The sequence below is a fragment of the Nesoenas mayeri genome, assembly GCF_963082525.1.
Source record: "Nesoenas mayeri genome assembly, chromosome: 29".
NCBI classification, from domain to species: Eukaryota; Metazoa; Chordata; class Aves; order Columbiformes; family Columbidae; genus Nesoenas; species Nesoenas mayeri.
In genome coordinates this window covers 2,685,080-2,829,258 of record NC_137561.1, presented here as the reverse complement: position 1 = coordinate 2,829,258, position 144,179 = coordinate 2,685,080, and positions in this window count along the sequence as shown.

The window sequence follows — 144,179 nt, the reverse complement described above, 5'->3', positions numbered from 1 at the left end:
GTGTGTGTCACAAACCCCATCGGACAGCATGTGTGTCACAAAAACCTCTGGACAGAGTGTGTGTCTCAGACCCCATTGGACAGTGTGTGTGTCACAAACAACTCTGGAAACCGCTCCTATCACAAACACCCCTGGACAGCGTGTATGTCACAAACCCAATTGGACAGCGTGTGTTTCACAAACACCCCTGGACAGGGTGTGTGTCACAAACACCCCTGGACAGAGTGTGTGTCACAAACCCCATTGGACAGCGTGCGTGCCACAGACTGTATTGGACATTGTATGTGTCACAAACACCCCTGGAAATCGTTTGTATCACAAATGCCTCTGGACAGGTTGTGTGTCACAAACCTCATTGGACAGCGTGTGTGTCACAAACACCCCTGGACAGCGTCTGTGGCACAAACCCCTTTGGACAGGCTGTGTGTCAGAAACCACCCTGGATACCGTTTGTGTCACAAAGGCCCCTGGACATGGTGTGTGTCAAAACCCCATTGGACAGTGTGTGTGTCACAAACCCCATTGGAAAACGTGTGTGTCACAAACCCCATTTGACAATGTATGTGTCACAAACCCCATTGGACAGTGTCTGTCACAACCCCCCCTGGAAACCATGTGTGTCACAAACACAATTCGACACTCTGTGTCACAAAACCCCCTAAATCGTGTGTGTGTCACAAAGCCCATTGTACAGTGTGTGTGTCACAAACCCCATTGGACAGTGTGTGTGTCACAAACCACATTGGACAGTGTGAGTGTCACAAACCCCTCTCGAAAACGTGTGGGTCACAAACCCCATTGGACAGTGTGTGTGTCACAAACGCCATTGGACAGTGTCTGTCACAACCTCCCCTGGAAACTATGTGTGTCACAAACCCTTTTGGACAGCGTGTGTGTCACAAACGACCCAAGACAGGGTATGTGTCACAAATACCATTGGACAGCGTTTTTGTCACAAACCCCATTGGATAGCCTGTGTCACAAACCCCATTGTACAGCGTGTGTGTGTCAGACCGCATTGGACATTGTGTGTGTCACAAACACCCCTGGAAAACGTTTCTGTCAAAAACGCCCCTGTACAGCGTGTGTGTCACAAACACCCCTGGACAGGGTCTGTGTCACAAACCCTGTTGGACAGCACATGTGTCACAAACCCCATTCGACAGCGTGTGTCAGAAACTTCATTGGACACCATCTGTTTTACAAACGCCCCTGGACAGGGTGTGTGTCACAAACCCTATTAACAGCGTGTGTGTCACAAACCCTATTGGAGAGCGTGTGTGTCACAAGCCCCACTGGACAGTGTGTGTGTCACAAATCTCGTGGGACAGTGCGAGTGTCATAAACCCCATTGGAACACGTGTTGATCACAAATCCCATTGGACAATGTGTGTGTCACATACTCCACTGGACATCGTGTGTGTCACAGACCCCATTGGACAGTGTGTTTGTCACAAACACCCATGGAAACCGCTTGTGTTACAAACTCCCGTGGACAGGGTGTGTGTCACAAACCCCATTGGACAGCGTGTGTGTCACAGACTGCATTGGACAGTGTGTGTGTCACAAACCCCATTGAATAGTGTCTGTCACAACCCCTCCTGGAAAATATGTGTGTCACATACCCCGTTGGACAGCGTGTGTGTCATAAACCCCCCTGGACAGTGTGTTTGTTTCACAAAACCCATTGGACAGCCTGTGTGTCACAGACCCCATTAAACAGTGAGTGTGTCACAAACACCCATGGAAACCGCTTTTGTCACAACTCCCCTGGACACTGTGTGTGCCACAAACCCCCCTAAACAGAGCGTGTGTCACAAAGCCCATTGGACAATGTGTGTGTCACAAAACCCATTCGACAGTGTGTGTGTCAGAGACCCCATTGGACAGTGTGTGCGTCACAAAACTCGTGAGACAGTGCGAGTGTCATAAACCCCATTGGAACACGTTATGGTCACAAAACCCATTGGACAGTGTGTGTGTCACAGACACCATTGGACAGTGTGTGTGTGTCAGAACGCATTGGACATTGTGTGTGTCACAAACACCCCTGGAAAGCGTTTGTGTCACAAACGCCCCTGAACAGCATGTGTGTCACAAACACCCCTAGACAGGGTGTATGTCACAAACACCCCTGGACAGGGTCTGTGTCACAAACCCTGTTGGACAGCGTGTGTGTCACAAACCCCATTGGAACACCTGTTGGTCACAAACCCCATTGGACAGTGTCTGTCACAACGCCCCTGGAAACTATGTGTGTCACAAACCCCATTGGACAGCGTATGTGTCACAAACCTCCCTGGACAGCGTGTGTGTCACAAACCCTATTGGACAGCCTGTGTGTCACATACCCCATTGGACAATGTGTGTGTCACAAACACCCAAGGAAACTGCTTTTGTTACAAACTCCCATGGACAGTGTGTGTGTCACAAACACCGCTGGAAAGCGTTTGTGTCACAAACGCCTCTGGACAGGGTGTGTGTCACAAACCCAATTGGATAGCGTGTGTGTCACAAACACCCCTGGAAAGTGTGTGTGTCACAAACGCCATTGGACAGCGTGTGTGTCAAAACCACCCCTGGACAGCGTGTGTGTCACAAACCCCTTTGGAGAGGTTGTGTGTTTAGAACCCACCGTGGACACCGTTTGTGTCACAAAGGCCCCTGGACATGGTGTGTGTCAAAAGCCCATTGGACAGTGTGCGTGTCACAATCCCCATTGGACAGCGTGTGTGGCACAAACGTTTCAAGACAGGGTGTGTGTCACAAACCTCTTTGGAGAGGTTGTGTGTTTAGAACCCACCGTGGACACCGTTTGTGTCACAAAGGCCCCTGGACATGGTGTGTGTCAAAACCTCATTGGACAGTGTGCGTGTCACAATCCCCATTGGACAGCGTGTGTGGCAGAAACGCCCCAAGACAGGGTGTGTGTCACAGACACCATTGGACAGCGTTTTTGTAACAAACTCCATTGGATAGCCTGTGTCACAAACCCCATTCAACAGCGTGTGTCAGAAACGCCATTGGACAGCGTGTGTGTCACAAACATCCCTGGACACCGTTTGTGTAAAAAACGCCCCTGGACAGGGTGTGTGTCACAAAACCTATGGACAGTGTGTGTGTCAAAATCCAATGGAGAGTGTGTGTGTCACAAGCCCCATTGGACAGTTTGTGTGTCACAAACCTTGTGGGAGAGTGCGAGTGTCATAAACCCCATTGGACAGTGTGTGTGTCATAAACCCCATTGGACATTGTCTGTCACAACCCCCCCTGGAAACTATGTATGTCACAAAACCCATTGGACAGCGTGTGTGTCACAAACCCCCCTGGACAACGTGTGTGTCACAAACCCTATTGGACAGCTTGTATGTCACAGACCCCATTGGACAGCGTGTCTGTCACAAACCCCATTGGACAGCGTGTGTCTCACAGGCTGTATTGGACAGCGTGTGTGTCACAAACACCCCTGGAAAGGGTGTGTGTCACAAACCCCATTGGACAGCGTGAGTGTCACAAACCCCTTTGGAGAGGTTGTGTGTCACAAACCCCCCTGGATACCGTCAGTGTCACAAACGCCCCTGGACAGGGTGTGTGTCACAAACCCCATTCGACAGCGTGTGTCAGAAACGTCATTCGTCAGCGTGTGTGTCACAAACACCCCTGGACAGTGTGTGTGTCACAAACTCCATTGGACAGCCTGTCTGTCACAGAACGGATTGGTCAGTGTGTGTGTCACAGACACCCCTGGAAACCGTTTGTGTCACAAACGCGCCCGGACAGGGTGTGTGTCACAAACTCCATTGGACAGAGAGTGTGTCACAAACACCCCTGGACAATGTGTGTGTCACAAACCCCATTGGACAGTGCGCGTGTCACAAACCCCGTTGGATAGTGCGAGTGTCACAAACCCCATTGTAAAACATGTGTGCCACAAAACCGATTGGACATTGTGTGTGTCACAAACCCCATTGGACAGTGTCTGTCACAAACACCCCTGAAACTATGTGTTTCAGAAAGCCCATTGTACAGCGTCTGTGTCACAAACCCCCCTGGGCAGCGTGTGTGTCACGAATGCCATTGGATATTGTGCGTGTCACAAACCCTCCTGGACAACGTTTGTGTTACAAACGCCCCTGGACAGGGTGTGTTTCACAAACCCCATTGGGCAGCCTTTGTGTCGCAAACCCCATTGGACAGAAGGTTTGTCGCAAATCTCGTTGGACAGCGCGTGTGTCACAAATCCTATTGGACAGCGTGGGTGTCACAAACACCCCTGGTCAGTGTGTGTGTCACAAACACCTCTGGAAATCATTTGTGTCACAAACGCCCCCTGGAGAGGGTGTGTGTCCCAAACCCCATTTGAGAAGGTGTCTGTCATTAACCCCATTGGACAGCGTGTGTGTCACAAACCCCCCTGGACACAGCTTGCGTGACAAACGCCCCTGGACTGGGTGTGTGTCAGAAAACCCACTTGATAGCGTGTGTGTCACAAACCCCATTGGATAGTGTATGTGTCACAAAAACCCCTCGACAGCTTTTCTGTCACAAACGCCCCATTGGACAGGGTTTGTGTCACACACCCCATTGGACAGCGTGTGTGTCACAGACTGTATTGGACAGTGTGTCTGTCACAAACAAGCCTGGAAACTGTTTGTGTCACAAACGCCCATGGAGAGGGTGTGTGTCACAAACCCCCATGGACAGGGTGTGTGTCACAAACCCCATTGGACAGCTTGTGTGTCACAAACCCCATTCGACAGCTTGTGTGTCACAAACCCCATTGGACAGCGTGTGTCACAAACCCCATTGGACAGTGTGTGTGTTTACATCAACCCTGGACAGCGTGTGTGTCACAAACCCCATTGGACAGCGTGTGTGTCACAAACACCCCTGGATGGCGTGTGTGTCACAAACCCCATTGGACAGTGTGTGTGTCACAAACCCCGTTGGACATTGTATGTGTCAGAAACCTCATTGGACAGTGTGTTTGTCACAGACCCCATTGGACCGTGCCTGTGTGACAAACCCCATTGGACAGTGTGTGTGTCACAAACTCCATTGGACAGCGCGTATGTCACAGACCCCATTGGACAACGTGTGTGTCACAAACCCCGTTGGACAGTGCGTGTGTCACAAACCCCCCTAAACAGTGTGTGTGTCACAAAGTCCCTTGGACTGTGTGTGTCAAAAACCACATTGGACAGTGCGAGTGTCACAAACCCCATTGGAAAACGTGTGTGTCGCAAAACCCATTGAACAGTGTGTGTGTCACAAACCCAATTGAAAAGTGTCTGCCACAACCCCCCCTGGAAATTATGTGTGTCACAAACACCATTGGACAGTTTGTTTGTCACAGACCCCATTGGACATTGTTTGTGTCACAAACACCCCTGGAAACCGCTTGTGTCACAAACTCCTCTGGACAGGGTGTGTGTCACAAAAGCCATTGGAAAGCGTGTGTTTCACAGACCCCATTGGACACTTTGTGTGTCACAAACAACCCTGAAAACCGTTTGTGTCACAATCCCCCCTGGACAGGGTGTGTGTCACAAACCCCATTGGACAGCATGTGTGTCACAAACATCCCTGGACAAGGTGTGTGTTCCAAACTCCATTTGACAGCGTGTGTGTCACAAACCCCATTGGTCAGTGTGTTTGTCACAAACCCCATTGGACAGTGTCTGTGTCACAAACCCCACTGGACAGTGTGTGTGTCACAAATACCCTTGGAAAACGTTTGTGTCACAAACGCCTCTGTACAGGGTGTGTGTCACAAACGCCCTTGAACAGGGTGTGTGTCACAAACCCCATTAGACAGTCTGTGTGTCACAAACCCCGTTGGACAGCGCGTGTGTCACAAACTCCTCTGGACAGGGTGTGTGTCACAAAAGCCATTGGAAAGCGTGTGTTTCACAGACCCCACTGGACACTTTGTGTGTCACAAACAACCCTGAAAACCGTTTGTGTCACAATCCCCCCTGGACAGGGTGTGTGTCACAAACCCCATTGGACAGCTTGTGTGTCACAAACACCCCTGGACAGTGTGTGTGTCACAAACCCCATTGGACAGCTTGTGTGTCACAAACCCCATTCGACAGCGTGTGTCACAAACCCCATTGGACAGTGTGTGTGTTTACATCACCCCTGGACAGCGTGTGTGTCACAAACCCTATTGGACAGCGTGTCTGTCACAAACTCCATTGGACAGCACGCATGTCAGAATCGCCCCTGGACAGGGTTTATTTCACAAACCCCATTTGACAGCGTGTGTGTCACAAACCCCATTTGAACAGCGTGTGTGTCACAAATCCCATTGGACAGTGTGTGTGTAACAAACCCCGTTGGATAGCGCATGTGTCATAAACCCCATTGGACAGCGTGCATGTCACAAACATCCCTGGACACCGTTTGTGACACAAACGCCCCTTGACAGGGTGTGTGTCACAAACCCCATTGGACACTGTGTCTGTCAAAATCCCCATTGAATACTGTGTGTGTCACAAAAACCATTGGACAGCGTGTGTGTCACAAACACCGTTGGACAGCGCGTGTGTACCAAACCCCATTGGACAGAGTGTGTGTCACAAACCCCATTGGACAGCGTGTGTGTCACAGACTCCATTGGACAGTGTGTGTGTCACAAAATCCCCTGGAAACTGTTTGTGTAAACGCCCCTGCACAGAGTGTGTTTCACAAACCCCATTTGGCAGCGTGCGAGTCACAAATCCCATTGGAAAGCTCGTAATAAACCCAATTGGACAACGAGTGTGTCAAAAACCCCATTGGACAGCGTGTGTCACAAACCCCATTGGACAGCGTTTGTGTCACAAACTCCATTGGACAGTTTGTTTACACAAACCGCATTGAACAGTGTGTATCTCACAAACCCCATTAGACAGCATGTGTGTGTCACAAACCCCATTGAACAGTGCGTGTGTCTCAAACCCTCCTGGACACCGCTTGTGTCAAAAACGCCCCTAGACAGGGTGTATGTCACACAATCCATTGGACAGCGTGGGTGTCACAAACCCCATTGGACAGTGTGTGTAACAAACACCCCTGCACAGTGTGTGTGTCACAAACACCCCTGGAAATCATTTGTGTCACAAACGCCCCTGGAGAGGGTGTGTGTCACAAACCCCATTTGAGAGCGTGTCTGTCATTAACCCCATTGGACAGCGTGTGTGTCACTAATCCCATTGTACAGCGTGTGTGTCACAAACCCGCCTGGACACCGCTTGTGTCAGAAACGCCCCTGGACAGGGTGTGTGTCCCAAAACACATTTGGGAGCGTGTCTGTCATTAACCCCATTGGACCGCATGTGTGTCACTAATCCCATTGTACAGCGTGTGTGTCACAAACCCCCCTGGACACCGCTTGTGTCAGAAACGCCCCTGGACAGGGTGTGTGTCAGAATACCCATTTGATAGCGTGTGAGTCATAAAGGCCATTGGACAGTGTGTTTGTCAGAAACCCCTTAGGACAGCGTGTGTGTCACAGATCCCATTGGACAGTGTGTGTCACAAACACCCCTGGACAGCGTGTGTGTCACAAACCCCATTAGACAGGATGTGTGTCACAAACAGCCCTGGACAGGGTGTGTGTCACATACCCTTTTGGAAAGGGTGTGTGTCACAGTCCTCCCTAAACAGTGTGTGTGTCACAATCCCCATTGGACAGTGTGTGTCATAAACGCCACGGGACAGGGTGCGTGTCACATACCCCTTTCGAAAGCGTGTGTGTCACAATCCTCCCTAAATAGTGTGTGTGTCACAAACACCATTGGATAGTGTGAGTGTCATAAACCAAGATGGACAGTGTGTGTGTCATAAACCCTTTTGGACAGCGTGTGTGTCACAAACACCTTTGGACAGCGTGTGTGTCACAAACTGCGTTGAACAGCGTGTGTGTCACAAACACCCCTCTAAACTGTTTGTGTCACAAACGCCCCTGGACACGGTATGTGTCACAAACCGCATCTGCAGCGTGTGTGTCACAAACCCCATTGGTCAGTGTGTGTGTCACAAACCGCATTTAAAAGCGTCTGTGTCAAAAACCCCATTGGACAGCGTGTGTGTCACAAACCCCATTAGACAGCGTATGTGTCACGAATACCCCTGGACACCGTTTGTGTCACAAACGCCCCTGGACAGCGTATTTTTCACACACCCCACTGGACAGCGTGTGTGTCACAAACCCCATTGCACAGTGTATGTGTCACAAACACCCCTGGACACCGCTTGTGGCACAAACGCCCCAGGAAAGGGTGTGTGTCACACTCCTAATTAGACAACCTGTGTGTCAAAAACCCCATTGGACAGGGTGTGTGTCAGAAACCCCATTAGACAGCGTGTGTGTCACAAATCCCATTGGAAAGCGTGTGTCTCACATAACCCATTGGACAGTGTGTGTGTCACAAACAAACCTGGAAACGGTTTGTGTCACAAACGCCCCTGGACAGGGTGTGTGTCAGAAACCACATTGGACAGTGTGTGTGTCACAAACCCCGTTGGACAACATGTGTGTCACAAACACCCCTGTACAGGGTGTGTGTCACAAACCCTATTGGACAGCATGTGTTTCACAAACGCCATTGGACAGCGTGTGTGTCAGAAACACCCCTGAACAGCGTCTGTGTCAAAAACACCCCTGGACAGCGTGTGTGTAACAAAACCCTTTAGACAGCGTGTGTGTCACAAAACCCCCTGGATACTGCTTGTGTCACAAATGCCCCTGGACAGCGTGTGTGTGACAAACCCCATTGGACAGCGTGTGTCACAAACCCCATTGGACAGCGTGTGTGTCACAGTCTCTTTTGGACAGGGTGTGTGTCATAAACCCTATTGGACAACATGTGTGTCACAAAGGCCTCTGGGCAGCGTGTGTGTCACAAACTCCATTGGACAGTGTGTGTGTCACAAACACACCTGGACAGGGTGTGTTTCACAAAAACACATGGACAGCGTGAGTGTATCAAACCCCTTTGGACAGTGTGTGTGTCACAAACCACCCTGGACACTGATTGTGTCAAAAACGTCCCTGGACAGGGTGTGTGTCACAAACCCCATTTGACAGCGTGCGTGTCACAAACCCCATTGGACAGTGTGTCTGTCACAATCCCCATTGAATACTGTGTTTGTCACAAACCCCATTGTCCAGCGTGTGTGTCACAAACCCCATTGGAGAGCGTGTGTGTCACAAACCCTGTTGGACAGCGCGTGTGTCACAAACCCCATTGGACAGTGTGTGTGTCACATACCCCATTGGACAGCCTGTGTGTCACAAACCCCATTTGACACCATGTGTGTCACAAACACTCCTGGACAGCGTGTGTGTCACAAACCCCATTGGACTGCCTGTGTTTGACAAACCGCATTGGACAGCTTGTGTGTCACTAACCCCATTGGAGAGCGTGTGTGTCAGAAACACGTCTGGACACGGTGTGTGTTACGAGCCCTATTTGACAGCGTGTGTTTTACAAACCTCATTGGACAGCGTGTTTGTCACAAATACTGCAGGAAACCGTTTGTGTCACAAACGCCCCTGGACAGTGTGTGTGTCACAAACACCTCAGGAAACCATTTGTGTCACAAACGCCCCTGGAGAAGGTGTGTGTCACAAACACCGCTGGACAGTGTGTGTGTCAGAAACCGCATTGGACAGTGTGTCTGTCACAATCCCCATTGAATACTGTGTGTGTCACAAACCCTTTTGGACAGCGTGTGTCACAAACCCCATTGGACAGCGTTTGTGTCACAGACTCCATTGCACAGAGTGCATGTCAAAAACCCCATTGGATATCTTGTGTGTCACAAATCCCATTGGACAATTTATGTGTCACAAACCCCCTTGGACACCGTTTGTTTCACAAACGCCTCTGGACAGGGTGTGTGTCACAAACACCCCTGGACAGCCTGTGTTTCACAAACCCCATTGGAAAGCGTGTGTGTCACAGACCCCAATGGTCAGTGTGTCTATCACAAACACCCCTGGAAAACGTTTGTGTCACAAACACCCCTTGACAGGGTGCGTGTCAGAAACCCCATTGGACAGCGTGTGTGTCACAAACCCCATAGGACAGCGTCTGTGTCACAAACACCCCAAGAAACCGTTTGTGTCACAAACGCCCGTGGACAAGGTGTGTGTCTCAAACCTTGTTGGACAGCGCGTGTGTCACAGACCCCATTGGACAACGACTTTGTCACAAACCCCATTGGACAGTGTATGTGTCACAAACCCCCCTGGACACTGTTTGTGTCACAAACGTCTCTGGATAGGGTGTGTGTCACACACCCCATTGGACAGCCTGTGTGTCACAAACCCCATTTGACACCGTGTGTGTCACAAACGCCGTTGGACACCGCGTGTGTGTCACAAACCCCATTGGACAGCCTGTGTGTGACAAACCCCATTGGACAGCGTGTCACTAACCCCATTGGAGATCGTGTGTCATAAACACCCCTGGACAGGGTGTGTGTCACAAACCCTATTGGAAAGCATGTGTGTCACAAACGTCTCTGGACAGGGTGTGTGTCACAAACACCCCTGGACAGCGTATGTGTCACAAACCCCATTGGACAGCCTGTGTGTGATAAACCCCATTGCACAGCGTGTGTGTCAGTACGCCCATTGGAGATCGTGTGTCATAAACACCCCTGGACAGGGTGTGTGTCACAAACCCTATTGGAAAGCATGTGTGTCACAGACCCCATTGGACAGTGTGTGTCTCACAAACACCATTGGAAAACGTTTGTATCAGAAACGCTCCTGGACAGGGTGCGTGTCAGAAACCCCATTAGACAGCGTGTGTGTCGCAGACCCCATTGGACAGTGTGTGTCCCACAAACACCATTCGAAAACGTTTGTATCACAAACGCCCCTGGACAGGGTGCGTGTCAGAAACCCCATTGGACAGCGTGTGTGTCACAGACTCCATTGGACAGTGTGTGTGTCACAAACCCCATTGGACCCCTGGAAATCGTTTGTGTCATAAACGCGCATGGACAGGATGCGTGTCAGAAACCCCATTGGACAGCTCGTGTGTCACAAACGCCCCTGGAAAATGTTTATGTCACAAATGCCCCTGGACAGGGTGCGTGTCAGACACCCCATTGGACAGTGTATGTGTCACAAACCCCCATGGACACCGTTTGTGTCACAAATGTCCCTGGACAGGGTGTGTGTCACACACCCCATTGTATATCTTGTGTGTCACAAATCCCATTTGACACCGTGTGTGTCATAATCCCCGTTGGACAGTGCGTGTGTCACAAACCCCATTGGACCGCGTGTGTGTCACAAACATCCGTGGACAGCATGTGTGTCAGAAACCCCATTGGACAGCCTGTGTTTGACAAACCCCATTGGACAAAGTGTGTGTCACTAACCCCATTGGAGATCGTGTGTGTCACAAACACCCCTGGACAGGGTGTGTGTCACAAACCCCATTGGACAGCGTTTGTGTCACAAATACATCTGGAGAGGGTGTGTGTCAGAAATCCCATTGGACAGGGTTTGTGTCACAGACTCCATTGGACAGCGTTTGTGTCACAAACCCCATTCCATATCTTGTGTGTCACAAATCCCATTGGACAGTGTATGTGTCACAAACCCCCCTGGACAGTATGTGTGTCACAAACACCCTTGGACAGGATCCGTGTCACAAACTCTGTGGGACAGCATGTGTGTCACAAACCCCTTTGAGCAGGGTGTGTGTCACGAACCCTACTGGACACCGTTTGTGTCACAAACGTCCGTGGACAGCGTGTGTGTCACAAACCCCATTGGAGAGCGTGTGTGTCACAAACCCCATGGAACAGTTTCTGTGTCACAAAGCGCATTGGATAGTGTCTGTCACAACCCTCCCTGGAAACTATGTGTGTCACAAACCCCATTGGACATTGTGTGTGTCACAAACCCCCCTGGACAGCGTGTGTGTCACAAACCCCAGTGGAGAGCCTGTGTGTCACAGACCCCATTGGACAGTGTGTGTGTCACAAACACCCCTGGAAACTGCTTGTGTCAAAAGCTCCCTTGGAAAGTGTGTGTGTCACAAACCCCCCTGGAAACTGTTTGTGTCACAAACACACCTGGAAACTGCTTGTGTCAAAAGCTCTCTTGGAAAGTGTGTGTGTCAAAAACCCCCCTGGAAACTGTTTGTGTCACAAACACGCGTGGAAAGGGTGTGTGTCACAAACCCCGTTGGACAGTGCGAGTGTCACAAACCCCAATGGAAAACGTGTGTGTCAGAAACCCCATTGGACAGAGTGTGTGTCACAAACTCCCCTGGACACCATTTGTGTCACAAGTGCCCCTGCACAGTGTGTGTGTCACAAATCCCATTAGACAGCCTGTCTGTCACAAACCCCATTGGACAGCCTGGGTTTCACAGACCCCATTGGACAGTGTGTGTGTCACAAACCCCCCTGGAAAACGTCTGTTTCACAAACTCCCCTGGACAGGGTGTGTGTCACAAACACCACTGGACAGCATGTGTAACAACACCCCCTGGACACTGTGTGTGTCACAAACCCTCCTAAACAGTGTTTGTGTCACAAAGCCCCTTGGACAGTGAGTGTATAACAAACACCATTGGACAGTGTGTGTGTCAAAATCCCCTTTGGACAGTGCGAGTGTCAGAAACCACTTTGGAAAACGTGTGTGTCACAAACCCCATTGGACAGTGTGTGTGTCACAAACCACATTGGACAGTATCTGTCACAAGCCCCCCTGGGAACTATGTGTGTCACAAACCCCCCTAAACAGTGTGTGTGTCGCAAAGCCCCTTGGACAGTGTGTGTGTCACAAACCCCATTGGACAGTGTGTTTGTCAAAAACCCCTTTGGACAGTGCGAGTGTCACAAAGCCCTTTGGAAAACGTGTGTGGCACAAACCCCATTGGACAGTGTGTGTGTCATAAACCCCAATAGACAGTCAGTTTGTCACAGACCCCATTGGATATTGTTTGTGTCACAAACATCCCTGGAAACCGCTTGTGTCACAAACTCCCCTGGACAGTGTGTGTGTCACAAACCCCATTGGACACCCTGTGTGTCACAAACCTCCCTAAACATTGTGAGTGTCACAATCCCCATTGGACAGCGTCTGTGTCACAGACCCCATTGGAGAGTGTGTGTGTCACAAACAACCCTGGAAACCGTTTGTGTCACAAACTCCCCTGGATAGGGTGTGTGTCACAGACACCAGTGGACAGCGTGTGTAACAACACCCCCTGGACACTGTGTGTGTCACCAACCCCCCTAAACAGTGTGTGTTTCACAAAGCCCATTGGAAAGCGTGTGTGTCACAAACCCCATTGGACTGCGTGTGTGTCACAAGTCCCGTTAGACAGTGCGAGTGTCACAAACCACATTGGAAAACGTGTGTTCCATAAACCCCATTGGACAGTGTGTGTGTCACAAACCCCATTGGACAGTGTCTGTCACAACCCCCCCTGGAAACGATGTGTGTCACAAACCCCATTATACAGCGTGTGTGTCACAAACTCCCCTTTACAGTCTGTGTGTCACAAACCCCATTGGACAGTCTGTGTGTCACAGACTGTATTGGACAGTGTGTGTGTCACAAACACCCCTGGAAACCCTTTGTGTCACAAACGCTTCGGGAGAGGGTGTGTGTCCCAAACCCCATTGGACAGCATGTGTCTGTCAGACCCGATTGGACATTGTGAGTTTCACAAACACCTCTGGAAACCGTTTGTGTGACAAACGCTCCTGGAGAGGGTGTGTGACACAAACCCCATTGGTCAGTGTGAGTAACAATGCCCACTGGACACTGAGTGTGTCACAAGTCACCCTAAACAGTGTGTGTGTCATAAACCCCATTGGAGATCATGTGTGTCACAAACACCCCTGGACAGGGTGTGTGTCACAAACCCTATGGACAGCGTGTGTTTCACAAACCCCATTCGACAGCATGTGACAGAAACCCCATTGGATAGTGTGTGTGTCACAAACCCCTTTGGACAGGGTGTGAGTCACAAACCCCCCTGGACACCTTTTGTGTCACAAAGGCCCCTGGACAGGGTGTGTGTAACAAACCCTATCGACAGCGTGTGTGTCACAAACGTCATTGGAGAGCGTATGTGTCACAAACCCCATTGGACAGTGTGTGTGTCACAAACCCAATTGGACAGTGTCTGTCACAACCCTCCCTGGAAACTATGTGTGTCACAAATCCCATTGCACAGCGTGTGTGTCACAAAACCTATTTTACTGTGCGAGTGTCACATACCACATTGGAAAACGTGTGTGCCACAAACCTCATTGGACAGTGTGTGTGTAACAAACCCCATTGGACAGTGTCTGTCACAACCCCCCCTGGAAACTATGTGTGTCACAAACTCCATTAGACTGCGTGTGTATCACAAACCGCCATGGACAGCGTGTGTGTCACAAACCCCATTGGACAGCCAGTGTGGCACAGACCCCATTGAACAGTGTGTGTGTCACAAGCACCCCTGGACAGCGTGTCTGTCACAACCCCCCCTGTAAACTATGTGTGTCACAAACCCCATTGGACAGCGTGTGTGTCACAGACCCCATTGGACAGTGTGTGTTTCACAAACAACCGTGGAAACTGCTTGTGTCACAAACTCCCTTGGACAGTGTGTGTGTCAGAAACCCCATTGAACAGCCAGTGTGACACAGACCCAATGGACAGTGTGTGTGTCACAACCCCCCCTGGAAACCTCTTTTGTCACAAACTCCCCTGCACAGTGTGTGTGTCACAAACCCCATTGGACAGCGTGTGTGTCACAGACTGTATTGGACAGTGTGTGTCTCACAAACCCCACTGGACAGCGTGTGTGTCACAAACTGTATTAGACAGTGTGTGTGTCACAAACACCCGTGGAAACCGTTTGTGTCACAAACGCTCCTGGACAGGGTATGTGTCACAAACCCCATTGGACAGCGTGTGTGTCAAAAACCCCATTGGACAGCGTGTGTGTAAAAAACCCCGTTGGACAGCGTTTATGTCACAAACCTCCCTAAACAGTGTGTGTGTGTCACAATCCCCATTGGACAGCGTGTGTGGCACAAATGCCCCTGGACAGGGTGTCTTTCACAAACCCCATTGAAGGGCGTGTGTGTCACAAACCCCAAAGGACAGGGTGTGTGTCACAAACCCCATTGGACAGTGTTTGTGTCAAAAATCCCGTTGGACAGTGCAAGTGTCACAAACTCCATTGGAAAACGTGTGTATCACAAACCGCATTTGACAGTGTGTGTGTCACAAACCCCATTGGACAGTGTCTGTCACAACCCCCCCTGGAAACAATGTATGTCACAAATCCAATTCGACACTGTGTGTGTCACAAACCCCATTGGACAGTGTGTGTGTCAGAAACCCCGTTGAACAGTGCGAGTGTCACAAACCCCATTGGAAAACGTGTGTGTCACAAACCCCCCTGGACAGTGTGTGTGTCACAAACTCTATTGGATGGGATGTGTGTCACAAACCTCTTTGGACAGCGTTTGTCACAACCGCCTCTGGAAACTGTCTGTGTCACAAATAGCCCTGGACAGCGTGTGTGTCGCAAGCCTCTCTAAACAGTGTTTGTGTCACAATCCCCATTGGACAGTGTGTGTCAGAAACGCCACTGGATAGTGTGTGTGTCATAAATCCCATTGGACAACACGTGTGTCACAAACCCCATTGGACACTGTGTGTCTCACAAACCCCATTGGACAGCGTGTGTCACAACCCCCCCTGGAAACTGTGTGTCTCACAAACCCCATTGGACAGTGTGTATGTCACAAATCCCATTGGAGAGCGTGTGTCACAAACCCCGTTGGACAGTGTGTGTGTCACAAACCCCATTGGACAGCGTGTGTGTCACAAACATCATTGGACAGGGTGTGTCACAAGCCCCCCTGGCAACTGTGTGTCACAAACGCCCCTGGAGAGGGTGTGTGTCACAAACTCATTTGATAGCATGTGTGTCACAAACCCCATTGGACAGCGTGTGTCACAAACCCCTCTGGACAGTGTGTGTGTCACAAACCCCATTGGACATCGTGCGTGTCACAAACCTTATTGGACAGTATGTTTTTCACAAACCTCATTGGACAGTGTGTGTCACAAACCCCTCTGGACAGAGTGTGTGTCACAGACCCCCCTGGACACAGTGTGTGTCACAAACCCTATTGGACAGCGTGTGTGTCACAAACCCCATTCGACGGCGTGTGTGTCACAAACCCCATTGGAGAGTGTGTGTGTCACAAACACCTCAAGAAACCGTTTGTGTCACAAACGCCCCTGGACAGGGTGTGTTTCTCAAACCCGGTTGGAGAGCGCGTGTGTCACAAACTCCATTGGTCAACGAGTGTGTCACAAATCCCATTGGACAGCGTGTGTCACAAACCCCATTCGATACCGTTTGTGTCACAAACTACATTGGACAGCGCGTGTGTCACAAACCCCATTGAACAACAAGTGTGTCACAAACCCCATTGGAAAGTGTGTGTGTCTCAGACCCCATTGTCCAGTGTGTGTCTCACAAACACCCCTGGAAAACTTTTGTGTAACAAACCTCCCATGGACAGGGTGTGTGTCACAAACCCCATCGGACAGCGTGTGTGTCACAAACCCCATTGGACAGCGTTTGTGTCACAGACTCCATTGGACCGAGTGTGTGTCACAAACACCATTGGATATCTTGTGTGTCACAAATCCCATTGGACAGTGTATGTGTCAAAAACCACCCTGGACACCGTTTGTGTCACAAACGCCTCCGGACAGTGCGCGTGTCACAAACCCCATTAGACGGCCTTTGTCTCACAAACCTCTTTGGAAAGCGTTTGTGTCACAGACCCCATTGGACAGTGTGTGTCTCACAAACACACCTGGAAACCGTTTGTGCAACAAACGACCGTGGACAGGGTGTGTGTCAGAAATCCCAATGGACAGCGTGTGTGTCACAAACACCACTCTACAGCGTGTGTGTCACAAACGCTCCTGGACAGGGTGTGTGTCACAAACCCCGTTTGAAAGGGTGCGAGTCAATAACCCCATTAGACAGCCTGTGTGTCACAAACTCCATTGGAAAGCATTTGTGTCACAGTCCCCATTGGACAGTGTGTGTCTCACAAACACTCCTGGATACCTTTTGTGTAACAAAGCCCCCTGGACAGGGTGTGTGTGACAAACCCCATTTGACAGTCTGCGTAGTCATAAACCGCGATGGACAGCGCGTGTATCACAAACCCCATTAGACAGGGTGTGTGTCACAAATCCCATTGGACAGCGTGTGTGTCACAAACCCCGTTGGACAGTGCAAGTGTCACAAACACATCTGGACAGCGTATGTGTCACAAACGTCCCTGGACAGGGTGTGTGTCACGTACCCCATTGGACAGCCTGTGTTTCACAAACCCCATTGGACAGTGTGTGCCTCACACAATCCATTGGAGAGTGTGTGTGTCACAACGCCTGGAAACAGTTAGTGTCACAAATGCCCCTGGACAGGGTGTGTGTCACACAACCCATTGGACAGCCTGTGCAGTCATAAACCCCGTTGGACAGCGCGTGTGTCAGAAACCACATTGGACAGGGTGTGTGTCACAAACCCCACTTGACAGTCTGTGTGTCATAAACCGCGTTGGACAGCGCGTGTGCCACAAACCCCATTAGACAGGCTGTGTGTCACAAACCCCATTGGACAGCGTGTGTGTCACAAATATCCCAAGAAACTGTTTGTGTCACAAACGGCCCTGGACAGTGTGTGTGTCACAAACAGCCCTGGAAACGATTTGTGTCACAAACGCCCCTGTAGAGGTTGCGTGTCACAAACACCCCTGGACAGTGTGTGTGTGTCACAAACACCATTGGACAGGGTGTCTGTCACAATCCTCATTGAAGACTGTGTTTGTCACAAACCCCATTGCACAACGTTTGTGTCACAAACCTCATTGGACAGCGTGTGTGTCAAAAACCCCGTTGGACAGTGTATGTATCACAAACCCCTTTGAGCACTGTGTGTGTCACAAACCCCCCTGGACACTGTTTGTGTCACAAATGCCCCTGGACAGGGTGTGTGTCAGAAAACCTATGGACAGTGTGTGTGTCATAAACCCCATTGGAGTGCGTATGTGTCACAAACCCCATTGGACAGTGTGTGTGTCACAAACCCAATTAGACAGTGTCTGTCAAAACCCCCCTTGAAACTATGTGTGTCACAAACCCCATTGTACAGCGTGTGTGTTACAAACCCCCCTGAAGAGAGTGTCTGTCACAGACCCCATTGGAGAGTGTGTGTGTCAAAAACACCCCTGGAAACCGCTTGTGTCACAAACGCCCCTGGACAGGGTGTGTGTCACGTACCCCATTGGACAGCGTGTGTGTCACAAACACCCCTGGACAGCGTGTGTGTCACAAACTCCTTTGTACAGGGTTGGCGTCACAAACCCCCCTCGACACCGTTTGTGTCAAAAACGCCCCTGGACAGGGTGAGTATCACAAACCCTATTAGAGAGCTTGTGTGTCACAAACCCCATTGGACAGCGTATGTGTCACATAGCCCATTGGACAATGTGTGTGTCACAAACCCCCCTAAACAGTGCGTGTGTCACAAACCCCATTAGACATCGTGTGTGTCACAAACACCCCTGGACAGCGTGTCTGTTACAACCCCCCCTGTAAACTATGTGTATCACAAACCCCATTGGATAGCCTGTGTGTCACAGACCCCATTGGACAGTGTGTGTGTCACAAAGACCCCTGGAAACCGTTTGTGTCACAAACGCCCCTGGAGGTGGTATGTGTCACAAACCACATTGGACAGCGTGTGTCTGACAGACCCAATTGGACATTGTGCGTGTTACAAACACCACTGGACTGGGTGTGTGTCACAAACACCCCTGGACAGGGTCTATGTCAGAAACCCTATAGACAGCGTGTGTTTCACAAAGCCCATTCGACAGCGTATGACAGAAACCCCATTGGACAGTGTATGTATCACAAACCCCTTTGGACAGGGTGTGTGTCACAAACCCCCCTGGACACCTTTTGTGTCACAAAGGCCCCTGGACAGGGTGTGTGTAACAAACCCTATCGACAGCGTGTGTGTCACAAACGCCATTGGAGAGCGTATGTGTTACAAACCCCATTGGACAGTGTGTGTGTCACAAACCCAATTGGACAGTGTGTGTCACAACCCCCACTGGAAACTATGTGTGTCAAAAACCCCATTGGAGAGCGTGTGTGTCACAAACACCCCTGGAGAGGGTCTATGTCAGAAACCCTATAGACAGCGTGTGTTTCACAAAGCCCATTCGACAGCGTATGACAGAAACCCCATTGGACAATGTATGTATCACAAACCCCTTTGAGCACTGTGTGTGTCATAAACCCCCCTGGACACCGTTTGTGTCACAAATGCCCCTGGACAGGGTGTGTGTCAGAAACCCTATGGACAGCGTGTGTGTCATAAACCCCATTCGAGTGCGTATGTTTCACAAACCTCATTGGACAGTGTGTGTGTCACAAACCCCATTGGACAGTGTCTGTCACAACCCCCCTTGAAACTATGTGTGTCAAAAACCCCATTGCAGAGCGTGTGTGTCACAAACACCCCTGTACAGCGTGTGTGTCACAAACCCCATTGGACAGCCTGTGTGTCACAGACCCCATTGGAGAGTGTGTGTGTCAAAAACACCCCTGGAAACCGCTGGTGTCACAAACGCCCCTGGACAGGGTGTGTGTCACAAACCCCATTTGACAGCGAGTGTGTCACAAACACCCCTGGACAGCGTGTGTGTCACAAACTCCTTTGTACAGGGTTTGCGTCACAAACACCCCTGGACACCGTTTGTGTCACAAACGTCCCTGGACAGGGTGAATGTCACAAACCCTATTGGAGAGACTGTGTGTCACAAACCCCATTGGACAGCGTATGTGTCACAGACTCCATTGGACAGTGTGTGTGTCACAAACACCCCTGTAAACTATGTGTGTCACCAACCCCATTGGATAGCGTGTTTGTCACAGACCCCATTGGACAGTGTGTGTGTCACAGACCCCATTGGACGGTGTGTGTGTCCGAAACAACCATGGAAATCGCTTGTGTCACAAACTCCCCTGGACTGTGTGTGTGTCACAAACCCCACTGGACAGCGTGTGTAACAGCACCCCCTGGACAATGTGTGAGTCACAACCCCCCCTAAATAGTGTCTGTGTCTCAAAACTCTTTCGACAGTGTGTGTATCACACATGCCGTTGGACAGTGCGAGTGCCACAAACCCCATTGGAAAACGTGTGTGCCACAAACGCCATTGCACAGTGTGTGTGTCACAAACCCCATTGGACAGTGTCTGTCACAACTCCGCCTGGAAACTATGTGTGTCACAAACCCTATTGGAGAGCGTGTGTGTCACAAACCCCCCTGGACAGTGTGTGTGTCACAAACCCCATTGGACAGCCTTTGTGTCACAAACCCCATTGGACAGTGTGTGTTTCAAAATCCCAGTTGGACAGCGTCTGTGTCACAAACTCCCCTAAACATTGTTTGTGTCACAAACCCCATTGGACAGCGTGTGTGGCACAAACGCCCCTGGAAAGGGTGTGTTTCACAAACACCATTGGACAGCGTATGTGTCACAAACAGCATAGGACAGCATTTGTCACAAATCGCATTGTACAGCGTGTGTGTGTCCGACCCCATTGGACGTTGTGTGTGTCACAAACACCCCTTGAAACCATTTGTGTCACAAACACTCCTGGACAGGGTGCGCGTCACAAACCCCATTGGACAGCGTGTTTGTCAGAAACACCCCTGGACAGCGTGTGTGTCAAAAAACACTTTGGACAGGCTGTGTGTCAGAAACCACCTTGGAGACTGTTTGTGTTCACAAAGGCTCCTGGACATGGTGTGTGTCAAAACCCCATTGGACAGTGTGTGTGTCACAAACCCCATTGGACAGTGTGTGTGTCACAAACTCCGTTGGACACTGCGAGTGTCACAAACCCCATTGGAAAACGTGTGTGTCACAAACACCATTTGACAGTTTGTGTGTCACACACTCAACTCGATACTGTGTGTGTCACAAACACCCCTAAACAGTGTGTGTGTCACAAACGTCCATTGGACAGTGTGTGTGTCACAAATCCCATTGGACAGTGTGTGTGTCACAAACCCCGTAGAAGAGTGTGACTGTCACAAACCCCTTTGGAAAACGTGTGTGTCACAAACCCCATTGGACAGTGTGTGTGTCACAAACCCCATTGGACAGTGTCTGTCCCAACCCCCCCTCGAAACTATGTGTGTCATGAACCCCATTGGACGGCCTGTGTGTCACAGATCCCATTGGACATTGTTTGTGTCAAAAACACCCCTGGAAACCGATTGTGTCACAAACTCCCCTGGACAGGGTGTGTGTCACAAACACCTCTGGACAGCATGTGTAACAACACCCCCTGGACATCGTGTGTGTCACAAACCCCATTGGACAGCATGTGTGTCACAAACCCCATTGGACAGGGTGTGTGTCACAAACACCCCTGGAAACCGCTTGTTTCACAAACTCCCCTGGACAGGGTTTGTGTCACAAACCCCATTGGACAGCGTGTGTGTTACAAACATCCCTGGACGTCGTGTATGTCACAAACTCCATTGGACAGCGTGTGTGTACAAACACCCCTGGACAACGTGTGTGTCACAAACCCCTTTGGACAGGCTGCGTGTCAGAAACCACCCTGGACACCGTTTATGTACAAAAGCCCCTGGACATGGTGTGTGTCAAAACCCCATTGGACAGTGTGTGTGTCACAAAAAACCCTGGAAACCGTTTGTGTCACAAACGTCCCTGGACAGGGTGTGTGTCACAAACCCCATTGGACAGCGTGTATGTCACAAACCCCGTTGGACAGCGCGTGTGTCACAAACCCCATTGGACAACGCGTGTGTCACAAACCCCATTGGAGAGTTTTTGTGTCAAAAACCCTATCGGACAGTGTGTGTGTTCCAAATACCCCAAGAATCCGTTTGTGACACAAACGTCCCTGGAGAGATTGTGTGTCTCAAACCCCATTGGACAGCGCGTGTCTCACAAACCCCATTTGACAGGGTGTGTGTCACAAACCCCATTGGAGAGCGTGTGTGTCACACAGCCCATTGGACAGCGTGTGTGTCACAAACACCCCTAGAAACCGTTTGTGTCACACAGGCCGCTGTACAGGGTGTGTGTCACAAACCCCATTAGACAGCGTGTGTGTCACAAACCCCATTGGATAGCGTGCGTATCACAAATACCCCTGGAAACCATTTGTGTCACAAACGCCCGTGGTCAGGGTGTGTGTCACAAAGACTCCTTTAAAACGTTTGTGTCAAAAACACCCCTGGACATGGTTTCTGTCAAAAACCCGACTTGATAGTGTGTGTGCCACAAACCCCATTAGACAGAGTGTGTGTCACAAACACCCCTGGACAGGGTGTGTGTCATAAAAACCATTCTAAAGTGTGTGTGTCACAAACCCCGTGGAATAGCGACTCTGTCACAAACCCCATTGGACAGGATGTGTGTCATAAACCCCATTGGACAGCATGTGTGTCACAGAACCCATTGGACAGCGTGTGTGTCACAAACGCCCCTGGACAGGGTGTATGTCACAAACCCCATTCAACAGTGTGTGTGTCACAACCCCCATTGGACAGCGTGTGTGTCACAAACACCCCTGTACTGGGTGTTTGTCACAAACAGCCCTGCACAGCGTGTGTGTCACAAACCCCTTGGGACAACATATGTTTCACAGAGCCCCCTGGACACCGTTTGTGTCACAAACGCCCCTGGACAGGATGTGTGTCACAAACACCATTGGAATGCTCGTGTATTACAAACACCATTGGACAGCGTGTGTGTCATAAACTCTATTGGACAACGTGTGTGTCACGGGCCCCATTGGACGGTGTGTGTGTCACAAACACTACTGGAAACCGTTTGTGTCACAAACACCACTGGACTGGTTTTGTGTCAAAAACCCTATTTGATAGCGTGTGTGCCACAAACCCTATTGGACAACGTGTGTGTCACAAACCCCATTGGACAGAGTGTGTATCACAAACACCCCTGGACAGAGTGTTTGTCACAAACACCCCTAGAAACCGTTTGTGTCACACAGGCTGCTGGACAGGGTGTGTGTCACAAACGTCATTTGACAACGTGTGTGTCACATATTCCATTGAAGAGCGTGCGTATCATAAATACCCCTGGAAACCATTTGTGTCACAAACGCCTCTGGACAGGGTGTGTGTCACAAAGACCCCTTTAAAACGTTTGTGTCAAAAACACCCCTGGACATGGTTTGTTTCAAAAACCCGACTTGACAGCGTGTGTGCCACAAACCCCATTGGACAGAGTGTGTGTCACAAACGTCCCTGGAGAGGGTGTGTGTCACAAAGACCCCTTAAAAACGTTTGTGTCAAAAACACCCCTGAACATGGTTTGTGTCAAACACCCGACTTGATAGCGTGTGTGCCACAAACCCCATTGGACAGAGTGTGTGTCACAAACACCCCTGGACAGGGTGTGTGTCATAAAAATCATTTTAAAGTGTGTGTGTCACAAACCCCGTGGAAGAGCGCCTCTGTCACAAACCCCATTGGACAGGATGTGTGTCATAAACCCCATTGGACAGCATGTGTGTCACAGAACCCATTGGACAGCGTGTGTGTCACAAACGCCCCTGGACAGGGTGTATGTCACAAACCCCATTCGACAGCGTGTGTGTCACAACCCCCATTGGACAGCGTGTGTGTCACAAACACCCCTGTACTGGGTGTTTGTCACAAACAGCCCTGCACAGCGTGTGTGTCACAAATCCCTTGGGACAGCATATGTTTCACAGAGCCCCCTGGACATCGTTTGTGTCACAAACGCCCCTGGACAGTGTGTTTGTCACAAACACCCCTGGATACCGTTTGTGTTACAAACGCCCCTGGACAGGGTGTTTGTCAGAAATCCCATTTGGTAGCATATGTGTAAAAAACCCCATTGGACAGCGTGTGGATCACAAACATCCCTGGACAGGGTGTGTGTCACAAACCCCTTTGGACATTGTGTGTGTCATAAACCCCATCGGACAGCGCTTGTGTCACAAAACCCATTTGACAGCGTGTGTGCCACAAACCCCAGTGTACCTGGTGTGTGTCACAGACCCTGTCGGACAGAGTATGTCTTACAAACACCCCTGGAAACCGTTTCTGCCACAAACGCCCCTGGACAGGGTGTGTGTCACAAACACCGCCAAGCAGTGTGTGTGTCACAAAGCCCGTTGGACAGTGTGTGTGTCAGAAACCCATTAGGACAGTGTGTGTGTCACAGACCCCATTGGACAGTGTGTTTTTCACAAACAACCATGGACAGGCTGTGTGTCACAAACCCCTTTGGAAAGGGTGTGTGTCACAAACTCCCCTGGACAGTGTGTGTGTCACAAACCCCATTGGACAGCGTGTGTGTCATAAACCCCTTTGGACAGAGTGTGTGCCACAACTCCTCCTGGATACTTTCTGTGTCACAAACACCCCTGGACAACGTGTATGTCAAAATCCTCCCTAAACAGTCTGTGTATCTCAAAATCCCCATTGGACAGTGTGTGTCAGAAACGCCACTGGACAGGGTATGTGTCACAGACTCCATTGGGCAGTGTGTGTGTCACAAAGCCCATTGGACACCATGTGTTTCACATACCCCATAGGACAGTATGTGTTTCAAAAACCCCTCTGGAAAACGTTTGTGTCACAAACGCCCCTGGACAGGGTGTGTGTTACAAACTCCATTTGACAGCATGTGTGTCAAAAACCCCTTTGGACAGCGTGTGTGTCACAAACACCCCTGGACAGGGTGTGTGTCAAATATATCACTGGACAAATTCTGTCTCACAAACCCTATTGGACAACGTTTGTGTCAGAAACCCAATTCGACAGCGTGTGTGTCACAGATCCCTTTGGACAGGGTGTGTGTCACAAACCCCAATGAAATCAGTGTGTGTGACAACTCATTCGACAGCGTGTGTGTCATAAATACCATTGGACAGCGTGTGTCACAACCCCTCCTGGACACCGTTTGTGTCACAAACGCCTCTGGACAGGGTGTGTGTCACAAACCCCATTGGACAGCCTGACTGTCACAAAGCCCATTGGACAGCGCGTGTCACAAAGCCCTTTGGGCAGAGTGTGTGTCAAAAACCACATTGGAAAGCGTGTGTGTCACATACCCCATTGGAGAGTGCGTGTGTCACTAACCCCATTGGACAGTGTGTGTGTAACAAATACCCCTGGAAACCGTTTGTATCACAAACGCCTCTGGAAAGGATGTGTGTCTAAATCCACATTGGACAGCGTGTGTGTCACAAACCTCATTTGAGAGCGTGTGTGTCACAAACACCCGTGGACAACGTGTGTGTCACAAACCCCCCTGGACAGCGTTTGTCTCACAAATGCCCCTGGACAGGGATTGTGTAACAAACCCTATGGACAGCTTGTGTGTCACAAACCCCATTGGAGAGCGTGTGTGTCACAAACCCCTTTGGACAGTGTGTGTATCACAAACCCCGTTGGACAGTGAAAGTGTCACAAACCCCATTGGGAAACGTGTGTGGCACAAACCCCATAGGACAGTGTGTGTGTCACAAACCCCACTGGACAGTGTCTGTTCACAACCCCACCTGGAAACTATGTGTGTAACAAACCCCATTGGACAGACTGTAAGTCAAAGACTCCATTGGACATTCTTTGTGTCACAAAAACCCCAGGAAAACACTTGTGTCACAAACTCCCCTGGAAAGTGTGTGTGTCACAAACCCAATGGGACAGCGTGTGTGTCACAGACTGTATTGGACAGTGTGTGTGTCAAAAAAACCCCTGGAAACCGTTTGTGTCACAAATGCCCCTGGACAGCGTGTGTGTCACAAACCCCATTGGACAGGCCGTCAGAAACCACCCTGGACACTGTTTGTGTCATAAAGGCCCCTGGACATGGTGTGTGTCAAAATCCCATTGGTCAGTGTGTGTGTCACAAACCCCTAATAAACAGCGTGTGTGTCACTAACCCCATTGGACAGTCTGTGTGTCACAAACCCTGTTGGATATTGTGTGTGTCAGAAACCTCATTTGACAGCGTGTTTGTCACAGACCGCATTGGACAGTGTGTGTGTCACAAACCCCATTGGACAGTGTGTGTGTGACAAACTTCCCTGGACACCATTTGTGTCACAAGCGCCCCTGGAAAGGGCGTGTGTCACACATCCCAATAGATAGCCTGTGTGTCTACAAACGCCATTGGACAGCACGTGTGTCACAGATCCCATTGCACAAAGTTTGTGTCACAAACCCCGTTGTACAGTGCGTGTGTCACAAAGTCCACTGGACAATGTGTGTGTCACAAATTCCCCTGGACACTGCTTGTGTCACAAATGCCTCTGGACAGCGTGTGTGTTGCACAGACCCCATTGGAAAGCCTGTGTGTCACAAACCCTATTGGACAGTGTGTGTTGCACAAACCCCATTGGACACGGTGTGTGTCACAAACGTCCATGGAGAGGGTGTGTGTCACAAACCCCATTGGACAGCGTGTGTGTCACAAACCTCCCTAAACAGTGTGCGTGTCAAAATCCCCATTAGACAGCGTGTTTGGCACAAACGCCCCTGGACAGGGTCTGTGTCACAAACACCGTTGGACAGCGTTTTTGTCACAAACCCCATTGGACAGCGTGTGTCACAAACCCCATTGGACAGCGTGTGTGTGTCAGACCGCATTGGACATTGTGTGTGTCACAAACACCCCTGGAAACCGTTTGTGTCACAAACGCCCCTGGACAGCCTATTTTTCACAAACAGCCCTGCATAGGGTGTATGTCACAAACACCCCTGGACAGGGTTTGTGTCACAAAACCTGTTGGACAGCGCGTGTGTCACAAACCCCATTCGACAGCGTGTGTCAGAAATGCCATTGGAGAGTGGGTGTGTCACAAACACCCCTGTACACCGTTTGTGTCACAAACGCCCCTGGAAAGGGTGTGTGTCACAAACCCCATCGGACAGCGTGTGTCACAGACCCCATTGTACAGCGTGTGTGTGTCAGATCACATTGGAAATTGTGTGTGTCACAAACACCCCTGGAAACCGTTTGTGTCACAAGCGCCCCTGGAAAAGGTATGTGTCACACATCGCAATAGATAGCCTGTGTGTCTACAAACGCCATTGGACAGCGCGTGTGTCACAGACCCCATTGGACAAAGTTTGTGTCATAAACCCCGTTGTACAGTGCGTGTGTCACAAAGCCCACTGGACAATGCGTGTGTCACAAATTCCCCTGGACACCGCTTGTGTCACAAACGCCTCTGGACAGCGTGTGTGTTGCACAGACCCCATTGGAAAGCCTGTGTGTCACAAACCCTATTGGACAGTGTGTGTTGCACAAACCCCATTGGACACGGTGTGTGTCACAAACACCCATGGAGAGGGTGTGTGTCACAAACCCCATTGGACAGCGTGTGTGTCACAAACCTCCCTAAACAGTGTGCGTGTCAAAATCCCCATTAGACAGCGTGTTTGGCACAAACGCCCCTGGACAGGGTCTGTGTCACAAACACCATTGGATAGCGTTTTTGTCACAAACCCCATTGGACAGCGTGTGTCACAAACTCCATTGGACAGCGTGTGTGTGTCAGACCGCATTGGACATTGTGTGTGTCACAAACACCCCTGGAAACCGTTTGTGTCACAAACGCCCCTGGACAGCCTATTTTTCACAAACAGCCCTGCATAGGGTGTATGTCACAAACACCCCTGGACAGGGTTTGTGTCACAAAACCTGTTGGACAGCGCGTGTGTCACAAACCCCATTCGACAGCGTGTGTCAGAAATGCCATTGGAGAGCGGGTGTGTCACAAACACCCCTGTACACCGTTTGTGTCACAAACGCCCCTGGAAAGGGTGTGTGTCACAAACCCCATCGGACAGCGTGTGTCACAGACCCCATTGTACAGCGTGTGTGTGTCAGATCACATTGGAAATTGTGTGTGTCACAAACACCCCTGGAAACCGTTTGTGTCACAAGCGCCCCTGGAAAAGGTATGTGTCACACATCGCAATAGATAGCCTGTGTGTCTACAAACGCCATTGGACAGCGCGTGTGTCACAGACCCCATTGGACAAAGTTTGTGTCATAAACCCCGTTGTACAGTGCGTGTGTCACAAAGCCCACTGGACAATGCGTGTGTCACAAATTCCCCTGGACACCGCTTGTGTCACAAACGCCTCTGGACAGCGTGTGTGTTGCACAGACCCCATTGGAAAGCCTGTGTGTCACAAACCCTATTGGACAGTGTGTGTTGCACAAACCCCATTGGACACGGTGTGTGTCACAAACGCCCATGGAGAGGGTGTGTGTCACAAACCCCATTGGACAGCGTGTGTGTCACAAACCTCCCTAAACAGTGTGCGTGTCAAAATCCCCATTAGACAGCGTGTTTGGCACAAACGCCCCTGGACAGGGTCTGTGTCACAAACACCATTGGATAGCGTTTTTGTCACAAACCCCATTGGACAGCGTGTGTCACAAACTCCATTGGACAGCGTGTGTGTGTCAGACCGCATTGGACATTGTGTGTGTCACAAACACCCCTGGAAACCGTTTGTGTCACAAACGCCCCTGGACAGCCTATTTTTCACAAACAGCCCTGCATAGGGTGTATGTCACAAACACCCATGGACAGGGTTTGTGTCACAAAACCTGTTGGACATCGTGTGTGTCACAAACCCCATTCGACAACGTGTGTCAGAAATGCCATTGAAGAGCGGGTGTGTCACAAACAACTCTGTACACCGTTTGTGTCACAAACGCCCCTGGAAAGGATGTGTGTCACAAACCCCATCGGACAGCGTGTGTCACAGACCCCATTGTACAGCGTGTGTGTGTCAGACCGCATTGGAAATTGCGTGTGTCACAAACACCCCTGGAAACCGTTTGTGTCACAAACGCCCCTGGACATGGTGTGTGTCAAAACACCATTGGACAGTGTGTATGTCACAAACCCCATTGGACAGCGTGTGTCAGAAACCCCATTGTACAGCGTGTGTGTGTCACACCGCATTGGACATTGTGTGTGTCACAAACACCCCTGGAAACCGTTTGTGTCACAAATGCCCCTGGACAGCGTGTGTGTCACAAACACCCCAGGACAGGGTGTATGTCACAAACACCCCTGGACAGGGTCTCTGTCACAAACCCTGTTGGACAGTGCGTGTGTCACAAACCCCATTCGACAGCGTGTGTCAGAAACGCCATTTGACACCGTGTGTGTCACAAACACCCCTGGACAGCGTGTGCGTCACAAACCCCTTTGGACAGGGTGTGTGTCACAAACCCCCCTGGACACCGTTTCTGTCACAAATCCCCTGGACAGGATGTGTGTCTCGAACTCTATGGATAGAGTGTGTGTGTCACAAACCCCATTGGAGAGCGTGTGTATCACAAGCCCCATTGGACAGTCTGTGTGTCACAAACCTCGTGGGACAGTGCGAGTGTCAGAAACCCCATTGGAACACGTGTTGGTCACAAACCCCATTGGAAAGTGTGTGTGTTACAAACCCTATTGGACAGTGTCTGTCACAACCCCCCCTGGAAACTATGTGTGTCACAATTACCATTGGACATCGTTTGTCTCACTAAGTCCCCTGGACAGCGGGTGTGTAACAAACCCCATTGGACAGCCTGTGTGTCACAGACCCTATTGGACAGTGTGTCTGTCACAAACACCAAGGAAAACCGTTTGTGTTACAAACTCCTGTGGACAGGGTGTGTGTCACAAACGCCCCTGGACAGCGTGTGTGTCACAAATCCCGTTGGACAGTGTGTGTGTGACAAACACCCCTGGAAACCGTTTTTGTCACAACCTCCCCTGGAAAGGGTGTTTGTCACAAACCCCATTGGACAGCGTGTTTGTCACAAACACCCCTGTACAGCGTGTGTGTCACAACTCCCATTGGACAGCGTCTGTGTCACAAACACCCCTTGACAGCATGTGTGTCACAAACCCCTTTGGAGAGGTTGTGTGTCAGAAAACACACTGGACACCGTTTGTGTCACAAATGCCCCTGGACAGGGTGTATGTCACAAACACCCCTGGACAGGGTCTGTGTCACAAACACTGTTGGACAGCGCATTTGTCACAAACCCCATTGGAGAGCGTGTGTGTCACAAACATCCCTGGACATCGTGTGTGTCACAAACCCCTTTGGACAGGGTGTGTGTCACAAACCCCCCTGGACACCGTTTGTGTCACAAACGCCCCGGGCCAGGGTGTGTGTCACAAACCCTATCGACAGCGTGTGTGTCACAAACCCCACTGGAGAGCGTGTATGTCACAAGCCCCATTGGACAGTGTGTGTGTCACAAACCTCGTGGGAGAGTGCGAGTGTCACAAACCCCATTGGAAAACGTGTTGGTTACAAACCCCAGTGGACAGTGTGTGTGTCACAACCCCCCTCTGGAAACTATGTGTGTCACAAACCCCATTGGACAGCGTGTGTGTCACAAAATCCCCTGGACAGTGTGTGTGTCACAAACCCCATTGGACAGCCTGTGTGTCACAGACCCCATTGGACAGTGTGTGTGTCACAGACCCCATTGGACAGTGTGTGTGTCACAAACACCCATGGAAACCGCTTGTGTTAGAAACTCCCGTGGACAGGGTGTGTGTCACAAACCCCGTTGGACAACGTGTGTGTCACAGACTTTTTTGGACAGTGTGTGTGTCACAAAGACACCTGGAAACCGTTTGTGTCACAAACGCCCCTGGACAGGGTGTGTTTCACAAAACCCATTAGACAGCGTGTGTGTCACAAACTTTCCTGAACAGCGTGTGTGTCACAAACTCCATTGGACAGCGTGTGTGTCACAAACACCCGTGGACAGCATGTGTGTCACAAACCCCATTGAATAGTGTCTGTCAAAACCCCCCCTGGAAAATCTGTGTGTGTCAAGAGTCCCGTTGGACACTGTGTGTGTCACAAACCCCATTGGACAGTGTGTGTGTCACAAACAGCCATGGAAACCGTTTGTGTCACAAATGGCCCTCGACAGGGTGTGTGACACAATCCGCATTTGACGACGTGTGTGTCACAAATTCCATTGGACAGCGTGTGTGTCAAAAACACCCCTGGACAGCGTGTGTGTCACGAACCCGATGTGACAGCGTGTGTGTCACAAACCCCAATCGACAGCATGTGTGTCACAAAAGGCATTGAACAGTGTGTGTGTCACAAATACCCCTGGAAACCGTTTGTGTCACAAACGCCCCTGGATAGCGTGTGTGTCACAGACCCCATTGGACAGCGTGTGTGTCACAAACCCCATTATACATCGTGTGTGTCAGAAACACCCCTGGACAGCGTGTGTGTCACAAACGACATTGGACAGAGCGTGTGTCACAAACGGCCCTGGACATCGTTTTTGACACAAACGCCCCTGGACAGGGTGTGTGTCATAAACCCCATTGGACAGGGTGTGTGTCACAAACCCCATTGGACATCGTGTGTGTCAGAGGCCCCATTGGACAGTGTGTGTCACAAACACCCCTGGAGCCTGTTTGTGTCACAAGCACCCCTGGACAGGGTGTGTGTCACAATCCCCTTTTGACAGTGTGTGTGTCACAAACCCCATTCGACAGCGTGTGTGTTACAAGCCCCATTCGACAGCGTGTGTGTAACAAATATCCCTTGAAATCCTGTGTTTCACAAACGCCCCTGGAGAGTTGAGTGTCACAAACCTCATTGGACAGTTTGTGTTACACAAACCCCATTCGACAGGGTGTGTGTCACAAACCCCATTGGAGAGCGTGTGTGTCACAAACCCCATTTGACAGCGTGTGTGTCACAAAACACATTGGACAGTGTGTGGGTCACAAACCCCATTATATATCGTGTGTGTCAGAAACACCACTGGATAGGGTGTGTGTCACAAACACCATTGGACAGTGTGTGTGTCGCGAACCACATTGCACAGCCTGTGTGTCACAAACTCCATTGAACAGGGTGAGTGTCACAAACAGCCCTGGACAGCGTGTCTGTCACAAACCCCATTGGACACTGTGTGTGTCACAAACCCCCCTGGAAACCGTTTGTGTCACAAATGACCCTGGACAGGGTGGGTGTCAGAGACCCAATTTGACAGCCTGTGTTTCACAAATGCCCTTGGACACCGTTTGTGTCACAAACGCCCCTGGACAGCACGTGTGTCACAAACCTCACTGGACAGTGTGTGTGTCACAAACTCCATTGGACAGCGTGTGTCTCACAAATTCCCCTTGACAGCGCGTATGTCACAAACCCCAGTGGACAGCGTGTGTGTCACAGATCTCATTGAACAGTGTGTGTGACAAAAACCCCTGTAAACCGTTTGTGTTACAAACGCCCCTGGACAGGATGTGTATCACAAACCCCATTTGACAGCGTGTGTGTCACAAACCCCATTGGACAGCATGTGTGTCACAAGTACCCCTGGACAGTGGGTGTGTCAAAAACCCTAATGGACAGCGTGTGTGTCACAAACCCCATTTGACAGCGTGCGTATCACAAACCCGTTTTACAGCGTGTGTGTCAGAAACACCCCTGGACAGCGTGTGTGTCACAAACTCCATTGGACAGATTGTGTGTCAAAAACACCTCTGGACAGTGTGTGTGTCACAAATCCCCCTGGACAGTTTGTGTGTTCACAAACCCCTTTGGACAGGGTGTGTGTCACAAACCTCACTGGACAGCGTTTGTATCACAAACACCCTTGGACAGGTTGTGTGTCACAAACCCCATTGCCTAGCGTGTGTGTTACAAACCCCATTCGACAGCCTGTGTGTCACAAACTCAATTGGACAGCGTGTGTCTAAGAAAACCCATTGGACATTGTGTGTCACAACCCCCCCTAGAAACTGTCTGTGTCACAAACACCCCTGGAGAGTGTGTGTGTCACAATCCTCCCTAAACGGTTGGTGTGTCACAATCCCCATTGAATACTGTGTCTGCTACAAACCCCATTGTACAGTTTGTGTGTCACAAACCCCATTGGACAGCGCGTATGTCACAAACCCCATCGCACAGCATGTGTGTCACAAACCCCACTGGACATCGTGTGTGTCACAGAACCCGTGGGACAGTCTGTGTGTCACAAACACCCCTGGAAGCTCTTTGTGTCACAAACGCCCCTGGACGGGGTGTGTGTCACAAAGCCTGTTTTACAGCATGTGTGTCACAAACCTCATTAGATAGCGTATGGGTCACAAACCCCATTGGAGAGCGTGCGTGTCACAAACCATGCTGGACATTGTTTGTGTCACAAACCCCGTTGGATAGTTCGTGTGTCACAAACCCCATTAGACAGTATGTGTCTCACAAACCCCATTGGACATCATGTGTGTCACAAACAACCCTGGACAGGTTGTTTGTAACAAATCCCATTGGATACCGTGTGTGTCACAAACCCCGTTGAACAGCGTGTGTGTCATAAACACCCCTGGACAGCGTGTGTGTCACAAACCCCATTGGACTGTGTGTCTGTCACAATCCCCATTGAATACTGTGTGTGTCATAGACCCCATTGGACAGTGTGTGTGTCACAAACACTTCTGGAAACTCTTTGTGTCTGTCACAAACGCACTGGACAGTGTGAGTGTCAAAATCCTATTCGACAGCATGTGTGTCACAGACCCCATTCAACAGCGTGTGTGTCACAAAACCCATTGGACAGCGTGTGTGTCACAAATACCCCTGGAAACCTTTCGTGTCATAAACTCCCCTCGACAGGGTGTGTGTCACAAAACCTATTGAACACTGTGTTTGTCACAAACCTCATTGGACAGCCTCTGTCAGAACCCCTCGTGGAAAACATTTGTGTCACAAACGCCCCTGGACAGCCTGTGTGTCACAAACACCATTGGACAGTGTTTGTGTCACAAATACCCCTGGAAACCATTTGTGTTACAAACGCCCCTGGACAGCGAGTGTGTCACAAACCCGATTGGACAGCGTGTGTGTCACAAACCCCATTATATATCGTGTGTGTCACAAACACCACTGGACAGGGTGTGTGTCACAAACCCCATTAGACAGCATGTGTGTCACAAATACCCCTGGACAGTGGGTGTGTCAAAAACCCTAATGGACAGCGTGTGTGTCACAAACCCCATTGGACACCGTGTGTGTCCGAAACCCCATTCGACAGCCTGTGTGTCACAAACCCCATTGGACAACGTGTGTGTCAAAAACCCTATTGGACAGCGTGTCACAAACCCCATTGGACAGCGTGTGTGTCACAAATGCCCCTGGACAGGGTGTGTGTCACAAACCCTGTTGGACAGCGTCTGTATCACAATCACCCTTGGACAGTGTGTTTGTCAAAACACCATTGAATACTGTGTCACAAACACTCCTGGAAAACGTTTGTGTCACAAACGCCCCTGGACAGGGTGTGTGTCACAAACCCCTTTGGACAGTGTGAGTGTCACAAAACCCATTGGACAGTATTTGTGTCACAAAAAACAGTTGGACAGTGCGTGAGTCACAAACCCCATTGGACAATGTGTGTGTCACAAACCCCATTGGACAGTGTGTGTCACAATCTCCATTGAATATTGCATGTCAAACAAACCACACTGGACACTGCGTGTACCACAAACCCCATTGGACAGTATGTGTGTCACAAACCCCATTGTACAGCGTGTGTGTCACAGACCCCATTGGACACCATGTGTGTCACATACCCCATTGGACAGCGTGTGTGTCACAAACACCCCTGGACACTGTTTGTGTCACAAACCTCATTGGACAGGGTGTGTGTCACAAACCCCGTTGGACAGTGCATGTGTCACAAAGCCCATTGAATACTGTGTGTGTCACAAACCCCATTGGACAGTGTGTTTGTCAAAAACACCATTGAATACTGTGTCACAAACACCCCTGGAAAACGTTTGTGTCACAAACGCCCCTGGACAGGGTGTGTGTCACAAACCCCATTTGACAGCATGTTTCACAATACCCATTGGACAGCGTGTGTCACAATTCCCCCTGGAAACTGTGTGGGTCTAAAACTCCGTTGGACAATGTGTGTCACAATTCCCCCTGGAAACTCTGTGCGTCTCATCCCCCATTGGACAGCGTGTGTGTCACAAACCCCCCTGGACAGCGTGTGTGTCAAAAACCCCATTAGACAGCGTGTGTGTCACAGACCTCATTAGACAGTGTCTGTGTCACAAACACCCCTGGAAACCGTTTGTGTCACAAACGCCTCTGGACAGGGTGTGTGTCACAAACCCCATTGGACAGCATGTGTGTCACAAACCAAATTGGACAGCGTGTGTGTCACAAACCGCATTGGACATCTTGTGTGTCACAAACACCGCTGGACAGACTGTGTGTGACAAACCACATTGGACAGCGTATGTTTAAAAAAAACCACTGGACAGCATGTGTGTCACAAACCCCATTGGACAGCGTATGACACAACCTCCCCTGGAAACTGTCTGTGTCACAAACACCCATGGATAGAGTGTGTGTCACAAACCTCCCTAAACAGTGTGTGTGTCACAAACCCCATTGGACGAGGTGTGTATCACAAACCCCATTGAACAGTGTGTGTCACTACCCATCCTGGAAACTGTGTGTGTCATGAACACCCCTGGAGAGCGTGTGTGTCAAAAACTCCATTGGACAGCGCGTGTCTCAGAAACGCCACTGGACAAGGTGTGTGTCACAAACTCCATTGGATAACGTGTTTGTCACAAACCCCATTGGACAGTGTGTGTGTCACAAACACCCCTGGACACCGTGTGTGTCACAAATTCCTTTGGACAGGGTGTGTGCCACAACCCCCCCTGCATACCATTTGTGTCAGAAACGCCCCAGGACAGGGTGTGTGTCAAAACCCCATTGGACAGTGTGTGTGTCACAAACCCCATTGGAGAGCGTGTGTGTCACAAACCGCATTGGACAGTGTGTGTGTCACAAACCCCTATGCACAGAGTGTGTTTCACAAACCCCCCTAGACACCGTTTGTGTCACAAACGCCACTGGACATGGTGCGTGTCACAAACCCTATTGGACAGCCTGTGTGTCGTAAACCCCATTGGATAGCCTGTGTGTCACAAACCCCATTGCACAGCGTGTGTCAGAAACGCCACTGGACAGTGTGTGTATCACAAACTCCATTGAACAACGTGTGTTTTACAAACACTTTTTGACAGCGCGTTTGTCACAAACCACATTGAACAGCGTGTGTGTCACAAACCCCATTGGAAAGCATGTGTGTCACAAACCTCCCTAAACAGTGTGTGTCTCACAATCCGCATTGGACAGCGTGTTTGTCACAGACCCCATTGTACAGTGTGTGTGTGTCAGAACCCATTGGAGAGTGTGTGTGTCACAAACACCCCTGGAAATCGTTTGTGTCACGAACGCCCCAGGACAGGGTGTGTGTCACAAACCCCATTTGACAGCGTGTTTGCCACAGACCCCATTGGACAGCGTGTGTGTCACATGCACCCCTGCACAGGATGTGTTTTACACACCCCATTGTACACCGTGTGTGTCAGAAACCTCATTGGGCAGCCTGTCTGTAAGAAAACCCATTGGACAGTGTGTGTATTACAAATCCCATTGGAGAGCGTGTGTGTCACAAACCGCATTTGACAGAGTGTGTGTCACAACCCCATTGGACAGGCTGTGTTTCACAAAACCCATTGGGCAGAGTGTGTGTTGAACAAATCCCATTGGACATCGTGTGTGTCACAAACCCCATTGGACAGTGTGTGTTTCACAATCCCTATTGGACTGCGTGTGTGTCACTAACTCCCGTGGACAGCGTGTGTGTCACAAACCCCATTGGACAGTGTATGTAAGAAACGTCACCGGACAGGGTGTGTATCACAAAGTCCATTGGACAGCGTCTTAGTCACAAACCCCACTGGACAGCCTGTGTATCACAAATTCCATTAAGCAGCGTGTGTTTCAAAACCCCATTGGGCAGCGTGTGTGTCACAAACCCCATTGGACAGTGCGAGAGTCACAAACCACATTGGAAAACGTGTGTGTCAGAAACCCCATTGGAAAGTGTGTGTGTCACAAACCCAATTGGACAGCGTGTGTGTCACAAACCGCATTGGACACTGTGTGTTTCAAAATCACCTCGGACAGAGTGTGTGTCACAAACCCCATTCGACAGTGTGTGTGTCACATTCCCCGTGAACACCTTTTGTATCACAAATGCCCCTGGACAGGGTGTGTGTCACAAACCCCATTGGACAGCGTGTGTCTCGCAAATGCTTCTGGACAGGGTGTGTGTCACAAACCCCATTGGACAGTGTGCGAGTCACAAACCCAATGGACATTCTGTGTGTCACAAACCCCGTTGTACAGCACATGTGTCACAAACCCAATTGGACAGTGCGTGTGTCACAATCCCCATTGGACAGCGTGTGTGTCACAAACACACCTGGATAGTGACTGTGTCACAAACACGCCTAAAAACCATTTGTGTCACAGAAGCCCCTGGAGAGGTTGTGTGTCACAAACCCCATTTGGCAGCGTGTGTGTCACTAACCCCATTGGACAGCGTGTGTGTCACACACCCCATTAGACAGCCTGTGTTTCACAAACCACATTGGATATCACGTGTTTCACAAACCCCATTGGACAGCGTGTGTTTCACAAACCCCAGTCGAAATCGTTTGTGTCAAAAACGCCCTTGGACAGCGTGAGTGTTACAAACCCCATTGGACAGTGTGTGTGTCACAAATCTCATTGGACAGTGTGTGTGTCACAAACCGCGTTAGACACCGCGTGTGTCACAAATACCATTGGAGAGTGCGTGTGTCACAAACACCCCTGGACATCGTTTGTGTCACAAACGCCCCTGGACAGGGTGTGTGTCACAAACCCCATTTGACAATGAGTGTGTCACAAACCCCATTGGACACTGTGTGTGTCACAAATCCCATTGAAAGGTGTGTCTGTCACAATCCTCATTGAATACTGTGTATGTCACAAACCCCAGTGGACAGCGTGTGTCACAAACAACCCTGCACAGGATGTGTGTCACAAACACTCCTGGACAGCGTGTTTGTCAAAAACCCCTTTGGAAAACTTGTGTGTCACAAAAGCCCCTGGACAGAGTGTTTGTCACAAACCCCATTTGATAGCGTGTGTGTCACAAACCCCATTGTACAACGTGTGTGTCACAAACACCCCTGGACAAGGTGTGTGTCACAAACCCCACTGGAAAGTGTATCTGTCATAATCCCCATTCAATACTGTGTTTGTCACAATCCCCATTTAATACTGTCCATGTTACAAACCCCGTTGGACAGCGCGTGTGTCACAAACCCCGTTTGAAAGAGCGTGTGTCACAAACCCCATTGGACAGCATTTGTGTCATAAACCGCATTGGACAGTGTGTGTGTTACAGACGTCATTGAACAGTGTGTGTGTCACAAACACCCCTGGATAGGGTGTGTGTAAGAAAACACATTGGACAGGGTGTGTGTCACACACACCATTGGACAGCCTGTGTGTCACAAACCCCATTGGACAGCTCGTGTGTCACAAACCCCATTGGACAGCGTGCGTGTTAAACACCCCTGGACAGTGTGTGTGTCACAAACACCCCTGGAAAACATTTGTGTCCCAAACGCCCCTTTAGAGGGTGTGTGTCTCAAACCCCATTGGACAGTGTGTCTGTCACAAGCACCCCATTGAATACTGTGTGTGTTAGAAACCCCATTAGACAGTATGTGTCAAAAACCGCATTGGACAGCGTGTGTGTCACAAATACCCCTGGAAAGTGTGTGTGTCACAAACACCATTGGACAGCCTGTGTGTGAAAAGCCCTATTCGACAGCGTGTTTGTCACAAACCTTATTGGACAGCGTGTTTTTCACAAACCTCACTAAACAGTGTGTGTGTCACATACCCCATTGGACAGCGTGTGTGTCATAAACTCCCCTGGAATGTGTGTGTGTCACAAAATCCATTGGACAGCCTGTGTGTCACAGACCCCATTGGACAGTGTGTGTTTCAGAAACCCCGTTGGACAATGCGAGTGTCACAAACCCCATTGGAAAAGGTGTGTGTCTCAAACTCCATTGGACAATGTGTGTTGCACAAACCCCATTGGACAGGGTGTGTGTAAGAAACTTGATTGGACAGTGTGTGTGTCACAAATCCCGTTGGACAGCATGTGTGTCACAAACCCCATTGGACAGCGTGAGTGTCACAAACAGCCCTGGACATCGTGTGTGTCACAATCCCTAATGGACAGCGTGTGTGACACAAACACACGTGGACAGGGTGTGTGTCACAAGCCCCATTGGAAAACGTGTGTGTCACAAACCCTACTGTACAGGCTGTGTGTCACAAACACCCCTGGACAGGGTGTGTGTCACAAACCCCTTTGAACACTGTGTGTGTCACAAACCTCAGTGGACAGACTGTGTCACAACCTCCCCTGGAAAATTAGTGTGTCACAAACACCCCTGAACAGCGTGTGTGTCACACACCTCACTAAACATTGTGTGACTCACAATCTCCATTGGTCAGCGTGTGTGTCACAAACTCCATTGGACAGAGAGTGTTGCCCAAACCCCATTGGACAGGGTGTGTGTCACAAACGCGCCTGGAGAGGGTGTGTGTCACAAACCCCATTCGACAGCGAGTGTGTCACAACCCCCATTGGACAGGCAGTGTGTCACAAACCTCCCTAAACAGTGTGTGTATCACAATCCCCATTGGACAGCGTGTTTAGCACAAACGACCCTGGACAGGGTGTGTGTCACAAACACCATTGCACAGCGTATTTGTCACAAACCCCATTGGACAGCCTGTGTCACAAACCCCATTGTACAGCGTGTGTGTGTCAGACCGCATTGGCCATTGTGTGTGTCACAAACACTCCTGGAAACCGTTTGTGTGACAAACGCCCCTGGACAGTGTGTGTGTCACAAACACCCCGGGACAGGGTGGATGTCACAAACACCCCTGGACAGGTCCTGTGTCACAAACCCTGTTGGACAGCGCGTGTGTCACAAACCCCATTCAACAGTGTGTGTCAGAAACGCCATTGGACAGTGTGTGTGTCACAAACACCCCTGGACACCGTTTGTGTCACAAACGCCCCAGGACAGGGTGTGTATCACAAACCCTGTGGACAGCATGTGTGTCACAAACCCCATTGGAGAGCGTGTGTGTCACAAGCCCCATTGGACAGTGTGTGTGTCAAAAAACTCGTGGGACAGTGCGAGTGTCATAAACCCCATTGGAATACGTGTTGGTCACAAACCCCATTGGACAGTGTCTATCAAAACCCCCGCTGGAAACTATGTGTGTCAGAAACGCCATTGGACAGCGTGTGTGTCACAAACTCCCCTGGAAACCTTTTGTGTCACAAACGCCCCTGGACAGTGTGTGTGTCACAAACCTCTTTGGACAGCGTGTGTGTCACAAACACCCCTGGACGGCGTGTGTGTCACAAACCTCTTTGGAGAGGTTGTGTGTCAGAAACGACCCTGGAAACCGTTTGTGTCACAAAGGCCCCTGGACGTGGTGTGTGTCAAAACCCCATTGGACAGTGTGTGTGTCACAAACCCCATTGGACAGCGTGTGTGGCACAAACGCTCCAGGACAGGGTGTGTGTCAGAAACACCATTGGACAGCGTTTGTGTCACAAACCCCATTGGACAGCGTGTGTCATAAACCCCATTGTACAGCGAGTGTGTGTCAGACCACATTGGACATTGTGTGTGTCACAAACACCCCTGGAAACCATTTGTGTCACAAACGCCCCTGGACAGCGTGTGTGTCACAAACACCCCTGAACAGGGTGTATGTCACAAACACCCCTGGACAGGGTCTGTGTCACAAACCCTGTTGGACAGCGCATGTGTCACAAACCCCATTGGAGAGCGTGTGTGTCGCAAGCCCCATTGGACAGTGTGTGTCACAAACCTCTTGGGACAGTGTCAGTGTCATAAACCCCATTGGAATACGTGTTGGTCACAAACCCCATTGGACAGTGTGTGTGTCACAAACCCCATCGGACAGTATCTGTCACAACCCCCCCTGGAAAGTATGTGTGTCACAAACCCCGATGGACAGCGTGTCTGTCACAGACTGCATTGGAGAGTGTGTGTGTCACAAACACCCCTGGAAACCGTTTGTGTCACAAACGCCCCTGGACAGGGTGGGAGTCACAAACCCCATTGGATAGCGTGTGTGTCACAAACACCCCTGGAGAGCGCGTGTGTCACAAATCCCATTGGACAGTGTGTGTGTCACAAACACCCCTGGACAGCGTGTGTGTCAGAAACCCCTTTGGAGATGTTGTGTGTCAGAAACCACCCTGGACACCGTTTGTGTCACAAAGGCCCCTGGACATGGTGTGTGTCAAAACCCCATTGGACAGTGTGTGTGTCACAATCCCTATTGGACAGCGTGTGTGGCACAAACACCCCAGGACAGGGTGTGTGTCACAAACCCCATTGTACAGCGTGTGTGTGTCAGACCGCATTGAACAGTGTGTGTGTCACAAACCTCATTGGACAGTGTCTGTCACAACCTCCCCTGGAAAATATGTGTGTCACAAACCCCTTTGGACAGCGTGTGTGTCACAAACCCCCCTGGACAGCGTGTGTGTCACAGACCCCATTGGACAGTGTGTGTGTCACAAACACCCATGGAAACTGCTTGTGTTACAAAGTCCTGTGGACAGGATGTGTGTCACAAACCCCATTGGACAGCGTGTGTGTCACAAACCCCGCTGGACAGCGTGTGTGTCACAGACCCCATTGGACAGTGTGTGTGTCACAAACACCCATGGAAACTGCTTGTGTTACAAAGTCCCGTGGACAGGATTTGTGTCACAAACCCCATTGGACAGCGTGTGTGTCACAAACACCACTGGACAGCGTATGTGTCAGAAACCCCTTTGGAGAGGTTGTGTGTCAAAAACCCCATTGGACAGCCTGTGTGTCACAAAGGCCCCTGCACAGGGTGTGTGTCAAAAACAGCACTGGACAGGGTCTGTGTCACAAATCCTACTGGACAGCGTGTGTGTCACGAACCCCATTAAACAGTATGTGTCACAAATTTTCACTGCACAGCATGTGAGTCACAAACCCCATTGGACAGTGTGAGTGTCACAAACCCCGTTGAACAGTGCGTCTGTTAAACCCTCATGGACAGCGTTTGTGCCACAAACCCCATTGGACAGTGCGTGTGTCAGAAACCACCCTGGACAGCATGTGAGTCACAAACCCCATTGGACAGTGTGAGTGTCACAAACCCCGTTGGAGAGTGCGTATGTTAAACCCTGTTGGACAGCGTGTGTGCCACAAACCCCATTGGACAGCGAGTGTGGCACAAACGCCCCAAGACAGGCTGTGTGTCACAAACACCATTGGACAGCTTTTTTGTCACAAATCCCATTGGACAGCGTGTGTCACAAACCCCATTGGACAGCGTGTGTGTGTCAGACCGCATTGGACATTGTCTGCGTCATAAACACCCCTGGAAACCGTTTGTGTCACAAACGTCCCTGGACAGTGTGTGTGTCACAAACACCCCTGGACGGGGTGTATGTCACAATCAGCCCTGGACAGGGTCTGTGTCACAAACCCTGTTGGACAGCACGTGTGTCACAAACCCCATTCGACAGCGTGTGTCAGAAACGCCATTGGACAGTGTGTGTGTCACAACACCCCTGGACAGCGTGTGTGTCACAAACCCCTTTGGACAGGGTGTGTGTCAAAAACACCCCTGGACACCCTCTGTGTCACAAACGCCCCTGGACAGGATGTGTGTCACAAACCCTATCGACAGCGTGTGTCACAAACCCCATTGGAGGGCGTGTGTGTCACAAACCCCATTGGACAGTGTCTGTCACAACCCCCCCTGGAAACTATGTGTGTCACAAACCCCATTAGACAGCGCATGTGTCACAAACCCCCCTGGACAGAGTGTGTTTCAAAAACCCCATTGGACAGCGTGTGTGTCACAGACTGTAGTGGACAGTGTGTGTGTGTCACAAACACCCCTGGACAGCGTGTGTGTCACAAACACCCCTGGAAACTGTTTGTGTCACAAACGTCCCTGGACAGCGTGTGTGTCACAAACACCCCTGGACACGGTGTATGTCACAAACACCCCTGGACAGGCTCTGTGTCACAAGTCCTGTTGGACAGCACGTGTGTCACAAACCCCATTCGACAGCGTGTGTCAGAAACGCCATTGGACGGTGTGTGTGTCACAACACCCCTGGACAGCGTGTGTGTCACAAACCCCTTTGGACAGGGTGTGTGTCAAAAACACCCCTGGACACCCTCTGTGTCACAAACGCCCCTGGACAGGATGTGTGTCACAAACCCTATCGACAGCGTGTGTCACAAACCCCATTGGAGGGCGTGTGTGTCACAAACCCCATTGGACAGTGTCTGTCACAACCCCCCCTGGAAACTATGTGTGTCACAAACCCCATTAGACAGCGCATGTGTCACAAACCCCCCTGGACAGAGTGTGTTTCAAAAACCCCATTGGACAGCGTGTGTGTCACAGACTGTAGTGGACAGTGTGTGTGTGTCACAAACACCCCTGGACAGCGTGTGTGTCACAAACACCCCTGGACACGGTGTATGTCACAAACACCCCTGGACAGGCTCTGTGTCACAAGCCCTGTTGGACAGCGTGTGTGTCACAAACCCCTTTGGACAGGGTGTGTGTTGCACAGACCCCATTGGACATCGTGTGTGTCACAAACCATATTGGACAGTGTGTGTGTGACAAATCCCGTTGGACAGCGTGTGTATCACAAACCCCATTGGACAGCGTGAGTGTCACAGACCACATTGGACTGCGTTTGTGTCACGAACCCCATTGGACAGCGTGTGCGTCACAATCCATATTGGAGAGCGTGTGTGTCACAAACCCCGTTTGACAGCACGTTAGTCACAAACCCCATTGGGCAGCCTGTGTGTCACAAACCCTATTAAACAGCGCGTGTGTCAAAACCCCATTGGGCAGCGTATGTGTCACAAACCCCAGTGGACACCGTGTATTTCACAAACCCCATTCGACAACGTGTGTGTCTACAAACCCTATTAGGAAGTCTGTGTGTCACAAACCTCCCTAAACAGTGCGTGTGTCAAAACTACTCCCGGACTGGGTCTGTGTCAAAAACCGTGTTGGACAGCCTGTGTGTCACAAACCCCATTCGCAGCGTGTGTCAGAAGCGCCATTGGACAGCGTGTGTGTCACAAAGACCCCTGGACAGCGTGTGTGTCACAAACCCCATTGGACAGCGTGTCTGTCACAAACCCCATTGGACAGTACGTATGTCACAAACCCAGTTGGACAGTTCGTGTATCAAAAACCCCATTAGACAACGTGTGTGTCACCAAACCCATTGGACAGTCTGTCTGTCTCAATCCCCATTGAATACTGTGTGTGTCAGAAACCCCATTGGACAATGTGTGTGAACCAACCCCATTGGACAGCGTGTGTGTCAAAAATCCCATTGGACAGTGTGTCTGTCACAATCCCCTTTGAATTCCGTGTGTGCCACAAACCCCATTGGACAGCGTGTGTGTCAAAAACCTCATTTCACAGAATCACAGAATCACAGAATCGACTGGGTTGGAAAAGACCTCAGAGATCATCGAGTCCAACCCTTCGTCCAACTCTAGTCTGTTTACTAGATCATGGCACTAAGTGCCATGTCCAACCTCACTTTAAAAACCTCCAGGGACGACGAGTCCACCACCTCCCTGGGCAGCCGTTCCAATGCCTGACCACTTTCTCTGTAAAGCATTTCTTCCTAATATCCAGTCTAAATTTCCCCTGGCAGAGTTTAATCCCATGGCCCCTTGTCCTATTGCTGACTGCCTGGGAGAAGAGACCAATCCCCACCTGGCTAGAACTGCCCTTGAGGTAGTTATAGAGAGTGCTGAGCTCCCCTCTAAGCCTCCTCTTCTCCAGACTAAACAACCCCAGCTCCCTCAGCCTCCCATTTGACAGACTGTGAGTCATAAACACCCCTGGACAGTGTGTGTGTCACAATCACCATTGGAAACTGTTTGTGTCACAAAAGCCCCTGGACAGGGTGTGTGTCACAAACCCCATTTGATAGCGTGTGTGTCACAAACCCCATTGGACAGGATGTGTGTGTCAAAACACTCCTGGACAGGGTGTGTGTCACAAACCCCATTGGACAATCTGTCTGTCACAATCTCCATTGAATATTGTGTGTGTCACAAACGCCCCTGGACAGGGTGTGTGTCACAAACCTTATTGGACAGCGTGTCTGTACCAAACCGCATTCGACAGCGTGTGTCACAAATACCCCTGGAAACCATTTGTGTCACAAACGCCACTGGACAGGGTGTGTGTCACAAATTCCATTGGACAATGTGTCTGTCACAATCCCCATTGAATACTGTGTGTGTCACAAACCCCATTGGACAGCGAGTGTGTCACAAACCCCATTGGAGAGCGTGTGTTTCACAAATGTCCCTGGACAGGGTGTGTGTCGCAAACTCCATTGGACAGCTTGTGTGTCACCAACACCCCTGGACAGCGTGTGTGTCAAACCCCATTGGACAGGGTGTGTGTCACAAACCCCCAAGGACACCGTTTGTGTCTCAAACGCCCCTGGCCAGCGTATGTGTCACAAACACCCCTGAAAACCGTTTGTGTCAAAAACGCCATTGACTACTGTGTGTGAAACAAACCTCATTGGCCAGCGTGTGTGTAAAAAAACCCATTGGACACCGTGTGTGTCACAAATCCCATTGGACAGCGTGTATCACAACCCAGACTGGAAACTGTGTGTGTAACGAACATCCCCGGACAGCGTGTGTGTCACAAAGACTCCTGGACAGGGTGGGTGTAACAAACCCCATTGAAGACTGTTTGTGTCACAAACCCCAATGGACAGGGTGTGTGTAATAAAACCCATTGGACAGAGAGTGTGTCACAAACCCCATTCGACAGCGTGTGTCAGAAACGCCATTGGACAGCGTGTGTGTCACAAACACCCCTGGACAGCGTGTGTGTCACAAACCCCTTTGGACAGGGTGTGTGTCACAACCCCACCTGGAAACTGTGTGTGTCACAAACACCTCTGGATAGCGTGTGTGTCACAAACCTCGCTAAACAGTGTGTATTTCACAATCCCCATTGGACAGTGAGTGTCACACACTCCATTAGACAGCGTGTGTGTCACAAACGCCATTGGACAGTGTGTGTGTTACAAACCCGCCTTGGACACCGCTTGTAGTCACAAATGCCCCTGGACAGGGTGTCTGTCAAAAACCCGATTGGATAGTGTGTATGTCACAAACCCCATTGGGCAGTTTGTGTGTCACAAACCCCATTGGACAGTGCTTGTGTCACAAACACCCCTGGACAGTATGTGTGGCACAAACACCAGTGGAAACCGTTTGTGTCACAGACGCCCCAAGACAGGGTGTGTATCACAAACCTCCCTAAACTTTGTGTTTTTCACAATCTCCATTGGACAGAGCGTGTATCACAAACCCCATTGGACAGGGTGTGTGTCAAAAACACGTGTGGAATCGTTTGAGTCACAAACGCCCCTGGACAGGATGAGTGTCACAAACCACATTGGACAGCATGTGTGTCACTGACCCCATTGGACAGCGTATGTGTCACAAACACCCCTGGACAGCTTGTGTGTCACAAACCCCATTGGATATTGTGTGTGTCACAAACACCCCTGGACAGTGTGTGTGTCACAAACACCACTGGAAACAATTTGTGTCACAAAGGCCCCTGGACAGGGTGTGTGTCACAAACCCCCCTAAACAGTGTGTGTTTCACAATCGCCATGGGACAGGGTGTGTGCCACAAACCCCATTGGAGAGTGTGTGTCTCACAAACCCTCCTGGACTTGTTTGTTGCACAAAGGGCCCTCAACAGGTTGTGTGTCACAAACCCCATTGGACAGCGTATGTGTCACAAACCTTGTTGGACAGTGCAAGTTTCACAAACCCCATTGGACAGCGTGTGTGTCACAAACACCCCTGGACAGTGTGTGTATCACAAACATGACTTGAAACCGTTTGTGTCACAAACGCACCTTGACAGGGTTCGAGTCACAAACCCCATTGGACAGTGTATGTGTCTCAAACCCCGCTGGACAGCGCGTGTGTCACAAAGCCGATTGGACAAGGAGTGTGTCACAAACCCCGTTGGACAGCGGGTGTCACAAACCCGATTCGATACCTTTTTTGTCACAAACCCAATTGGACAGTGTGTGTGTCACAATCACCTCTAGACACCGTTTGTGTCACAAATGCCCCTGGACAGGGTGTGTGTCACACACCCCATTGGATATCTTGTGTGTCACAAATCCCATTGGACAACGTATGTGTCACAAAGCCCCCTGGACACCGTTTGTGTCACAAACGCCTCTGGATAGTGTGTGTGTCACACACCCCATTGGACAGCCTGTGTGTCAGAAACCTCATTTAACACCGTGTGTGTCACAAAACCCGGTGGACAGTGCTTGTGTCACAAACCCCATTGGACCACGTGTGTGTCACAAACACCCATGGACTGCGTGTGTGTCAAAAACCCCATTGGACAGCCTGTGTGTGTCAAACCCCATTGGACAGCGTGTGTAGTCAAAACCCCACTGGACAGCTTGTGTGTCACAAACACCTCTGGACAGGGTGTGTGTCACAAACCCTATTTGACAGCGTGTGTGTCACAAACCCCATTGGACAGCGTGTGTGTCACAAATACCCCAGGAAACCGTTTGTGTCAAAAACGCCCCTGGACAATGTGTGTGTCACAAATACCCCTGGAAACGATGTGTGTCACAAACCCCATTTGACATCTTGTGTGTCACAAACTCCGTTGGACCGCTCGTGTGTCACAAAACCCATTGGACCGTGTGTGTGTCACAAGCACCCCTGGACAGCTTGTGTGTCACAAACCCCATTGGACAGCATGTGTTTCACAAACCCCATTTGACACCTTATGTGTCACAAACCCCGTTGGACCGCTCGTGTGTCACAAAACCCATTTGACACCTTGTGTGTCACAAACCCCGTTGGACAGCGCATGTGTCACAAACCCTATTGGACAGTGTGTGTTTCACACACCCCATTGGACAGCCTGTGAGTCACAAACCCCATTTGACACCTTGTGTGTAAACAAACCCCGTTGGACAGCACGTATGTCACAAACCCCATTGGACAACCTGTGTTTGAAAAACCCCATTGGACAGCGTGTGTGTCACAAATACCCCAAGAATCCGTTTGTGTCACAAACGCCTCTGGACAGGGTGCGTGTCAGAAACCCCACTGGACAGTGTGTGTGTTACAAACCCCATTGGACAACGAGTGTGTCACAAACCCCATTGGACAATGACTCTGTCACAAACTCCATTCGATACCATTTTTCTCACAAACTCCATTGGACAGAGTGTGTATCACAAACCCCATTGGATATCTTCTGTGTCACAAATCCCATTGGACAGTTTGTGTGTCACAAACTCTCCTGGACAACGTTTGTGTCACAATCACCTCTGGACAGGGTGTCTGTCACAAAAACCCCTGGACAGCCTGTGTGTCACAAACCCCATTGGAAAGCGTGTGTGTCACAGACCCCATTGGACAGTGTGTGTGTCACAAATACCCCAGGAAACTGTTTGTGTCACAAACGCCCCTGGACAGCCTGTGTGTCATAAACCCCATTGGAGAGCGTGTGTCACAAACCCCATTGGACAGCGTTTATTTCACAGACTCCATTGGACAGTGTGTGTGTTACAAACACCCCAATAAACCGTTTTTTTCACAAACGTCCCTGGACAGGGTGCGTGACAGAAACCCCATTAAAGAGCATGTGTGTCACAGACCCCATTGGACAGTGTGTGTCTCACATACACCCCTGGAAAACGTTTGTGTGACAAACGCCCCTGGACAGAGTGCGTGTGAGACACCCCATTGGACAGCGTGTCTGTCACAAACCCCATTGGACAGCGTGTGTGTCACAAACCCCATTGGACAACGTGTGTCACAAATCCCATTCGATACCATTTTTGTCACAAACTCCATTGGACAGAGTGTGTGTCACAAACTCCATTGGATAGCGTCTGTGTCACAAACCCCATTGGACAGTGCATGTGTTCCAAACCCCCCCAGGACACCGTTTGTGTCACAAATGCCCCTGGACAGGGTGTGTGTTACACACGCCCCTGAACATGGTGTGTGTCACACACCCCATTGGATATCTTGTGTGTCACAAATCCCATTGTACAATGTATGTGTCACAAAGCCCCCTGGACACCGTTTGTGTCACAAACGCCTCTGGATAGGGTGTGTGTCACACACCCCATTGGACAGCCTGTGTGTGACAAACCCCTTTGGACAGCGCGTGTGGCACTAACCCCATTGGAGATTGTGTGTGTCAGAAACACACCTGGACAGGATGTGTGTCATAAACCCCCCTGGACACTGCTTGTCTCACAAATACCCCTGGACAGGGTGTGTGTCACAAACCCCATTTGACAGTTTGTGTGTCACACGCCCCTGTACAGGGTGTGTGTCACAAACCCCACTTGACAGCGTGTGTGTCACAAACCCAATTGGACAGTGTGTCTGTCACAATCCCCATTGAATACTGTGTTTGTCACAAACCTTATTGCACAGCGTGTGTGTCACAAACACCATTGGACAGCGTGTGTGTCACAAACCCCGTTGGACAGCGCATGTGTCACAAACCCCATTGGAGCGTTTTTGTGTCACAAACCCCATTAGAAGCGTGTGTGTCACAAATACCCCAAGAATCCGTTTGTGTCACAAACGCCCCTGGAGAGGGTGTGTGTCACAAACCCCATTGGACAGTGTGTGTGTCACATACTCCCTTGGACAGTGCATATGTCAGAAACTCAATAGGTCAATGACTGTGTCACAAACCCCATTGGACAGTGTGTCTGTCACAATCCCCATTGAATACTGTGTGTGTCACAAACCCCATTGGACAGTGTGTGTGTCACAAACCCCTCTGGATGCTGTTTGTGTCACAAACGCCTATCGACAGCCTGTGTGTCACAAACCCCATTGGACAGCACGCGTGTCACAAACCCCATTAGACAGCCTGTGTGTCACAAACCCCTATGGAAAGCGTGTGTGTCACAAACCCCATTGGACAGTGTGTGTGTCACAAACGCCATTGGACAGTGTCTGTCACAACTCCCCCTGGAAACTATGTGTGTCACAAACCCCATTGGACAGTCTGTTTGTTACAGACCCCATTGGAAATTGTGTCACAAACACCCCTGGAAACCGCTTGTGTCACAAACTCCCCTGGACAGTGTGTGTGTCACAAACCCCATTGGACAGCCTGTGTGTCACAAACCTCCCTAAACATAGTGAGTGTCACAATCCCCATTGGACAGTGTGTGTGACAGAAACGCCCCTGGACAAGGTGCGTTTCAAAAACACTATTTGACAGCATGTGTTGCACAAACCCCATTGGACAGTGTGTTTGTTAAGAACCCCATTGGACAGTGTCTGTCACAACCCCCCCTGGAACCTATGTGTGTCAAAGCCCCATTGGACAGTGTGTGTCTCACAAACCCCATTGGACAGCGTGTGTGTCACAAACTCCTCTGGAAACCGCTTGTGTCACAAACTGGAGAGGGTGTGTGTCACAAACCCCATTGGACAGCATGTGTGTCACAATCCTCCCTAAACGGTGTGTGTGTCACAAACCCCATTGGACAGTGTGTGTGGCACAAACGTCCCTGGACAGGGTGTGTTTCACAAAGACCATTGGACAGCCTTTGTGTCACAAACTCCATTGTACAGCGTGTGTCACAAACCCCATTGTACAGCATGTTTGTGTCAGACCCCATTGGACATTGTGTGTGTCACAAACACCCCTGGATACCGTTTGTGTTACAAACCCCATTGGACAGAGTGAGTAACAACACCCCCTGGACACTGTGTGTGTCACAAACCACCCTAAACATCGTTTGCATCACAAACCCCATTGTTCAGCATGTGTGTCACAAACACCCCTGAAAAGGGTGTGTGTCGCAAACGCCCCTGGACAGTGTGTGTGTCACAAACACCCCTGGAAAGCGTGTCTGTCACAGTCCCCCCTGTAAACTATGTGTGTCACACCCCCAATGGACAGCGTGTGTGTCACAGACCCCATTGGACATTGTGTGTGTCACAAACCCCCCTGGAAACCGCTTTTGTCACAAACTCCCCTGCACAGTATGTGTGTCACAAACCCCATTGGACAGCGTGTGTGTCACAGACTGTGTTGGACAGTGTGTGTGTCACAAACACCCCTGGAAACCGTTTGTTTCACAAACGCCCATGGAGAGGGTGTGTGTCACAAACCCCTTTGGACAGTGTGTGTGTCATAAATCCTGTTGGACTGCGTGTGTGTCACAAACCCCATTGGACAGCGTATGTAAGAAACGCCACTGGACAGTGTGTGTGACAGAAACCCCATTGGACAGAGTGAGTAACAACACCCACTGGACACTGTGTGTGTCACAAACCACCCGAAACAATGTGTGTGTCACAAATCCCATTGGACAGCATGTGTGTCACAAACACCCCAGGACAGGATGTGTGTCACAAACACCCCTGGACAGGGTGTTAGTCACAAACCCTATGGACAGCGTGTGTGTCACAAATCCCATTGGAGAGCGTATGTGTCAGAAACCCCATTGGACAGTGTCTGTCACAAACACCCCTGTAAACCGTTTGTGTCACAAACGCCCCGGGAGAGGGTGTGTGTCCCAAACCCCTTTGGACAGCCTGTGTGTGACAAACCCCTTTAGACAGGGTTTGAGTCACAAACCCCCCTGGACACCTTTTGTGTCACAAAGGCCCCTGGACATGGTGTGTGTCAAAACCCCATTGGACATTGTTTGTGTCACAAACCCCATTAGAAAGCGTGTGTGTCACAAACCCCATTGGACAGTGTTTGTGTCACAAACCCCGTTGGAAGTGCGAGTGTCACAAATCCCATTGGAAAACGTGTGTGTCACAAACCCCATTAGACAATGTGTGTGTCACAAACCCCATTGGACAGTGTCTGTCACAATCCCCCCTGGACAGTGTGTGTGTCACAAACCCCGTAGTACAGGGTGTGTGTCACAAATCCCATTGGACAGAGTGAGTAACAACACCCCCAGGTCACTGTGTGTGTCACAAACCACTCTAAACAGTGTGTGTGTCACAAACACCATTGGACAGCATGTGTGTAACAAACAGCCCTGGACAGGGTGTGTGTCAGAAATATCCCTGAACAGGGTGTGTGTCACAAAGGCCCCTGGACATGGTGTCTGTCAAAACCCTATTGAACATTGTGTCTGTCACATACCCCATTGGGCAGAGTGTGTGTCACAAACCCCATTGGACAACATGTGTGTCACAAACCCCGTTGGACAGGGTGTGTGTAACAAACCCCGTTGGACAGTGTCTGTCAAAACCCCCTCTGGAAAGTATGTGTCTCAGAAACCCCATTGGACATTGTTTGTGTCACACACCCCATTGGACACTGTTTGTGTCACAAACACCTCTGGAAACCGCTTGTGTCACAAACTCCCCTGGACAGTGTGTGTGTCACAGACCCCATTGGACAGCGTGTGTGTCACGGACTGTATTGGACAGTGTGTGTGTCACAAACACCCCTGGACACCCTTTGTGCCACAAAGGGCTCTGGACATGGTGTGTGTCAAAAACCCATTGGACAGCCTGTGTGTCACGAACCCCATTGGACAGTGTGTGTGTCACAAACTCCCCTGGACACCGTTTGTGTCACAAGCACCGCTGGACAGGGTGTGCGTCACACACCCCATTAGACAGACTGTGTGTCACAGAACCCATTGGACAGTGTGTGTGTCACAAACCCCATTGGACAGTGTGTGTGTCACAAACACCCCTGGACACCGTTTGTGTCACAAACTCCCCTGGAGAGGTTGTGTGTAACAAACCCCATTGGACAGCCTGTGTGTCACAAACCCAGTTGGACAGTGTGTGTGTCACAAATCCCGTTGGACAGCGCATGTGTCACAAACCTCATTGGCCAGCGTGTGTATCACAGAGGACATTGGACTGCTTTAGTGTCATGAACCCCATTGGACAGCATGTGTGTCACAATCCATATTGGACAGCGTGTGTGTCACAAACCCTATTGGAAAACGTGTTGGTCACAAACCCCATTGGATAGTGTGTCACAAACCCCATTGGACAGTGTCTGTAACAACCCCTCCTGGAAACTATGTGTGTCACAAACCCCTTTGGACAGAGTGTGTGTTACAAATCCCCCTGGACATCGTGTGTGTCACAAACCCCATTGGACAGCCTGTGTGTCACAGACCCCATTGGACAGTGTTTGTGTCACAAAAACCCCTGGAAACCATTTGTGTCACAAATGCCCCTGGTCAGGGTTTGTGTCACAAACCCCTTTGGACAGCGTGTGTGTCACAAACACCCCTGGACAGGGTATGTGTCACAAAACCCATTGGACAGCGTGTGTTTCAAAAATACCCCTGGAGAGCGTGTGTAGCACAAACCCCATTGGACAACGTGTGTGCACATACCCCATTCGACAGTGTGTGTATCACAAACCGCACTGGACAGTGTGTCTGTCACAAACCCGACTGAATACTATGTGTGCCACGAACCCCATTGGACAGGGTGTGTTTTACAAACCCGCCTGGGTCACCGCTTGTAGTCACAAACGCCCCTGGAAAGGATGTCTGTCAAAAACCAGACTGGATAGTGTGTGTTTCACAAACCGCATTGGGCAGTTTGTGTGTCACATACCCCATTGGACAGTGCTTGTGTCACAAACACCCCTGCACAGTATGTGTGGCACAAACACAAGTGGAAACCGTTTGTGTCACAGACGCCCCAAGACAGGGTGTTTATCACAAACCTACCTAAACTTTGCGTTTTTCACAATCCTCATTGGACAGAGCGTGTATCACAAACCCCATTGGACAGGGTGTGTGTCACAAACACGTTTGGAATCGTTTGAGTCACAAACGCCCCTGGACAGGGTGTGTGTCACAAACCGCATTGGACAGCGTATGTGTCACAGACCCCATTGGACTGCGTGTGTGTCACAAACCCCCTGGACAGCGTGTGTGTCACAAACCCCATTCGACAGCGTGTGTGCCACAAACCTCATTGGAGAGTGTGTGTGTCTCACAAACCCTTCTGGACCTGTTTGTTGCACAAACGGCGCTCAACAGGTTGTGTGTCACAAACGCCATTGGACAGCCTGTGTGTCACAAACACCATTGGACAGTGTGTGTGTCACAAACCTTGTTGGACAGCGCAAGTTTCACAAACCCCATTGGACAGCGTGTGTTTCACAAACACCCCTGCACAGTGTGTGTGTCACAAACATGACTTCAAACCGTTTGTGTCACAAACGCATCTTGACAGCGTATGTGTCACAAACCCCATTGGACAGCGCGTGTGTCACAAAAACAATTGGACAGTGTGTGTGTCACAAACCCCATTGGACAGTGTGTGTGTCACAAACCCCCCTGGATAGTGTGTGTGTCACAAACTCTATTGGATGAGGTGTGTGTCACAAACCTCTTTGGACAGCGTTTGTCACAACCGCCTCTGGAAACTGTCTGTGTCACAAATAGCCCTGGACAGCGTGTGTGTCGCAAGCCTCCCTAAACAGTGTTTGTGTCACAATCCCCATTGGACAATGTGTGTCAGAAACGTCACTGGATAGTGTGTGTGTCACAAACCCCATTGGACAACACGTGTGTCACAAACCCCATTGGACAGTGTGTGTCTCACAAACCCCATGGGACAGCGTGTGTCACAACCTCCCCTGGAAACTGTGTGTGTCACAAACCCCATTGGACAGAGTGTGTGTCACAAATCCCATTGGACAGCGTGTGTCACAAACCCCGTTGGACAGTGAGTGTGTCACAAACCCATTTGACAACGTGTGTGTCACAAACCCCATTGGACAGCGTGTGTCACAAACCCCTCTGGACAGTGTGTATGTCACAAACCCCATTGGACATCGTGCGTGTCACAAACCTTATTGGACAGTATGTTTTTCACAAACCCCATTGGACAGCGTGTGTCACAACCCCACCTGGAAACTGTGTGTGTCAGAATCCCCATTGGACAGCATGTGTGTCACAAACCCCATTGAACGGGGTCTGTATCATAAACCCCATTGAACAGTGTGTGTCACAAACCCCATTGCACAGCACGTGTGTCACAAACAACCCTGGAAATGGTTTGTGTCACAAACATTGCTGGAAAGGGTGTATGTCACAAACCCTATTGGACAGTGTGTGTGTCACAAACTTCCCTGGAGAGGATGTGTGTAAAAACCCCATTGGACAGCGTGTGTGTCACAAACCCCATTGGAAAGCAAGTGCCACAAGCCCCTCTGGAACCTGTGTGTGTCACGAACACCATTGAACAACGTGTGTGTCAAAACCCCATTGGACAGTGTGTATGTCACGAACCACATTGGAGAGCGTGTGTTTAACAAACCCACCTAAACACCGTTTGTGTAACAAACACCTTTGGACAGGGTGTGTGTCACAAACCCCATTGGATACCCTGTGTGTCACAAACCCCATTGGACAGCGTGTGTGTCACAAACACCCCTGGAGAGGGTGTGTGTCACAAATCCTATTGGACAGTGTGTGTGTAACAAACCCCATTGGACAGTGTGTGTGTCACAAACACTCCTGGACAGCGCGTGTGTCAGAAACCCCATTGGAGAGCGTGTGTTTCACAAATTCACTTGGACATCATTTCTGTCACAAACACCATTGCCCAGATTGTGTGTCACAAACCCCTTTGGACAGTGCTTGTGTCACAAACCCCATTGGAAATGGTGTGTTTCACAAACCCCTTTGGACAGCGTGTGTGTCACAAACCCCCCTGGAAACTGTGTGTGTCATTAACCTCATTGGACAGCGTGTGTGTCACAAACAGCCCTGGACATTGTGTGTATGAGAAACCCCATTAAACGGACTGTCAACCCCTCCTGGAAACTGTGTGTGTCCGAAACCCCATTGGACAGCGTGTCTCAAAAACCCCATTGGACAACGTGAGTGTCACTAATCCCATTGGACAACGTGTCTGTAACAAATCCCATTGGACAGTGTGTGTGTCACAAACCCCATTGGACAACGTGTGTGTCACAAACTCCATTAGACGGGGTGTGTCACAAACGTCCCTAAACAGTGTGTGTGTCATAATCCCCAGTGGACAGTGTGTGTGAGAAATGCCAGTGGACAGGGTGTATGTCACAAAACCCATTGTACAGTCTGTGTGTCACAAACCCCATCAGACAGCGTGTGTGTCACAAACCCCATTGGACAGCGTGTGTGTCACAAACATCCCTGAACAGGGTGTTTGTCACAAACCCTATTGGACAGCGTGTGTGTCACAAACCCCATTCGACAGCGTGTGTGTCACAAACCCCATTGGACAGTGTCTGTCTCACAAACACTCCTGGAAACCGTTTGTGCCACAAACGTCCGTGAACAGGGTGTGTGTTAGAAATACCAATGGACAGCGTATGTGTCACAAACCCCATTGGACAACGTGTGTGTCACAAATACCCCGAGTAACCGTTTGTGTCACAAACGCCCCCAGGCAGTGTGTGTGTCACAAACACGCCTGGAAACCATTTGTGTCACAAACTGCCCTGGAGAGGGTGTGTGTCACAAAAACCCCTGGACAGTGTGTGTATCACAAACCCTATTGGACAGTGTGTCTGTCACAATCCCCATTGAATACTCTGTGTGTCACAAACCCCATTGGACAGCGTGTGTCGCAAACCCCATTGGACAGAGTTTGTGTCACAGACTCCATTGGGCAGAGTGTGTGTCACAAACTCCATTGGATATCTTGTGTGTCACAAATCCCATTGGACAGCGAATGTGTCACAAACCCCCCTGGACACCGTATGTGTCACAAACGCCTCTGGACAAGGTGTGTGTCACAAACGCCCCTGGACAGCCTGTGTATCACAAACCCCATTGGACAGCACGTTTATCACAATCCCCATTAGACAGCCTGTGTGTCACAAACCCCATTGAACAGCTTGTGTGTCACTAACCCCATTGGAGAGCGTGTGTGTCAAAAACATCACTGGACAGTGTGTGTGTCACAAACCCCATTGGACAGTGTGTCTGTCACAATCCCAATTGACTACTGTGTGTGTCACAAACCCCATGGGACAGCGTGTGTCACAAACCCCATTGGACAGAGTTTGTGTCACAGACTCCATTGGACAGTGTGTGTCTCACAAACACCCCCAAAAAACGTTTGTGCAACAAACACTCCTGGACAAGGTGCATGTGAGAAACCCCATTGGACAGCGTGTGAGTCACAAACCCCATTGGGCAGTGTGAGTGTCACAAACCCCGTTGGACTGCCTGTGTCAGAAACCCCATTCGATAGCGTTTGTGTCACAAACTCCATTGGACAGCGTGTGTGTCACAAACCCCATTGGACAGGTTGTGTGTCAGAAACCCCATTGGAGCGTGTGTGTGTAACAAACCCCATTGGACAGCGAGTGTGTCACAAATACCCCATGAAACGGTTTGTGTCACAAACGCCTCTGGACAGTGTGTGTGTCACAAACAGCCCTGGAAACGATTTGTGTCACAAACGCCCCTGTAGAGTGTGTGTGTCACAAACACCCCTGGACAGTGTGTGTGTGTCACAAACACCATTGGACAGTGTGTCTGTCACAATCCCCATTGAAGACTGTGTTTGTCACAAACCCCATTGCACAGCGTCTGTGTCACAAACCCCATTGGACAGCGTGTTTTTCAAAAACCCCGTTGGACAGCGCGTGTGTCACAAACCCTATTGCACAGTGTGTGTGTCACACATCCCATTGGACTGTCTGTGTGTCACAAACCCCATTTGACACCATGTGTGTCACAAACCCCGTTGGACAGCGCGTGTGTCACAAACCCCATTGGACCGCATGTGTGTCACAAACACCCCTGGACAGCGTGTGTGTCACAAACCCCATCGGACAGCCTGTGTTTGACAAACCCCATTGGACAGCATGTGTGTCACTAACCCCATTGGAGAGCGTGTGTGGCAGAAACACCCCTGGAACCATTTGTGTCACAAACGCACCTGGACAAGGTGTGTGTCACAAACAGCCCTGGAAACGATTTGTGTCACAAACGCCCCTGTAGAGGGTGTCTGTCACAAACACCCCTGGACAGTGTGTGTGTGTCACAAACACCATTGGACAGTGTGTCTGTCACAATCCCCATTGAAGACTGTGTTTGTCACAAACCCCATTGCACAGCGTCTGTGTCACAAATCCCATTGGACAGCGTGTTTTTCAAAAACCCCGTTGGACAGCGCGTGTGTCACAAACCCTATTGGACGGTGTGTGTGTCACACATCCCATTGGACTGCCTGTGTGTCACAAACCCCATTTGACACCGTGTGTGTCACAAATCCCGTTGGACAGCGCGTGTGTCACAAAACCCATTGGACCACATGTGTGTCACAAACACCCCTGGACAGCGTTTGTGTCACAGACTCCATTGGACAGAGTGTGTGTCACAAAGACCATTGGATATCTTGTGTGTCACAAATCCCATTGGAAAGTGTACGTGTCACAAACCCCCATGGACACTGTTTGTGTCACAATCGCCTCTGGACAAGGTGTGTGTCACAAACACCCCTGGACAGACTGTGTGTCACAAATCTCATTTGACAGCACGTTTATCACAATCCACATTAGACAGCCTGTTTGTGACAAACCCCACTGGACAGCGTGTTTGTCACAAACACCCCTGGATAGGGTGTGTGTCAGAAACCCCATTGAACAGCGTGTGTGTCACAAATACCCCGAGAAACAGTTTGTGTCACAAACGCCCCTGGACAGTGTGTGTGTCACAAACACCCCTGGAAAACATTTTTGTCACAAACGGCCCTGGAGAGGGTGTGTGTCACAAACCTTTCGGGACGTGTGTGTCTCACAACCGCATTGGACAGTGTGTCTGTCACAATCCCAATTGAATACTGTGTATGTCAAAAACCCCATTGGACAGCGAGTGTCACAAACCCCATTGGACAGAGTTTGTGTCACAGACTCCATTGGACAGTGTGTGTCTCACAAACACCCCCGGAAAACGTTTGTGTCACTAACACCCCTGGACAGGGCGCGTGTCAGAAACCCAATTAGACAGTGTGTGAGTCACAAACCCCATTGGGCAGTGTGAGTGTCACAAACCCCGTTGGACAGTGCGAGTGTCACAAACCCCATTCGATAGCGTTTGTGTCACAAACTCCATTGGATATCCTGTGTGTCACAGACCCCATTGGACAGTGCGAGTGTCACAAACCGATTAGAAACTATGTGTGTCACAAACCCCATTGGACAGCGTGTGTGTCACAAACCCCCCTGGATAGCGTGTGTGTCACAAACCCCATTGGACACCATATGTGTCACAAACCCCACTGGATAGCGTGTGTGTCACAAACCACATTGGACAGTCTGTGTGTCACAAACCCCATTGGACAGTGTGTGCTGCACAAACATCATTGGACAGCCTGTGTGTCACAAACCTCATTGGACAGTGTGTGTCACAAACCCCATTGGACAGCATGTGTGTCACAAACTCCATTGGCCAGCGTATGTAAGAAACACCACTGGACAAGGTGTGTATCACAAATTCCATTGGACAGTGTATGTGTCACAAACACCGCTGGACAGCGTGTGTGTCACAAACCCCTTTGCACAGGGTTTCTGTCACAAACCCCCGTGACAACTTTTGTGTCACAAATGCTCCTGGACAGAGTGTGTGTCACAAACTCTATTGAGAGCTTGTGTGTCACATACTCAATTGGAGAATCTGTGTGTCACAAATCCCATTGGACAGTGTGTGTGTCACAAACGCCGTTGGACAGTGCGAGTGTCACAAACCTCATTGGAAAACGTGTGTGTCACAAACCCCATTGGACAGAGTGTGTGTCACAAACACCCCTCGAGAGCGTGTGTGTCACAAACCCCATTGGACAGCGTGTGTGTCACAAGCAGCCCTGGACAGTGTGTGATCACAAACCCCTTTGGACAGGGTTTGTGTCACAAACACCACTGGACACCGTTTGCGTCACAAACGCCCCTGGACAGAGTAAGTTTCACAAACCCTATTGGATAGCCTGTGTGTCACAAACCCCATTGAACAGCGTGTGTGTCACAGACCCCATTGGACAATGTGTGTGTCACAAACACCCCTGGAAACCGCTTGTGTCACAATCTCCCCTGGACAGAGTGTGTGTAAGAAACCCCACTGGACAGCGTGTGTGTCACAAACCCCATTAGACAGTGTGTGTATCACAAACCACGTTTGACTGTGGAAGTGTCAGAAACCCCATTGGGTAACGTGTGTACCACAAAGCCCATTGGACAGTGTGTGTGTCAAAAACCCCATTGGACAGTGTCTGTCACAAACCCCCCTGGAAACTTTGTGTGTCACAAACTCCCCTGGAAACTGCTTGTGTCACAAACCCCACTGGACAGCGTGTGTAACAACACCTTCTGGATACTGTGTGTGTATCACAAACCACCCTAAACATTGTGTGTTTCACAAACCCCATTCGACAGCATGTGTGTCACAAACACCCCTGGACAGGGTCTGTGTCACAAACTCTGTTGGACAGCGCGTGAGTGACAAACCCCATTCGACAGCGTGTGACATGAACACCATTGGACAACGTGTGTGTCACAAATGTTCCTCATCAAGGTGTGTGTCACAAACCCCATTAGACAGCCTGTGTGTCACAAACCCCTATGGAAAGCGTGTGTGTCACAAACCGCATTGGACAGTGTGTGTGTCACAAACCCCATTGGGCAGTGTCTGCAACAACCCCCCCTCGTAACTATGTGTGTCACAAACCCCATTGGACAGCCTGTTTGTCACAGACCCAATGGACATTGATTGTGCCACAAACACCCCTGGAAACCGGTTGTGTCACAAACGCCCCTGGAGATGGTGTGTATCATAAAACCCCATTGGACAGCGTGTGTGTCACAAATCCCATTGGATAGTGTGTGTTACACAAACCCCATTGGACAGGGTGTGTGTCACAAACCCCATTGGAGCGTGAGTGTGTCACAAACCCCATTAGACAGCGTGTGTGTCACAAATTCCCCTGGACAGCGTGTGTGTGACAGAGTGCATTGGACAGTCTGTTTGTTACAAACACCCCTGGAAACCGTTTGTGTCACAGACGTCCCTGTAGAGGGTGTGTGTCATAAAACCCCATTGGACTGCCTGTGTGTCACAAACCCCATTTGACACCTTGTGTGTCACAAACCCCGTTGGAGAGCGCATGTGTCACAAACCCCATTGGAGCGTTTTTGTGTCACAAACCCCTTTAGACAGCGTGTGTGTCACAAATACCCCAAGAATTCGTTTGTGTCACAAACGCCTCTGAAGAGGGTGTGTGCAACAAACCCCATTGGACAGTGTGTGTGTCACATACTCCTTTGGACAGTGCATATGTCAGAAAGCCAATTGGACAATGACTGTGTCACAAACCCCATTGGACAGCGTGTCTGTCACAATCCCCATTGAATACTGTGTGTGTCACCCCATTGGACATCGTGTGTCACAAAGTCCATTGGACATTGTGTGTGTCACAAACCCCCCTGGACATGGTGTGTGTCACAAACGCCTCTGGACAGCCTGTGTATCACAAACCCCATTGGACAGCACGCGTGTCACAAACCCCATTAGACAGCCTGTGTGTCACAAACCCCTATGGAAACCGCTTGTGTCACAAACTCCCCTGGACAGTGCGTCTGTCACAAACCCCATTGGACACCGTGTGTGTCAAAAACCTCCCTAAAAAGTGTGTGTGTCACAATCCCCATTGGACAGCGATTGTGGCACAAACGCCCATGTACAGGGTGTGTTTCACAAACAACATTTGACAGCATTTGGGTCACAAACCCCATTGTACAGCGTGTGTCACATTCCCCATTGTACAGCGTGTGTGTGTCAGACCCCATTGGACATTGTATGCGTCACAAACACCCCTGGATACCGTTTGTGTCACAAATGCCCCTGGAGAGGGTGTGTGTCAGAAACCCTATTGGATAGAGTGAGTAAAAAAACGTCCTGGACACTGTGTGTGTCAACAAACCACCCTAAACCGCGTGTGTGTCACAAACCCCATTGGACAGCGTGTGTGTAACAAACCCCTTTGGACAGTGTGTGTGTCACAAACACCCCTGGAAACCGCTTGTGTCAAAAGCTCCCCTGGACTGGGTGTGTGTCACAAACCCCCCTAAACAGTGTGTCTGTACAAAGCTCATTGGAGAGAGTGTGTGTCACAAACCCCATTGGACAGTGTGTGTGTCACAAACCCTGCTGGACAGTGTCTGTCACAACCCCCCCTGGAAACTATATGTGCCACAAACCCCATTGGACAGCCTGTTTGTCACAGACCCAATGGACATTGATTGTGCCACAAACACCCCTGGAAACCGGTTGTGTCACAAACGCCCCTAGGCAGGGTGTGTGTCACAAAGCCCATTTGAGAGCGTGTGTGTCACAAACCCCATTGGAAAATGTGTGTGTCACAAACGCCATTCGACAGCGTGTGTCTCAAACCCCATTGGACAGCGTGTGTTCAACAAACCCCTTTGGTCAGGCTGTGAGTTAGAAACCACCCTGGACATCTTTTGTGTCACAAAGGACCCTGGACATGGTGTGTGTCAAAACCCCATTGGACAGTGTGTGTGTCACAAACCCCGTTGGACAGGTTGTGTGTCACAAACCTCATTGGACAGTGCGTGTGCCACAAACCTCGTTGGACATTGCCTGTCTCACAAACGCCATTGGACAGTGTGTGTGTCACAAAGCCCCTTGGACAGTGTGTGTGTCACAGACCCCTTGGACAGTGTGTGTGTCACAAACCCCGTTGGACAGTGCGAGTGTCACAGACCCCATTGGACAGTGTATGTGTCACAAACCTTCCTGGAAACCGATTGTGTCACAAACTCCCCTGGACAGGGTGTGTGTCACAAACCCCATTGGACAGTGTGTGTCACAACCCACCCTGGAAACTATGTGTGTCACAAACCCCATTGAACCGTGTGTGTGTCACAAACCCCATTGGACAGTGTCTGTCAAAATCGCCCCCGGAAACTATGTGTGTCACAAACCCCATTGGACAGCGTGTGTGTCACAAACCCCCCTGGACAGCGTGTGTGTCACAAACCCTATTGGACAGCCTGTGTGTCTCAGACCCCATTGGACAGTGTGTGTGTCACAAACACTCATGGAAACTGCTTGTGTTACAAACTCCTGTGGACAGGGTGTGTGTCACAAACCCCATTGGACAACGTGTGTGTCACAGACTGTATTGGACAGTGTGTGTGTCACAAACACCCCTGGAAAGCGTTTGTGTCACAAACGCCCCTGGACAGTGTGTGTGTCACAAACCCCATTGACAGCGTGTGTGTTCACAAACGCAACTGGACAGTGTGTGTGTCACAAACCCCATTGGACAGTGTGTTTGTCAAAAACACCCCTGGACAGCGTATGTGTCACAAACCCCTTTGGAGAAGTTGTGTGTTCAGAACCCACCCTTGACACCGTTTGTGTCACTAAGGCCCCTGGTGATGGTGTGTGTCAAAACCCCATTGGACAGTGTGTGTATAACAAACCTCATTGGACAGTGTCTGTCGCAACCCTCCCCCTGGAAACTAGGTGTGTCACAAACCCCATTGGACAATGTGTGTGTCACAAAAACCCCCTTGGACAGCGTGTGTGTCACAAACTCCATTGGACAGCCTGTGTGTCACAGACCCCATTGGACAGTGTGTGTGTCACAAACACCCCTGGAAACCGTTTGTGTCACAAACAGCCCTGGAGAGGGTGTGTGTCACAAACACCCCTGGAAACCGTTTGTTTCACAAACGGCCCTGGACAGGGTGTGTGTCACAAACCCCATTGGACAGCGTGTGTGTCACAAACACCTCTGGACAACGTGTGTGTCACAAACCCCATTGGAGAGGTTGTGTGTCAGAAAGCACCCTGAACACCGTATGTGTCACAAAGCCCCCTGGACATGGTGTGTGTCAAAACCCCATGGGAGAGTGTGTGTGTCGCAATCCCCATTGGACAGCGTGTGTGACACAAACGCCCCAAGACAGGGTGTGTGTCACAAACCCCATTGGACGGTGTCTCTCACAGCCCCCCCTGGAAACTATGTGTGTCACAAAACCCATTGGACAGCGTGTGTGTCACAAACCCCATTGGACATTGTGTGTGTCACAAGCACCCATGGAAACCTCTTGTGTTACAAACTCCCATGCACAGGGTGTTTGTTACAAACCGCATTGTACAGTGTGTGTGCCACAAACACCCCTGGACAGCGTGTGTGTCACAAACCCCATTGTACATTCTGTGTGTGTCAGACCGCAATGGACATTTTGTGTGTCACAAGCAACCCTGGAAACCGTTTGTGTCAAAAACGCGCCTGGACAGCGTGTGTGTCACAAACACCCCTGGAGAGGGTGTATGTCACAAACACCCCTGGACAGTGTCTGTGTCACAAAACCTGTTGGACAGCGCGTGTGTCACAAACCTCATTGGACAGCGTGTGTCAGAAACGTCATTGGACAACGTGTGTGTTACAAACACCCCTGCACAGCGTGTATGTCACAAACCCCTTTGGACAGGGTGTGTGTCACAAACCCCCCTGGACACCGTTTGTGTCACAAACGCCCCTGGACAGGGTATTTGTCACAAATCCTATCGATAGTCTGTGTGTCACAAACCCCATTGGAAAGCGTATGTGTCACAAGCCCCATTGGACAGTGTGTGTGTCACAAACCCATTGGACAGGGTCTGTCACAATCCCCCCCCTGGAAACTATGTGTGTCACAAACCCCATTGAACAGCCTGTGTGTCACAAACGCCATTGGACAGTGTGTGTGTCACAAACACCCATTGGAAAGCGTGTGTGTCTCAAACCTCATTGGACAGCGTGTGTCAGAAACGTCATTGGACAGCGTGTGTGTCACAAACACCCCTGCACAGCGTGTATGTCACAAACCCCTTTGGACAGGGTGTGTGTCACAATACCCCCTTAGACAGACTGTCTGTCACAATCCCCATTGAATACTGTGTGTATCACAAACACCATTGGACAGTTCGTGTGACATAAACCCCATTGGACAGCGTGTGTGTTAAAAACCCCAATGGGCAGTCTGTCTGTCACAATCCCCATAGAATACTGTGTGTCACAAACCCCATTGGACAGCGTGTCTGTCACAAACCCCATTCGACTGCGTCTGTGTCACAAACCCAAAGGGATAGCGTATGTCTAAGAAAACCCATTGGACAGCGTGTGTCACAACCCCCCCTGGAAACTGTCTGTGTCACAAACCCCCCTGGACACCGTTTGTGTGACAAAGGCCCCTGGACAGGGTTTGTGTCACAAATCCTATGTACAGCGTGTGTGGCACAAATGTCATTGGGGAGCGTATGTGTCACAAAACCCCTGGACACCGTTTGTGTCACAAACGTCCTTGCAGAGGGTGTGTGTAAGAAACCCTATGGACAGTGTGTGTGTCAGAAACCTCGTGGGACAGTGCGAGTGTCATAAATCCCATTGGAACACCTGTTGGTCACAAACCCCATTGAACAGTGTGTGTGTCACAAACCCCATTGGACAGTGTCTGTCAAAATCGCCCCCGGAAACTATGTGTGTCACAAACCCCATTGGACAGCGTGTGTGTCACAAACCCCCCTGGACAGCGTGTGTGTCACAAACCCTATTGGACAGCCTGTGTGTCTCAGACCCCATTGGACAGTGTGTGTGTCACAAACACTCATGGAAACTGCTTGTGTTACAAACTCCTGTGGACAGGGTGTGTGTCACAAACCCCATTGGACAACGTGTGTGTCACAGACTGTATTGGACAGTGTGTGTGTCACAAACACCCCTGGAAAGCGTTTGTGTCACAAACGCCCCTGGACAGTGTGTGTGTCACAAACCCCATTGACAGCGTGTGTGTTCACAAACGCAACTGGACAGTGTGTGTGTCACAAACCCCATTGGACAGTGTGTTTGTCAAAAACACCCCTGGACAGCGTATGTGTCACAAACCCCTTTGGAGAAGTTGTGTGTTCAGAACCCACCCTTGACACCGTTTGTGTCACTAAGGCCCCTGGTGATGGTGTGTGTCAAAACCCCATTGGACAGTGTGTGTATAACAAACCTCGCTGGACAGTGTCTGTCGCAACCCTCCCCCTGGAAACTAGGTGTGTCACAAACCCCATTGGACAATGTGTGTGTCACAAAAACCCCCTTGGACAGCGTGTGTGTCACAAACTCCATTGGACAGCCTGTGTGTCACAGACCCCATTGGACAGTGTGTGTGTCACAAACACCCCTGGAAACCGTTTGTGTCACAAACAGCCCTGGAGAGGGTGTGTGTCACAAACACCCCTGGAAACCGTTTGTTTCACAAACGGCCCTGGACAGGGTGTGTGTCACAAACCCCATTGGACAGCGTGTGTGTCACAAACACCTCTGGACAGCGTGTGTGTCACAAACCCCATTGGAGAGGTTGTGTGTCAGAAAGCACCCTGAACACCGTATGTGTCACAAAGGCCCCTGGACATGGTGTGTGTCAAAACCCCATGGGAGAGTGTGTGTGTCGCAATCCCCATTGGACAGCGTGTGTGACACAAACGCCCCAAGACAGGGTGTGTGTCACAAACCCCATTGGACGGTGTCTCTCACAGCCCCCCCTGGAAACTATGTGTGTCACAAAACCCATTGGACAGCGTGTGTGTCACAAACCCCATTGGACATTGTGTGTGTCACAAGCACCCATGGAAACCTCTTGTGTTACAAACTCCCATGCACAGGGTGTTTGTTACAAACCGCATTGTACAGTGTGTGTGCCACAAACACCCCTGGACAGCGTGTGTGTCACAAACCCCATTGTACAGTCTGTGTGTGTCAGAACGCATTGGACATTGTGTGTGTCACAAGCAACCCTGGAAACCGTTTGTGTCAAAAACGCGCCTGGACAGCGTGTGTGTCACAAACACCCCTGGAGAGGGTGTATGTCACAAACACCCCTGGACAGTGTCTGTGTCACAAAACCTGTTGGACAGCGCGTGTGTCACAAACCTCATTGGACAGCGTGTGTCAGAAACGTCATTGGACAACGTGTGTGTTACAAACACCCCTGCACAGCGTGTATGTCACAAACCCCTTTGGACAGGGTGTGTGTCACAAACCCCCCTGGACACCGTTTGTGTCACAAACGCCCCTGGACAGGGTATTTGTCACAAATCCTATCGATAGTCTGTGTGTCACAAACCCCATTGGAAAGCGTATGTGTCACAAGCCCCATTGGACAGTGTGTGTGTCACAAACCCATTGGACAGGGTCTGTCACAATCCCCCCCCTGGAAACTATGTGTGTCACAAACCCCATTGAACAGCCTGTGTGTCACAAACGCCATTGGACAGTGTGTGTGTCACAAACACCCATTGGAAAGCGTGTGTGTCTCAAACCTCATTGGACAGCGTGTGTCAGAAACGTCATTGGACAGCGTGTGTGTCACAAACACCCCTGCACAGCGTGTATGTCACAAACCCCTTTGGACAGGGTGTGTGTCACAAACCCCCCTGGACACCGTTTGTGTCACAAACGCCCCTGGACAGGGTGTTTGTCACAAACCCTATCGATAGTCTGTGTGTCACAAACCCCATTGGAAAGCGTGTGTGTCACAAGCCCCATTGGACAGTGTGTGTGTCACAAACCCATTGGACAGGGTCTGTCACAACCCCCCCCTGGAAACTATGTGTGTCACAAACCCCATTGAACAGCCTGTGTGTCACAAACGCCATTGGACAGTGTGTGTGTCACAAACACCCATTGGAAAGCGTGTGTGTCACAAACTGCTGTGGACAGGGTGTGTTTCACTAACCTCATTAGACAGGGTGTGTGACACAAACCCCCCAAGGCAGGGTGTGTGTCACAAACACCATTGGACAGAGTGTGTTGCACAAACCCCATTGGACAGGGTGTGTTGCACAAACCCCATTGGACAGGGTGTGTGCCACAAACGCCCCTGGAGAGGGTGTGTGTCACAAACCCCATTCGACAGCGAGTGTGTCACAACCCCCATTGGACAGCGTGTGTGTCACAAACCTCCCTAAACAGTGTGTGTGCCACAATCCCCATTGGACAGCGTGTGTGACACAAACGCCCCTGGAGAGCGTTTGTGTTACAAATACCATTGGACAGCATTTTTGTCACAAACCCCATTGGACAGTCTGTGTGTCACAGACCCCGTTGGACAGTGTCTGTGTCATAAATACCCATGGAAACCGCTTGTGTTACAAACTCCCGTGGACAGAGTGTGTGTCAAAAACCCCATTGAACAGCGTGTGTGTCACAGACTGTATTGGACAGCGTGTGTGTCACAAACACCCCTGGACAGCGTGTGTGTCACAAACGCCCCTGGACAGGGTGTTTTTCACAAACCCCATTGGACAGCGTGTGTGTCACAAACACTCCTGGACAGCGTGTGTGTCACAAAACCCATTGGACAACGTGTGTGTCACAAACACCCCTGGACAGCGTGTGTGTCACAAACCCCATTGGACAGCGTGTGTGTCACAAACACCCCTAGACAGCGTGTGTGTCACAAACCCCTTTGGAGAGGTTGTGTGTCAGAAACCACCCTGGACACCATTTGTGTCACAAAGGCCCCTGGACATGGTGTGTGTCAAAACCTCATTCGACAGTGCGTGTGTCACAATCCCCATTGGACAGCATGTGTGACACAAACGCCCCAAGACAGGGTGTGTGTCACAAACACCATTGGACAGGGTCTATGTCACAAACGCTGTAGGACAGCGCGTGTGTCACAAACCCCATTCGACAGCGTCTGTCAGAAATGCCTTTGGACATCGTGTGTGTGACAAACACCCCTGGACACCGTTTGTGTCACAAACGCCCCTGGACACGGTGTGTGTCACAAACGCCATTGGACAGCGTGTGTGTCACAGACTGTATTGGACAGTGTGTTTGTCACAAACACCCCTGGAATCTGTTTGTGTCACAAACGCCCCTGTAGAGGGTGTTTGTCACAAACCCCATTGGACAGCGTGTGTGTTACAAACACCCCTGGACAGCGTGTGTGTCACAAATCCCATTGGAAAGCGTGTGTGTTACAAACACCCCTGGATAGCGTGCGTCACAAAACGCATTTGGACAGATTGTGTGTCACAAACACCCCTGGACAATGTTTGTGTCACAAACCCCTTTGGACAGTGTGTGTGTCACAAATCCCCCTAGACACCTTGTGTGTCACTATCCCCATTGGACAGGGTGTGTGTCACAAACCCCACTGGACAGCGTCTGCATCAGAAAAACCCTTGGACAGTGTGTGTGTCACAAACCCCATTCGACAGCGTGTGTGTCAGGAAACCCATTGAACAGTGTGTTTATCAGAATCCCAAATGAACAGGGTGTGTGTAACCAACACCCCGGGACACAGTTTGTGTCATAAACGCCCCTGAACAGGGTGTGTGTCACAAACCCCATTGGACAGCCTGTGTGTGACAAAACCTATTGGACATCATGTGTGTCACAAAGCCCTTTGGACAGCGCGTGTGTCACAGACCCCATTGGACAGTGTGTGTGTCACAATACCCCCTTAGACAGACTGTCTGTCACAATCCCCATTGAATACTGTGTGTATCACAAACACCATTGGACAGTTCGTGTGACATAAACCCCATTGGACAGCGTGTGTGTCAAAAACCCCAATGGGCAGTCTGTCTGTCACAATCCCCATAGAATACTGTGTGTCACAAACCCCATTGGACAGCGTGTCTGTCACAAACCCCATTCGACAGCGTCTGTGTCACAAACCCAAAGGGATAGCGTATGTCTAAGAAAACCCATTGGACAGCGTGTGTCACAACCCCCCCTGGAAACTGTCTGTGTCACAAACACCCCTAGAGAGCGTGTATGTCACAAACTTCCCTAAACAGTGTGTGTGTCACAATCTCCATTGGAGAGTGCGTGTATCAAAGGCCCCTGGACAGGGTGTGTGTCACAATCCCCATTGGACAGTGTGTGTGTCACAAACCCCATTGGACAGTGTCTGTCACAACCCCCCATGGAAACTATGTGTGTGACAAACCCCATTGGAGAGCGTGTGTGTCACAAACGTCCCTGGACAGCGTCTGTATCACAAACCCCATTGGACAGCCTGTGTGTGACAGACCCCATTGGACAGTGTGTGTGTCACAAACACGCATGGAAACTGCTTGTGTTACAAACTCCCGTGGACAGGGTGTGTGTCACAAACCCCATTGGACAGCGTGTGTGTCACAGACTGTATTGGACAGTGTGTGTGTCACAAACACCCCTGGACACCGTTTGTGTCACAAACGCCCCTGGTCAGGGTGTGTGTCACAAACGCTATGGACAGCGTGCGTGTCACAATACCCATTGGATAGCCTGTGTGTCACAAGCCCTGTTGGACAGCGTGTGTTTCACAGACGTCATTGGACAGTGTGTGTGTCACAAAGAACCCTGGACACCGTTTGTCTCACAAACGCCCCTGGACAGAGTGTGTGTCAGAAACCACATTGGACAGCCTGTGTGTCACAAACCCCTTGGATAGTGTGTGTGTCAAAAACCTCATTGGACAACGTGTGTGTCACAAACACCGCTGGATAGGGTAAGTGTCACAAACCCCATTGGACCGTGTGTCTGTAACAATCCCGATTGAATTCTCTATGTGTCACAATCACCGTTGGAGGGCGTGTGTGTCACAAACGGCCCTGGACTGGGTGTGTGTCACACACCCCATTGGATAGCCTGTGTGTCACAAACCCCCTTGGATAGTGTACGTGTGACAAACCCCATTGAATACTGTGTGTGTCACAAATTCCATTGGACAGTGTTTGTGTCACAAACCCCATTGAACACTGTGTGTGCCACAAGCCTCATTGGACAGCGTGTGTGTCACAAACCCCATTGGACAACGCGTGTTTCAAAAACACCCCTGGACAGGGTGTGTGTCACAAACGCTATTTGACAGCGGATGTGTCACAAACCCCATTGGACAGCGTGTGTGTCACAAACACCCCTGGACAGGATGTGTGTCACAAACACTGTTTGACAGCGTGTGTGTCACAATCCCCATTGGACCGTGTTTGTTTCACAAACGCCCGTGGACAGGGTGTGTGTCACAAACCCCATTGGACAGTGTGTGTGTCACACACCCCATTGGACAATCTGTGTGTCACAAACCCCATTGGACAGCGCATGTGTCACAAACCTCTTTGGATAGCATGTGTGTCAGAAATCCTGTTGGACAGTGCGTGCCCCTGTTTGGACAGGGTTTGTGTCACAAACACGCCTGGACAGTGTGTGTCTCACAAACACCCCTGGAAAACGTTTGTGTCACAAACGCCCCTGGACAGGGTGTGTGTCAGAAACCCCATTTGATAGCCTGTGTGTCACAAACCCCATTGGACACTGTTTCTGTCACAATCCCCATTGAATACTGTGTGTGTCACAAACCCCATTGGACAGTGTGTGTGTCATAAACCCCGTTGGAAGGGCCGTGTGTCAAAAACCCCATTGGACAGCGTGTGTGTCACAAACCCCGTTGGACAGTGCGTCTGTCACAGATCCATTGGACAGCGTGTGTGTCACAAACCCCATTGGACAGCGTGTGTGTCACAAATCCCATTGGACAGTGCGTGTGTCACAAACCCCATTGGACAGAGTGTGTGTCACAAACCCCATTTGACATCGTATGTGTCACAGACCCCATTGGACAGCGTGTGTATCACAAACACCCCTGGACAGGGTGTGTGTCACAAACCGAATTGAACACTTTGTGTGTCACAAATCTCATTGGACAGCATGTGTCACAACCCCCCCTGGAAAATGTGTGTGTGTCACAAACACCCCTGGACAGCATGTGTGTCACAAACCTCCCTAAACAGTGTGTGTCTCACAATCCGCATTGGTCAGTGTGTGTGTCACAAACTCCATTGGACAGAGTGAGTGTCACAAACCCTATTGGACAGCTTGTGTGTCACAGACCCCATTGGACAGACAGTGTGTCGCAGACCTCATTGGACAGTGTGTGTGTCACAAACTGCGTTTGACAGCACGTGTTCCACTAACCCCATTGAACAGTGTGTGTGTCACAAACCCCATTGGTCAGTCTGTGTGTCACACACCACATTGGACAGTGTGTGTGTCACAAACCCATTGGAAACCGCGTGTGTCACTGACCTCATTGGACAGTGTGTGTGTCACAAACCACATTGGACAGTGTCTGTGGCACAAACCTCGTTGGATATTGCTTGTGGCACAAACCTCATTGGACAGCATGTGTGTATGAAAACCCATTGGACATTGTGTGTGTCACAAACCACCCTGGACACCGTTTGTGTCACAAAGGCCCCTGGACAGGGTGTGTGTCACAAACCCCATTGGTCAGTGTGTGTGTCACAAACGCCCCTGGACACCGTTTGTGTCACAAACGCCCCTATAGAGGGTGTGTGTCACAAAACCCATTGGACAGCGTGTGTGTAACAAACCCCATTGGACAGAGTGTGTGTCACAAACACCCCTAGACAGCGTGTGTGTCAAAAACCCCATTGTACACTATGTGTGTCAAAGACCTCATTGGACAGCGTGTGTACCACAAACCCCATTGGACAGTGTGTGTAACAACCCCCCCTGGACACCGTTTGTTTCACAAAGGCCCCTGGACAGGGTGTGTGTGACAAACCCCATTGGACAGTGTGCGTGTCACAAACCCCATTGGACGGTGTGTATGTCACAAACACACCTGGACAGAGTGTGTGTCACAAACCCCATTGGACAGGGTGTCTGTCAGAAACCACCCTGGACACCGTTTGTGTAACAAACCACCCTGGACAGGGTGTGTGTCAAAACCGCATTGAACAGTGTCTGTGTCACAAACCCCATTGGACAGAGTGAGTGTCACAAACCCTGTTGGACAGTGCGTGTGTCACAAACCCCGTTGGACAGCGTGTGTTTCACAAACACCCATGGACAGGGTGTGTGTCACAAACCCCATTGGATAGGGTGTCTGTCACAAACCTCATTGCACAGCATGTGTGTAAAAAACCCATTGGACAGCGAGTGTATCACAAACCCCATTGGACAGGGTATGTGTCACAACCCCCCCTGCACACCGTTTGTTTCACAAAGGCCCCTAGACAGCGTGTGTGTTACAAACCCCATTGGACAGCGTGTGTGTCACAAACCCCATTGGACAGTGTGTGTGTCACAAACACCCATGTAAGCCGTTTTTGTCAGAAACGCCCCTTGACAGGATGTGTGTCACATACCCCATTTGACAGCGTGTGTCACAAACCCCGTTGGACAGCGTGTGTGTCACAAACACCCGCGGACAGGGTGTGTGTCACAAACCCCATTGGACAGCGTGTGTGTCACAAATACCCCTGGACAGTGAGTGTGTCAAAAACCTATTGGACAGCGTGTGTGTCACAAACCCCATTTGACAGCGTGCGTATCACAAACACAATTTACAGCGTGTGTGTCACAAACAACCCTGGATAGCGTTTGTGTCACAAACAACCCTGGATAGCGTTTGTGTCACAAAACCCATTGGACAGATTGTGTGTCACAAACACCCCTGGACAGTATGTGTGTCACAAACCTCTTTGGACAGTGTATGTGTCAAAAACCCCAATGGACAGTGTGTCTCTAACAATCCCCATAGAATACTGTGTGTCACAAACCCCATTGGACAGCCTGTGTGTAACAAACTCCATTGGCCAGTGTGTGTGTCACAATACCCTTTGGACAGTGCGTGTGTCACTAACCCCATTGGACAGCGTGTGTGTCAGAAATCCCATTCGACAGCCTGTGTGTTACAAACCCAATTGGACAGCGTATGTCTAAGAAAACCCATTGGACAGCGTGTGTCACAGCTCCCCCTGGAAACTGTCTGTGTCACAAACACCCCTAGAGAGCGTGTGTGACAAAAACCTCCCTAAACAGTGTGTGTGTCACAATCTCCATTGGAGAGTGTGTGTATCAAAGGCCCTTGGACAGCCTATGTGTCACAGACCCCATTGGACAGTGTGTGTGTCACAAACACCCCTGGAAACCGCTTGTGTCACAAACTCCCTTGGACAGGGTGTGTGTCAAAACCCCACTGGACAGAATGTGTGTCACAAACACCCCCGGAGAGCATGTGTGTGACAAACGGCATTGGACAGTCTGTGTGTCACAAACACCATTGGACAGCGCGTGTGTCACAAACCCCATTGGCAGCGTTTGACAGAAACCCATTGGACAGCGTGTGTGTCACAAACCTCATTGGACAGGGTGTGTGTCACAAACCACATTGGACAGTGTCTGTGGCACAAACCTCGTTGGATATTGCTTGTGGCACAAACCTCATTGGACAGCATGTGTGTATGAAAACCCATTGGACATTGTGTGTGTCACAAACCACCCTGGACACCGTTTGTGTCACAAAGGCCCCTGGACAGGGTGTGTGTCACAAACCCCATTGGACAGCGTGTGTGTCACAAACCCCTTTGGACAGTGTGTGTGTCAGAAACAATATTGGACACCGTTTGTATCACAAACACCCCTGGAAACCGTTTGTGCCACAAAAGCCCCTGGACAGGGTGTGTGTCACAAACACCATTGGACAGTGTGTGTCACAAACACCCCTGGACAGGGTGTGTGTCACAAACCTCATTGGACAGCCTGTCTGTCAGAAACCCCGTTGGACAGTGTGTGTGTCACAAACCCCATTGGACAGCGTGTGTGTCACAAACACACGTGGAGAGCGTGTGTGGCACAAACTCCATTGGACAGGGTGTATATCTCCAACACCCCTGAACAGCCTGTGTGTCACAAACCCCATTGGACAGTGTGTGTGTTACAACCCCCTTTGGACAGTGTGTGTCACAACCCCCCCTGGAAACTGTGTGTGTCACAAACCCCATTGGACAGCGTGTGTGTAAGAAAACCCATTGGACAATGTGTGTGTCACAATCACCATTGGACAGGGTGTGTGTCACAAACAGTCCTAGACAGTCAATGTGTCACAAACATCTTTGGAAAGTGTGTGTTTCACAATCCCCCCTGGACACCGTTTGTGTCATAAACGCCCCTGGACAGGGTGTGTGTCACAAACCCCCTTGGACAGCCTGTGTGTCACAAACCCTATTAGATAGTCTGTTTCACAATCCCCATTGAATATTGTCTGTGTCACAAACCTCCTTGGACGGTGTGTGTGACACAAACACTAGTGGACAGGTTGTGTATCAAAAACATCTCTGGGCAGAGTGTGTGTGACAAACCCCATTGTACAGACTGTATAAAAACAACCCCTGGACGGTGTGTGTGTTACAAACTTCATTGGACAGCATCTATGTCACAAACCGCATTGGACAGTCTGTGTGTCATAGAAGCCATTGGACAGCGTGAGTGTCACAAACCCCATTGGACATTGTGTGTGTAACAAACCCCGTTGGACAGTGTGTATGTCACAAACCCCGTTGGACAGCGTGTTTTTCACAAAACCCATTCAACAGCGTGCGTATCACAAATCCCATTGGACAGCGTGTATGTCACAAACACTCCTGGACACCGTTTGTGTCACAAAGGCCCCTAGACTGGGTGTCTGCACACACCCCCTTGGACAGCCTGTGTGTCACAAACCTCACTGGACAGCGAGTGTGTCACAAACCCCATTGGACAGCGTGTGTGTCACAAATCCCATTGACAGCGCGTGTGTCACAAACCCCGTTGGACAGCTCCTATGTCACAAACCAAATTCGACAGCGTGTGTGTCACAAATCCCCCTGGACAGGGTTTGTGTCAAAAACCCCATTTTATATCGTGAGTGTCACAAACCCTATTCGACAGGGTGTGTGTCACAAACAGCCCTGCACAGGGTGTGTGTCACAAACTGCATTGGAAAAGGTGTGTTTCACAAACCCCTTTGGACAGGGTGTATATCACAAACCCCCCTGGACAACGTTTGTGTCACAAACGTCCCAGGACAGGGTGTGTGTCAAAGCCCCGTTGGACAGCGTGTGTGTCACAAACCACATCGGACACAGTTTTTTCACAAACCCCACTGGACAGCGTGTTTTTCACAAACACCTCTGGACACTGTTTGTTTCACAAACGCCCCTGGACAGGGTGTGTGTCACGAACCCCATTGGACAGCCTGTGTGTCACAAAACCCGTTGGACAGGGTGTGTGTCACAAACCCCATTGAACACAGTGTGTGTCACAAACCTCATTGAGCAGCGTGTGTGTAAGAAAACCCATTGGACAAAGTGTGTGTCACAATCCCCATTGGACAGTGTGTGTCAGAAACTCCACTGGACAGGGTGTGTGTCACAAAGTATACTGGACAGAGTGTCTATCAAAACCAGCGCTGGACAGGGTGTGTGTCACAAACAGTATTGGGCAGCCTGTGTGTCAAAAACACCCCTGGACAGCGTGTGTGTCAGAAAAACCTCTGGACAGCGTGTGTGTCACAAACTCCCTTGGACAGTGTGTGTGTCACAAATCCCATTGGACATTGTTTGTGTCACAAATCCCATTGGACATTGTGTGTGTCACATACTCCGTTGGACAGTGCATGTGTCACAAACCCCATTGAACACTGTGTGTGTCACAAACCTCATTGGACTGCGTGTGTGTCCCAAACCTCATTTGACAGCGCGTTTGTCACAGATCCCATTGGACAAACCTCCCTAAACAGTGTGTGTCTCACAATCCACATTGGTCAGCATATGTGTCACAAACTCCATTGTACAGCGTGTGTGTCACAAACTCCCCTGGACAACGTTTGTGTCACAAACATCCCTGGACAGTCTTTGTGTTACAAATCCCATTGGACAGTACGTGTGTTAGAAACCCCACTGGACAGTGCGTGTGTCACAAACACCCCTGGAGGTCGTTTGTGTCACAAACGGCCCTGGACAGTGTGTGAAACACAAACCCCATTTGACATTGTGTGTGTCACAAACTCCAATGGACAGCGTGTGTGTCACAAACACCCCTGGACAGGGTGTGTGTCACTAACTCCTTTGGACAGAGTGTGTGTCACAAACCCCATTCGACAGTGTGTGTCACAAACTCAATTAGACAGAGTGTGTGTCAGAGGCCCCATAGGACAGTGTGTGTGTCACAAACACCCCTGGAGACCGTTTGTGTCACAAGCACGCCTGGACAGGGTGTTTGTCACAAACCCCATTGGACAACGTGTGTGTCACAAATACCCCTGGAATCGGTGTGTCTTTCACAAACACTATTGGACAGCGTGTGTGTCACAAACCCCATTTGACCGGCTGTCTGTCATAATCCCCATTGAATACTGTGTGTGTCACAAACCCCATTGCACAGTGTGTGTGTCAGAAACCCTGTTGGACAGCGCGTGTGTGTCACAAACCACATTGGACAGCGTGTGTCTCACAGACCCCATTGGACAGCGTGTGTGTCACAAACACACCTGGAAACTGTTTGTGTCTCAAACGTCCCTAGACAGGGTGTGTGTTAAAAACCCCATTTGACAACGTGTGTGTCACAAAGACCCCTGGATAAGGTGTGTGTCCCAAAGGCTATTGTACAGCGTGTGTGCCACAAACCCCATTTGACAGCGTGTGTGTCACAAAAAACGCTGGAAACCGTTTGTGTTACAAACGCTCCTGGACAGGTGTGTATCACAAACCTTATTGGACAGCATGTGTGTCACAAACTCCATTGGACAGGGTATGTGTCACAAAGGCCATTGGAGAGCGTGTGTGTTTCAAATACCCCTTGAAAGCGTGTGTTTCACAACCCCCCCTGGAAAAAGTGTGTGTCACAAACCTCATTGGACATCATGTGTGTCAAAAACTCCATTGGACAGTATGTGTAGTCACAAACCTTGTTGGACAGTGCATGTGTCACAAAACCCTTTGGCCAATGTGTATGTCACAAACCTCACTGGAAAGCGTGTGTGTTACAAATCCCATTAAACAGTGTATGTGCCAGAAACATCCCTGTACAGGGTGTGTTTCACAAATCCCATTGGACAGCATGTGTGTCACAAACCCCATTAGACAGTCTGTCTGTCATAATCCCCATTGGACTCTGTGTGTGTTACATACCCCATTGGACCATGTGTGTGTCAGAAACCCCGTTGGACAGCGCATGTGTCACAAACCCCATTGGACCGTGTGTGTGTCACAAACACCCCTGGAAACCGTTTGTGTCAAAAACGCCCCTGGACAGCATGTGTGGCACAAACCCCATTTCACAGTGTGTATGTCACAAACCCCATTCGACAGCATGTGTGTCACAAACCCCATTGGACAGCCTGTGTGTCACAAACACCCCTGGACGGGGTGTGTGTCACAAACCCCATTGAACAGCGTGTGTATCACAAATACACCTGGAAACAGTTTGTATCACAAACGCCCCTGGACAGCGTTTGTTTCACAAACATCTTTGAACAGGGTGTGTGTCACAAACCCCATTGGACAGCGTGTGTGTGACAAACTCAATTGGACAGGGTGTGTGTCACAAACCCCCTGTACAGTGTTTGTGTCACAAACATCTTTGAACAGGGTCTGTGTCAAAAACCCCATTGGAGAGCGTGTGTGTCGGAAACCCCATTGGACCGCATGTTTCAAAAACCCTATTGCACAGTGTGTGTGTCTAAAACATACCTAGACATCGTTTGTTTCGCAAACGCCACTGGACACGGCGTGTGTCACAAACCCCATTGGACAGCCTGTGTGTCACAAACCCCATTGGACAGTGTGTGTGTCACAAACTCTTTGGACAGGGTGTGTGTGACAAACCCCATTGTACAGCGTGTGTGTCAGACCACATTGGACATTGTGTGTGTCACAAACACCCCTGGAAACCATTAGTGTCACAAACGCCCCTGGACAGCGTGTGTGTCACAAACAGCCCTGGATAGGGTGTATGTCGCAAAAACCCCTGGACAGGGTCTGTGTCACAAGCCCCATTGGACAGCGCGTGTGTCTCAAACCCCAATCGACCACGTGTGTCAGAAATGGCATTGGACAGTGTGTGTGTCACAAACCCCATTGGACAGCGTGTGTGTGACAAACCCCCCTGGACAGCGTGTGTGTCACAAATCCCTTTGGAGAGGTTATGTGTCAGAAACCACCCTGGACACCGTTTGTGTCACAAAGGCCCCTGGACATGGTGTGTGTCAAAACCCCATTGGACAGTGTGTGTGTCACAATCCCCATTGAAGAGCGTTTGTGGCACAAACGCCCCAAGACAAGGTGTGTGTCACAAACACCATTGGACAGTGTGTGTGTCACCAACCTCGTGGGACAGTGCAAGTGTCATAAACCACATTGGAACACGTGTTGGTCACAAACCCCATTGGTCAGCGTGTGTCACAAACCCCATTGTACAGCGTGTGTGTGTCAGACCGCATTGGACATTGTGTGTGTCACAAACACACCTGGAAACCGTTAGTGTCACAAACGCCCCTGGACAGCGTGTGTGTCACAAAAAGCCCTGGATAGGGTGTATGTCGCAAAAACCCCTGGACAGGGTCTGTGTCACAAGCCCCATTGGACAGCGCGTGTGTCTCAAACCCCATTCGACAACGTGTGTCAGAAATGACATTGGACAGTGTGTGTGTCACAAACCCCATTGGACAGCGTGTGTGTCACAAGCCCCATTGGACAGTGTCTATCACAACCCCCCCTGGAAACTATGTGTGTCACAAACCCCATTGGACAGTGTGTGTGTCACAAACCTCGTGGGACAGTGCGAGTGTCATAAACCCCATTTGAACACGTGTTGGTCACAAACCCCATTGGACAGTGTGTGTGTCACAAGCCCCATTGGACAGTGTCTGTCACAAACACCCCTGGAAACTATGTGTGGCACAAACCCCATTGGACAGCGTGTGTGTCACAAACCCCATTGGACAGTGTGTGTGTCACAGACTGTATTTGACAGAGTGTGTGTCACAAACACCCCTGGAAACCGTTTGTGTCACAAATACCCCTGGACAGGGTGTGTGTCACAAACCCCATTGGACAGCGTGCGTGTCACAAACACCCCTGGACAGCGTGTGTCACAAACCCCTTTGGACAGGGTGTGTGTCACAAAGACCCCAGGACACCGTTTGTTTCACAAATGCCCCTGGACAGGGAGTTTGTCACAAACCCCATCGACGGCGTGTGTGTCACAAACCCCATTGGACAGTCTGTGTGTCACAGATCCCATTAGACAGTGTGTGTGTCACAAACACCCCTGGAAACCGCTTGTGTTACAAACTCCCGTGGACAGGGTGTGTGTCACAAACCCCATTGGACAGCGCGTTTGTCACAGACTGTATTGGACAGTGTGTGTGTCACAAACTCCCCTGGACACCTTTTGTGTCAGAAAAGCCGTTTTACAGGGCGTATGTCACAAACCCTATCGACAGCATGTGTGTCACAAACCCCATTGGAGAGCGTGTGTGTCACAAACCCCATTGGACAGTGTCTGTCACAACCCCCCCTGGAAACTATGTGTGTCACAAACCCCATTGGACAGCGTGTGTGTCACAAACACCCCTGGACAGCGTGTGTGTCACAAATCCCTTTGGAGAGGTTGTGTGTCAGAAACCACCCTGGACACCGTTTGTGTCACAAAGGCCCCTGGACATGTTGTGTGTCAAAACCCCTTTGGACAGGGTGTGTGTCACAATCCCCATTCAAGAGCGTTTGTGGCACAAACGCCCCAAGACAGGGTGTGTGTCACAAACACCATTGGACAGTGTGTGTGTCACAAACCTCGTGGGACAGTGCAAGTGTCATAAACCACATTGGAACACGTGTTGGTCACAAACCCCATTGGTCAGCGTGTGTCACAAACCCCATTGCACAGCGTGTGTGTGTCAGACCACATTGGACATTGTGTGTGTCACAAACACACCTGGAAACCGTTAGTGTAACAAAGGCCCCTGGACAACGTGTGTGTCACAAACAGCCCTGGATAGGGTGTATGTCGCAAAAACCCCTGGAGAGGGTCTGTGTCACAAGCCCCATTGCACAGCGCGTGTGTCTCAAACCCCATTCGACAACATGTGTCAGAAATGGCATTGGACAGTGTGTGTGTCACAAATCCCATTGGACAGCGCGTGTGTCACAAGCTCCATTGGACAGTGTGTGTGTCACAAACCTCGTGGGACAGTGCGAGTGTCATAAACCCCATTGGAACACGTGTTGGTCACAAACCCCATTGGACAGTGTGTGTGTCACAAGCCCCATTGGACAGTGTCTGTCACAACCTCCCTTGGAAACTATGTGTGTCACAAACCCCATTGGACAGCGTGTGTGTCACAAACCCCCCTGGAGAGCGTGTGTGTCACAAACCCGATTGGACAGCATGTGTGTCACAGACTGTATTTGACAGAGTGTGTGTCACAAACACCCCTGGAAACCGTTTGTGTCACAAATGCCCCTGGACAGGGTGTGTGTCACAAACCCCATTGGACAGCGTGCGTGTCACAAACACCCCTGGACAGCGTGTGTGTCAGAAACCCCTTTGGACAGGGTGTGTGTCACAAAGACCCCAGGACACCGTTTGTTTCACAAATGCCCCTGGACAGGGTGTTTGTCACAAACCCCATCGACGGCGTGTGTGTCACAAACCCTATTGGACAGCCTGTGTGTCACAGATCCCATTAGACAGTGTGTGTGTCACAAACACCCCTGGAAACCGCCTGTGTTACAAACTCCCCTGGACAGGGTGTGTGTCACAATCCCCATTGGACAGCGTGTGTGTCACAGACTGTATTGGACAGTGTGTGTGTCACAAACCTCATTGGACAGCCTGTGTGTCACAGACCCAAAGGGACAGTGTGTGTGTCACAAACCCCATTGGACAGTGTCTGTCACAACCCCTCCTGGAAACTATGTGATTCACAAACCCCATTGGACAGCCTGTGTGTCACAGACCCCATTGGACATTGTTTGTGTCACAAACACCCCTGGAAAACTCTTGTGACACAAACTCTTCTGGACAGTGTATCTGTCACAAACCCCATTGGACAGCGTGTGTGTCACAGACTGTATTGTACAGCGTGTTTTTCACAAACACCCCTGGAAACCGTTTGTGTCACAAACGCCCCTGGATAGGGTGTGTGTCACAAACCCCATTTGACAGCGTGTGTGTCACAAACCCCATTGGACAGCGTGTGTGTCACAAACCCCATTCGACAGCGTGTGTCACAAACCCCATGGGACAGCGTGTGATTCACAAACAACACTGGACAGCGTGTATAACAACACCCCCTGGACACTGTGTGTGTCACAAACCCCCCTAAACAGTGTGTGTGTCACAAATCCTATTGGAGAGTGTGTGTCACAAAACCCATTAGACAGTGTGTGTGTCACAAATCCCGTTGGACAGTGCGAGTGGCACAAACCCCATTGGAAAATGTGTGTTTCACAAACCCAATTGGACAGTGTGTGTGCAACAAACCCCATTGGACAGTATTTGTCACAACTTCCCCTGGAAACTATGTGTGTCACAAACCCCTTTGGACAGCGTGTGTGTCACAGACTATATTGGACAGTGTGTCTATCACAAACACCCGTGGAAACCGTTTTGTCACAAACACCTCTGGACAGGGTGTGTGTCACAAACCCATTATGACAGCGTGTGTGCCACAAATACCCCTGGACAATGTGTGTGTCACAAACCCCATTGAACACTGTGTGTGTCACAAACCTCATTGGACAGCGTGTGTCACAAACCCCATTGGACAGAGTGTGTGTCTCAAACTCCACTGAACACTGTGTATGTAACAAACCTCATTGTCCGGCGTATTTGTCACAAACCCCATTGGACAGTGTGTGTGTCTCAAACACCCCTGGACAGCATGTGTGTCACAAATTCCTTTGGACAGGGAGTGTGTCACAAACCCCCCTGTACACCGTTTGTGTCAGAAACGCCGCTGGACAGTGTGTGTGTCACAAACCCCATTCGACAGTGTGTCTTTCAAAAACCCCCCTGGACACCGTTTGTGTCACAAATGCCCCTGGACATGGTGTGTGTCACAAATCCCATTAGACAGCCTGTCAGTCACAAACCCCATTGGATAGCCTGTGTGTCACAAACCTCATTGGACAGCGTATATGTCACAAACTCCCCTGGACAGCGTGTGTGTCACAAACCCCATTGGACAGCGTGTGTGTCAAAAAACCTATTAGACAGCGTGTCTGTCAGAGACCTCATTAGACAGTGTGTGTGTCACAACCCCCCCTGGACACCTCTTGTGTCACAAACGCCCCTGGGCAGGGTGTGTGTCACAAATCCGATTGGACAGCCTGTGTGTCACAAACCCCATTGGACAGTGTGTGTGTCACAAACACCCCTGGACAGTGTATGTGTCACAAACACCACTGGAAACCGTTTGTGTCACAAACACCCCTGGACATGGTGTGTGTCACAAACATGCCTAAACAGTGTGTGCTTCATAATCCCCATTGGACCACTGGAAAACGTTTGTGTCACAAACGCCCCTGGACAGGGTGTCTGTCACAAACCCCATTGGAAAGTGTGTCTGTCACAATCCCCTTTGAATACTGTGTGTGTCACAAATACCCCTGGACAGGGTGTATTTCACAAACACCCCAGGACAGCGTGGGTGTCATAGACCCCTTTCGATAGTGTGTGTGTCACATATCCCTTAGGACACCGTTTGTGTCACAAACGGCCCTCTACATTGTGTGTGTCACAAACCCCATTGGACAGCGTGTGTGTCACAAACATGGTTGGACAGCGCGTGTCTCACAATTCCCATTGGACAACGTATGTGTCACAAACCCAATTGGACATTGTGTGTGTTAAAAACCTCCCTGGACACCGCTTGTGTCACAAACGCCCCTGGACAGGGTGTTTGTCACAAACGTCGTTGGACAGCTCGAATATCACCAACCCCATTGTACAGCGTGTGTGTCACAAACACCCCTGGACAGTGTATGTTTCACAAAGACCACTGGAAAACCTTTGTGTCACAAACGCCCCTGGACAGGATGTCTGTCACAAACCCCATTGGAAATTGTGTCTGTCACAATCCCCTTTGAATACTGTTTGTGTCACAAACCCCATTGGACAGCGCGTTTGTCTCAAACGCCATTGGACAGGGTGTGTGTCACAAACCCTATTGGACCGCGTGTTTCACAGACCCCATTGGACAGTGTGTGTGTCACAAACACCCCTAAAATCCGTTTTAGTCACAAATGCCCCTGGACAGCGTGTGTGTCACAAACACTCCTAGACAGCGTGTGTGTCAGACTCAATTGGACAGCGTGTGTGTAAATAAACCCCGTTGGAAAGCGCGTGTGTCACAAACACCATTGGACAGCGTATGTGTCACAGACTGTATTGGACAGTATGTGTGTTACAAACCCCCCTGGACACCGCTTCTGCCACAAACGCCCCTGGGCTGGGTGTGTGTCACAAACCCTATTGGACAGCCTGTGTGTCACAAAACACATTGGATAGGGTGTGTGTCACAAAGGCCATTGGACAGTGTGTGTGTCACAAACCCCGTTGGACAGCGCGAATGTCACAAACCCCATTGGACAGCGTGTGTGTCACAAACACCATTGGACAGTGTGTATCACAAACCTCATTGGCAGCGTTTGTGTCATAAACTCCATTGGACAGAGCGTGTGTCAAAAAACCCATTAGACAGCGTGTGTGTAACGAACCCCATTGGATAGTGTGTGTGTCACAAACCCCCCTGGACACCTTTTGTGTCACAAACGTCCCTGGACAGTGTGTGTGTCACACACCCCATTAGACAGGCTATGTGTCACAAACCCCGTTGGACAACGCGTGTGTCACAACCCCCATTGGACAGCGTGTGTGTCACAAAGCCCATTGGACAGCCTCTGTGTAAGAAACGCTAGTCGACAGAGTGTGTGTCACAAAGGCAGTTGGACAGTGCGTGTGTCACAAACCCACCTGGACATCTTTTCTGTCATGAATGCCACTGGACAGAGTATGTGTCACACACCCCATTGGACAGCGTGTGTGTCACAAACCCCGTTGGACAGCGTGTGTGTCACAAACACCCCTGGACAGCGTGTGTGTCACAAATAACCCTGCACAGCGTGTGTGTCACAAACCCCTTTGGATAGCGTGTGTGTCTGAAACCCCCCTGGACACCGTTTGTTTTTCACAAACGACCCTGGACAGAGTGTGTGTCACAAACCCCATTTGATAGCGTGTCTTTCACAAACCCCATTGCACAGCGTATGTGTCACAAATACCCCTGGACAGTGTGTGTGTCACAAACACCCCTGGAAACCGTTTGTGTCACAATCGCCCCTGGACAGGGTGTGTGTCACAAACCGCATAAAACAGCGTGTGTTTCACAATCCTCATTGGACAGGGTGTGTGTCACAAACCTCCCTAACAGTGTGTATGTCACAACCCTCATTGGACAGTGTGTGTGACAAACGCCACTTGACAGGTTGTGTGTCAAAAACCCCATTGGACAGAGGGTGCGTCACAAACCCCATTGAAAAGCGTGTGTGTCACAAACCCCATTGGACAACGTGTGTGTCACAGACCCCATTGGACAGTGTGTGTATCACAGACACCCCTGGAAACCGCTTGTGTCACAAACTCTCCTGGACAGGGTGTGTGTCACGAATACCACTGGACAGCATGTGTAACAACACCCCCTGGACACTGTGTGTGTCACAAACCCCCATTACAGTGTGTGTGTCACAAACCCCACTGGACAGTGCGAGTGTCACAAACCCCATTGGAAAACGTGTGTGTAACAGACTGTATTGGACAGTGTGTGTGTCACAATCACCCCTGGAAACCATTTGTGTTACAAACGCCCCTGGACAGGGTCTGTGTCACAATCCCCATTGGACAGCGTGTGTGTCACAAACACCCCTGGACAGCGTTTGTGTCGCAAACGCCATTGGACAGGGTGTGTGTCACAAACCCCCCTGGACACCGTTTGTGTCACAATCCCCATTGGAAAGCCTGTGTGTCACAAACCCCATTGGACAGCGTGTGTGTCACAAACCCCGTTGTACAGTGCGAGTGTCACAAACCCCATTGGAAAACGTCTGTGTAACAGACTGTATTGGACAATGTGTGTGTCACAAACACCCCTGGAAACTGCTTGTGTCACAAACTCCCCTGGACAGGATGTGTGTCACAAACCCAATATGACAGCGTGTGTGCCACAAACACCCCTGGACAGTGTGTGTGTCACAAACCCCATTGAACACTGTGTGTGTCACAAACCTCATTGGACACCGTGTGTGTAAGAAAACCCATTGGAAAGCGTGTGTGTCACAAACCCCATTGGACAGCGTGTGTCACAATCCCACCTGGAAACTGTGTCAGAATCCCCATTGGACAGTGTGTGTGTCACAAACCTCTCTAAACAATGTGTGTGTAACAATCCCCATTAAACAGTGTGTGTCACAAACCACATTGGACAATGTGTGTCAGAAACGTCTCTGGACAGGGTGTGTTACAAAAACTCCATTGGACAGAGCGTGTGTCGCAGACCCCATTGGACAGCGTGTATGTCACAAATACCCCTGGAATTCGTTTGTGTCATAAGCGCCCCTGGACAGGATGTGTGTCACAAACACCATTGGAGGGCGTGTTTGTCAAAAACCTCATTGGACAGTATGTGTGTCACAAACACCCCTAGACAGGGTTTGTGTCACTAACCCAATTGGACAATGTGTGTCAGAAACGTCACTGGACAGGGTGTATGTCACAAACCCCTTTGGACAGAGTGTGTGTCACAGACCCCATTGGACAGTGTGTGTCACAAACCCCATTGGACAGCGCGTCTCAAAAACCCTGTTCGACAGCGTGTGTGTCACAAACCCCTTTGAACAGAGTGTGTGTCACAAACGCCATTGGAAAGCCTGTGTGTCACAAACCCCATTGGACAGGGTGTTTGTCACAAACCCCATTGGACAGCGAGTGTTTCACAGACCCCATTGGAGAGTGTATGTGTCACAAACAGCCCTGGAAACTGTTTGTGTCACAAAGGCCTCTGGACAGGGTGTGTGTCAGAAATCCCATTGGAGGGCGTGAGTGTCACAAACCCCATTGGACGGCGAGTGTGTCACAAACACTCCGTGACAGGGTGTGTGTCACAAACCACATTGGACACAGTGTGTGTAACAGACCTCATTGGTCAGTATGTGTGTCAAAAACCCCTTTGGACAGCGTGTATGTCACAAACACCCCTGGACAGGGTTGTGTCACAAACCCCATTGGACAACGTGTGTGTCACAAAACCCATTGGACAGAGCTTGTGTCACAAACCCCATTGAAGGGCGTGTATGTTACAAACCTCATTGGACAGCGTGTGTCACAACCCCCCCTAGAATCTGTGTGTGTCACAAACCCCCATGGACACTGTGTCACAAACACCCCTGGACAGGGTGTGTGTCACAAACTCCATTGGACAGCCTGTCTGTCACAAACCCCATTGGACAGCGCGTGTCATAAGCCCCTTTGGACAGGGTGTGTTTTACAAACCCCATTGGACAGTGTGTGTGTCACAAACCCCGTGGGACAGTGCGTGTGTCAGTAACCCCATTTGACAATGTGTGTGTCACAAACCCCTTTGGACAGAGTGTGTGTCACAAACGCCATTGGAAAGCCTGGGTGTCAGAAAACCCATTGGACAGCATGTGTGTCACAAACCCCATTGGACAACGTGTGTGTTAGAAAACCCATTGGACAGTGTATGTGTCAAAAACCACCCTGGACACCGTTTGTGTCACAAACGCCTCCGGACAGTGCGCGTGTCACAAACCCCATTAGACGGCCTTTGTCTCACAAACCCCCCTGGACAGCGTGTGTGTCACAAACCCATTTGAACACTCTGTGTGTCACAAACCTCATTGGACAGCATGTGTAAGAAAACCCATTGGACAGCGTGTGTGTCACAAACCCCATTGGACAGCGTGTTTCACAAGCCCACTTGGAAACTGTGTCAGAATCCCCATTGGAGAGTGTGTGTGTCACAAACCTCCCTAAACAATGTGTGTGTAACAATCCCCGTTAAACAGTGTGTATCACAAATCCCATTGGAGAGTGTGTGTCTGAAACGTTTCTGGACAGGGTTTGTTTGACAAACTCCATTGGACAGAGTGTGTGTCACAAACCTCATTGGACAGCGTGTGTCTCACAGACCCCTTTGGACAGTGTGTGTGTCACAAATTACACTGGAAACTGTTTATGTCACTAACATCCCTGGACAGGATGTGTGTCACAAATGCCATTTGACAGCGCGTGTGTTACAAACCCACTTGGACAACGTGTGTGTCACAAATACCCCTGGAATCCGTTTGTGTCGAAAATGCCCCTGGCCAGGCCATGTGTCACAAACCCCATTGGACATCGTGTGTGTCACAAACAACCCTGGACAGGGTGTGTGTCAAAAACCCCATTGGACAGTGTGTGTGTCACAAACCCCATTGGACAGCGTGTGTGTAAGAAAACCCATTCGACAGCGTGTGTGTCACAAACCCTATTGGACAGCGTGTGTCACAACCCCCTCTGGAAACTGTGTGTGTCACAAACCCCCATGGACACTGTTTGTGTCACAAACACCCTTGGACAGGGTGTGTTTCACAAACCCCATTGGACAGCCTGTCTGTCACAAACCCCATTGGACAGCGCGTGTCACAAGCCCCATTGGACAGGGTGTGTTTTACAAACCCCAATCGACAGTGTGTGTGTCACAAACCCCGTGGGACAGTGCGTGTGTCACTAATCCCATTGGACCGTTTTTGTGTCACAAACAACCCTGTAAACCGTTTGTGTCACAAACACCCCTGGACTGGGTATGTATCACAAACCCCATTCGACAGCGTGTGTGTCACAAACCCCATTGGACAGCGTGTGTGTCACAAACCCCTTTGGACAGAGTGTGTGTCACAAACGCCATTGGAAAGCCTGTGTGTCAAAAACCACGTTGGACAGCGTGTGTGTCATAGACCTCATTGGACAGTATGTGTGTCACAAATTCCATTGGAAATGTGTGTGTTACAAACACCATTGGACAGCGTGTGTGTCACAGACTGTATTGGACAGTGTGTGTGTCACAAACACCCCTGGAAACCGTTTGTGTCAAAAACGCCCGTGGAGAGGGTGTGTGTCACAAATCCCATTGGACAGTGTGTGTGTCACAATCCCCCCTCGACAGCGTGTGTGTCACAAAGCCCATAGGACAGTGTGTGTGTCTCAAACCCTGTTGGACAGTACGAGTGTCACAAACCCCATTGGAAAACGTGTGTGTCAGAAACCTCATGGGACAGTGTGTGTGTTACAAACCTCATTGGACAGTGTCTGTCACAACCCCCCCTGGAAACTATGTGTGTCACGAACCCCATTGGACAGCCTGTGTGTCACAGACCCCATTGGACAGCGTGTGTGTCACAAACAGCCCTGGAGAGTGTGTGTGTCACACACGCCCCTTTACAGGGTATGTGTCTACAAACCCCATTGGACGGTGTGTGTCAGATACGCCACTGGACAGGGTATGCGTCACTCCATTGGACAGAGTGTGTGACATAAACCCCATTGGACAACGTCTGTGTCACAAACACCCCTGGAAACCGTTTGTGTCACAAACATCCCTGGACAGTGTGTGTTTCTGAAATCCCATTTGACTGTGTGTTTGTCACAAACATCATTGGACAGCGTGTCACAGAGCCGATTGGACAGTGTCTGTGTCACATACACCCCTGGAAACCATTTGTGTCACAAACGCCCCTGGACAGATTGACTGTCAGAAACACACCAAAGGGGCTTGTGACGCCCCTGGACAGTGTGTGTGTCACAAACCCCATTGGACAGCGTATGTGTCACAAATCCCATTGGACAGCGCGTGTCACAAGCCCCACTGGACAACATGTGTGTCACAATCCCCATTGGACAGTGTGTGTGTCACAAACCCAGCTGGACAGTGCGTGTGTCACTAACCCCATTGGACAGGGTATGTGTCAAAAACCCTATTGGACAGCGTGTGTCTCACAAACGCTTTTGGACAGCGTGTGTGTCACAAACACCCCTGTACAGCGTGTGTCTCACAAACCTCCCTAAACAGTGTGTGTGTCACAAGACCCATTGGACAGCGTGTGTGTCACAGACCCCATTGGACAGTGTATGTGTCACAAACACTCCTGGAAACCGTTTGTGTCAAAAACGCCCCTGTACAGGGTGTGTGTGACAAACGCCATTGTACAGTGTGTGTAACAACAAGCACTGGACAGTGTGTGTGTCACAAACCGCTCTAAAGAGTGCGTGTGTCATAGACTCCATTGGACAGCTTGTGTGACAGAGATCCCATTGGAAAGTCTGTGTGTCACAAACACCACTGGAAACTCTTTGTGTCACAAACGCCCTTGGACAGGGTGTGTGTCACAAACCCCATTTGACAGCATGTGTGTCACAAACCCCATTGGAGAGCATGTGTGTCACAAACCTCCCTAAACAGTGTGTGTGTCACAATACTCATTGGACAGTGTTCTTCACAAACTCCCCTGGACAGTGTGTGTGTCACAAATCCCATTGGGCAGCGTGTGTGTCAGAAACACCCCTAGACAGGGTGTGTGTCACGAACCCCATTGAGCAGCATGTGATTCAAAAACCACATTGCACAGGGTGTGTATCACAAACACCCTTGGACAGTGTGTGTGTCACAAACACCCCTGGACAGCGTGTTTGTCACAATCAACATTGTACAGCGTGTGTGTCACAGAACCCATTGGACAGTCTGTGTGTCACAAATCCCCCTGTATATCGTTTATGTCACAAATGCCCCTGGAAAGCATGTGAGTCACAAACTCCATTTGACAGTTTGTGTGTCACAAACTCTATTTGACAGCGTGTGTGTCAAAAACACCCCTGGAAACTCTGTGTGTCACAAACCCCATTGGACAGGGTGTGTGTCACAACCCCACCTCGACAGTGTGTCTGTCACAAACCCCATTGGACAACGCGTGTGTCTCAAAATGCATTTTACTATGTGTGTGTCACAAACCTCATTAGACCGCGTGTGTACCAAAAACTCCGTTGGAGAGCGCTTGTGTCACAAACCCATTGGACAGCATGTGTGTCACAAAACCCATTGGACAGCGTGTGTGTCACAGAGTACGTTCGACAATGTGTGTGTAACAAATACCCGTGGAACCCGTTTGTGTCACAAACGCCTCTGGACAGCGTGTGTGTCACAAAACCCATTGGACAGCGTGTGTGTCACAAATACCCCAGGAAACCGTTTGTGCAACAAACTCCCCTGGACAGGGTGTGTGTCACAAAACCCATTGGACACTGTGTGTCAGAAACGCCACTGGACAGGGCATGTGTCACAAACTCCATTGCATAGAGTGTGTGCCACCAACCCCATTGGACAGCATGTGTGTCACAGTCCCCATTGGACTGTATGTGTGTCACAAACCTCCCTAAACAGTTTGTCTGTCACAATCCCCATTAAACAGTGTGTGTCAAAAACCCCATTGGACACTCTTTGTCAGAAACGTCACCGGACAGGGTGTGTTTCACAGACTCCATTGGACAGAGTGTGTGTCACAAACACCACTGCATACCGTTTGTGTCACTAACGCCCTTAGACAGGATGTGTATCACAAACCACATTTGGAAGCGTGTGTGCCACAAACCACATTGGACAGCGTGTGTGTCAAAAACCCCATTGGACAATATGTGTGTCAGAAACTCCCCTGGCCACCGTTTGTGTCACAAACGTCCCTGGACAGGGTGTGTGTCACAAACCCCGTTGGACAGTGCGTGTGTCACAAACCCCATTGGATAGTGTGTATATCACAAACACCCCTGGACAGGGTGTGTGTCACAAAAACCCCCGGAAACCGTTTGTGTCACAAACGCCCCTGGACAGGGTGTGTGTCACAAACCCCATTGGACAGTGTGTGTGTCACAAAATCCATTGGACAGCGTATCTGTCACAAACCCCATCGGACAGCGTGTGTGTCAGAAACATCCCTGGACTGGGTGTGTGACACAAATTCCATTGGACAGTGTGTCTGTCATAATCTCCATTGAATACTGAGTGTGTCACAAGCCCCATTGGACTGCGTGTTTCACAGACCATATTGGACAGTCTGTGTGTCAGAAAAACCCCCGGAAACCGTTTGTGTCACAAACGTCCCTGGACAGGGTGTCTGTCACAAACCCCATTTGACATCGTGTGTGTCACAAACCCCATTGGACAGCGTGTGTGTCACAAACACCCCTGGACAGCGTGTGTGTCACAATCCCCATTGGACAGACCGTGTGTCAGAAACCACCCTGGACACTGTTTTTGTCATAAAGGCCCCTGGACATGGTGTGTGTCAAAATCCCATTAGTCAGTGTGTGTGTCACAAACCCCTAATAGACAGCGTATGTGTCACTAACCCCATTGGACAGTCTGTGTGTCACAAACCCTGTTGGACATTGTGTGTGTCAGAAACCTCATTGGACAGCGTGTTTGTCACAGATCCCATTGGACAGTGCGTGTGTGAGAAACCCCATGGGTCAGTGTGTGTGTGACAAACTCCCCTGGACACCGTCACAAGGGCACGTATCACAAACATCCCTGGACAGCGTGTGTTTCACAAACGTCCCTGGACAGGGAGTGTGTCACAAACCCTATGGACAGCGTGTGTGTCACAAACCCCATTGGACAGTGTGTGTGTCACAGCCCCATTGGACAGCTTGTGTGACACAAACGTCCCAAGACAGGGTGTGTGTCACAAACACTCCTGGACAGCGTGTGTCACAATCCTCCCTAAACAGTGTGTTTCTCACAATCCGCATAGGTCAGCGTGTGTGTCACAAACTCCATTGGACAGTGTGTGTGTCACAAACCCTATTGAACAGCTTGTGTGTCACAGACCCCATTGGATATTGTGTGTGTCACAAACCCCCCTGGACAACGTTTGTGTCACAAACGCCCCTGGACAGGATCTGTGTCACAAACCCCATTGGACAGCGTGTGTGTCTCCATTCCCATTGTAAACTGTGTGTATCACAAACCTCATTCGACAGTGTTTGTGTAAGAATACCCATTGGACAGCGTGTATGTCACAAACCCCATTGGATAGTGCGTGTGTTTCTCAAAGCCCCCTGGACACGGTTTTTGTCAGAAACGCCCCTGGACAAGGTGTGTGTCAGAAACCCCATGGGACAGAGTGTGTGTCACAAGCACCCCTGGACAGAGTGTGTGTCACAAACCCCTTTTGACAGGTTGTGTGTCAGAAACCACCCTGGACACCATTTGTGTCACAAAGGCCCCTGGAAATAGTGTGTGTCAAAACCCCATTGGACAGTGTGGGTATCACAAATACTTTTGGAGAGAATGTGTGTCACAAACGCCATTGGACAGTGTGTGTGTCCACATACCCCGTTGGACACTGCGAGTGTTCCAAACGCCATTGGAAAACGTGTGTGTCACAAATCCCATTGGACAGTGTGTGTGTCACAAACCCCCCTGGACAGCGTGTGTGTCACAAACCCCATTGTACAGCCTGTGTGTCACAAACCCGCTTGGGCAGGGTGTGTGTCGTGAACCCCCCTGGAAACCGCTTGTGTCACAAACTGCCCTGGACAGGGTGTGTGTCACAAACACCGCTGGACAGCATGTGTAACAACACCGCCTCGACACTGTGTGTGTCACAAAACCCCCTAAACAGTGTGTGTGTCACAAACCCCCCTAAACAGTGTGTGTGTCACAAAGTCCATTGGACAGTGCGTGAGTCACAAACCCCATTGGACAGTGTATGTGTCACAAACTCCCCTGGATACCATTTGTGTCACAAGGGCCCCTGGACAGGGTGTGTGTCACACACCCTATTAGACAGCCTGTGTGTCACAAACCCCATTGGACAATGTGTGTTTGTTACAAACCCCATTGGACAGCATATGTGTCATAAACACCCCTGGACATGGTCTGTGTCACAAACCCTATTGGACAGTGCGTGTGTCACAAAGATCACTCGACAGTGTGTGACAGAATCCCCATTGGACAGCGTGTGTGTCACAAACACCCCTGGACAGCGTATTTGTCACAAACCCCTTTGGACAGCGTGTGTGTCACAAACTCCATTGGACAGCGCGTGTGTCACAAACCCCATTGGAGAGCGTGGGTGTCACAAATCCCATTCGACAGCGAGTGTGTCACAAACCCCATTGGACAGCGTGTGTGTCACAAACCCCGTTGGACAGTGCGAGTGCCACAAACCCCATTGGACAGTGTCTGTCACAACCCCCCCTGGAAACTATGTGTGTCACAAACCCCATTGGACAGCATATGTGTAACAAACACCCAAGGACATGGTCTGTGTCACAAACCATATTGGACAGTGCGTGTGTCAAAAACCCCATTCGACAGTGTGTGTCACAAACTCCATTGTACAGTGTCTGTCACAACACCCCCTGGAAACTATGTGTGTCACAATCCCCATTGGACAGCGTGTGTGTCACATACCCCCTGGAAAGCGAGTGTGTCACAAACCCCATTGGACAGTGTGTGTGTCACAGACCCCATTGGACAGTGTTTGTGTCACAAACACCCCTGGAAACCACTTGTGTCACAAACTCCCCTGGGCAGGGTGTGTGTCACAAACACCTCTGGACAGCATGTGTAAAAACACCCTCGGGACAATGTGTGTGTCACAAACCCCATTGGACAGGTTGTGTGTCACAAACCTCATTGGACAGTGCGTGTGTCACAAACCTCGTTCGACATTGCGTGTCTCACAAACGCCATTGGACAGTGTGTGTGTAACAAACCCCATTGGACAGCATGTTTGTCACAGACCCCATTGGACAGTGCGTGTGTCACAAACCCCATTGGACAGTGTGTGTGTCACAAACCCCATTGGACATCATTTGTGTCACAAGCGCCTCTGGACAGGGTGTGTGTCACAGATCCCATTAGACAGCCTGAGTGTCACAAACCCCATTGGAGAGCGTGTGTGTCACAAACCCTATTGGACAGTGTATGTGTCACAAACCCCATTGGACAGTGTGTGTCACAACCCCCCCTGGAAACTATGTGTGTCACAACCCCATTGGACAGTGTGTGTGTCACAAACTCCCCTGGACACCATTTGTGTCACAAGCGCCCCTGGACAGGGTGTGTGTCACAAACACCACTTTACAGCATTTGTAACAACACCCCCTGGACACTGTTTCTGTGACAAACCCCCCTAAAGAGTGTGTGTGTCACAGACTCCATTGGACAGTGTGTGTGTCAGAAATCCCCCTGGAAACCGCTTGTGTCACAAACTCCCCTGGACAGTGTGTGTCACACACCCCATTGGACACCGTGTGTGTCACAAATCTCCCTTAAATGTGTGTGTGTGTCACAATCCCCATTGGACAGCGATTGTGGCACAAACGCCCATGGACAGGGTGTGTTTCTACAAACAACATTTGACAGCGTTTGGGTCACAAACACCATTGTAAAGCGTGTGTCACATACCCCATTGTACAGCGTGTGTGTGTCAGACCCCATTGGACATTGTGTGCGTCACAAACACCCCTGGATACCGTTTGTGGCACAAACGTCCCTGGAGAGGGTGTGTGTCACAAACCCCATTGGACAGAGTGAGTAAAAACACCTCCTGGACACTGTGTGTGTCATAAACCACCCTAAACCGTGTGTGTGTCACAAACCCCACTGGAGAGCATTTGTGTCACAAACACCCCTGGACAGGGTCTGTGTCACACACCCTGTTGGACAGCGCGTGTGTCAGAAACCCCATTCGACAACGTGTGACAGAAACCTCATTGGACATCGTGTGTGTCACAAACCCCTTTGGGCAGGGTGAGTGTCACAAACCCCGCTGGACACCGTTTGCGTCACAGAAGCCCCTGGACGGGATGTGTGTCACAAACCCAATGGACAGAGTCTGTGTCACAAACCCCATTGGAGAGCGTGTGTGTCACAATCCCCCCTGGACGGCGTGTGTGTAACAAACCCCTTTGGACAGTGTGTGTGTCACAAACACCCCTGGAATACGGTTGTGTCACAAGCTCCCCTGGACAGTGTGTGTGTCACAAACACCCCTGGAATCTGTTTGTGTCACAAACGCCCCTGGACATGGTGTGTGTCACAAACCCCATAGGACAGTGTGTGTGTCACAAACACCCCTAGAGAGCGTGTGTGTCACAAACTCCATTGGACAGCGTGTGTGTCACAAATACCCCACGGACAGCGTGTGTCACAAACCCCATTGGACAGTGTGTGTGTCACAAACCCCGTTGGACAGTGCGAGTGTCACAAACCCCATTGGACAGTGTATGTGTCACAAACTCCCCTGGATACCGTTTGTGTCACAAGGGCCCCTGGACAGGGTGTGTGTCACAAGCACCACTGGACAGCCTGTGTAACAACACCTCCTGGACACTGTGTGTGTCACAAACCCCCCTACACAGTGTTTGTGTCACAAATCCCAGTGGATAGTGTGTGTGTCACAAACCCCATTGAACAGTGTGTGTGTCACAAACTCCGTTGGACAGTGCAAGTGTCACAAACCTCATTGGAAAACATGTGTGTCACAAACCCCATTGGATAATGTGTGTGTCACAAACCCCATTGGACAGTGTATGTCACAACCCCACCTGGAAACTATGTGTGTCACAAACCCCATTGGACAGCGTGTGTGTCACAATCACCCCTGGACAGCGTGTGTATCACAAACCCCTTTGGACAGGATTTTTGTCACAAACTCCCCTTGTCACCTTTTGTGTCACAAATGCCCCTGGACAGGGTATGTGTCACAAACCCTATGGACAGCGTGTGTGTCACAAACACCCCTGGAGAGCGTGTGTGTCACAAACCCCATTGGACAGCGTGTGTGTCACAAACACCCCTGGAAACTGTTTGTGTCACAAACGCCCCTGGACAAGGTGTGTGTCAGAAACCCCATGGGACAGAGTGTGTGTCACAAACACCCCTGGACAGCGTGTGTGTCACGAACCCCATTGGACAGTGTGAGTGTCACAAATATCCCTGGACAGAGTGTGTGTCACAAACCCTTTTTGACAGGTTGTGTGTCAGAAACCACCCTGGACACCATTTGTGTCACAAAGGCCCCTGGAAATAGTGTGTGTCAAAACCCCATTGGACAGTGTGGGTATCACAAATACTTTTGGAGAGAATGTGTGTCACAAACGCCATTGGACAGTGTGTGTGTCCACATATCCCGTTGGACACTGCGAGTGTTCTAAACGCCATTGGAAAACGTGTGTGTCACAAATCCCATTGGACAGTGTGTGTGTCACAAACCCCATTGGACAGTGTCTGTCACAACCCCCCCAGAAACTATGTGTCTCACAAATCCCATTTGACAGCGTGTGTGTCACAAACCCCCCTGGACAGCGTGTTTGTCACAAACCCCTTTGGACAGCGTGTGTGTCACAAACCCCATTGGACAGCGTGTGTGTCACAAACCCCGTTGGACAGTGCGAGTGTCACAAACCCCATTGGACAGTGTCTGTCACAACCCCCCCTGGAAACTATGTGTGTCACAAACCCCATAGGACATCATGTGTGTCACAGGCCACATCATACAGTGTGTGTGTCAAAAACACCCCTGGACAGCGCCTGTGTCATAAACCCCATTCGAGAGCGTATGTCAGAAATGCCATTGGACAGCGTGTGTGTCACAAATGCCCCTAGACAGCGTGTGTGTTACAAATCCTATTAACAGTGTGTATGTAAAAAACCTTGAGGGACAGTGCGAGTGTCAGAAACCCCATTGGAACACGTGTTGGTCACAAACCCCATTGGACAGTGTGTGTGTCACAAACCCCATTGGATAGTGTGTGTATCACAAACCCCCCTGGACAGCGTGTGTGTCACAAACCCCCCTGGACAGCGTGTGTGTCACAAATCCGATTAGACAGCATGTGTGTCACAGACCATATTGGACAGGGTGTGTTTCACAAACACCCCTGGAAACCGTTTGTGTCACAAACTCCCCTGGACAGGGTGTGTGTCACGAACACCACTGGACAGCGTGTGTAACAACACTCCCTGGACACTGTGTGTGTCACAAACCCCCCTTACAGTGTGTGCGTCACAAACCCCTTTGGACAGTGCGAGTGTCACAAACCCTATTGGACAGCGTGTGTCACAAACCCCATTGGACAGCGTGTTTTTCACAAACACCCCTGGAGAGTGTGTGTGTAAAAAACACCATTGGACAGCGTTTATGTCACAAACCCCATTGGACAGCCTGTGTGTCACAGACCCCATTGGACATTTTTTGTGTCACAAACACCCCTGGAAACAGCTTGTGCCACAAACTCCCCTGGACAGTGTGTGTGTCACAAACCCCATTGGACAGCGTGTGTGTCACAAACCTCCCTAAACAGTGTGTGTATCACAATCCCCATTGGACAGCGTGTGTGTCACAAACGTCCCTGGACAGGGTGTGTGTCACAAACACCATTGGACAGCGTGTGTGTCACAGACCGAATTGGACAGCATGTGTGTCACAAACACCACTGGAAACCGCTTCTGTCACAAACTCCCCTGGACAGGGTGTGCGTCACAAACTCCCCTAAACAGTGTGTGTGTCACAAACCCCTTTGGACAGAGTGTGTGTCAAAGACTGTATTGTGTAGTGTGTGTGTCACAAACACCCCTGGGCAGCGAGTGTGTCACAAACACCACTGGACAGGGTCTGTATCACTAACCCTTTTGGACAACATGTGTGTCACAAAACCTATTGAACAGCGTGTGTGTCACAAACCCCATTGGACAGCGCGTGTGTCACAAACCTCCCTAAACACTCTATATGTCACAATCCCCATTGGACAGTGTGTGTGACACAAGCACCCCTGTACAGGGTGTGTGTCACAAACACCATTGGACAACTTTTGTGTCACAAACCCAATTGGACAGCGTGTGTCACAAACCCCATTGTACAACGTGTGTGTGTCACAAAACCCATTGCATATCGTGTGTGTTTCAGACCCCATTGGACATTGTGTGTGTCACAAAAACCCTTGGAAACCGTTTCTGTCACAAACGCCCCTGGAGAGAGTGTGTGTCACGAATCCCATTGGACAGAGTGACTAAAAACACCCCATGGACACTGTGTTTGTCACAAACCCCCCTAAACAGTGTGTGTGTCACAAACTCCATTGGACAGCATGTCTGTCACAGAACGGATTGGACAGTGTGTGTGTCACAAACACCCCTGGAAAACGTTTGTGTCAGAGACGCCCCTGGACAGGGTGTGTGTCACAAACCCCATTTGACAGAGTGTGTGTTACAAACACCCCTGGAGAGCGTGTGTCACAAACCCCATTGGAAAACGTGTGTGTCACAAATCCCCCTGGACAGCGTGTGTGTCACAAAGACGATTGGATACCCTGTGTCTCACAGATCATATTAGACAGTGTGCGTTTCAGAAACACCCCTGGAAACCGCTTGTGTAACAAACTCCCCTGGACAGGGTGTGTGTCACAAACACCACTGGACAGCATGTGTAACAACACCCCCTGGACATTGTGTGTGTCACAAACCCCCCTTACAGTGTGTGTGTCACAGACCCTATTGGACATCGTGTGTGTCACAAACACCATTGGACAGCCTGTGTGTCATAGACCCCATTGGACATTTTTTGTGTCACAAACACCCCTGGACAGTGTGTGTGTCGCAAACCCCATTGGACAGCGTGTGTGTCACAAACCTCCCTAAACAGTGTGTGTGTCACAATCCCCATTGGACAGCGTGTGTGGCACAAATGCCCCTGGACAGGATGTGTGTCACAAACACAATTGGACAACGTTTGTGTCACAAACCACATTGGACAGCGTGTGTCACAAACCCCATTGTACAGCGTGTGTATGTCAGACTCCATTGGAGATTGTGTCTGTCACAAAAACCCCTGGAAACCGTTTCTGTTACAAACGGCTCTGGAAAGGGTGTGTGTCACAAAGCCCATTGGACAGAGTGACTAACAACACCCCCTGGACACTGTGTGTGTCACAAACCCCCCTAAACAGTGTATGTTTCAAAAACTCCATTGGAGAGCCTGTCTGTCACAGAATGGATTGAACAGTGTGTGTGTCATAAACACCCCTGGAAACCGTTTGTGTCACAAATGCCCCTGGACAGGGTGTGTGTCACAAACCCCATTGGACACTGTGTGTGTCACAAACCCCCCTAAACAGTGTGTGTTACACAAACCCCATTGGACAGTGCGAGTGTCACAAACCCCTTTGGAAAATGTTTGTGTCACAAACCCCATTGGACAGTGTGTGTGTCACAAACCCAATTGAACAGTGTCTGTAAAATCCCCCCTGGAAACTTTGAGTGTCACAAACCCCATTCGACAGCCTGTTTGTCACAGACCTCATTGGACATTGTTTGTGTCACAAACACCCATGGAAACCGCTTGTGTCACAAACTCCCCTGGACAGTGTGTGTGTCACAAACACCCCTGGAAACCATTTGTGTCACAAACGCCCCTTGACAGGTTGTGTATCACAAACCCCATTTGACAGCGTGTGTGTCACAAACCCCATTCGAGGGCGTGTTTCACAAACTCCATTGGGCAGCGTGTGTTTCACAAAAGCGCCTGGACATCATGTGTGTCACAAATCCCATTGGACAGCGTGTGTGTCACAAACACCCCTGGACAGCGTGTGTTTCACAAACCCCTTTGGACAGTGCGAGTGTCACAAACCCTATTGGACAGCGTGTGTCACAAACCCCATTGGACAGCGTGTTTTTCACAAACACCCCTGGAGAGTGTGTGTGTAAAAAACACCATTGGACAGCGTTTATGTCACAAACCCCATTGGACAGCCTGTGTGTCACAGACCCCATTGGACATTTTTTGTGTCACAAACACCCCTGGAAACAGCTTGTGCCACAAACTCCCCTGGACAGTGTGTGTGTCACAAACCCCATTGGACAGCGTGTGTGTCACAAACCTCCCTAAACAGTGTGTGTATCACAATCCCCATTGGACAGCGTGTGTGTCACAAACGTCCCTGGACAGGGTGTGTGTCACAAACACCATTGGACAGCGTGTGTGTCACAGACCGAATTGGACAGCATGTGTGTCACAAACACCACTGGAAACCTCTTCTGTCACAAACTCCCCTGGACAGGGTGTGCGTCACAAACTCCCCTAAACAGTGTGTGTGTCACAAACCCCTTTGGACAGAGTGTGTGTCAAAGACTGTATTGTGTAGTGTGTGTGTCACAAACACCCCTGGGCAGCGAGTGTGTCACAAACACCACTGGACAGGGTCTGTATCACTAACCCTTTTGGACAACATGTGTGTCACAAAACCTATTGAACAGCGTGTGTGTCACAAACCCCATTGGACAGCGCGTGTGTCACAAACCTCCCTAAACACTCTGTATGTCACAATCCCCATTGGACAGTGTGTGTGACACAAGCACCCCTGTACAGGGTGTGTGTCACAAACACCATTGGACAACTTTTGTGTCACAAACCCAATTGGACAGCGTGTGTCACAAACCCCATTGTACAACGTGTGTGTGTCACAAAACCCATTGCATATCGTGTGTGTTTCAGACCCCATTGGACATTGTGTGTGTCACAAAAACCCTTGGAAACCGTTTCTGTCACAAACGCCCCTGGAGAGAGTGTGTGTCACGAATCCCATTGGACAGAGTGACTAAAAACACCCCATGGACACTGTGTTTGTCACAAACCCCCCTAAACAGTGTGTGTGTCACAAACTCCATTGGACAGCATGTCTGTCACAGAACGGATTGGACAGTGTGTGTGTCACAAACACCCCTGGAAAACGTTTGTGTCAGAGACGCCCCTGGACAGGGTGTGTGTCACAAACCCCATTTGACAGAGTGTGTGTTACAAACACCCCTGGAGAGCGTGTGTCACAAACCCCATTGGAAAACGTGTGTGTCACAAATCCCCCTGGACAGCGTGTGTGTCACAAAGACGATTGGATACCCTGTGTCTCACAGATCATATTAGACAGTGTGCGTTTCAGAAACACCCCTGGAAACCGCTTGTGTAACAAACTCCCCTGGACAGGGTGTGTGTCACAAACACCACTGGACAGCATGTGTAACAACACCCCCTGGACATTGTGTGTGTCACAAACCCCCCTTACAGTGTGTGTGTCACAGACCCTATTGGACATCGTGTGTGTCACAAACACCATTGGACAGCCTGTGTGTCATAGACCCCATTGGACATTTTTTGTGTCACAAACACCCCTGGACAGTGTGTGTGTCGCAAACCCCATTGGACAGCGAGTGTGTCACAAACCTCCCTAAACAGTGTGTGTGTCACAATCCCCATTGGACAGCGTGTGTGGCACAAATGCCCCTGGACAGGATGTGTGTCACAAACACAATTGGACAACGTTTGTGTCACAAACCACATTGGACAGCGTGTGTCACAAACCCCATTGTACAGCGTGTGTATGTCAGACTCCATTGGAGATTGTGTCTGTCACAAAAACCCCTGGAAACCGTTTCTGTTACAAACGGCTCTGGAAAGGGTGTGTGTCACAAAGCCCATTGGACAGAGTGACTAACAACACCCCCTGGACACTGTGTGTGTCACAAACCCCCCTAAACAGTGTGTGTTTCAAAAACTCCATTGGAGAGCCTGTCTGTCACAGAATGGATTGAACAGTGTGTGTGTCATAAACACCCCTGGAAACCGTTTGTGTCACAAATGCCCCTGGACAGGGTGTGTGTCACAAACCCCATTGGACACTGTGTGTGTCACAAACCCCCCTAAACAGTGTGTGTTACACAAACCCCATTGGACAGTGCGAGTGTCACAAACCCCTTTGGAAAATGTTTGTGTCACAAACCCCATTGGACAGTGTGTGTGTCACAAACCCAATTGAACAGTGTCTGTAAAATCCCCCCTGGAAACTTTGAGTGTCACAAACCCCATTCGACAGCCTGTTTGTCACAGACCTCATTGGACATTGTTTGTGTCACAAACACCCATGGAAACCGCTTGTGTCACAAACTCCCCTGGACAGTGTGTGTGTCACAAACACCCCTGGAAACCATTTGTGTCACAAACGCCCCTTGACAGGTTGTGTATCACAAACCCCATTTGACAGCGTGTGTGTCACAAATCCCATTCGAGGGCGTGTTTCACAAACTCCATTGGGCAGCGTGTGTTTCACAAAAGCGCCTGGACATCATGTGTGTCACAAATCCCATTGGACAGCGTGTGTGTCACAAACACCCCTGGACAGCGTGTGTTTCACAAACCCCTTTGGACAGGCTCTGTGTTAGAAACCACCCTGGACACTGTTTGTGACACAAAGGACCCTGGACATGATGTGTGTCAAAACCCCATTGGACAGTGTGTGTTTCACAAACCCCGTTGGACAGCGTGTGTGTCACAAAGACCCCTGGACAGCATGTGTGTCACAAACCCCTTTTGACAGACTGTGTGTCAGAAACCACCGTGGCCATCGTTTGTGTCACAAAGGCCTCTGGACATGCTGTGTGTCAAAACCCCATTGGACAGTGTGTGTGTCACAAACCCCATTGGACAGGTTGTGTGTCACAAACCTCATTGAACAGTGTGTGTGTCACACACCTCATTCGACATTGCGTGTCTCACAAATGCCATTGGACAGTGTTTGTGTCAGAAAACTAATTGGACATCATGTTTGTCACAGACACCATTGGACAGTGCGTGTGTCATGAACCCCATTGGACATTGTGTGTTTCACAAACTCCCCTGGAAACCATTTGTGTCACAAGCGTCCCTGGAAAGGGTGTGTGTCACAGATACCATTAGACAGCCTGAGTGTCACAAACCCCATTGGAGAGCGTGTGTGTCACAAACTCCCCTGGACACCATTTGTTTCACAAGCGCCCCTTAATATGGTGTGTGTCACAAATCCCATTGAATAGCCTGTATGTCACAAACCCCATTGGATAGCCTGTGTATGACAAACCCCATTGGAGAGAGTGTGTGTCACAAACCCCATAGGACAGCGTGTGTGTCACAAACCCCCCTGGACAACGTGTGTGTCACAAACCCCATTGGGCAGCCTGTGTGTCACAGACCCCATTGGACAGTGTGTGTGTCACAAAAACCCCCGGAAACCGCTTGTGTCAAAAGCTCCCCTGGACAGTGTGTGTGTCACAAACACCCCTGGAATCTGTTTGTGTCACAAACGCCCCTGGACAGGGTGTGTGTCACAAACCCCATTGGACAGAGTGTGTGTCACAAACACCCTGGAGAGCATGTGTGTCAAAATCCCATTGGACAGTCTGTGTGTCACAAACCCCATTGGAGAGAGTGTGTGTCACAAACTCCCCTAAACAGTGAGTGTGTCACAAAGCCCATTGGAGAGAGTGTGTGTCACAAACCCCGCTGGACAGTGTCTGTCACAACCCTCCCTGAAAACTATATGTGTCACAAACCCCATTGGACAGCCTGTTTGTTACAGACCCCATTGGACACTATTTGCTACACAAACACCCCTGGAAACCGGTTGTGTCACAAACTCTCCTGGACAGTGTGTGTTTCACAAACACCCCTGGAAACCATTTGTGTCACAAACACCCCTGGGCAGGGTGTGTGCCACAAAGCCCATTTGACAGCGTGTGTGTCACAAACTCCTTTGGACAGCGTGTGTGTCAGAAACGCCATTGGACAGCGTGTGTCCCAAACCCCATTGGACAGCGTGTGTTTCACAAACACCCCTGGACAGTGCGTGTGTCACAAACCCCATTGGACAGTGTGTGTGTCACAAACTCCCCTGGACACCATTTGTGTCACAAGCACCCCTGGACAGGGTGTGTGTCACAGATCCCATTAGACAGCCTGAGTGTCACAAACCCCATTGGAGAGCATGTGTGTCACAAACCCTATTGGACAGTGTATGTGTCACAAACCCCATTGGACAGTGTGTGTCACAACCCCCCCTGGAAACTATGTGTGTCACAAACCCCATTGGACAGTGTGTGTGTCACAAACTCCCCTGGACACCATTTGTGTCACAAGCGCCCCTGGACAGGGTGTGTGTCACAAACACCACTCTACAGCATTTGTAACAACACCCCCTGGACACTGTTTGTGTGACAAACCCCCCTAAACAGTGTGTGTGTCACAGACTCCATTGGACAGTGTGTGTGTCAGAAATCCCCCTAGAAACCGCTTGTGTCACAAACTCCCCTGGACAGTGTGTGTCACAAACCCCATTGGACACTGTGTGTGTCACAAACCTCCCTTAAAAGTGTGTGTGTCACAATCCCCATTGGACAACGATTGTGGCACAAACGCCCATGGACAGAATGTGTTTCTACAAACAACATTTGACAGCGTTTGGGTCACAAACACCATTGTAAAGCTTGTGTCACATACCCCAGTGTACAGCGTGTGTGTGTCAGACCCCATTGGACATTGTGTGCGTCACAAACACCCCTGGATACCGTTTGTGGCACAAACGCCCCTGGAGAGGGTGTGTGTCACAAACCCCATTGGACAGCATGTGTGTCACAAACACCCCTGGACAGGGTCTGTGTCACACACCCTGTTGGACAGCGCGTGTGTCAGAAACCCCATTCAACAGCGTGTGACAGAAACCTCATTGGACATCGTGTGTGTCACAAACCCCTTTGGGCAGGGTGTGTGTCACAAACCCCGCTGGACACCGTTTGCGTCACAAAAGCCCGTGGACAGGGTGTGTGTCACAAACCCAATGGACAGAGTCTGTGTCACAAACCCCATTGGAGAGCATGTGTGTCACAATCCCCCCTGGACGGCGTGTGTGTAACAAACCCCTTTGGACAGTGTGTGTGTCACAAACACCCCTGGAAACTGCTTGTGTCACAAGCTCTCCTGGACACCGTGTGTGTCACAAACTCCCCTGGATACCGTTTGTGTCACAAGGGCCCCTGGACAGGGTGTGTGTCACAAACACCACTGGACAGCCTGTGTAACAACATCTCCTGGACACTGTGTGTGTCACAAACGTCCTTACACAGTGTTTGTGTCACAAAGCCCAGTGGATACTGTGTGTGTCACAAACCCCATTGGACAGTGTGTGTGTCACAAACCCCGTTGGACAGTGCGAGTGTCACAAACCCCATTGGAAAACGTGTGTGTCACAAACCCCATTGGACAGTGTGTGTGTCACAAATCCCATTGGACAGTGTGTGTCACAACCCCCCCTGGAAACTATGTGTGTCACAAACCCCATTGGACAGCGTGTGTGTCACAATCACCCCTGGACAGCGTGTGTGTCACAAACCCCTTTGGGCAGGGTTTTTGTCACAAACCCCCCTTGTCACCTTTTGTGTCACAAATGCCCCTGGACAGGGTGTGTGTCACAAATCCTATGGAGAGCGTGTGTGTCACAAACCCCATTCAACTGCGTCTGATAAAACCCCATTGGACAGTGTGTGTGTCACAAACCCCTTTAGGCAGGTTGTGCTACACAAACCCCCCTGGACACGGTTTGTGTCACAAACGCCTCTGGACACGGTGTGTGTCACAAAACCTATGGAAAGCGTGTGTGTAGCAAACCCCATTGGAGAGTGTGTGTGTCACAAACCCCATTGGACAGTGTGTGTGTCATAAACCCCATTGGACAGCGTGTGTGTCACAAACACCCCTGGAGAGCGTGTGTGTCACAAACCCCATTGGACAGCGTGTGTGTCACAAACACCCCTGGAAACTGTTTGGGTCACAAACGCCCCCGGACAGGGTGTGTGTCAGAAACCCCATGGGACAGAGTGTGTGTCACAAACACCCCTGGACAGCGTGTGTGTCACGAACCCCATTGGACAGCGTGTGTGTCACAAACACCCCTGGACAGAGTGTGTGTCACAAACCCCTTTTGACAGGTTGTGTGTCAGAAACCACCCTGGACACCATTTGTGTCACAAAGGCCCCTGGAAATAATGTGTGTCAAAACCCCATTGGACAATGTGGGTGTCACAAATACTTTTGGAGAGAATGTGTGTCACAAACGCCATTGGACAGTGTGCGTGTCCACATACCCCGTTGGACACTGCGAGTGTTCCAAACGCCATTGGAAAACGTGTGCGTCACAAATCCCATTGGACAGTGTGTGTGTCACAAAACCCATTGGACAGTGTCTGTCACAACCCCCCCAGAAACTATGTGTCTCACAAACCCCATTTGACAACGTGTGTGTCACAAACCCCCCTGGACAGTGTGTGTGTCACAAACCCCATTGTACAGCCTGTGTGTCACAAACCCCCTTGGGCAGGGTGTGTGTCGCGAACCCCCCTGGTAACCGCTTGTGTCACAAACTGCCCTGGACAGGGTGTGTGTTACAAACACCACTGGACAGCATGTGTAACAACACCCCCTGGACACTGTGTGTGTCACAAAACCCCCTAAACAGTGTGTGTGTCACAAACCCCCCTAAACAGTGTGTGTGTCACAAAGCCCATTGGACAGTGCGTGAGTCACAAACCCCATTGGACAGTGTGTGTGTCACAAACTCCCCTGGATACCGTTTGTGTCACAAGGGCCCCTGGACAGGGTGTCTGTCACACGCCTTATTAGACAGCCTGTGTGTCACAAACCCCATTGGACAATGTGTGTTTGTTACAAACCCCATTGGACAGCATATGTGTCATAAACACCCCTGGACATGGTCTGTGTCACAAACCCTATTGGACAGTGCGTGTGTCACAAACATCATTCGACAGTGTGTGACAGAAACCCCATTGGACAGCGTGTGTGTCACAAACACCCCTGGACAGCGTGTTTGTCACAAACCCCTTTGGACAGCGTGTGTGTCATAAACTCCATTGGACAGCGTGTGTGTCACAAACCCCATTGGAGAGCGTGGGTGTCACAAACCCCATTCGACAGCGAGTGTGTCACAAACCCCATTGGACAGCGTGTGTGTCACAAACCCCGTTGGACAGTGCGTGTGTCACAAACCCCATTGGACAGCGTGTGTGTCACAAACCCCGTTGGACAGTGCGTGTGTCACAAATCTCATTGGACAGTGTGTGTGTCACAAACTCCCCTGGACACCATTTGTGTCACAAGCGACCCTGGACAGGGTGTGTGTCACAGATCCCATTAGACAGCCTGAGTGTCACAAACCCCATTGGAGAGCGTGTGTGTCACAAACCCTATTGGACAGTGTATGTGTCACAAACCCCATTGGACATTGTGTGTCACATCCCCCCCTGGAAACTCTGTGTGTCACAAACCCCATTGGACAGTGTGTGTGTCACAAACTCCCCTGGACACCATTTGTGTCACAAGCGACCCTGGACAGGGTGTGTGTCACAGATCCCATTAGACAGCCTGAGTGTCACAAACCCCATTGGAGAGCGTGTGTGTCACAAACCCTATTGGACAGTGTATGTGTCACAAACCCCATTGGACATTGTGTGTCACATCCCCCCCTGGAAACTCTGTGTGTCACAAACCCCATTGGACAGTGTGTGTGTCACAAACTCCCCTGGACACCATTTGTGTCACAAGCGCCCCTGGACAGGGTGTGTTTCACAAACACCACTGTACAGCATTTGTAACAACACCCCCTGGACACTGTTTCTGTGACAAACCCCCCTAAACAGTGTGTGTGTCACAGACCCCATTGGACACCGTGTGTGTCACAAACCTCCCTTAAAAGTGTGTGTGTCACAATCCCCATTGGACAGCGATTGTGGCACAAACGTCCATGGACAGGATGTGTTTCTACAAACAACATTTGACAGCGTTTGGGTCACAAACACCATTGTAAAGCGTGTGTCACATACCCCATTGTACAGCGTGTGTGTGTCAGACCCCATTGGACATTGTGTGCGTCACAAACACCCCTCGATACCGTTTGTGGCACAAACGCCCCTGGAGAGGGTGTGTGTCACAAACCCCATTGGACAGAGTGAGTAAAAACACCTCCTGGACACTGTGTGTGTCATAAACCACCCTAAACCGTGTGTGTGTCACAAACCCCATTGGACAGCATTTGTGTCACAAACACCCCTGGACAGGGTCTGTGTCACACATCCTGTTGGACAGCGCGTGTGTCAGAAACCCCATTCGACAACGTGTGACAGAAACCTCATTGGACATCGTGTGTGTCACAAACCCCTTTGGGCAGGGTGAGTGTCACAAACCCCGCTGGGCACCGTTTGCGTCACAAAAGCCCCTGGACGGGATGTGTGTAACAAACACCCCTAGACAGGGTGTGTGTCACAAAGCCCATTGAACATTGTATGTGTCACAAAACCCCCTGGACACCGTTTGTGTCACAAACGCCTCTGGACACGGTGTGTGTCACAAATCCCATTGGACAACGAGCGTGTCACAAACCCCATTAGACAGCCTTTGTATCACAAACCCCATTGGAAAGCGTGTGTGTCACATACCCCACTGGAAAGTGTGTGTCTCACAAACACCCCTAGAAACCGTTTGTGTCACAAACGCCCCAGGACAGGGTGTGTGTTAAAAACCCCATTGGACAGTGTGTATGTCTCAGACCACATTGGACAGTTTGTGTGTTACAAACCCCTTTGGACAACATTTGTGTCTCAAACACCTCTGTAGAGGGTGTGTGTCAAAAAACCCATTGTGTCACAAGCTCCCCTGGACAGTGTGTGTGTCACAAACACCCCTGGAATCTGTTTGTGTCACAAACGCCCCTGGACATGGTGTGTGTCACAAACCCCATAGGACAGTGTGTGTGTCACAAACACCCCTAGAGAGCATGTGTGTCACAAACCCCATTGGACAGCGTGTGTGTCACAAACGCCATTGGACAGTGTGTGTGTCACAAACCCCCTTGGACAGTGCGAGTGTCACAAACCCCATTGGACAGTGTGTGTGTCACAAACCCCCTTGGACAGTGCGAGTGTCACAAACCCCATTGGACAGTGTATGTGTCACAAAATCCCCTGGATACGGTTTGTGTCACAAGGGCCCCTGGACAGGGTGTGTGTCACAAACACCACTGGACAGCCTGTGTAACAACACCCCCTGGACACTGTGTGTGTCACAAACCCCCCTACACAGTGTTTGTGTCACAAAGCCTAGTGGATAGTGTGTGTGTCACAAACCCCATTGGACAGTGTGTGTGTCACAAACCCCGTTGGACAGTGCGAGTGTCACAAACCCCTTTGGAAAACGTGTGTGTCACAAACCCCATTGGACAGTGTGTGTGTCACAAACCCCATTGGACAGTGTATGTCACAATCCCCCCTGGAAACTATGTGTCTCACAAACCCCATTAGACAGCGTGTGTGTCACAATCAATCCTGGACAGCGTGTGTGTCACAAACCTCTTTGGACAGAATTTTTGTCACAAACCCCCCTTGTCACCTTTTGTGTCACAAATGCCCCTGGACAAGGTATGTGTCACAAATCCTATGGACAGCGCGTGTGTCACAAACCCCCCTGGGTAGCGTGTGTGTCAGAAACCCCATTTGACAGCCTGTGTGTCACAGACCCCATTGGACAGTGTGTGTGTCACAAACACCCATGGAAACCACTTGTGTCACAAACTCCCGTGGACAGGGTGTGTGTCACAAACCCCATTGGACAGCATGTGTGTCACAGACTGTACTGGACAGTGTGAGTGTCACAAACACCCCTGGAAACCGTTCGTGTCAGAAACGCCCCTGGGCAGGGTGTGTGTAACAAACCCCATTGGATAGCGTGTGTGTCACAAACCCCTTTGGACAGGTTGTGTGACAGGAACCACCCTGGACACCGTTTGTGTCACAAAGGCCCCTGGACATTGTGTGTGTCAAAACCCTATTGGACAGTGTGTGTGTCACAAACCCCATTGGACAGCGTGTGTGTAGCAAGTACCCCTGGAAAGGGTGTGTGTCACAAAACCTATTGGACAGCGTTTGTGTCACAAACCCCATTGGACAGGGTGTGTGTCAGAAACACTATTGGACAGCGTGTGTGTCACAAACCCCATTGGAAAGCTTGTGTCACAAACCCCCCTGGAAACTATGTGTGTCACAAACCCCATTGGGCAGGGTGTGTGTCAAAATACCCCAAGAAAACATTTGTGTCACAAATGCCCCTGGACAGGGTGTGTGTCACAAACTCCCTTGGACAGTGCGTGTGTCAGAAAACCCATTCGACAATGACTGTGTCACAAATCCCATTGGACAGCGTGTGTCACAAACCCCATTGGACAGTGTTTGTGTCACAGACTCCATTGGAAAGAATGTGTGTCACAAACACCATTGGATATCTTGTGTGTCACAAATCCCATTGAACAGTGTATGTGTCACACACCCCCCTGGACTCCGTTTGTGTCACAAACGCCTCTAAACAGGGTGTGTGTCACAAACACCCCTGGACAGCCTCTGTGTCACAAACCCCATTGGACAGGGTGTGTGTCACAAACAACCCTGGAAAGGGTGTGTGTCACAAAACCCATTGGACATTGTACGTGTCACAAACCCCCCAGCACACAGGTTGTGTCACAAACGCCTCTGGATAGGGTGTGTGTCACAAACATACCGGGACTGGGTGTGTGTCACAAACCCCATTGGACAGCGAGCGTGTCACAAACCCCATTAGACAGCCTTTGTGTCACAAACCCCAATGGAAAGCGTGTGTGTACCAAACCCCATTGGACAGTGCGTGTCTCACCAACATCCCTGGAAACCGTTTGTATCCCAAATTCCCCTGGACAGGGTGTGTGCCCCAAACCCCATTGGACGGCGTGCGTGTCTCAGACCACATTGGACACTGTGGGTGTAACAAACCGCGTTGGACACCATTTGTGTCACAAACACCCGTGGAGAGGGTGTGTGTCAGAAAACCCTTTGGACAGACTGTGTGTCACAATCCCCATTGGACAGTGTTGTGTGTCACAAATTCCATTGGACAGGGTGTGTCTCACAAACACCACTGGATAGGGTGTGTGTCACAAACTCCATTGGACAGAGTGTGTGTCACAGATCCCTTTGGATGATGTGGGTGTCACAAACACGTCTGGATACCGTTTGTGTCAAAAACGCCCCTGGAAACTGTGTGTGTCACAAACCCCATTGGATAGCGTGTGTGTCACAAACCGCCCTGGAAAGTGTGTCTGTCACAAGCCCCCCTGGAAACTGTGTGTGTCACAATCACCATTGGACAGCGTGTGTGTCACAAATCCCATTGGACAGTGTGTGTGTCATAAACCCCATTAGACAATATGTCTGTCACAATACCCATTGAATACTATATGTGTCACAAACCCCTTTGGACAGGATGTGTGTCACAAACCTCATTGGAAAGCATGTGTGTCAGAAACCCCATTGAACGGGGTGTGGATCATAAACCCCATTGCACAGTGTGTGTCACAATCCCACCTGGAAACTCTGTGTGTCACAATCACATTGGACAGCGTGAGTGTCACAAACCCCATTGGACAGGGTGTGTGTCACAAAAACTCCTGGACAGGTTGTGTATCACAAACCTCAATGTATAGTGTATCTGTCAAAATCCCCATTGAATAGTGTCTGTGTCACAAACCCCATTGGACAGTGTGTGTGTCACAAACACCGTTGGACAGCGCGTGTGTCACAAACCCCATTGAACAACGTGTGTGTTCAAAAACCCCTTTGGACAGCGCGTGTGTCACAAACCCCATTGGCCAAGGTGTGTGTCAGAAACAGCCCTGGAGAGGGTGTGTGTCACAAAGCCCATTGAACATTGTATGTGTCACAAAACCCCCTGGACACCGTTTGTGTCACAAACGCCTCTGGACATGGTGTGTGTCACAAATCCCATTGGACAGCGAGCGTGTCACAAACCTCCCTGGACAACGTTTATGTCACAAACCCATTGGATAGTGTGTGTGTCACAAACCCCATAGGACAGCGCGTGTGTCACAGACTCCATTGGACAGGGTGTGTGTCACAGACCCCATTGGACAGTGTGCGTGTCAAAAACCCCATTGGACACCGCGTGTGTCACAGACTCTATTGGACAGGGTGTGTGTCACAAACCCCGTTGGACAGTGCATGTGTCACAAACCCCATTGTACAGTGTGTTTGTCACAAACATCCCTGCAATTTGTTTGTGTCACAAACACCCCTGGACAGCGTGTGTGTCACAAAACTCCCCAAAGCAGTGTGTTTCTCAGAATCCCCATTGGTCAGCGTGTGTGTCACAAACTCCATTGGACAGAGTGTGTGTCACATACCCCGTTGGACAGTGCGTGTATCATAAACCCAATTAGACAGTGTGTGTGTCACAAACCACCCTGGACGCCGTTTGTGTCACAAACGCCCCTGGAGACGGTGTATGTCACCAACACCATTGGACAGCGTGCGAGCCACAAATCCCATTGGACAGCGTGTGTGTCACAAACCCCATTGGACAGCGTGTGTGTCACAGACCACATTGGACAACGTGTGTCCCAAACCCCATTGGACAGTGTGTGTGTCACAAGCCCCATTGGACAGTGTGTGTGTCACAAACCCCATTGGACATTTGTGTATTACTAAGCCCATTGGACAGCGTGTGTGTCACAGACTATATTGGAATGTGTGTGTGTAACAAACAGTCCTGGAAACCTTTTGTGTCACAAACCTCATTGGTCAGTGTGTGTGTCACGAACCAATTTGACAGTCCTTGAGTCACAAACCCTCCTGGAAACCGTTAATTTTACAAACGTCCCTGGACAGTGTGCGTGTCACATACCCCTTTGGACAACGTGCGTGTCACAAACCCCATTGAACAACGTGTGTGTCACTAACCCCGTTTGACAGCGCGTGTGTCACAGACCCCATTGGACAGTGCAGGTATCACAAACACTTTTGGAAACCGTTTGAGTCACAAGCGTCCCTGGACAGGCTGTGTGTCACAAACACCATTTGACAGCGTGTGTGTCACAAACCTTATTGGACACAGTGTGTGCGACAAACACCCCTGGACAGGGTGTGTGACACAAACCCCATTGGACAGCATGTGTGTCACAAACTTCATTGGACAGGGTCTGTGTCACAAACCCTGTGGGACAACGCATGTTTCACAAACCCCATTGGACAGCGTGTGTGTCACAAACCCCCCTGTACACCGTTTGTGTCACAGATGTCTTTGGACAGGGTGTCTGTCAGACACCCCATTGGACAGCCTGAGTGTAACAGACCCCATTGGACTGTGTGTGTTGCACAAACTCCATTGCACAGCATGTGAGTCACAATCTCCATTGGACAGCGCGTGTGTCACAAACCCGATTGGACAGCGTGTGTGTCACAAACACCTTTTGACAGCTCGTTTGTCACAAACCCCATTAGACAGCGGGTGTGTCACAAACCCCATTGGACAGGGTGTCTGTCACAAACCCCGTTGGACTTTGCGTGTGTCACAAACGCCTTTGGACAGAGTGTGTGTCAAAAACCCCATTGGACAGCATGTGTGTCACAAACACCCCTGGACACGTTGTTTGTAACAAACCACATCTGATAGCGTGTTTGTCACAAAACCCATTGGACCGCGTGTGTGTCACAAACACCCCTGGACAGCGTGTGTGTCACAGACCTCATTGGACAGTGTGTGTGTCACAAACACCCATGGAAACCGTTTGTGTCACAAAGGGCCCTGGACAGGTTGCGTGACACAATCCCAATTTGACGGCGTGTGTTTCACAAACTCCATTTGACAGCGTGTGTGTCACAAACACCTCTGGACAGGGTGTGTGTCACGAACCCGATGGGACAGCGTGTGTGTCACAAACCCCATTCAACAGCATGTGTGTCACAAACGCCATTGGACAGTGTGTGTGTCACAAATACCCCTGGAAACCGTTTGTTTCACAAACGCCCCTGGATAGCGTGTGTGTCACAGACAATATTGGACAGCGTGTGTGTCACAAACCCCATGGTATATCGTGTGTGTCACAAACACCCCTGGACAGCGTGCGTGTCACAAACGTCATTGGACAGGGTGTGTGTCACAAACAGCCCTGGACACCGTTTTTGACACAAACGCCCATGGACAGGGTGTGTGTCATAAACCCCATTGGACAGGGTGTGTGTCACAAACTCAGTTGGACAGAGTGTGTGTCAGAGGCCCCATAGGACAGTGTGTGTGTCACAAACACCCCTGGAGAACTGTTTATGTCACAAGCACCCCAGGACATGGTGTGTGTCACAATCACCATTTGACAGTGTTTGTGTCACAAACACCCCTGGACAGGGTGTGTGTCAGAAACCCCATTCGACAGCATGTGTGTTACAAATCCCATTGGATATCGTGTGTGTAACAAATATCCCTTGAAATCCTGTGTGTCACAAACGCCCCTGGAGAGGTGAGTGTCACAAACCTCATTGGACAACTTGTGTTTCACAAACCCCATTCGACACGGTGTGTGTCACAAACCACATTGGAGAGCGTGTGTGTCCCAAATACCCCTTGAAACCGTTTGTGTCACAAACGCCTCTGGAGAGGTGTGTGTCACAAACTTCATTGGACAGCGTTTGTGTCAGAAAGCCCATTTGGACAGCGCGTGTCTCACAAACCCCATTGGACAGCGTGTGTGTCACAGACTCCACTGGAAATTGTGTGTGTCACAAACAACCCTGGAAACCATATGTTTCACAAACACCCCTGGACAGGGTGTTTGTCACAAACTCCATTTGACAGCGTTTGTTTCACAAACCCCCTTGGAAACTGTGTGTGTCACAAACCCCTTCGGACAGAGTGTGTGTCACAAACCCCATTGGACATTGTGTATGTCACAAACCCCATTGGCCAGTGTGTGTATCACAAACCCCGTTGGACAATCTGTCTGTCACTATCCCCATTGAATACTTTGTGTGTCACAAACCGTATTAGACAGTGTGTGTCACAACCCCCCCTGGTAACTGTCTGTGTAACAAACACCCCTGAACAGCGTGTGTGTCACAAAACTCCCTAAAAAGATTGTGTTTCCAATCCCCATTGGACAATGTTTGTCACAAACGCCCCTGGACATGCTGTGTGTCACAAATGCCATTGGACAAAGTGTGTAACAACACCCACTGGACAGTGTGTGTCTCACAAACCCCTCTAAGCAGTGTGTGTTTCACAAAGTCCATTGGACAGCGTGTGTGTCACAAAACCCATTGGACATCGTGTGTGCCACAAACATCCCTTGACAGCGTGTGTGTCACAAACGGCCCTGGACACGGTCTGTGTCAGAACCCCTTTGGACCGTGTGTGTGTCACAAACCCTAGTGGACACCGTGTGTGTCACAAACCCCATTGGGCAGCGTATGTGTCACAAACCCCATTAGACAATCTGTCTGTCACAATCAACATTGAATACTGTGTGTGTCACAAACCCCATTGGACAGCGTGTTTGTCATAAACAGCCCTGGACAAGGTGTGCCTCACAATCCCCATTGAACAGCCTGTGTGTCACAAACCGCATTCGACATGGTGTGTGTCACAAACCCCATTGCGCAGCGTGTGTATCTCAAATCCCATTGGACAGGGTGTGTGTCACAAATGCCCCTGGACACGGTGTGTGTCACAAACCCCTTTGTAAAACGTGTGTGTCACAAACCCAATGGACAGCGGGTTTTTCACAAACGCCATTGGACAGCGTGTGTTTCACAAACACCATTGGACAGCATGTGTTTCACAAACCCCATTGGACAGGAGTGTGTCAAAAACCTCATTGGACAACATGTGTTTCACAAATACCCCGGGACAGAATGTGTGTCAAAAACCCCATTGGACAGCGTGTGTGTCACAAACCTCATTCGACAGCGTGTGTGTTACTAACGCCCCTGGACAGCGTGTGTGTCACAAACCCCATTGGACAGGGTGTGTGTAGCAAACACCCCTGGACTGCTTGTGTGTCACAAACCCCTTTGAACAGCGTGTTTTTCACAAACCCCCCTGGACACCATTTGTGTCACAAACGCCTCTGGACAGGGTGTGTGTCACAAACGCCATTGGACAGCATGTGTGTCACCCACCTCATTCGACAGTGTGTCTGTCACAAACACCCCTGGACAGGGTGTGTGTCACAAACCCCATTGGTCAGCGTGTCTGTCACAAATAGCCCAAGAAACCATTTGTGTCACAAGAGCCCCTGGAGAGGGTTTGTGATCACAAACCCCATTGGACTTTGTCTTTGTCACAAACCCCATTGGACAGGGTGTGTGTCACAAACACCCCTGTACATGGTGTGCGTAACAAACCGCATTGGACAGCGTGTGTGTCACGTACCCCATTGGACAGTGTGTGTGTCACAAACCACATTGAACATAGTGTGTGGCACGAACAGCCCTAGATAGTGAGTGTAGCACAAATCCCATTGGATAGTGTGTGTGTCACAAACACCCCTGGTCTCTGTTTGTGTCGTAAACGCCCCTGGAGAGGGTGTGTGTCACAAACCCAATTGGACAGCCTGTGTGTCCCAAACCCCATTGAACAGTGTGTGTTGCAGAAAATCCATTAGACACCTTGTGTGTCACAAACCCCATTGGACAGTGTGTGTGTCACAAACCCCTTTGGACAGCGTGTGTGTCATAAACACCCCTGGACAGGATATGTGCCACAAACCCTATTCGACAGCGTGTGTGTCACAAACCCCATTCGACACCGTGTGTGTCACAAACCCCTTTGGAAAACGTGTGTGTCACAAATAGCACAGGAAACCATTTGTGTCACAAAAGCCCCTGGACAGGATGTGTGTCACAAACCCCATTGGACAGCGTGTGTGTCACAAACACCCCTGTAACCCGTTTGTGTCACAAACACCCCTGGACAGCGTGTGTGTCACAAACCTAGTCAAAACAGTGTGTGTCTCAGAATCCCCATTGGTCAGCGTGTGTGTCACAAAACCAATTGGACAGTGTGTGTGTTACAAACCCCCCTGGACACCGTTTATGTCACAAACGCCCCTGGAGAGGGTGTGTGTCACAAACCCAATTGGACAGCCTTTGTGTCCCAAACCCCACTGGACAGTGTGTGTTGCACAAACCCCAGTGGACAGTGTGTGTGTCACAAACCCCATTGGACAGCGTGTGTGTAACAGACCACATTGGACAGCATGTGAGTCACAATCCCCATTGCACAGCGTGTGTGTCACAAACCCCGTTTGACAGCGCGTTTGTCACAAACCCCATTAGACAGTATGTGTGTCACAAAGCCCCCTGGACACTGTTTGTGTAACAAACGGCCCTAGAGAGTGTGTGTGTCAAAAACCCCATTAGACAGTATGTGTGTCACAAACCCCATTGAACATGGTGTGTGGCACGAACAGCCCTGGACAGTGTGTGTGTCACAAACCCCATTGGACAGGGTGTGTGTCAAAAACAATTCTGGACTGCGTGTGTGTCACAAACCCCATTGGACAGCGTGTGTCACAGACCACATTGGACAGCGTGTGTCACAAACCCCATTGGACAACGTGTGTGTCACAAACCCCATTGGACAGCGTGTGTGTCACAAACACCCTTGTACAGAGTGTGTATCGAAAATCCCATTGGACAGCGTGTGTGTCACAAACCCCATTTGACAGCACGTTAGTCAGAAACCTCATTGGACAATGTGTGTGTCACAAACCGCATTCGACAGAGTGTGTGTCAAAAACCCCTTTGGACAGTGAGTGTGTCACAAAACTCCCTAAACAGAGTGTGTGTCAGAATCCCCATTGGACAGCGTGTGTGGCAGAAACGCCCCTGGACAGCATGTGTGTCACAAACCACCCTAAACAGTGTGTGCGTCACAAACCCCAATGGACAGCATGTGTGTCACAAACACCACTGGACAGGGTGTGTGTCACAAACACCCCTGGACAGGGTCTGTGTCACAAACCCTGTTGGACATGGTTTGTGTCACTAACCCCCCTGGACACCGTTTGTGTCACAAATGCCCCTGGACAGGATGAGTGTCACAAACCCTATGGACAGCGTGTGTGTCACAAACCCCATTGGAGAGCGTGTGTGTCACAAACCCCATTAGACAGTGTGTGTGTCACAAACCGCATTTGAAAGCGTGTGTGTCACATACACCCCTGGACAAAGTGTGTGTCACAAACACCTGTGGACAGGGTATGTGTCACAAACCCTATTCGACAGCGTGTGTTTCACAATACACATTCGACAGCGTGTGTATTACAAATCCCATAGGACAGCATGTCTGTCACAAACAGCCCTGGACAGGGTGTCTGTCACAAACACCCCTGGACAGGGTGTGTGTCACAAACCCTATTGTACAGCGTGTGTGTCACAATCCCCAGTGGACAGCCTGTGCGTCTCAAAACCTATTGGACAGCATGTGTGTCACAAACCGCATTGGACAGTGTGTGTGTCACAAACCCCATTGGACAGCCTGTGTGTCAGAAACCCCATTGAATAACGTGTGTGTCACAAACTCCGTTGAACACTCTATGTGTCATAAACCCCATTGGACAGCGTGTGTGTTAAAAACACCCCTGGACAGGGTGTGTGTCACAAACCCCATTTGACAGCGTGTGTGTCACAAACACCATTGCACAGGGTGTGTGTCACAAACCCTATTGGACAGCGTGTGTTTCACAAAACCCATTCGACAGTGTGTGTATCACAAATCCCATTGGACAGCGTGTGTGTCATAAACACCCATGGACAGCATGTGTGTCACAAACCCCATTGGACAGCGTCTGTGTCTCAAACACCCCTTGAGAGGGTGTGTGTCACAAACACTCCTGGACAGGATGTGTGTCACAAAGCCCATTTGACAGTGTGTGTGTCACGAACTCCATTGGAGAGTGCGTGTGTCACAAGCCCAATTGGACTGCGTGTGTTACAACCCCCCATGGAAACTCTCCGTGTTACAAACCCCATTGGAGAGTGTGTGTGTCATAAACCTCACTAAACAGTGCATGTGTCACAATCTCTATTGGACAGAGTGTGTGTCACAAACCTCATTGTACAGCGTGTGTGTCAAAAACACCCTTGGAAACCGTTTGTGTCACAAACAATTTTGACAGGGTGTGTGTCACAAACACCCCTGGAAACAGTTTGTGTCATAAAAGCCCCTGGACAGGGTAAGTGTCACAAACCCCTTTTGACAGCGTGTGTGTCACAAAGCCCATTGGACAGCATGTGTGTCAAAAACATCCCTGGACAGAGTGTGTTTCACAAACACCCCTGGACAGGGTGTGTGTCACAAACCCCATTCGACAGTGTGTGTGTCACGAATCATGTTGGACAGCGTGTGTATTACAAACACCCCTGGACAGCGTGTGTGTCACAAACTCCATTGGACAGTGTGTCTGTCACAATCCCCCTTGAATACTGTGTGTGTCACAAAGCCCATTGGACAGCGTGTGTCTCAAACCTCATTGGACAGTATTTGGCACAACCCCTCCTGGAAACTGTCTGTGTCACAAACTCCATTGGACAGGATGTGTGTCACAAAATCCATTGGACAGTGTTGTGTGTCACAAACCCCATTGGACAGCGTGTGTGTCATAAACCCCATTTGACAGTGTGTGTGTAACAAACCCCATTGGACAGCGTGTGAGTCACAAACCCCGTCGGACAGCCTGTGTGTCACAGACCACATTGGACAGTGTGTGTGTGACAAACACCCCTGGCAACCGTTTATGTCGCAAACGGCCCTATAGAGGGTGTGTGTCACAAACCCCATTTGACAGCATGTGTGTCACAAACCCCATTGGATAGCGTGTGTGTCACAAAAATGCATGGACTGGGTGTGTGTCACAAACCCCATTGAACACTGTGTGTGTCACAAATCTCATTGGACAGAGTGTGTCTAAGAAAACCCATTGGACAGTGTGTGAGTCACAAACACCATCCGACACCGTGTGTCACAACCACCCGGAAAATATGTGTGTCACAAACACCCCTGGACAGCGTGTGTGTCACAAACCCCATTGGACAGTGTGTGCGTGACAACCACCCCTGGACAGCGTGTGTTTCACAAACCCCATTGGACAGTGTGTGTGTCAGAAACACCCCTGGAAACCGTTTGTGTCAGAATCACCCCTGGACACGGTGTGTGTCACAAACCCCATTGAACACTGTTTGTATCACAAACCTCATTGGACAGCTTGTGTGTCACAAATACTGCTGGAAAACGTTTTTGTCACAAACTCCATTGCATAGAGTGTGTGTCACCAACCCCATTGGAAAGCGTGTGTGTCACAGACCCAATTGGACAGTGTGTGTGTCACAAACACCCCTGGAAATCGTTTGTGTCACAAACATTCCTAGACAGGGTGTGTGTCACAAACCCCATTGGACAGGGTGTGTGTCACAAACCCCTTTGGGCAGTGTGTGTCACAACCCCCCCTGGACAGCGTGTGTGTCACAAACCCCATTTGACAGCGTCTGTGTCACAAACACCCCTGGACAGGGTGTGTGTGACAAACCCCATTGATCACTTTGGGTTTCACAAACCTAATTTGACAGCGTGTGTGTAAGAAAACCCATTGGACAATGTGTGTCACAAACCCCATTGGGCAGGGTGTATGTCACAAACAGTCCTAGACACCGTGTGTATCACAAACTCCATTGGACAGCCTGTGTGTCACAAACACCCCTGGACAGCGTGTGTGTCACAAACCCCTTTGGACAGCGTGTGTTTCACAACCCCCCTGGACAAAGTTTGTGTCATAAACGCCCCTGGACAGCATGTGTGTCACAAACCCCATTGGACAGCTTGTGTGTCAAAAACCCCATTAGACAGCGTGTGTGTCACAAACCCCATTAGACATCGTGTGTGTCACAAATACCCCTGGAAACCGTTTGTGTCACAAATGCCCCTGGACAGGGTGTGTGTCACAAACCCCATTGGAGAGCGTGTGTGTCACAAATACCCCTGGAAACCGTTTGTGTCACAAACGTCTCGGACAGCGTGTGTGTCACAAACCCCATTGAACAACGTGTGAGTCACAAACCCCATTGGACAGCGTTTGTGTCGCAAACCCCATTGTACACTGTGTGTGCTATAAACCCCATTAAACACTGTGTGTGTCACAAACCTCTTTGGACAGTGTGTGTGTCATAAACCCCATTGAACTCTGTGTGTGTCACAAATCTGATTGGACAGTGTGTGTGTAAGAAATCCCCTTTGGACAGCGTGTGTCACAAACCCCATTGGACAGGTTCTGTCCGAGCCTCCCCTGGAAACTGTCTGTGTCACAAACCCCATTGGACAGTGTGTGTTTCACAGACCTCCCTAAACAGTGTTTGTGTCACAATCCCCATTAAACAGTGTGTGTCACAAAACCCATTGGACACTGTGTGTCACAAACGCCACTGGACGGGGTTTTTGTCACAAACTCCATTACATAGAGTGTGTGTCACAAACCCCATTGGACAGCATGTGTGTAACAGACCTCATTGGACAGTGTGTGTGTCACAAACACCCCTGGAAACCGTTTGTGTCACAAACACCCCTGGACAGGGTGTGTGTCACAAACCCCATTCGACAGCGTGTGTGCCACAAACACCCCTGGACAGGGTGTGTGTGACAAACCCCATTGATCACTTTGGGTTTCACAAACCTAATTTGACAGCGTGTGTGTAAGAAAACCCATTGGACAATGTGTGTCACAAACCCCATTGGGCAGGGTGTATGTCACAAACAGTCCTAGACGCCGTGTGTATCACAAACTCCATTGGACAGCCTGTGTGTCACAAACACCCCTGGACAGCGTGTGTGTCACAAACCCCTTTGGACAGCGTGTGTTTCACAACCCCCCTGGACAAAGTTTGTGTCATAAACGCCCCTGGACAGCATGTGTGTCACAAACTCCATTGGACAGCTTGTGTGTCAAAAACCCCATTAGACAGCGTGTGTGTCACAAACCCCATTAGACATCGTGTGTGTCACAAATACCCCTGGAAACTGTTTGTGTCACAAATGCCCCTGGACAGGGTGTGTGTCACAAACCCCATTGGAGAGCGTGTGTGTCACAAATACCCCTGGAAACCGTTTGTGTCACAAACGCCTCGGACAGCGTGTGTGTCACAAACCCCATTGAACAACGTGTGAGTCACAAACCCCATTGGACAGCGTTTGTGTCGCAAACCTCATTGTATACTGTGTGTGCTATAAACCCCATTAAACACTGTGTGTGTCACAAACCTCTTTGGACAGTGTGTGTGTCATAAACCCCATTGAACTCTGTGTGTGTCACAAACCTCATTGGACAGCGTGTGTGTAAGAAATCCCCTTTGGACAGCGTGTGTCACAAACCCCATTGGACAGGTTCTGTCATAGCCTCCCCTGGAAACTGTCTGTGTCACAAACCCCATTGGACAGTGTGTGTTTCACAGACCTCCCTAAACAGTGTTTGTGTCACAATCCCCATTAAACAGTGTGTGTCACAAAACCCATTGGACACTGTGTGTCACAAACGCCACTGGACGGGGTTTTTGTCACAAACTCCATTACATAGAGTGTGTGTCACCAACCCCATTGGACAGCATGTGTGTCACAGACCTCATTGGACAGTGTGTGTGTCACAAACACCCCTGGAAACCGTTTGTGTCACAAACACCCCTGGACAGGGTGTGTGTCACAAACCCCATTTGGCAGCGTGTGTGCCACAAACACCCCTGGACAGCGTGTGTGTCACAAACCCCATTGGACAGTGTGTGTTTCAGAGACCTCCCGAAACAGTGTGTGTGTCACAATCCCTATTATAGATTCTGTGTCACCAAATTCATTGGACACTCTGTGTCAGAAACGCCATTTGACAGCATGTGTGTCACAGACCCCATTGGACAGTGTGTGTGTCACCAACCCCATTGGACAGCATGTGTGCCACAAACGCCATTGGATAGTGTGTGTGTCACAAACCCCATTAGACAGTCTGTTTCACAATCCCCATTGAATACTGTGTGTGTCACAAACCCCCTTGGACAGTATGTGTGTTACAAACACTACTGGACAGGGTGTGTATCAAAAACATCTATGGGCAGCATGTGTGTGAAAAACCCCATTCTCCAGAGTGTGTAAAAACAACCCCTGGACGGTGTGTGTGTCACAAAGACCATTGAACAGTGTCTATGTCACAAACCCCATTGGACAGCTTGGTGTCACAATAGCCTTTTGACAGCGTGTGTGTCACAAACCCCGTTGGACAGCATGTGTGTCAAAACCACCGATGGACAAGGTGTGTGTCACAAACTCCATTGGACAGCGTGTATGTCACAAACCCCATTGGACAGGGTGTGTGTCACAAACTCCATTGGACAGCGTGTATGTCACAAACCCCATTGGACAGCCTGTGTGTCATAGAAGTCATTGGACAGCGTGTGTGTCACAAACCCTGTTGGACAGCGTGTGTGTCACAAACTCCATTGGACAGTGTGTATGTCACAAACCCCGTTGGACAGCGCATATATCACAAACCCCGTTGGACAGCGTGTGTGTCACAAACACCCCTGGACAGGGTTTGTGTCACAAACCCCATTTGACAGCGTGTGTGTCACAAACCCCATTGGACAGCGTCTGTGTCACAAACTCCCCTTGACAGGGTGTGTTTCACAAACCCCATTTGACAGCGTGTGTGTCACAAACATCCCTAGACGGAGTGTGTGTCACAAACAAATCTGGACAGGATGTGTGTCACAAACCCGTATTGGACAGTGTGTGTTTCACAAAACCCATTCGACAGCGTGCGTATCACAAATCCCATTGGACAGCGTGTGTGTCAGAAACACCCCTGGACAGCATGTGTGTTACACACCCCATTGGACAGAGTGTGTGTCACAAACACCCTTGGAGAGCGTGTGTGTCACAAACCCCATTGAACAGGGTGTCTCCCACAACCACCTCTGGACACCGTTTGTGTCAAAAACGCGCCTGGGCAGGATGTGTGTGACAAACCTCATTGTATACAGTGTGTAAAAACACCCCCTGGACAGTGTGTGTGTCACAAACACCCCTAAACAGTTTGTGTGTCACAAAGCCTATTGGACAGTGTGTTTGTCACAATCCCCATTGTACCTCGTGTGTTTCACAGAACCAATTGGACAGTGTATGTGTCACAAACACCACTGGAAACCGTTTGTGTCACAAAAGCCCCTGGACAGGGTATGTGTCAGAAACCCCATTTGACAGCGTGTGTGTCACAAACCTCATTGGACAGCGTGTGTGTCACAAACACCCCTGGACAGGGTGTGTGTCACAAATACCCCTGGATGGGGTGTGTGTAACAAACCCCAATGGACAATGTGTGTGTCACAAACACCACTGGACAGCGTGTGTGTCAAAAACCCCATTGGACAGCGTGTGTGTCACAAACCCCATTGGACAGCGTGTGTCACAACCCCCCCTGGAAACTGTCTGTGTCACAAACCCTATTGGAGAGTGTGTGTGTCACAAACCTCACTAAAGAGTGTGTGTGTCACAAACTCCATTGGACAGAGTGTGTGTCACAAACCCCATTGTACAGCGTGTATATCACAAACACTCCTGGAATCCGTTTGTGTCACAAACGATTTGGACAGTGTGTGTGTCACGAACCCCATTGGACAGCGTGTGTTTCACAAATACCCCTGGAAACGGTTTGTGTCACAAACACCCCTAAACAGGGTGTGTTTCACAAACCCCATTGGAGGGCGTGTGTGTCACAAAACCCATTGGACAGCGTGTGTGTCACAAACACCCCTGGACAGGGTGTGTGTCACAAACCTCATTGGACAGAGTGTGTGTTAGAAATAGCCCTGGACAACGTGTGTGTCATAAACCACATTGGACCGTGTGTGTGTCACAAATACCCCTGGAAACCGTTTGTGTCACAAACGTCCCAGAACAGGCAGTGTGTCACAAACCCCATTGGACAGCGTGTGTGTCACAAAAACCCCTAGACACTGTTTGTGTCAGTAACGCCCCTGGAAAGGGTGTGTGTCAAAAACCCAATTGGACAGCGTTTGTGTCACAGATCTCATTGGGCAGTGTGTTTGTCCCAAACCCCTTTGGACAGCATGTGTATTCACAAACACCCATGGAGAAGGTGTGTGTCACAAACCCCAATGAACAGTGTGTCTGTCACAATACTCATTGAATACTGTGTGTGTCACAAACCCTGCTGGACAGCGTGTGTGTCAAAAACCCCAATGCAAAGTGTATTTCTCAAAAACCCAATTGGACAGCATGTGTGTCAGAAACACTCTTGTACAGAGTGTGTGTCACAAACCCCATTGGACAGAGCGTTTGGGTCAGAAACCCCATTCGAAAACCTGTGTGTAACGAACCCCTTTTGACAGCCTGTGTGTCACAAACCCCATTGAACATGGTGTGTGGCACGAACAGCCCTGGACAGTGTGTGTGTCACAAACCCCATTGGACAGGGTGTGTGTCACAAACAATTCTGGACTGCGTGTGTGTCACAAACCCCATTGGACAGCGTGTGTCACAGACCACATTGGACAGTGTGTGTCACAAACCCCATTGGACAGCCTGTGTGTCAGAAACCACATTGGACAGCGCGTGTGTCACAAACACCCTTGTACAGAGTGTGTATCACAAATCCCATTGGACAGTGTGTGTGTCACAAACCCCGTTTGACAGCACGTTAGTCAGAAACCTCATTGGACAATGTGTGTGTGTCACAAACCGCATTCGACAGAGTGTGTGTCAAAAACCCCTTTGGACAGTGAGTGTGTCACAAACCTCCCTAAACACTGTGTGTGTCAGAATCCCCATTGGACAGCGTGTGTGTCACAAACGTCCCAGGACAGCGTGTGTGTCACAAACCCCATTGAACAGAGTGAGTAACAACACCCCCTGGACAGTGTGTGTGTCACAAACCACCCTAAACAGTGTGTGCGTCACAAATCCCAATGGACAGCATGTGTGTCACAAACACCACTGGACAGGGTGTGTGTCACAAACACCCCTGGACAGGGTTTGTGTCACAAACCCTGTTGGACATGGTTTGTGTCACTAACCCCCCTGGACACCGTTTGTGTCACAAATGCCCCTGGACAGGATGAGTGTCACAAACCCTATGGACAGCGTGTGTGTCACAAACTCCGTTGGAGAGCGTGTGTGTCACAAACCCCATTAGACAGTGTGTGTGTCACAAACCGCATTTGAAAGCATGTGTGTCACAAACATTGCTGGACATGGTGTGTGTCACAAACACCTGTGAACAGGGTATGTGTCACAAACCCTATTCGACAGCGTGTGTTTCACAAAACACGTTCGACAGCGTGTGTATCACAAATCCCATAGGACAGCATGTCTGTCACAAACAGCCCTGGACAGGGTGTCTGTCACAAACACCCCTGGACAGGGTGTGTGTCACAAACCCTATTGTACAGCGTGTGTGTCACAATCCCCATTGGACAGCCTGTGTGTCACAAACCCCATTAGACAGTGTGTGTGTCACAAACACCCCTGGAAACCGTTTGTGTCACAAGAGCCCCTGGACAGGGTGTGTGTCATAAACCCCATTGGACAGAGTGAGTAACAACACCCCCTGGACACTGTGTGTGTCATAAACCCCGCTAAATAGTGTGTGTGTCACAAAGCCCAATGGACAGTGTGTGTGTCACAAAAACCGTTAGACAGTGCGTGTTTCACAAACACTCCTGGACTGGGTGTGTGTCACAAACCCCCCGGGACACTATTTGTGTCACAAACACCCCTGGAGAGGGTGTGTGTCACAAAACTTATTCGGACAGTGTGTGTTGCACAAACCCCATTGGACAGCGTGTGTGTCACAGGCTCCATTGGACAGTGTGTGTGTCAAAAAGCCCATTGGACAGCGTGTGTGTCACAGGCTCCATTGGACAGTGTGTGTGTCGCAAACACCCCTGGAAACCATTTGTGTCACAAACGCTCCTGGACAGGGTGTGTTTCACAAATCGCATTGTACAGCGTTTGTGTCACAAACTTCATTGGACAGGGTGTGTGTCAAAAACCACATTGAACAGTGTGTGTCTCACAAACTTCATTGGACAGCGTGTGTGTAAGAAAACACATTGGACAGCGTGTGTGCCACAAACCCCATTGGACAGTGTGTGTGTCTCAAACCCGCCTGGACACCACTTGTGTCTCAAATGCCCCTGGACAGGGTGTGTGTCACAAACACGCCTGGACAGGGTCTGTGTCAGAAACGCTGTTGGACAGCACGTGTGTCACAAACCCCATTCTACAGCATATGTCAGAAACGCCATTGGACAGCGTGTGTGTCACAAACACCCCTGAACAGGGTGTGTGTCACAAACCCCTTTGGACACGGTGTGTGTCACAAACCCTATGGACACCGTTTGTGTCACCAACGCTCTTGGACAGGGTGTGTGTCACAAACCCTATGGACAGCGTGTGTGTCACAAACCCCATTGGAGAGCGTGTGTGTCACAAGCCCCATTGGAGAGTGTGTGTGTCACAAACCTCGTGAGACAGTGTAAGTGTCATAAACCCCATTGGAACACGTGTTGGTCAACAACCCCATTGGACAGTGTGTGCCACAAACCCCATTGCACAGTGTCTGTCACAACCCTCCCTGGAAACTATGTGTGTCACAAACCCCATTGGACAGCGTGTGTGTCACAAACCCCATTGGACAGCCTGTGTGTCACAGACCCCATTGGACAGTGTGTGTGTCACAAACTCCCATGGAAATCACTTGTGTTACAAACTCCCGTGGACAGGGTGTGTGTCACAAACTCCATTGGACAGCGTGTGTGTCACAGACTGTATTGGAAAGTGTGTGTGTCACAAACACCCCTGGAAGCCGTTTGTGTCACAAACGCCCCTGGACAGCGTGTGTGTCACAAACCCCATTGGACAGCCTGTCTGTCACAAACCCCATTCAACAGTGTGTGTCAGAAACGACATTGGACAGTGTGTTTTTCACAAACACCCCTGGACAGCGTGTGTGTCACAAACACCATTGGAGAGCGTGTGTGTCACAAGCCCCATTGGACAGTCTGTGTATCACAAACCTCCTGGGACAGTGTGAGTGTCACAAACCCCATTGGAACACGTGTTGGTAACAAACCCCATTAGAGAGTGTTTGTGTCACAAACCCCATTGGACAGCGTGTCTCTCACAGACCCCATTAGACAGTCTGTGTGTCACAAACATCCCTGGAAACTTCTTGTGTCACAAAGTCCCCTGAACAGAGTGTTTTTCACAAACCCCACTAGACAGCGTGTGTAACAACATCGCCTAGACAATGTGTGTGTCACAAACCCCCCTAAACAGTGTGTGTGTCACAAAACCCGTTGGACAGTCTGAGTTTATCACAAACCCCGTTGGACAGTGCGAGTGTCAAAAACCCCATTGGAAAACATGTGTGCCACAAACCCCATTGGACAGTGTGTGTCAAAACCCCCCCTCGAATCTATGTGTGTCACAAACCCCATTGAACAGCGTGTGGGTCACAAACCCCCCTGGACAGCGTGTGTGTCACAAACCCCATTGGACAGCGCGTGTGTCACAAACCCCCCTGTATATTGTTTATGTCAGAAATGTCCCTGGAAAGGATGTGAGTCACAAACACCATTTGACAGCGTGTGTGTCACAAACCCTATTGGACAGGGTGTGTGTCACAAACACACCTGGACACGGTGTATTTCACAAACCCCATTGAACACTTTGTGTGTCACAAACCCCATGGGAAAGCGTGTGTGTAAGAAAACCCATTGGACAACGTGTGTGTCACAAATCCCATTGGGCAGCGTGTGTGTCACAAACACCCCTGGAGAGATTGAGTATCACACACCACATTGGACAGTTTGTATGACACAATCCCCATTGAATACTGTGTCTTTCACAAATCTCATTGGACAGAGTGTGTGTCAAAAACCCCGTTGAACAGCGCGTGTGTCACAAACCCCATTGGACAGTGTGTGTGTCACAAAACGGATTGTACAGTGTGTGTGTACAAACACCCCTGGAAACCGTTTGTGTCACAAATGCCCCTGGACAGGGTGTGTGTCACAAACCCTATTGGACAGCGTGTGTGTCACAAACCCCACTGGACAGCGTGTGTGTCACAAATACCCCAAGAAACCGTTTGTGTCATAAACGCCCCGGGACAGGATGTGTGTCACAATGCCCATTGGACAGTGTGTGTGTCACAAACACCCCTGGGCAGCGTGCGTGTCACAAACCCCTATGCACAGCGTGTGTATCACAAACCATCCTGGACACCACTTGTGTCACAAACGCCCCTGGATGTTGTGTGTGTTACAAACCCCATTTGGTAGCGTGTGTGCCACAAATACCCCTGGACAGGGTGTATGTCAGAAACCCCACTGGACAGTGTATCTGTCACAATCCTCATTGAATACTGTCTGTGTCACAAACCCCGTTGGACAGCGTGTGTGTCACAAACCCTGTTGGACAGCCGTGTGTCACAAAACCCATTGGCCAGCGTTTGTATCACAAACCGCATTGGACAGCGTGTGTGTCACAAACACCATTGGACAGTGAATGTGTCAGAAATCCCGTTGGATAGTGCGTGTGTCACAAAATCCATTGGAAAGCGTCTGTGTCACAGACCCCATTGGACAGTGTGTGTGTCACAAACACCCCTGGAAACCGAGTTTGTCACAAACGGCCCTGTACAGGGTGTGTGTCACAAACCCCATTGAAGAGCGTGTGTGTCACAAACACCCCTGGACACCTTTTCTGTCACAAACGCCCCTGGATACGGTGTGTGTCACAAACCCCATTGGACAGTGTGTGTGTCACAAACACCCCTGAACACTGTTTGTGTCAAAAACGCACCTGGACAGGGTCTGTGTCACAAACCCCATTGAATACTGTGTGTTTCACTAGCCCCATTGGATATTTTGTGTGTCACTAATCCCATTGGACAGTGAGTGTGTCACAAACACCCCTGGACAGGGACTGTGTCACAAACCCTGTTGGACAGCGCGTGTGTCACAAACCCCATTCGACAGCGTGTATCAGACACGCCATTGGGCAGCGTGTGTGTCACAAACACCCCTGGACACCGTTTGTTTCACAAACGCCCCTGGACAGGGTGTGAGTTACAAACCCTGTGGACAGCGTGTGTGTCGCAAACCCCATTGGACACTGTGTGTGTCACAATCCCCATTGGACAGCGTGTGTGTCACAAAGACACCTAGAAACCATTTGTGTCACAAATGCCCCTGGACAGCGTGTGTGTCACAAACACCCCTGGACAAGGTCTGTGTCACAAACCCTGTTGGATAGCACGTGTGTCAAAAACCCCATTCGACAGCGTGTGTCAGAAACGCCATTGGACAGCGTGTGTGTCACAAACACCCCTGGACAGGGTCTATGTCACAAACGCTATTGGACAGCGCGTGTGTCACAAACCCCATTCGACAGTGTGTGTCAGAAACGCCATTGGACAACATGTGTGTCACAAACACCGCTGGACAGCGTGTGTGTCACAAACCCCTTTGGACAGGGTGTGTGTCAAAAATCCCCCTGGACATCGTTTGTGTCACAAACGTCCCTGGACAGGGTGTGTGTCACAAACCCTATCGACATCGTGTGTGTCACAAACCCCATTGGAGAGCGTGTGTGTCAGAAGCCCCTTTGGACAGTGTGTGTGTCAAAAACCTCGTGGGAAAGTGCGAGTGTCACAAACCCTATTGGAACACGTGTTGGTCACAAACCCCATTGGACAATGTGTGTGTCACAAACACCATTGGACAGTGTTTGTCACAACCCGCCCTGGAAACTATGTGTGCCTCAAACCCCATTAGACAGCGTGTGTGTCACAAACCCCCCTGGATAGCGTGTGTGTCACAAACCCTATTGGAGAGCCTGTGTGTCAAAGAACCCATTGGACAATGTGTGTGTCACAAACACCCCTGGAAAGCGTTTGTGTCACAAACGCCCCTGGACAGAGTTTGTGTCACAAACCCCATTGGACACTGTGTCTGTCACAATCGCCATTGAATACTATGTGTGTCACAAACCCCATTGGACAGCGTGTGTGTCACAAACACCGTTGGACAGCGCGTGTGCAACAAAACCCATTGGACAGGGTGTGTGTCAGAAACCCCATTGGACAGCTCGTATGTAACAAACCCCATTAGACAACGAGTGTGTCACACACCCCATTGGACAGCGTTTGTGTCACAAACTCCAATGGACAGGGTGTTTGTCACAAACCGCATTGAATAGTGTGTGTGTCTCAAACCCCCCTGGCCACCACTATGTCATAAACGCCCCTGGACAGAGTGTGTGTCATAAAACCCATTTGAAAGCGTGTGTGTCACAAACCCCCTTGGACAGTGTGTGTGTCACAAACACCCCTGGACAGCGTCTGTGTCAAAAACACCATTGGACAGTGTGTGTGTCACAGACCCCGTTGGACAGCGCGTGTGTCACAAACACCCTTGAACAGGGTGTGTGTCACAAACACTCCTGGACAGCATGAATGTCATAAACCCCATTGGTCAGTGTATGTGTCACAAACACCCCTGGACAACGTTTCTGTTCACAAACGCCCCTGTACACGGTGTGTGTCACAAACACAATTTGATAGCATGTGTGTCACAAACCCCATTGGACAGTGTGTGTGTCACAAATACCCCTGGACAGGGCGTGTTTCACAAACCCCATTGGACACTGTGTCTGTAGCAATTCCCATTGAATACTGTGTGTGTCGGAAACCCCATTGGACAGCGTGTGTGTAACAAACACCGTTGGACAGCGCGTGTGTAACAAACCCCATTGTTCAGGGTGTGTGTCAGAAACCCCATTGGACAGCGTGTGTGTCACAGACTCCATTGGACAGTGTGCATGTCACAAACCCCATTGGATAGCGTGTGTGTCACCATTCCCATTGTACACTGTGTGTATCAAAAACCTCATTGGACAGCGTGTGTGTAAGAATACCCATTGGACAGCGTGTGTGTCACAAAACCCATTGGACAGTGTATGTGTCACAAAAACCCCTGGACAACGTTTCTGTCACAAACGCCCCTTGATAGGGAGTGTGTCACAAACCCGACTTGATAGCATGTGTGTCACAAGCCCCATTGGACAGTGTTTGTGTCACAAACTCCCCTGGACAGGGTCTGTGTCACAAACCCCATAGCACAGCGTGTGTGTCACAGAACCCATTGGACATCCTGTGTGTCACAGACCCCATTGGACAGTGTGTGTGTCACAAACACCCCTGGACAGGGTCTGTGTCACAAAGCCTGTTGGACAACTCGTGTGTCACAAACCCCATTCGACAGCGTGTGTCAGAAACGCCATTGGACAGCGTGTGCTTCACAAACCCCCCTGGACACCGTTTCTGTCACAAACGCCCCTGGACAGGGTGTTTGTCACAAACCCTATCGACAGCGTGTGTGTCACAAGCCCCATTGGACAGTGTGTGTGTCACAAACCTCGTGGGACAGTGCGAGTGTCATAAACCCCATTGGAACACGTTTTGGTCACAAACCCCATTGGACAGTGTGTGTTTCACAAACCCCATTGGACAGTGTCTGTCACAACCCTCCCTGGAAACTATGTGTGTCACAAACCTCATTGGACAGTGTGCGAGTCACAGACTCCATTGGACAGTGTGTGTGTCACAAACACCCCTGGAAACCGCTTGTGTCACAAACTCTTGTGGACAGGGTGTGTGTCACAATCCCCACTGGACAGCGTGTGTGGCACAAACGCCCCAAGACAGCGAGTGTGTCACAAACCCTATTGGACAGCCTGTGTGTCACAGACCCCATTGGACAGTGTGTGTGTCACAAACACCCCTGGAAACCGCTTGTGTTACAAACTCCAGTAGATAGGGTGTGTGTCACAAACCCCATCTGACAGCGCGTGTGTCAGAAACACCCCTGGACAGTGTGTGTGTCACAAACCCCATTATACAGCGTGTGTCACAAACACCCCTGGAGAGCGTGTGTGTCACAAACCCCTTTGGAGAAGTTGTGTGTGAGAAACCACCCTGGACACCGTTTGTGTCACAAAGGCCCCTGGACATGGTGTGTGTCAAAACCTCATTGGACAGTGTGTGTGTCACAATCCCCATTGGACAGCGTTTTTGTCACAAACCCCATTGGATAGCCTGTGTCACAAAGCCCATTGTACAGCGTGTGTGTGTCAGATCGCATTGGACATTGTGTGTGCCAGAAAAACCCCTGGAAACCGTTTGTGTCACAAACGCCCCTGGACAGCATGTGTGTCACAAACACCCCTGAAGAGGGTGTATGTCACAAATCCCCCTGGACAGGGACTGTGTCACAAACCCTGTTGAACAGCGCGTGTGTCACAAACCCCATTCGACAGCGTGTGTCAGAAACGCCATTGGACAGCATGTGTGTCACAAACACCCCTGGACAGGGCGTGTGTAACAAACCCTATGGACAGCGTGTTTGTCACAAACCCCATTGGAGAGCGTGTGTGTCACAAGCCACATTGGACAGTGTGTGTGTCACAAACCTCGTGGGACAGTGCGAGTGTCATAAACCCCATTGGAACACCTCTTGGTTGCAAACCCCTTTGGACAGTGTGTGTGTCATAAACCCCATTGGACAGTGTCTGTCACAACCCCCCCTGGAAACTATGTGTGTCACAAACCCCATTGGACAGGGTGTGTGTCACAAACCCCCCTGGACAGCGTGTGTGTCACAAACCCCATTGGACAGCGTGTGTGTCACAGACTGTATTGGACAGTGAGTGTGTCATAAACACCCCTGGAAACCGTTTGTGTCACAAAAGCCCCTGGACAGGGTGTGTGTCACAAATCCCATTGGACAGCGTGTGTGTCACAAACCCCCCTGGACAGCGTGTGTGTCACAAACCCAATTGTACAGCAGGTGTGTCTCACCCCATTGGACAATGTGTGTGTCACAAACAACCCTGGAAACCTTTTGTGTCACAAACGCCCCTGGACAGCGTGTGTGTCACAAACACCCCTGGACAGGGTGTATGTCTCAAACACCCCTGGACAGGGTCTGTGTCACAAACCCTGTTGGAAAGCGCATGTGTCAGAAACCCCTTTCGACAGCGTGTGTCAGAAACGCCATTGGACAGCGTGTGTGTCACAAACACCCCTGGAAAGCGTTTGTGTCACAAACCTCAATGGACAACGTGTGTGTCACAAACCCCTTTGGAGAGGTTGTGTGTCAGAAACAACCCTGGACACCGTTTGTGCCACAAAGGCCCCTGGACGTTGTATCTGTTAAAACCCCATTGGACACTGTCTGCGTCACAATCCCCATTGGACAGCATGTGTGGCAAAACGCCCCAAGACAGTGTGTGTGTCACAAACACCATTGGATAGCCTGTGTCACAAACCCCATTGTACAGCGTGTGTGTGTCAGACCGCATTGGACATTGTGTGTGTCACAAACACCCCTGGAAAACGTTTGTGTCACAAACGCCCCTGGACAGCCTGTGTGTCACAAACACCCCTGGACAGGGTCTGTTTCACAAACCCTGTTGGGCAGCGCATGTGTCACAAACCTCATTCAACAGTGTGTGTCAGAAACGCAATTGGACATCGTGTGTGTCACAAACCCCCCTGGACACCGTCTGTGTCACAAACGTCCCTGGACAGGGTGTGTGTCACAAACCCTATGGACAGCGTGTGTCTCACAAACCCCATTGGAGAGCGTGAGTGTCACCAGCCCCATTGGACAGTGTGTGTGTCACAAACCTCGTGGGACAGTGCGAGTGTCATAAACCCCATTGGAACACGTGTTGATCACAAACCCCATTGGACACTGTGTGTGTCACACACCCCTCTGGACAGTGTCTGTCACAACCTACCCTGGAAACGATGTGTATCACAAACCCCATTGGACAGCGTGTGTGTCACAGACCCCATTGGACAGTGTGTGTGTCACAAACACCCATGGAAACCGCTTGTGTTACAAACTCTTGTGGACAGGGTGTGTGTCACAAACCCCATTGGACAGCGTGTGTGTCACAGACTGTATTGGACAGTGTGTGTGTCACAAACTCCCCTGGAAAGCGTTTGTGTCATAAACGCCCCTGGACAGTGTTTGTGTCACAAACCCTATTGGACAGCGTGTGTGTCACAAAAACCCCTGGAAACCTTTTGTGTCACAAACGCCCCTGGAAGCGTGTGTGTCACAAACACCCCTGGACAGGGTCTGTGTCACAAACCCTGTTGGACAGCGCGGGTGTCACAAACCCCATTCGACAGCGTGTGTCAGAAACGTCATTGGACAGCTTGTGTGTCACAAACACCCCTGGACACCGTTTCTGTCACAAACGCCCCTGGACAGGGTGTGTGTTACAAACCCTATGGACAGCGTGTGTGTCACAAACCCCATTGGAGATCGTGTGTGTCACAAACCACATTGGACATTGTGTGTGTTACAAACACCACTGGACAGCGTGTGTGTCACAAACACCCGTGGACAGCGTTTGTGTCACAAACGCCCGTGGACGGGGTTTGTGGCACAAACCCTATGGACAGCGTGTGTGTCACAAACTCCATTGGAGAGCGTGTGTGTCACAAACCCCATTGGACAGTGTGTGTGTGACAAATCCCGTTGGACAGCGTGTGTGTCACAAACTCCATTGGACAGTGTGTGTGCCACAGACCACATTGGACTGCGTGTGTGTCACAAACCCCATTGGACAGCGTGTATGTCACAATCCCTGTTGGACAGTGTGTGTGTCACAAACCCCATTGGACAGCGTGTCTGTCACAAACCCCGTTTGACAGCGCGTTAGTCACAAACCTCATTGCACAGCATGTGTGTCACAAAACCCTCTGGACACAGTGTGTTTCAAAAGCCCCATTCGACAGCGCGTGTGTCACAAACCGTATTAGACAGTCTGTGTGTCACAAACCTCCCTAAACAGTGTGTTTTTCAAAAACAATCCTGCACAGGGTCTGTGTCAAAAACCCTGTTGGACAGCCTGGGTGTCACAAAACCCATTCGACAGCGTGTGTCAGAAACGCCATTGGACAGCGTTTGTGTCACAAACGCCCCTGGAGAGGGTTTGTGTCACAAACCCTATGAACAGCGTGTGTGTCACAAACTCCATTGGAGAGCGTGTGTGTCACAAACCCCATTGGACAGTGTGTGTGTCACAGAACACATTGGACTGCGTGTGTGTCACAAACCCCATTGGACAGTGTGTGTGTCACAAAGCCCATTGAACACTCAGTGGGTCAATAACCCCATTGGACAGTGTTTGTGTCACAAACCCCATTGAACACTGTGTGTGTCACAAACATCCTTGGACCGCGTGTGTGTATAGAAAACACATAAGACAGTGTTTTTTCACAATCCCCATCGGAGAGTATATGTCTGAAACGCCCCTAAAGAGGGTTTGTGTCTCAAACCGCATTGGACAGTGTGTGTGTCTCCAACCCAATTGGACAGCGTGTGTGACACAAACACACGTGGACAGGGTGTGTGTCACAAGCCCCATTGGACAACGTGTGTTTCACAAACCCCATTTGACAGCGTGTGTCACAAACCCCATTGGACAGTGTGTGTATCACAAACCCCGTAGGACGATGCGAGTGTCACAAACCCCACTGGAAAACGTGTGTTTCGCAAACCTCCCTGGACAGGGTGTGTGTCACAAACCCCATTGAACAGCGTGTGCGTCACAAACACCCCTGGAGAGCGTGTGTGTCACAAACCCCATTGGACAGCGTGTGTGGCACAAACGCCCCTGGACAGGGTGTGTGTCACAAACACCATTGGACAACATTTGTGTCACAAATGCCATTGGACAGCGTCTGTCACAAACCCCATTGTACAGCGTGTGTGTGTCAGACCCCATTGGACATTGTGTGTGTCACAAAAACCCCTGGAAACCATTACTGTCACAAACGGCCCTGGAGAGGGTGTGTGTCACAATCCCCATTGGACAGAGTGACTAACAACACCCCCTGGACATTGTGTGTGTCACAAACCCCCCTAAACTGTCTATGTGTCACAAACTCGATTGGACAGCCTGTCTTTCACAGAACGGATTGGACAGTGTGTGTGTCACAAATACCCCTGGAAACCGTTTGTGTCACAAACGCCCCCGGACAGGGTGTGTCACAAGTCCCATTGGACAGAGTGTGTGTCACAAACACCCCTGGACAGTGTGTGTGTCACAAACCCCATTGGACAGTGTGCGTGTCACAAACCCCGTTGGACAGTGCGAGTGTCACAAACCCCATTGGAAAACGTCTGTGCCACAAAACCCATTGGACAGTGTGTGTGTCATAAACCCTATTGGACAGTATCTGTCACAAACACTCCTGAAACTATGTGTTTCACAAACCCCATTGTACAGCGTGTGTGTCACAAACCCCCCTGGGCAGCGTGTGTGTCACAAACGCCATTGGATATTGTGTGTGTCACAAACCCCCCTGGACAACGTTTGTGTCACAAATGCCCCTGGACAGGGTGTGTTTCACAAACCCCATTGGGCAGCATTTGTGTCGCAAACCCCATTGGACAGAAGGTGTGTCACAAATCCCGTTGGACAGCGCGGGTGTCACAAACACCCCTGGACAGTGTGTGTGTCACAAACACCTCTGGAAATCATTTGTGTCACAAACGCCCCTGGAGAGGGTGTGTGTCCCAAACCCCATTTGAAAGCGTGTCTGTAATTAACCCCATTGGACAGCGTGTGTGTCACAAACGCCCCTGGACACAGTTTGTGTCACAAATGCCCCTGGACTGGGTGTGTGTCAGAAAACCCATTTGATAGCGTGTGTGTCACAAATCCCATTGGACAGTGCGTGTGTCACAAACCCCATTGGAAAACGTCTGTGCCAAAAAACCCATTGGACACTGTGTGTGTGTCAAAAATCCCATTGGACATTGTCTGTCACAAAAATCCCTCTAACTATGTGTGTCACAAACCCCATTGTAAAGCGTGTGTGTCACAAACCCCCCTGGGCAGCGTGTGTGTAACAAACCCCATTGGACACCCTGTGTGTCACAGATCATATTGGACAGTGTGTGTGTCACAAACACCCCTGGAAACCGTTTGTGTCACAAACGCCCACGGACAGGGTGTGTGTCACAAATCCCATTGAACAGAGTGTGTGCCACAAACACCCCTGGAGAGCGTGTGTGTCACAAAACCCATTGGACAATGTGTTTCACAAACACTCCTGGACCGGGTGTGTGTCACAAACCCCCCTGGACACTGTTTGTGTCACAAACACCCCTGGAGAGGGTGTGTGTCACAAAAGTTATTCGGACAGTGTGTGTTGCACAAATCCAGTTACACAGCACGTGTGTCACAAACACCATTGGACAGCGTGTGTGTCACTAACCCTGTTGGACAGCGTGTGTGTCACAATCCCCATTGAACAGAGTGTGTGTCACAAACCCTATTGGACAGCGTGTGTGTCACAGACTGTATTGGACAGTGTGTGTGTCACAAACACCACCGGAAACCGTTTGTGTTACAAACGCCCCTGAACAGGGTGTGTGTAAAAAAACCCCATTTGAAAGTGTGTGTATCACAAACCCCATTGGACTGCGTGTGTGTCACGAACCCCATTCGACAGCGTGTGTCACAAATCCCCCTGGACAGCATGAGAGTCACAAACCCCATTGGACAGTGTGAGTGTCACAAACCCCATTGGACAGTGCGTGTCTTACAAAACCCATTGGACAGAGTGTGCGTCACAAACCACATTTGACATCGTGTGTGTCACAAACCCCATTAGACAGTGTGTGTGTCACAAACCCCATTGACAGCGTGTGTGTCACAATCCTTCCTAAACAGTGTGTGTCTCACAATCCGCATTGGTCAGCGTGTGTGTCACAAACTCCTTTGGACAGAGCGTGTGTCACAAACCCTATTGGACAGCTTGTGTGTCACAGATCCCATTGGATATTGTGTGTGTCAGAAATCACCCTGGACACCGTTTGTGTCACAAAGGCCCCTGGACATGGTGTGTGTCAAAACCCCATTGGACACTGTGTGCGTCACAATACCCTTTGGACAGCGTGTGTGACACAAACGCCCCAAGACAGGGTGTGTGTCACAAACACCATTGGACAGCGTTTTTGTCACAAACCCAATTGGACAGCCTGTGTCACAAACCCCATTATACAGCGTGTGTGTGTCAGACTGCATTGGAAATTGTGTGTGTCACAAACACCCCTGGAAACCGTTTGTGTCACAAACGCCCCTGGACAGCGTGTGTGTCACAAACACCCCTGGACAGGGTCTGTGTCACAAACCTTGTTGGACAGCGTGTGTGTCACAAACACCCCTGGACAGGGTCTGTATCACAAATCATGTTGGACAGCGCGTGTGTCACAAACCCCATTCGACAGCGAAAGTCAGAAACGCCATTGGACAGCGTGTGTGTCACAAACCCCTTTGGACAGGGTGTGTGTCACAAACCCCCCAGAACACCGTCTGTGTCAAAAACGCCCCTGGACAGGGTGTGTGTCACAAACACTATGGACAGCATGTGTGTCACAAACCCCATTGGAGAGCGTGTGTGTCACAAGCCCCATTGGACAGTGTGTGTGTCACAAACCTCGTGGGACAGTGCGAGTGTCATAAACCCCATTGAAACACGTGTTGGTCACAAACCCCATTGGACAGTGTGTGTGTCATAATCCCCATTGGACAGCGTCTGTGTCACAAACACTCCTGGACAGGGTGTATGTTACAAACACCACTGAACAGGGTCTGTGTCACAAACCCTGTTGGACAGCGCATGTGTGACAAACCCCATTCAACAGTGTGTGTCAGAAAAGCCATTGGACAGTGTGTGTGTCACAAATACCCCTGGAAAGGGTTTGTGTCACAAACCCCATTGGACAGCGTGTGTGTCACAAACTGAATTGAACAGCGCGTGTGTCACAGACCCCATTGGACAACGTGTGTGTCACAAACCCCGTTGGACAGTGTGTGTGTCACAAACCCCCCTAAACAGTGTGTGAGTCACAAAGTCCCTTGGACAGTGTGTGTCAAAAACCCCTTTGGACAGTGCGAGTGTCACAAACCCCATTGGAATACGTGTGTGTCACAGACCCCAAAGGACAGTGTGTGTGTCACAAACCCCATTTGACCGCGTGTGTGTCACAAACCCCATTCGACGGCGTTTGTGTCACAAACACCCCTGGACAGGGTGTGTGTCAAAAACCCCATTGAACAGTGTGTGTTTCACAAATCCCATTGGACAGCGTGTGTGTCACAAACCCCTCTGGACACCGTTTGTGTCACAAACGCTTCTGGTTAGGGTGTGTGTCACACACCCCATTAGACAGCCTCTGTGTCACAAACCCCATTGGAAAGCGTGTGTGTCTCAGACCCCATTGCACACTGTGTGTCTCACAAACACCCCTGGAAACCGTTTGTGTCACAAACCCCCATGGACAGGGTGTGTGTCACAAACCCCATCGGACAACGTGTGTGTCACAAACCCCCCTGGACAGCGTGTGTGTCACAAACCCCACTGGACAGCCTTGGTTCACAGACCCCATTGGACAGTGCGTGTGTCACAAACAACCCTGGAGACTGTGTTTGTCACAAACCCCATTGCACAACTTGTGTGTCACAAAGACCCCTGGAAAGCCTGTGTGTCACAAACCCCTTTTGACAGGTTGTGTGTCACAAACCCCATTTGACAACCTGTGTGTCACAAACCCCATTCGAGGGCGTGTTTCACAAACGCCATTGGACAGCGTGTATTTCACAAAAGCCCCTGGACATCGTGTGTGTCACAAAGACCCCTGGACAGCATGTGTGTCACAAACCCCTTTTGACAGGTTGTGTGTCAGACACCACCGTGGACATCGTTTGTGTCACAAAGGCCCCTGGACATGGTGTGTGTCAAAACCCCATTGGACAGTGTGTGTGTCACAAACCTCATTGGACATTGCATGTCTCACAAACGCCATTGGACAGTGTGTGTGTCAGAAACCTAATTGGACATCATGTTTGTCACAGACACCATTGGACAGTGCGTGTGTCATGAACCCCATTGGACATAGTGTGTTTCACAAACTCCCCTGGACACCATTTGTGTCACAAGCGCCCCTGGATAGGGTGTGTGTCACAAATCCCATTAGATAGGCTGTATATCACAAACCCCATTGGAGAGCCTGTGTATGACAAATCCCAATGGAGAGAGTGTGTGTCACAAACCCCATTGGACAACGTGTGGGTCAAAAACTCCCCTGGACAGCATGTGTGTCACAAAGCCCATTGAACAGTGTGTGTGTCACAGACCCCATTTGACAGCGTGAGTGTCACAAACCGCGCTGGAAACTGCTTATGTCACAAATTCCCCTGGACAGTGTGTGTGTCACAAACCCCATTGGACAGCATTTTTGTCACAGATCCCATTGGACAGTGTGTGTGTCACAAACCCCGTTGGACAGTGTGTGTGTCACAAACTCCCCTAGACACCATTGGTGTCACAAGCGCCCCTGGACAGGGTGTGTGTCACAGATCCCATTAGACAGCCTGAGTGTCACAAACCCCATTGGACAGTGTGTGTGTCACAAACCCCATTGGACAGTGTGTGTGTCAAAAACCCCTTTGGACAGTGCGAGTGTCACAAACCCCATTGGAAAACGTGTGTGTCACAAACCCCATTGGATAGTGTGTGTGTCACAAACCCCTCTGGAAAGCGCTTGTGTCACAAACTCCCCTGGACAGGGTGTGTGTCACAAACACCACTGGAAAGCATGTGTAACAACAACCCCTGAACACTGTGTGTTTCACAAACCCCCCTAAACAGTTTGTGTGTCACAAACCCCATTGGACAGTGTCTGTCACAACCCCCCCTTGAACCTATGTGTGTCACAAACCCCATTGGACAGACTGTTTGTCACAGACCACATTGGACATTGTTTGTGTCACAAACACTCCTGGAAACCGCTTGTGCCACAAACTCCCCTGGACAGTGTGTGTGTCACAGACTGTATTGGACAGTGTGTATGTCACAAACACCACTGGAAACCGTTTGTGTCACAAACACCCTAGGACAGGGTGTGTGTCACAAACCCCATTCGACAGCGTGTGTCAAAAACCCCATTGGATAGCGTGTTTTTCACAAACACCCCTGGACAACGTTTGCGTCACAAATCCCATTGGACAGCGTGTGTGTCACAAACACCCCTGGACAGCGTGTGTGTCACAAACCCCTTTGGACAGGCTGTGTGTTAGAAACCACCCTGGACACCGTTTGTGTCACAAAGGACCCTGGATATGGTGTGTGTCAAAACCCGATTGGACAGTGTGTGTGTCATAAACCCCATTGGACAGGTTGTGTGTCACAAACCTTATTGGTCAGTGTGTGTGTCACAAACCTCGTTGGACATTGCGTGTCTCAAAAACGCCATTGGACAGCTTGTGTGTCACAAACCTTATTAGACATCATGTTTGTCAGAGACACCATTGGATAGTGCGTGTGTCACAAACCCCAGTGGACAGTGTGTGTGTCACAAACTCCCCAGGACACCATTTGTGTCACAAGCGCCCCTGTATAGGGTGTGTGTCACAAATCCCATTGGACAGTGTGTGTGTCATGAAACCCATTGGACAGTGTGTGTCACAAGCCCCCCTGGAAACTATGTGTGTCACAAACCTCATTGGACAGCTTGTGTGTCACATACCCCCTGGACAGCGTGTGTGTCACAAACGCAATTGGAGACCCTGTGTGTCACAAACCCCATTGGACAGCGCGTGTGTCACAAACCCCATTCAACTGTGTGTGATAGAAACGCAATTGGACAGTGTGTGTGACAAACCCCTTTAGGCAGGTTGTGCTTCACAAACCCCCCTGGACACGGTTTGTGTCACAAACGTCTCTGGACACGGTGTGTGTCACAAACCCTATGGAGAGCGTGTGTGTCACAAACCCCATTGGAGAGAGTGTGTGTCACAAACCCCATTGGACAGTGTGTGTGTCATAAACCCCATTGGACAGTATCTGTCACAACACTCCCTGGAAACTGTGTGTGTCACAAACCCCATTGGACAGCATGTGTGTCACAAACGTCCCTGGACAGTGTGTGTGTCACAAACCCCTTTTGACAGATTGTGTGGCAGAAAACACCCTGGACACCGTTTGTGTAACAAATGCCCTTGGACATGGT